General features: G+C 45.2%; 4 protein-coding genes across 7 annotated transcripts; 1 reads left to right on the top strand and 3 right to left on the bottom strand.

Annotated features, from left to right (window-relative positions):
• Positions 1 to 22855: 22855 nt before the first annotated feature.
• AMPD2 (adenosine monophosphate deaminase 2) lies at positions 22856 to 35459 on the bottom strand. Of its 3 annotated transcripts, XM_060026811.1 has the most exons (18): positions 33889 to 34341; positions 29767 to 29897; positions 29419 to 29549; positions 28296 to 28364; positions 28095 to 28206; positions 27665 to 27851; positions 27291 to 27432; positions 27089 to 27178; positions 26705 to 26834; positions 26344 to 26538; positions 26124 to 26255; positions 25751 to 25914; positions 25389 to 25515; positions 25136 to 25299; positions 24722 to 24842; positions 24293 to 24466; positions 24000 to 24110; positions 22856 to 23884 (listed from the first exon to the last, which is right to left on the bottom strand). In XM_060026811.1, the coding sequence occupies exons 1-18, from the start codon at positions 33977 to 33979 to the stop codon at positions 23675 to 23677; spliced, it is 2481 nt and encodes an 826-aa protein (XP_059882794.1). In that variant the 5' UTR covers positions 33980 to 34341; the 3' UTR covers positions 22856 to 23674. The 3 variants fall into 3 exon arrangements, with proteins under 3 accessions (XP_059882794.1, XP_059882784.1, XP_069397355.1); XM_060026801.1 differs by lacking the exons at positions 29767 to 29897; positions 33889 to 34341 and adding an exon at positions 34896 to 35459; XM_069541254.1 differs by lacking the exon at positions 29767 to 29897 and having other exon boundaries at positions 33889 to 34059.
• Positions 35460 to 41886: 6427 nt separating this feature from the next.
• On the top strand, positions 41887 to 51281 carry GNAT2 (G protein subunit alpha transducin 2). Its single transcript, XM_060026787.1, has 8 exons — positions 41887 to 42004; positions 43736 to 43778; positions 44081 to 44222; positions 44968 to 45125; positions 47039 to 47167; positions 47399 to 47528; positions 49211 to 49364; positions 49903 to 51281. Exons 1-8 carry the CDS (start codon positions 41887 to 41889, stop codon positions 50091 to 50093), a joined length of 1065 nt encoding a protein of 354 aa, XP_059882770.1. The 3' UTR covers positions 50094 to 51281.
• Positions 51282 to 58671: 7390 nt separating this feature from the next.
• On the bottom strand, positions 58672 to 97450 carry GNAI3 (G protein subunit alpha i3). Its single transcript, XM_060026774.1, has 9 exons — positions 97215 to 97450; positions 76221 to 76263; positions 75967 to 76108; positions 70868 to 71025; positions 68715 to 68843; positions 65450 to 65579; positions 64732 to 64885; positions 59573 to 59786; positions 58672 to 59482 (listed from the first exon to the last, which is right to left on the bottom strand). The coding sequence occupies exons 1-8, from the start codon at positions 97330 to 97332 to the stop codon at positions 59596 to 59598; spliced, it is 1065 nt and encodes a 354-aa protein (XP_059882757.1). The 5' UTR covers positions 97333 to 97450; the 3' UTR covers positions 58672 to 59482; positions 59573 to 59595.
• A 2047-nt stretch (positions 97451 to 99497) lies between these two features.
• On the bottom strand, positions 99498 to 103197 carry GPR61 (G protein-coupled receptor 61). Of its 2 annotated transcripts, none has more exons than XM_060006659.1 (2): positions 101230 to 103197; positions 99498 to 100734 (listed from the first exon to the last, which is right to left on the bottom strand). In XM_060006659.1, the coding sequence occupies exon 1, from the start codon at positions 103011 to 103013 to the stop codon at positions 101658 to 101660; it is 1356 nt and encodes a 451-aa protein (XP_059862642.1). In that variant the 5' UTR covers positions 103014 to 103197; the 3' UTR covers positions 99498 to 100734; positions 101230 to 101657. The 2 variants fall into 2 exon arrangements, with proteins under 2 accessions (XP_059862642.1, XP_059862633.1); XM_060006650.1 differs by having other exon boundaries at positions 101406 to 103197.
• Positions 103198 to 123366: the final 20169 nt, after the last annotated feature.

Below are 123366 nucleotides of genomic sequence, written 5' to 3'. Positions count from 1 at the left end.
AGTTGGTATGAGAATTTTTTCATAAGTAAATTAAATGTAAATGAGATTAGAGCTTTTAGGCAAACTTTTAAGAATAATTATGTTTATGGTATGTCTACTTAAAAGCAGTTTCTCCAGATCTTTTTAGTAACTTGAAACTTTAGAGTTTTGCTACATTAAATTATGGGAATTCATTGAATCTCCAGATTATTTCCAAAATAAGATAAAATACTTATGCATTAATTGCTAAGCAAGTCTAAATTTACCTACTTTTGTCTTCTTACTGGAGGAAAAAAAGAAAGATGTTTGAGTTTATCGGACACACATCTTGTGCCACATTGAGGAAATAAATTATGCTGTGAGGAAATGTGTGTTTCTAGAGGCTGTGGAATGTGTTCATAAGTTTGCCAATCTACAGACTGCTAATGTGAAAGACAGTTTATAATTGCTTCTTAGTTTTCACTAGAAATTAAGTTTTTTAAAGGTTAAGAATTCTAATTAATATGTGTGATTAAAACTACTAAAATTAATAAGGAAAAACATCTTGGTATGCAAGGAAACAAAGGTATAAGGAATGAAAATGCATTTTGTTAAGGGGAAAAAAGTAATTTTGTCCTAAAGAAAGGTTAAAAAGAGAAGGAGAGAGAAAGGGAAAACATAGAACAAAATCTGAAGATAACAAAGAAGGTTGTAAAAGGTTTGTGGAAGAAACCCCGAGAAAAGAGTTTTGTGCATGGTCAGGACTGGCTAAGTTTAGAATGAATTTAATTGAATGAATGAATTTTAATATTAAAAGTAAGATGGTACAAAACTAGAAATTTGTTTTCTATTAGAGGACAAAGTTTTCTTGGAATATCAATCTGCTTTTGATAACAGATTGTAAAGTTTCTTTACCTTTTAAGTAATCTGTTGAAACTTTGTGTATTTGCCTTTGAAATCTTTATTGTCACTTTGGTTAAGTGAATAAGCATTGTTTCCCAGTGACCTATGACTCTATTTGGCCAAGTGTTTTAAAATCTTTTGATATCTTTGACAAACTTTCCAAAATCAAATTCTAAATGAAGTCCTTTTGACTCCTAGCTAACTCTGGAACATTTCAGAGGGGCTCTGAAAATTTCAAAGAAAGATATTAAACTAATTAGGCTTATTTGGTGTATTAAATTACGTAATAAGCATTGTCAAATCAGTGATAATAAACCCTCTTAGGTTATATTGTATGGATAAGTGTTATTAATATAAATGCTCTAGAAATTATACTAAATTTGCATATGCCCTGGTATAATGTTATCAGTCAAAATTCTAGTTATTATCTTGAAATGTTGTATGTCACAGAAATAACCAAATTCCTTTGTCAATTGCATCATAATCAGATCTTTAACCGTGCCATTTTAAGTCTTGTCATTTACAGACAGTTATTGTGTTACTCCGATGCTTTTACAAAAGGCCTTATCTTCAAGACAATTCATAGAAAGAACGTTTTGACAAGTAGAGGTTTCTGATAACTTTGAGACCATACCACTGAACTAGGTTAGAAATTATAGAACTCCAGTGGAGAAACTGATGGCTTCCTAAAACTGTTAACAGAAGATCAAGATCAACAAGAATTAGTTACATAGGGCTGAAGGTTTCCTTATGTTGGAAACTGTCAAATCATACTAAGGATAATCAGCCTAATAACAGTAGGAAAGTGGGCTGGGTGCCTTATGAGCAATACCAATACATCATTACCCTTAAAGATAGCACGTGGTACAGAACGGACTGAGTCAGGTAACCGGGGATAAACTGGGCTGCACCTAATGGGAGTTCTTGACTTAAATTTTTACTTGTTATTAGCTATATTGTATTCGGCTTATTTACAAGATTGTCGTTTCTTGTATTTCCCAATGAGTAAGTGAGCCTCCGACAAAGATGATGATGACTTAAGTGACCTGAAATTATTGACCAAATATATAGTGCAATGTAAGATTAAAATGATTGTAATAGTGTAACTCTTGGTATAGGAAGAAACAACAAGGCAGAATCATGTCCTGGACCATAACAGTCAGACAAGTGGTCCAGAGACTTTTACAGCTACCATTAGAAGGGCCCATTCCAGTCATGACACATGGAGTGGCCTGTCAACAAAATCCTCATTTGACCTAGGAATGAGCCTTCCTAGCACAGTGGGACATATTGGTCATGAAATGCCTCCCAAATCTTCGTTGAATTTATCACCAAAAGGGGAGAAACTGTAAGTAAAGATCAGAGAGCATTGCTCATCACCCAGTTCTACAAACATTAACCCACTGCAGTCGCTGACCAACAGGGCACTCTGTGCTTCAGAGGGAGGAAACGAAGACAATAACAGGATGCTCTGTGCTTCGGACAAGTAGCCCGCAGACAGTTAGGTGCATGTCACAGGAAGAATTTTAATGACCCCAGATTCTCGCACCTTCCCGTGCACAGTAAAGCACTAACATCCTTAACTTGAGATATCTGTCCTTTGTGAGCGGCGGTAACCTTTCACCAAGATGTATGCTTGACTGCACGTATTCCCTAGCTAAAAATCATGTATAAACTGGCTTCTCTCCCTGCCTCTTCAGAGCATTTTACTCAGAGCTATTGAGCGACTGTCTCCTGAGCTATAGGTTGTAAGACCCTGAATAAAACTTACGCTCACAACTCGTGCATTGTGCGTTTTTCTCTCAATCGATGGTGGCAACAAGTTGGTCTGGCAGGAGCACAAAGCAGGTTGTAGGCTTGGCTCCAGAAGACTGGACTGGGCCTTGTATGCATTCAGGAGGTCTGACCTGGGATGGGAGAAGCAGGAACCTCTAAGTAGCGATGGTGGTGATGGTGGTCTTGTTCAGGGAGTTCTGCCCTTGGTAGAGAGCATCAGGAGTTGGGGACACCCCTAGAGGAGGGGCAGTGAGAGCTGTGGTTTCAGCAGGCAATCTGGGATGCCAGGTCGACTCCAGCCTGGCTGAGAACTGCCCAATTAAACATGAAGCAGAGGTTGACACAGGCTCATGCAGAAGTGGCTGGGAGAGAAATGCTGTGACTTTGTGACACGGAGGGGTCAGACACACCTCGGATCCCCAGATCCCTGAACCACCAGCAAGGAGACCAACTCTAACCCACCAGCCCCTGGGTCTGAGCCCTCCCACACTCGGCCTGCCTCTCAGCATCAGCCCTGCCCTGAAGGCAGAGGCAAGGCCATTAGTGCGGTAGTTGGGGGTGGCTGGGCCTTGGACCTCCACTCCAAGCTCACCCCCTCGGTGTAGAAGACACAGCAACCCCTCTACTCTATTCAGGGTGTAGGCAAGAGAAGGAGAGGAGAGGAGCCTAGAGGGATCATCTGGCCATGGGTCAGTGTGGGGCTGGGGGATTTTCCCCTCCCCTTCTTCGTTCTTCTGGCTGGCGTAAGGCAGATTAACAGGAGAAAAATTTATTATGTGCACACAGGCAATCCACATAAGTATGAAGAATTTCAAAGACAGCAAGGCAAGATGAAATACACACACACACACACACACACACACACACACACACACACACACACACATTGGACCAAAGAGAAGTTTAAGGTAGGAGTTTGAGACTTCAAAAGTAAGTAAGGTGAGACCTTCAAGATGGCGGAGGAGTAAGACGCGGAGATCACCTTCCTCCCCACAGATACACCAGAAATACATCTACATGTGGAACAACTCCTACAGAACACCTACTGAACGCTGGCAGAAGACCTCAGACCTCCCAAAAGGCAAGAAACTCCCCACGTACCTAGGTAGGGCAAAAGAAAAAAACAGAGACAAAAGAATAGGGACGGGACCTGCACCAGTGGGAGGGAGCTGTGAAGGAGGAAAGGTTTCCACACCCTAGAAGCCCCTTTGCGGGCAGAGACTGCGGGTGGCGGAGGGAGAAAGCTTCGGAGCCGCGGAGGAGAGCGCAGCAACAGGGGTGCGGAGGGAAAAGCGGAGAGATTCCCGCACAGAGGATCTGTGCCAACTGGCACTCACCAGCCCCAGAGGCTTGTCTGCTCACCCGCCAGGACGGGCGGGGCTGCGAGCTGAGGCTCGGGCTTTGGTCGGAGCACCGGGAGAGGACTGGGGTTGGCTGCGTGAACACAGCCTGCAGGGGGTTAGTGCACCACGGCTGGCCGGGAGGGAGTCCGGGACCTGCCGAAGAGGCAAGAGGCTTTTTCTTGCCTCTGTGATTCCTGGTGCGCGAGGAGAGGGGATTAAGAGCGCTGCTTAAAGGAGCTCCAGAGACTGGCACGAGCCGCGGCTAAAAGTGCGGACCCCAGAGACGGGCATGAGATGCTAAGGCTGCTGCTGCAGCCACCAAGAAGCCTGTGTGCGAGCACAGGTCACTATCCACACCCCCCTCCCGGGGAGCCTGTGCCGCCCACCACTGCCAGGGTCCCGTTATCCAGGGACAACTTCCCCGGGAGAACATACGGCTCACCTGAGGCTGGTTCAACATCACGCCGGCCTCTGCTGCCGCAGGATCGCCCCGCACTCCGTGTCCCTCCCTTCCCCCGGCCTGAGTGAGCCAGAGCCCCTGAAGCAGCTGCTACTTTAACCCCGTCCTGTCTGAGCGAAGAACAGACTCCCTCAGGCGACCTACACCCAGAGGCGGGGCCAAACCCAAAGCTGAACCCCAGGACCTGTGCGAACAAAGAAGAGAAAGGGAAATCTCTCCCAGCAGCCTCAGGAGCAGCGGATTAAATTTCCACAATCAATTTGATGTACCCTGCATCTCTGGAATACCTCAATAGACAACGAATCATCCCAAAATTGAGGTGGTGGACTTTGGGAGCAAATGTAGACTTGGGGTTTGCTTTCTGCATCTAATTTGTTTCTGGTTTTAGGTTTATCTTAGTTTAGTATTTAGAGTTTATTATCATTGGTAGATTTGTTTATTGATTTGTTTGCTCTCTTTTATATATATAGAGATAGATTTTGTTTTTTCCTTTTTCTCTTTTTGTGAGTGTGTATTTGTCCTAGGGTTCTGTCTGTCCGTTTTTGTTTTGTTTTTCTTTTTTAGTATAGTTTTTAGCACTTGTTATCATTGGTGGATTTGTTTTTTGGTTAGGTTACTCTCTTCTTTCTTTTTTTTATTACTTTTTAATTTTTTTTATTTTTCATAATATTTTTTATTTTAATAAATTTATTTTATTTTATTCATTCTTTCTTTCTTTCTCTCTCTCTCTCTTTATTTCTTTCTATCTTTTTTTCTCCCTTTTCTTCTGAGCAGTGTGACTGACAGGGTCTTGGTACTCCGGCCGGGTGTCAGGCCTATGCCTCTGAGGTGGTAGATCAAAGTTCAGGACACTGGTCCACCAGAGACCTCCTGGCTCCATGTAATATCAAATGGCAAAAGCTCTCCCAGAGATTTCCATCTCAACACTAAGACCCAGCTCCACTCAACGACCAGCAAGCTACAGAGCTGGACACCCTATGCCAAACAACTAGCAAGACAGGAACACAACCACACCCATTAGCAGAGAGGCTGCCTAAAATCATAATAACTTCACAGACACCCCAAAACACACCACCAGATGCAGTCCTGCCCACCAGAAAGACAAGACCAGCCTCATCCACCAGAACACAGGCACCAGTCTCCTCCACCAGGAAGCCTACACAACCCACTGAACCAACCTTAGCTACTGGGGGCAGACACCAAAAACAACAGGAACTATGAACCTGCAGGCTGTGAAAAGGAGACCTCAAACACAGTAAGTTAAGCAAAATGAGAAGACAAAGAAACACCCAGCAGATGAAGGAGCAAGGTAAAAAACCCACCAGACCAAACAAATGAAGAGGAAATAGGCAGTCTACCTGAAAAGAATTCAGAGAAATGATATTAAAGATGATCAAAAATCTTGGAAAGAGAACAGAGAAAATACAAGAAACGTTTAACAAGGACCTAGAAGAACTAAAGAGCAAACAAACAATGATGAACAACACAATAAATGAAATTAAAAATTCTCTAGAAGGAATCAATAGCAGAATAACTGAGGCAGAAGACGGATAAGTGACCTGGAAGATAAAATAGTGGAAATAACTACTGTAGAGCAGAATAAAGAAAAAAAGGATGAAAAGAATTGAGGACAGTCTCAGAAACCTCGGGGACAATATTAAACGCAACAACATTTGAATTATAGGGGTCCCAGAAGAAGAGAAAAAGAAAGGGACTGAGAAAATATTTGAAGAGATTATAGTTGAAAACTTCCCTAATATGGGAAAGGAAATAATCAAGTCCAGGAAATGCAGAGAGTCCTATACAGGATAAACCCAAAGAGAAACACGCGAAGACACATATTAATCAAACTATCCAAAATTAAATACAGAGGGGCTTCCCTGGTGGCACAGTGGTTGGGAGTCTGCCTGCCGATGCAGGAGACACAGGTTCGTGCCCTGATCCGGGAGGATCCCACATGCCGCGGAGCGGCTTGGCCCATGAGCCATGGCTGCTGAGCCTGCATGTCCAGAGCCTGTGCTCTGCAACGGGAGAGGCCACAATAGTGAGAGGCCCATGTAATGCAAAACAAAATAAATAAATAAATAAATACAGAGAAAAAATATTAAAAGCAGCAAGGGAAGAACAATAAATAACATACAAGGAAATCCCCATAAGATTAACAGCTGATCTTCCAGCAGAAACTCTGCAAGCCAGAAGGGAGTGGCAGGGCATACTTAAAGTGATGAAAGGGAAAAACCTACAACCAAGATGACTTTACCCAGCAAGGATCTCATTCAGATTCGATGGAGAAATTAAAAGCTTTACAGACAAGCAAAAACTAAGAGAATTTAGCACCACCAAACCATCTTTACAACAAACGCTAAAGGAATTTCTCTAGACAGGAAACACAAGAGAAGAAAAAGACCTACTATAACAAACCCAAAACAATTAAGAAAATGGTAATAGGAACATACATATTGATAATTACCTTAAATGTAAATGGACTGATGCTCCAACCAAAAGATGTAGACTGGCTGAATGGATACAAAAACAGGACCCATATATATGCTGTCTACAAGAGACCCACTTCAGACCTAGGGACACATACAGACTGAAAGTGAGGGGATGGAAAAAGATATTCCATGCAAATGGAAATCAAAAGAAAGCTGGAGTAGCAATTCTCATATCAGACAAAATAGATTTTAAAATAGACTATTACAAGAGACAAAGAAGGACACTACATGGTGATCAAGAGATCAATCCAAGAAGAAGATATAACAATTGTAAATATTTATGCACCCAACGTAGGAGCACCTCAATACATAAAGCAAATGCTAACAGACATAAAAGGGGAAATCGACAGTAACACAATCATAGTAGGGCACTTTAACACCCCACTTTCACCAATGGACAGATTATCCAAAATGAAAATAAATAAGGAAACACAAGCTTTAAATGATACATTAAAGAAGATGGACTTAATTGATATTTATAGGACGTTCCATCCAAAAACAACAGAATACACTTTCTTCTCAAGTGCTCATGGAACATTCTCCAGGATCGATCATATCTTGGGTCACAAATCAAGCCTTGGTAAATTTAAGAAAATTGAAATCGTATCAGGTATCTTTTCTGACCACAACACTATGAGACTAGATATCAATTACAGGAAAAATCTGTAAAAAATACAAACACATGGAGGATAAACAATACACTACTAAATAACCAAGAGATCACTGAAGAAATCGAAGAGGAAATCAAAAAATACCTAGAAACAAATGACAATGAAAACACGATGTCCCAAAACCTATGGGATACAGCAAAAGCAGTTCTAGGGGGGAAGTTTATAGCAATACAATCCTACCTCAAGAAACAAGAAACATCTCAAATAAACAACCTAACCTTACACCTAAAGCAATTTGATGAAAGTAGAACAAACGAGAAAGAAGAACAAAAAACCCAAAGTTAGCAGAAGGAAAGAAATCATAAAGATCAGATCAGAAATAAAAGAAAAAGAAATGAAGGAAACAATAGCAAAGATCAGTAAAACTAAAAGCTGGTTCTTTGAGAAGATAAACAAAATTGATAAACCATTAGCCAGACTCATCAAGAAAAAAAGGGAGAAGACTCAAATCAATAGAGTTAGAAATGAAAAAGAAGGGACAACTGACACTGCAGAAATACAAAGGATCATGAGGGATTACTACAAGCAACTCTATGCCAATAAAATGGACAACCTGGAAGAAATGGACAAATTCTTAGAAAAGTACAACCCTCCAAGACTGAACCAGGAAGAAATAGAAAATATAAACAGACCAATCACAAGCACTGAAATAGAGACTGTGGTTAAAAATCTTCCAACAAACAAAAGCCCAGGACCAGATGGCTTCACAGGCGAATTCTATCAAACATTTAGAGAAGAGCTAACACCTATCCTTCTTATACTCTTCCAAAACATAGCAAAGGGAGGAATACTCCCAAACTCATTTTACGAGGCCACCATCACCCTAATACCAAAACCAGACAAAGATGTCACAGAGAAAGAAAACTACAGGCCAATATCACTGATGAACATAGATGCAAAAATCCTCAACAAAATACTAGCAAAAAGAATCCAGCAGCACATTAAAAGGATTATACACCATGATCAAGTTTATCCCAGGAGTGCAAGTATTCTTCAATATATGCAAATCAATCAATGTGATAAACCATCTTAACAAATTGAAGGAGAAAAACCATATGATCATCTCAATAGATGTAGAAAAAGCTTTCAACAAAATTCAACACCCATTTATGGTAAAAACTCTCCAGAAAGTAGGCATAGAGGGAACTTACCTCAACATAATAAAGGCCATATATGACAAAACCACAGCCAACATTGTTCTCAATGGTGAAAAATTGAAACCATTTCCTCTAAGATCAGGTAGAAGACAAGGTTGTCCACTCTCACCACTATTACTCAACATAGTTTTGGAAGTTTTAGTTACAGCAATCATAGAAGAAAAAGAAATAAAAGGAATTCAAAACAGAAAAGAAGAAGTAAAGCTGTCACTGTTTGCAGATGACATGATACTATACATAGAGAATCCCAAAGATGCTACCAGAAAACTTCTAGAGCTAATCAATGGATTTGGTAAAGTAGCAGGATACAAAATTAATGCACAGAAATCTCTTGCATTCCTATACACTAATGATGAAAAATCTGAAGGAGAAATTAAGGAAACACTCCCATTTACCATTGCAACAAAAAGAATAAAATATCTAGGAATAAACCTACCTAAGGAGACAAAAGACCTGTATGCAGAAAACTATAAGACACTGATGAAAGAAATTAAAGATGATACAAACAGATGGAGAGATATACCATGTTCTTGGATTGGAAGAATCAACATTGTGAAAATGACTATACTACCCAAAGCAATCTACAGATTCAATGCAATCCCTATCAAACTATCAATGGCATTTTTCACAAAACTAGAACAAAAAATTGCACAATTTGTATGGAAACACAAAAGACCCCGAATAACAAAAGCAATCTTGAGAAAGAAAAACGGAGCTGGAGGAATCAGGCTTCCTGACTTCAGACTATACTACAGAGCTACAGTAATCAAGACAGTATGGTGCTGGCACAAAAACAGAAATATAGATCAATGGAACAGGATAGAAAGCCCAGAGATAAACCCACGCACCTATGGTCCCCTTATTTTTGATAAAGGAGGAAAGAATATACAATGGAGAAAAGAAAGCCTCTTCAATAAATGGTGCTGGGAAAACTGGACAGCTACATGTAAAAGAATGAAATTAGAACACTCCCTAACACCACACACAAAAATAAACTCAAAATGGATTAAAGACCTAAATGTAAGGCCAGACACTATAAAACTCTTAGAGGAAAATGTAGGCAGAACACTATGACATATATCACAGCAAGATCCTTTTGAACCCACCTCCTAGAGAAATGTAAATAAAAACAAAAATAAACAACTGGACCTAATGAAACTTAAAAGCTTTTGCATAGCAAAGTAAACCATAAACAAGACGAAAAGACAACCCTCAGAATGGGAGAAAATATTGCAAACGAAGCAACTGCAAAAGGATCAATCTCCAAAATATACAAGCAGCGCACACAGCTAAATATCAAAAAAACAACCCAATCCAAAAATGGGCAGAAGACCTAAATAGGCATTTCTCCAAAGAGGATATACAGATTGCCAACAGACACATGAAAGGATGCTCAACATCACTAATCATTAGAGAAATGAAAATCAAAACTACAATGAGGTATCACCTCACACCAGTCAGAATGGCCATCATCAAAAAAATCTACAAACAGTAAATGCTGGAGAGGGTGTGGAGAAAAGGGGACCCTCTTGCACTGTTGATGGGAATGTAAATTGATACAGCCACTATGGAGAACAGTATGGACGTTCCTTAAAAATCTAAAAATAGAACTACCATACGACCCAGCAATCCCACTACTGGACTGAATATACCCTGAGAAAACCATAATTCAAAAAGAGCCATGTACCACAATGTTCATTGCAGTTCTATTTAGAATACCCAGGACATGGAAGCAACCTAAGTGTCCATCGACAGATGAATGGATAAAGAATATGTGACACATATATACAATGGAATATTACTCAGCCATAAAAAGAAATGAAATTGTGTTATTTGTAGTGAGGTGGCTGGACCTAGAGTCTGTCATACAGAGTGAAGTAAGTCAGAAAGAGAAAAACAAATACCGTATGTTAACACATATATATGGAATCTTAAGAAAAAAAAAAGATTCTGAAGAACCTAGAGGCAGAACAGGAATAAAGACGCAGACATAGAGAATGGACTTGAGGACACGGGGAGGGGGAAGGGTAAGCTGGGACGAAGTAAGAGAGTGGTATGGACATATATACACTGCCAAATGTAAAATAGATAGCTAGTGGGAAGCAGCCGCATAGCACAGGGAGATCAGCTCGGTGCTTTGTGACCACCTAGAGGGGTGGGATAGGGAGGGAGACACAAGAGGGAGGAGATATGGGGATATATGTATATGTATAGCTGATTCACTTTGTTATAAAGCAGAAACTAACACACCATTGTTAAGCAATTATACTCCAATAAAGATGTTAAAAAAATAAAATAAAATTTAAAAAGTAAGTAAGGTAATTCACAGGAAGATAAAAAGATTAATGTTTGGTAAACAAATGTTTGCTGGGCCAGCCAAAAACAATGGGACACAGACAGGACCGATCAAAAGGGCCTTGCTAGGTTCCTCTCTGTCTAGCACACCTAATTCATACTTTACTATAGTTAGCTCCTTCCTGGGACAGGCTTCCTATCCTAAATTCTTTTAGGCAGTAAGAGGGAATTTCAAAGGTTCTTCCTGAGTCTTTTGGGCCTTGCTTGTTTTCAGCTCAAAATAATCTACATGCCAGAGGGGGACATCTTGGCATAACCTGCCCTGAACCCCATCATCGGCGACATGAGAAGACTGGTGAACCCCGACGTAACTCATACTTAGTAGACTGCATGGTTACCAGGAGGTTTGCAAGTTTAAGTGATTGGTATTCTGTAAGGCCTGAGTCCCAGCCCGATTCCCAGGGAGGACAGCTCCAGCAGCGACCCTGGTGGCCATATGTGCAGGGCCCAGGAGGGAGAGAGGCCACGCCTTCCCTCTTGCCCAGGGAATGTCCAGCTTCAGCCTCTCCAGGCCTCCCACAGAAACCTGCCTGCTCCCCAGCAGTGCCACTACTCCTGCAAGGGGCACGCCTTTGTCCACATGAGAGCGACAGCCCATTACGTGCCACCTCGCAGCTAGAGCTCTTCGGGGGTTTTGCCCAGGGATGTAAGCCACAGCCCCCAGGGGCCAGCAGGGAGCCTGGGTCTTCCCTGTTGCAACCCTAGGAAGTGGCATTCAGAGAACAACGGCCACCTTTTATTGACGAGCTGCAGTCCAGCCACTTTGCACACACTGTTTTATTCCTTACCACCTCCCATGAAGTAAGTAGTATTATTAGCCTCTTTTTACCAGTAAGGAAACCGAGGCTGGTTGTTTCTTCTCACAATTCATTTTATATTGAGGTGAAATTCACCTAACATAAAATTAAACGTTTTAAGGTGAGCAATTCAGTGGCAAGAAGTACATTTACAACGTTGTGTAACCGCCATGTCTACCTAGTTCCAAAGGTTTTTATCTCCCCAAAAGGAAGTCCCATACCTCTTAAGCAACTGCACCCCATTGTTCTCCTTCCTCAGCCCCAGGAGCAACCAATCTGCTTTCTTGTCTCTATGGGTTCGCCTGTTCTGGATATTTCATATAGATGGAGTCATACAGTATATGACCTATTGTATCTGCCTGCTTTCATTAGCGTAATGTTTTCAAGGTTCATCCATGTTGTTGCATGGATCAGTACTCCATTCCTTTTTATGACTGGATAATATTCCATTGCATGGATATTCCACTGGTGTTGTTTATCACTTCATCTGTTGAGGGACCTTTGGGCTATTTTTACCTTTAGGTTATTGTGAATAGTGCTGCTGTGAATATATATGTTGATGTACTTATTTAAATACCAGTTTTCAATTCTTTTGGGTATATACCTAGGAGTGGAATTGCTGGGTCTGATGGCAATTCTATGATTCACTTTTTGAGTAACCACCAAACTTTCCCACAGCGGCTACACCATTTTACATTCCCACCGGCAATATACGAGGGTTTCAATCTCTCCTTCCTTCCTTCCTTCCTTCCTTCCCTCCTGCCTCCTTCCTTCCTTCCTTTCTCTTCCTTCAAATTATAGCCATCCTAGTTGTTGTGAAGTTGCACTGAGACTGATTTTTTAAGTGAATTAATTTAAAATCAATTTTAAGAAAATAATAGCATGACTCTATGCGGATAGGGTAGGAAAGGCTGGCAGACACTAAGCCTGAAGCTTGGAAGCAGGAAAGCAGATTTATGCCGGTTTGTCACTCTCTACTGGCCCACACTGCCTCCCCTCTAGCCACCCATGCCAAACCCAACCCCGAGTCTACAAGAGGCTTCCAAGTCTCCTTTATCCCCTGCATCAAGGTGAGCTCCAGGTGGAGGCAAATCTCCTGTGGTGAAGGGCCATCCTTGCGCCTCCCACCTTAATACCAGGGACCTGACCACAGAGCCCAAGTCTCCTTTGCAGTCTCTACCTGGTCCTGTGCATGAGAATGCCCTGACTCGGATCGCCAGGGTTCCCAGGGCAGGTCTGTGGGTTAGCTCCACCCTTAACCATGACTTTGGCTTTTAACTTCTTACTGGCATATTAAATACATATAGGAAAAGTACACAATTACAAGTGCACAATTTGATGTATTTTCACAAAATCCGCACTCTGGATAACTGGCACCCAGATAAAAATAGGACATTATTAACACCCCCAAACAGCCCTAAAAGTCTGTACTACCCCCAAGGGTTACCACTAGTCTGACTTTTTTTTTTTTTTTTGCGGTACGCAGGCCTCTCACAGTTGTGGCCTCTCCCGTTGCAGAGCACAGGCTCCGGACGCACAGGCTCAGCCCACGGGCCCAGCCGCTCCATAGCATGTGGGATCTTCCCGGACCGGGGCAAGAACCTGTGTCTCCTGCATCGGCAGGTGGACTCTCAACCACTGCGCCACCAGGTCTGCCATTCCACAGCTGACCAGCACTGAACAGACTCCTTGCTGAGCTACCTGGATGGTGCTGCTATGACATTCTACCTCGGAGTGGGGTTCCCGGCCACAGAGCGTGCCTATGTTCTGCTTTGCCAGATACTACCAAACAGTTTTCTGTAGTTGCACCCATTGACACTCCCACCAATAACACAGGAGAGTTCCAGTGGCTCCACGTCCTCGTCAGCACTTGGTGTCATCAAGCTTTTTCCTTTTGGTCAGTTTGGCAGGTGTCTGGTAGTGGCAGTTTGAGGCCTCAGTGTAGATCTCCCTGATGGCAAATGAAGATGAACACCTCTTTGTGTGTTTATTGGTCATTTATTTATTTATTTTTTTTTTTGCTGTACGCGGGCCTCTCACTGCTGTGGCCTCTCCCGTTGCGGAGCACAGGCTCCGGACGCGCAGGCCCAGCGGCCATGGCTCACGGGCCCAGCCGCTCCGCGGCATGTGGGATCCTCCTGGACCGGGGCACGAACCCGTGTCCCCCGCATCAGCAGGTGGACTCCCAACCACTGCGCCACCAGGGAAGCCCTACTGGTCATTTAGATGTCCTCTTCTGTGAAATGCCTGACCAAGACCTCTGTTTATTTTCTAGTGTTGTCTTTTCCTTATTGCTTTGTAGGAACACTTTATTCTGGATGCAAGCCCTTTATTTTCTGCTCTCATCCTGTGGCTTTTGATAAACAGAATTTCTTTATCTTAATATAAATCTCATTTATCATTTTTTTCCTTCATGATTAGTGCTTTTGTCTCCTGTTTAAGAAATCTTGGCACTCCAGGGTCATCAAGATGTTCCTCTGTATTTTCACATAAAGCAGATCTTCAGGACCTGTGAAATTGACTTCTGTATTTAGTGTGAGGCTGGAGTTGTTGGCATTGTTTCCATATGCACAGCCAGTTATTGAAAAGGCCATCCTTTCCTGAGCCCCAGTTTTGAGGTAAGTGATGATAGTAACTTCTCTTTGACTCAGGGTAGAGGCAGGTAGAAGGCATTCTGTTTTCTCCAGGTCTTGGATAAGGGTTGCACTTAGGACTATATATGTCATAGCCATATAAGTGGCAAGTAGTTCCAAGGAGAAAAATAATTCTGCTCAGGAGCCAGAAGGTAGTAAGGAGATCAAAGGAAGACCCTAAGGGCCAGAAGAGGTCTATAGGTGTAGGTGGGGCATTCACAGGGAGTCCAGGGGGTGGCGCTGTGGCTTGGCAGGTGTGAAACAGAAAGTGGGGACAAAGAGTTGATTCTAACTTGGGGTCACAGAGACAGGGCAGGGCCCAGGCTGCCATCCCCGAGGGTAGGGCTGTAACCACAGCCTACACGTGGAAATTCACTGAGAGGGGCTGGTGAGGCCTTCGCTTACAATCTGTGGGACCAGCCTCCACCCTGCCTAGCCATCATGGGCTCCTTGGCCACCTCATCCACAGAACCCAAAGGAAGAAGGCAGTGGGGCACAACAGGTAGAGACAGACCTCCTGGGTTGGCATCCTGGGTCCACCACTTGCTATCTGTGTGACCCTGGGAATGTCACTTAACTGCTCTGTGCCTTTTTCCTCTGTAAATGGCAATAATAATGGTGCCTATTTCATATGGCCGATTTGAAGATAAATTAGGTCATACATGTAAAGTTCCTAAAACAGTGTGTGGCATATGAAAAGTGCTTAATAAATGTTAGCGATTGTTATCATTATCCTTGATGGATGAATTCAGGCCCCCAGACTCCCTGCCAGAGCTATATGCTGGGCACCCATGGGGAGCAAAGTACTGAACAAGCCTCCCATGCCAGCTGACTCAGCCCGTCTCCAAGAGGCAAGGACACCCCTCCAGGTCCCACCCCAGCGAGGCACTGCCCCTGTGGCCTTCAGGACACTGACCCCACACCAGAGGATGAGGGGGAGATGCCCCCATGCAGCCCCAGGATGTCTTCCTCCCTCCCCCTCCTCCATGAAGTTTCTCTCCATCCTCGCAGAGCCCGATCAAAGCCCACCTCCTCCTTGGAGCCCAGAGCTTCCTCCCCGCTGACCACCACAGCCCAAATGGACCTCTGCCAGCACTCTTAGCAAGGAACCTTGTCTCCTCGACTAGGACTGGGGTGCGGCTGGTACATGGCAGGGACAGATAGGCCTATCCTCAAGCTCTGAAGGTTACAGGAAAATTCACTCAGAGGAGATAAAATGAACTGCTGCAGAAATCGTCTTAAAACTAAGAGGCGGGCTTCCCTGGTGGCGCAGTGGTTGAGAGTCCGCCTACCGATGCAGGGGACACGGGTTCGTGCCGCGGTCCGGGAGGATCCCACATGCCGCGGAGCGGCTGGGCCCGTGAGCCGTGGCCGCTGAGCCTGCGCGTCCAGAGCCTGCGCTCCGCAACGGGAGAGGCCACAACAGTGAGAGGCCCGCGTACCGCAAAAAAAAAAAAAAAAACTAAGAGGCGCTCCTGATGAGCAGCAGGGGCAGCCGGGAAACGCAGTCAGGACCTGCTGAGTGTAGAAGGAGAGGGGGCCTACCCACATGTGGCCCACAGAGCTGAAGAAGAATGTGGTAACAAGAGAAAGGGGTAGAGCGAGGTCTAGAACAGCACAGCAAAAGGATTAGAATCCTGGGACTTCGCTGGAGGTCCAGTGGTTGGGACTTCACCTTCCAATGCAGGGGGTGCGGGTTTGATCCCTGACTGGGGAGCTAAGGTCTCACATGACTTGTGGCCAAAAAACCAAAACATTAAACAGAAGCAATATTGTAACAAATTCAATAAAGACTTTAAAAATGGTCCACATCAAAAAAAAAAAATCTTTAAAAAAGAAAAAAAGGATTAGAATCCTTGTCCAGGACAAAGGGTGTCCACATCAGCTGGCCTCTGGGCAGCTCTACTCCTGGGGGACTCCTGGCTTAGCCTAAGCCACATCTCACTGGGAGGATTCGTACGTGAGCCAGTCTGCCTACTGGGCTAGAGGGGCGGGGCCCCACAGGTGCCCACTGCATGAGTCAGTCAGTGGCATGGGTGCCTGGAGAGGGTGCCCCAGCCCAGCCTCAGAGCCAGGATCTGCGGGCAGAAGCCCGTGGGGTTCTCCCAAGGATCTCAGTACCGCCACCGTGTGGACATGTTGGAAACTGCATAGGGCTACCAGTCCCGGGTTGCGGCTGGGCAAGGGGAAGCTGAAATCCAGTCTACCCTCTGCTCACCAAGGAACTCACCCTGGCGTGGCTGCCTGTGATTACCTGGGGTGGGGGAGAACACCCTTTTCTCTACCCAAAAATGCCATCAGTTCTGTGAGCTGTCACAGCCACGTCTGCCCAAAGGGGACACCTTTTCCTATCCTGCCACAAAGGTGATAACGTGGGTGAACATCAGCCCTGGGTGTGCGCATGACCCAGGTGTTCAAGCAGCCCTGCAAGGCCCCAGATGCACAGGGACGGGATGTGGCAGAGAGGGCGGGAGAGAGCCATGCGCCCGATTCTTCACAGTGGGGTCTCCAGCGCCTGAGGCAGACTGTCCAGGGGACACCATGGCATGAACACGTGCACCCCGACAGCAGCACTGAGGCACCAGGGCAGCTCTGTGGCCACTGAGCCTTATTCAGCTACAGAACAGGGATGGACCAGAGGTGACTGCAGCTTCATCTGACTCATAAGCTCATGTAGGATGCTGCCAGGAACTCCCAGACCTGGCTGGATGACATCCTCCAAGAGCAGATGAGAGAGCCAGTGGCATCAGTGACAACGTGGCTGCACACACACCCTCACGCTGCAGGTGCCCAGGGGCCCCAGGGCCAGTCTGCTACCTACATCCAACAGGGTATCCACTGACAAGAGCCCCTGGGTGAGCAGGGACCAAAAGCCAGCCTATTCTCTGCTCACCAAGCTGTGCTCCCCAGCATGAGGCCCGTCTCCTCAGAGAAGGGGCATCTTTTTCTAAATACACAAAGGCACTCTATGAGTTAGAATGGCTCTGCTCAGGGACACATGGATGCAGAGGAGAAGGAGCCGCAGGGCCAACAGAGGCTGTTCAAAACCCTGGTTGCATCTCACCACTCACCAAGCCACTGCTGACTGACTTTTGAGAAAATCCTTTGCTTGGTGTTTTGATTCCCTCTCATAAGTTGGTGAGTAACTTGCCTGTTCTGCTGTGAGACTTGCATGTCTCCTGTGACCTCGGTCAGAGGGAGTCGGGTCCTGTGCACTGGTCATCTCCGGACACCATGACAGACAAAGGATCAGGCCTGCAGGGTTGCCTCCCTCTGCAGCTTTTGAATACCATCTCTGTCTCGACCTCTGCTAAGATGCTCACCCACTGAGGCCCTCAGTGAGTACAGCCAAGGGGTCTCCTCTCTGCTGCTCTCCTCCCCCCACTTCTGCCCCAGCACGTGCCTCTCGCCCAGTAAATGTCTTTGCTGCCTCTGGGATGTGAGCAAAAAGCAGCAGCAGGAATTGGACTCCATGGTCTGCTGGGGAGAAGGAGGGGTGGATGGAGAGATAGAGACAGGAAGCAAAAAGGGCATTAAGGTTTCATAAGTTTCAAATAAGCACCAAGGGTTTTCTGTGTGCTGATCACTCTGCTAAGAGCTTTATATACGGTATTTAATGTCCACAACAGCCAGTGCAGGAGACCTTGGTGTCTCCATCTTATAGATAAGAGAACTGAAGCTCAGAGTTCATACAATTTGCCCAAGATCACAGCTAATAAAGTGAAAGAGCTGTACCGCGAAACAGTGATTTAACCCAGGGATCACAGTCAGATACCTCCATGGCAGTGTGTGGATTGGGCCAGGTAAAAGGCATCAGGGAGGGATGGGGCTTGTGGCCAACTGGAGTACACACCTGCCTCAGGGCATTCACATACTCAGTCTTTGATCAGGCTGTGCCAGCCACTGAGGCCAGTTCTGCTACCCCTTTCTCTTTTATTTGCCACCCCTTTCTTCACCACTGGTCTTAACTGCCTCCCCACAAAAGCTCTCCACTCCCACTCGCACCTGGGATGGTACAGGAGCCTCCTCCACAGCCTTTGTGCCTCCAGCCTCGCCTCTGCTGGTCCATCTGCTCACCAGAGCCAGGCACCATCCCTTCCCTGAGCACCCAATTCTACAGAGACCCACCCCCACCAGACATGCAGCACTCACAGGCCCCCCCCACCCCCGCCCCAGGGACCGTCATAGTGTAGGAGGAACAAGGACTTTGCAGCTAGACAGTTCTAGCTTCAAATCCTAGCTCTTGCATTTGCCAGTGGGGTCACCTTGGATAAGTTACTTAACCTCCCTGACCCTCAATTTTCTCTCTAAGGCAGAGCGTCATGATGAGAGCTAGCATGCAGAGCCCTTAGGCACATGAAATGCACTCACACTTGTAAAGTGCTCAGCCCAGTGCCGGGTGCCCGGGAGGTATTTACCCCACATGGAAAACACAGGCTGAGAATGGGTTGTCACCCCCAAACCCAGAAAGTCAGGGAGGAGGGGGGACTTGCCCAGCTAATAAGTGGAACACTCAGGTTTCAAATCCAAGTCAGTTCCTCATCTGCAAAGTGGAGACAAACTCCAGGCACACAAGGTCCTGCACAGACCTAGAGAAGATGCCTGTGGCAGTAATAGGTGCCCTGCATCTGCCTAGACTCATTAGGGAGGCAGGAGGGCAAAGGGGCCAGGCTAGTCCAGAGCTGAGCTGATCCCCGCCCAGAGCAGGACTGTATATAAAGGCAGGGCGCTTTTAGCCCTTTCCAGACCCTGCATCAGACTCTCAGAGGCCCCACCCTCATCGCCACAAACATTAAAACTGCACCCACATTCCTCATTAAATATAACTCTGCTTGAAATGTAAAAGGATTTTTATGAATTTGCTTTTGAAATTACTAGACTCTGAGTAACTCTTTCAATTTACTACTGGCTATGATTTCTCTTCAATCATTCCTGCATATTCTGGAACTCATGACAAAAATCCAACCTACAAATTGTTTTCAAATATAGTGACATTTGTATGGATACCAGACTTAACAAATATTAAAGTTGACATGTTACTTTCTGAAGGCATTAAACATTTAGCAATTTTGACGCTTTTTCGTATTTTTCAGCCCCCAAAGTTTTTCTTTCAAGTCTCCAGCATTTCCTGGGCCTTTCGAAGTCCGCCCTGGCCCCTGGACAGGACGGGATTGCTCGCGAAGCCAGCACACTGGCTCCTCTCCATCTCCAGACATGCAGCCTGCCCCTGCAGGTCCAGCTGCCAGAACACCCGACCCCGGATGGTCCAGGGCATCCTTATTTGGGTACTTTTATTCTCATTTTGAAAACAAAATGATTTGCCAAATGTTGGATTAAACGTGATTTAATGCTTAAATCTTTATTGGAGTTCCATATACATACATTTATGAATGAGGCAATGCTTTGATGGGGCGAACGTTCTCACGTAAGGTTTGGAAATCAGGATCACTGTCATCCTAACCAAGCCTTACCAGCCCCTTCCATCTGGGGGCACAGCCAATTGCCCCTCTGCTCCCCTCAAGTCCCCCAGGAAGGGGCACCAGGAGGTGAAGCAGGGCAGGGTGTGACGTGGCCTGGCACAGCCCACCCAGCCACAGCGTTTTGTGACTGACAAGAGACAGTCCCCCAGTGCAGACGTCACTCAGGGCCGGGCCCATTCAAAGCAGACTGGCCAAGACAAGTTGATTTGCCTGTTTTATTGCACTCTGTCTGGGGCCCTTCAGAGCAGACCAGTTTTTTGAATTCCCTCTGCCATCCACTCCACTCCCTTCTCCATGCAAGAGGCAGAAGCCCTGGATCCCGACCATCGAGGAGGGAGGGAGAGGAGGGAGGATGCAGCCTCTTCACAAAACTTCCACACACACCTCCCAAGCAGGCACGAGGAGGGGCATGACATAATTCCAAGAAAGGGAAGGAGGTAGAAGGACTGCACTGGAGTGGGTGAGAGAGAAGGCGGGGAAAGGACTTTAACTGCAGTTGACACACTTTGATTCATTCTATCAAGAAGCAATAAGATAGATATCTTGGACCTGGTCATTTCATTCACCGTCATCTAGATTAGGAATAATCTGTAAAGCCCTATATGCAAAGATAATAATATTTAATATTTATTGAGCACTTAGTGCTTTATGTCGAGACTCAGTGAATCCAAAATCAACCCATGAGAAAAGTGCTGTTATTATCCCTATGAAATTGGTGAGGACCTGGAGGCACAGAGAGGGGAAGTAACTTGCCCAAGGTCACACAGCCAGTAAGCAGTGAAGCCAAAATTCAAACCCCAGTGGTCTGGAGCCAAAGCAGACACTGGTAGCCACGACATTAGGCCATGGTTATCCTTAACAAAGAAGAGCCATTATGGTGAGGCTCATCATGGGGCAGTGTACAGTGATTAAAATTTATAAAGAATGTAAAAATATTAATGAAATGTGGAAGGACATTAAAATATTTTTAAAATACAAAATTATACATGTATGATCTCAACTTAAAATGCCTTTTTAAAAAGAACTGAAAGGAATATGTAAATATATAAAATATATTTTAAACATATAAATGTATCTCAGACAGAAGTTGATCAAATATTTGTTGAAACTGGTAGATTATGAGTGGGCTTTTCTCCTCTTCCCATTTTTTCTATATTTTCCAAACTTTTTAAATGAAAATTACTCTTTTCAGTTAAAAAAAAGTACTAAGGTCTGTTTTAAAATTATTTGCTCTCAATAAATGTTTAAAAGAGAAATTTCTGAGAGACAAAATATCTAGAAGCAAGTTGTTTAAAAAAAAACAGTGGGGAGGTTGTTAAGAAACTTCTTAAATTGGTAATATTCTTACAGCTAGGCCTCAGAATGCTGAGAAGAATGTACAAGGGACGAGAAAATGGAATGAAGGATTCTATTATATGACAAGTTCAATGAGAAAATACGGAACCTTGGCTGTCCTAAGTGCTAGCAAATGAGACAGGTAATTCTTGCCTTCTAGAAAGATCTAATCCTCCTTCCTTGTCTTACAGATGAAGACACAACATGTTTTTTACTATTAAATACATTCACCTCCTTGAAAAGTTAAGTTCCCTTCAGCCTGTTAAAGCAACCTCCCTTGGGCAGATGCAGGCCCAGTGTGAGGTGGGGAGCCCTGGACCCCGAGCTCCCCTGGCTCCAGCCCAGATTCCGCCACCAGCCAGTTGCATCTCCTGGGTCTGTTTCCCCAACCAGAAACCAGCCAGACTTGTACAATCTCTTGCTCAGCATCCAGCTCTAACGTTCTGCTCTACGTTGTGTAAACGGCTAGAACAAATTGGCTAGAGATGCCTTCTGAAGACAGAAGAACCCTGGGCCTTGGCCAGGAGTGCGCCTGGCCAGTAGCCCTCAGGAGGCAGTGGCATCGGGGGAGCTTCTGCCCAGAGGGCTAGGCAAGATGCAGATGCAGGAAGAGAGGCGGGGCTGGAGCAGAGCGAGCTGCCCAGGAGTGGGGAGGCAGCCAGCCTCCTGTTCCCTCTCCAGGCCCTCAGTTAGGCAGGATCACACTGTTCTAGGGCTAATTGTGTCTGAAGCGACCAGCCGTCTTTCCCCTCCCTCAGCAGCAGCAGCAGCAGCAAACAGCTTCTCCATCGCCAACCCAAGACCCTGCACAGCACAGGGCACATTCCACTCTCCTCCTTACACGGGCAACAGAGTCCAGCAACCTCTGTGCCCAAGGAGGTGCTCCAAAAATCATGAATTAAACATGGGACTGAAGCCAAGCTGGTTAGGTCTGGATTCAGAAGGCAAACGCTTGCTCCAACCCTTTGCAAGAGAATCTGCCGGGAGCTTGCAGATTTCTGCGCTATGCCTCCCACCTACTGAATCAGAATCGCAGAGGGTAGGACCTGGAAACAGCGTTTTAAACAAGCTCCCCAGAAGGGCCTGATGTCCCCAGAGTTTCAGAACCACTGGCCTCAGGCTTGCTTGTAATCTCACATTCCCACATCTACTAGGGTGTCCTAAGAGGCTGGAGGTGAGGAGGAAGTAGAAGGTGGAAAGGGGATGCTACTCCCCAAACTGATGTGACAGAGATGTGCCCGAGACCTGGGGCCAAGTCCATTTCAGAGGGGGCAGGCTGGACAAGGGCCTAGGGGCAGCAGACAGGTCCCCGGTGGGCCTCTCCTCCCACCCCGCTGCCTTTGTCAGTTTCCACATGCATAAACACACTCAGTCAAGCCCAGTCACTCCCCTCAGAATTTGCTGTATCTCCATCCGCAGTGTTCCTGGACCCGACCTCAGCCACCATCCACCACGGCTCTCCCTCTCCCAACAGAGACCCCATCTGCCTCGTTACTTAAATAATCTTTATTTCTCATGCACTAGGAAAGATGGGATTGTATGAAACACCGCAATTCATAGCAAAGGCCTCGGTCCAGAACACAACACAGGGGACCAGGTGGGATCCAGGTCTGGTCAAAACTCTGGGGACCATAGTAGGGATACTGCCCTCAGGGCTGGTGGCAGATCCAGGACCCTCCAGCTGCAATGGCGTCAGACACAGCACAGGGCAGCTGCCCCCTCCCACAGAGGCACAGGAAGCTGACACCAGGGGAGCACATGGACCAGAGGAAGGACGGTGAAAGCTGCTGGGCCGTGATTTGGCAGAGGTGCTGGTCCAGCACCTCCGGGGCCCAAGCCCAGGCAGCTAGGGCTGTGACTCAGCCAATTCTACCTGCCGCAGATCCCTGGCAGTCCGTGCCCACAACACACGTGTACAGGCCACACCTGACTGCCCCTCAGCCGCATAAGCAAGACGGAGGCCCAAACTCAAGCCCCAGCCAAAGCTCAGATTTGCCCAAGCCAGGACCCCAAGGGCCAGACCCCCACAACCATCCCTGGCTCTTGTGGACACTCAGATGCCCGCAGGACAGCCAGCCTTCAGAGGATCCTGGGACAGGTCCACCAGCAGGGCAGACCTCAAACCTGGGCCATCAGGTGCCACCCAAGCCAAGACAAGGGTAAAGCGGCTCCTGGGCGGCACAGATACAGGTAGAGACATGCAGGACGGAACAAAGAACAGACACATGCAGAGACCACAACAGGGCGGGAGGGGTCTGAGGACAGAACGTGGTCAAGGTGCCAAGACGCGGGGGCACTGTTTGGGCTGGGCTCACTGAGGCCCCGGGCTCATGGTGATGCCCGCCTCCTCCGGGATAGTCTCCAGCATCTCGCTCTGCACGGCCTGCGTGATGAGCGCCAGCTCCTGGCACAGGGTCTCATGGCGGTAGCCCACACGGATGTCCGGCACATTGGTGCGGCGGATGTCATTGCCCTCAGGGCCCTCCTTGGTATAGTTGGGTCCCAGCCAGTGGCTCTTCACCTGAAGGGGCAGGACAATGCGCAGGGCTGCAGCCAGCTCTGAGGGGCCAGCTACCCTGGGACCTTCCCAAAACACGGAGCAGGGGAGGAGAGGGGATGCCAAGGGGGTGCAGTACCTTGTGGGAGAAGCCACTCATGAGCACACTGTTGCGTGCCAGCTCGCACATGTCGCAGGAGCTGAGCTTCCACACCTGGGTGGCGATGCTGTACTCCTCCATCAGTGGCTCCTGCACAGGCCAGGTTCCCTCAGGCGGGGGGACCGGGCCTGCCACCCGCCCCTCCCATGGACTTGCCATGAGGCATGCTGCACTCCACCAGCAGAGGGCAGCACCAGCCCCGAGACCTGCCCTGTCCGGGTGGTCTTCGTGTCCCAGGACACCCGCCCACCAGGCTGCCGCCATGTGCTGACCTTGGTGAAGTGGAACTGCAGGGGATCGTCGGTGGACAGTGAGACCATGAGGCCACGGGACAGGTACTCAGGTAGTGGGTTCCGGTGGTAGCTGAGGAAGAGGCTGTTGTTGCTGAGCGGGGACATGGCGATGCCAATCTGGGCCAAGTAATACAGGTACTGCAGGACCGGGGCCTGGGCAGGCAACAGGGAGGGCAGGCCTGTCAGGTGGCCTCCAGCCTGGGGAGGACACCTGGCTCTGGGGGTTACAGGTCACAGTGGGGGACAGGGGGCAGTCCAGGATGGGCCTGAGTTGCAGAGGGTCGGTTACAGCCAGAATCCAAGTTCGGGCCTCCGTGTGGAGGCTGGGGTCCAAGCTGGGGAGGAGGACCAGTTGCTGAAGAGGCTTGAAGGGCTGGGAGGAGGGGAGGCTGGGGTGCAGAGCCTGACCTTGCGCAGAAGCAGCCCATGCGAGATGTTCTCAGCCAGCATGAAGGCCGACACCAGATGGTGGATGGGCCCGGCCTCCCCACAGTGCGGCCTCAGCACAAACGTGTGGAAGCCCCTCTGCCTGGGGGGCGTGAAGACAGCGTCGGGTCCCAAGCCTGGCTCGCCTGGGCTCCTGAGCCCCCACCCAGTGACTTTGTGGGCCTAGGACCAGGGGGCAGGGGTAGATCCTTGGTCAGCGAGGGCTGACCCACAGAGCCCCGAGGGCAGAGAACCCATCCCATCTAAGACTGGGGCCAAGAGGTGGGTCAGAGATCTGGTGGCCCCAGCCCAGGGCAGGCCCAGAGCAAGGCCTGCTGGCTGAGAGCTGGCAGGGCAGCCAGAGACATGGCACCAGCGGAGCCCAGGAGCAGGCACCTGCGCAGGTGGTTCAGCATGGCCATGTTGACGAAGGTGTAGTACAAGTAGTAGGCATACGGTGGGTTGTCCTCCTCCACCCAGGCCTCGGGGAGGGGGCTCTCCAGGTTAAAGATGTGGTTCTCAGGCTTGGACTCATCATCCACGCTGTCAAAGCCATCCACCTGGCACAGGACACTGGGGTCAGGTCCAGAGCCGCAGCCAGGCCTGAGGCAGTGTCCCCCCCACACCCAGCCCTGGGCCACACCCTCACATGCTCCAAGAAGAGATGCAGCTCCGGGTGGCTGGCAGGGTGGATGGTGGCCTCGAACAGTGGCAGAAAGATGTTCTCCAGCATCTCCTGGAAGTTGGCCAGCTGGCCCTTGGTACGGTACACGTCACTGCAGGCGAGACGAGTGCACACAGGCATGTGCAGGTCAGGGCAGAATCACAGAAGCATTTTTGAGCCACATTGGGTGTGCCGAGCGGGACAGACCGTGAGTGGACCAGGGAGTCCCTCCAGTTCCGAGGGCTCGGCTGGGACAGGGGAGGGTCAGCCATCCCAGGAGGGCAGGAGGAGGCCCTGGCCTCCTGACCTCTGCCCCCACGTTCCCTCCCACTCCAAGGGACACTCACAAGAGGCGGGGCACCTGCACGAGCCAGCGCACGTTGGGAGAGTGTACACGGTGTATGACGGCCCAGTGCGCCAGCTTGTCCCACTCGTCCCTTGAGCGCCCGTAAATGGAGAGCCGCAGCTCCGCATTCTGGTATTTGCTCTCTTCCAGGTCCGACATCACCTCCTGGGACGTGTGAGGCAACTGTCACCCTCAGGCTTCTCACCCGTCCCTGTTTTCGTGCCCACCAGGTGTGCTCAGTCAGACCCCTTCATGCCTCTCACCCACCCTCCCCACCCACCTATGCAAGCCCCCGGCTACCCACTCAGGGAGGGCTGCCGCAGGCCGACGCTGCCCCTCCCTATACGTGGGCCCTGGCAGCCCCTCCTCCCTACCTTGATGATGTGAGCAAAGTACTTCCCAGAAACCCTGTTGTCGGTCTTGATGAAGATCTCTCGGAGGACAGACTCCCCAATAGGGTTATATTTGGCATTGAACTTGTCAAAGCGATGGAAGGTGTTCCTGTCCTGGGGGAGAAGGGCAGGCCCAAGTCACCCCTGACCCCTGGCCCGCACACTGGCCCAGCCCCTCAGCCCCTCTACCACTGGGACGGACCGCGTGCACATCGAGCGTGTCCACACTCAGGTCGTAGGCAGTGAGATTCATGCTCTCGAAGACCTCCCGCAGCGTCTGCTCGCGACCCTGCTCCATGTGCACGATCTCCTCCAGGTGCCGCTTCATCGCCCGTTTGATGAAGCGCAGCAGATGCTTCTGGTTCATGCAGGACGAGGCATGGATGTGCGTGTCCACCTGGAGGGGAACGGGGACTGCTGGGTCCACGGGAGGCCAGGACAGTCCGGAGCCTGGGCGGTGGGATGGGAGAGGACTCTTCAAACTGGATGCTGGGTGGGGACCCAGGCCCTGGAGGGGGAGGCTGGGCAGAGGTGCAGGGTCAGGCTTGGGGGTGAGGACCCACCTTGCGGATGTTGTAGAAATCTCGGTGTGGCACCTTCTTCTGGGCGGCCAGCTCCTTCATCTCATTGAGCAGCACGTGCATCTGGAACTTAGAGCTCAGGTACTGCAGCCGACGGTAACAGAATGACTTTCTGGGCAGAAGGAGAAGCAGGCAGGGGCTCAGGCCCGCAAGGAAGCACCTGGGAGGGCCTGGGTAGCAGAGCAGAGGGAGGAAGCAGGAAGGTGCAGGCCTGAGGCTGCCAAGGGGGCAGCAGATGACGGGAAAATCTAGGACTCGGTGACTGAAAGGGTGGGAGACTGGGTGACGGGTGTCTGGGGCAGGGCTGGGGCTGGAAGAATCCGGGCTGGGAGGGGAGACGAGTGTCTGGTACAGGCACAGACTCACATGGGGCCATTGATAATCAGAGCCATCAGCACGTTGACATCTGCCACAAATTCCTGCAGGTCGGGGTACGGCAGCTCCACCTCTGAGCAGCTGGCGTGTAGGGGGAGCTTGAGTGAGGAGAGCAAGCCAGGCCCTGTGGGCCCTCCCGAGCCGATGCAGCCCGCCACAGCTTCCCCCCCAGAATGCCCCACGCCCCTCTTACTGCTCATCGGGTTCCCTGCGGGTGTAGACGTGAACCACGCCCTGCACCATGCGCAGACCCAAGCCCAGGTCCCCCGGCATGGTGCTCGGCTCACAGTGCTCATACGGGTGCTGCTCCAGCACAGGGGGGTGCACTGGGGCATCTGCAGGGGTGAGAAGGGTGGAGTCAGGGCCAGGTCTCTTCCAGGCCACCCGCTGCCTGGCCCAGAAGCCCCAGCAGGACAGCTCCTGCCCCTGCCTCCACCCCCGCATGCCAAGAGGCTGGAATGAACTCGCGTGTGGGACAAAGCAGGCAGGCTGAGGTTCCTGGGCACCAAGCTCAGGGAGCCTGGGATACCAGGGCACTTGGAGTAGGACAGGGATGGGGGATCCCACCAGCGGACACAGGGGTGTCCGGGCCCTGCTCATAGGTCCGTGTCTCCAGGGGCTTCTCGGCCAGCTGCTGCAGGTACCGGCGGGTGGTGGGGCAGAAGCTCTGCAGTGACAGGGCCATGTACTTCTCCCGGATGAAGAGTGCCCGCACCACGCTCTTGGCTGCATCCAGCAGGTCTGTGAACGGCACCTGGAGACGGGGAATCACTCTCCTTGGTCCCAGTCCCAGACCCAGACCCGACTCACCCTCACCTCTTCCCTGGGCCTTGACCCCAGAAACCCTCAGACCATTCTGCTCTCAGCACAGCAACTAGCTTCCAGCCAGACCCTCTGCCCCTCCAGCTTCAAGAAAGAGAAACACCCTCTCTGGCCTCTACCCCCAGCTGCCCAGACTCGGGGAGCCCACCAGGATCCAGGGGACGGGGACACTCACCCCACACTTCTCCTCCCCAGAGATGGTGACCCGCTGAAATTCCCGCTCCAGCACCACATCTCGCTCCCACAGGCCCCGGTCGCCCTGCCCGTCACGCTGCTCCTTGTAGAGCCTACAAGTGGAGGGTACGAGGGAGGGGCTGGAGACAGCAGTGGGACAGGCCCCAGCCCTGCATCCCCCGTACCCCTCTGCCCTCCTCACTGGAGGTCCGAGTCACTGTCTGTCTTCAGGAAATCTTGCTTGGCCCGAAGCAGGATGTCCGGCTCCAGCCTAGAGGTGAGAGGAGTGAGAGGTCAGGCAGCTGAGGAGGCCCTTGCTCCCAGGTGCCTGCACTGTCCTAGGTGCCGTGCACGTGGTGTCACCTGTGGTCCTCACAGGGATGTAGAACCCTATGCCGTGGGTGCTGCTCTTGCCCCACATCGGAGATGAGAAAGCACACCCAGAAGTTAAGCAACATGTTCCAGGCCACGCTGGTGGGTAGAAGACGGAACCAGAACCCAGCAGCCTGACTCCAAAGCCTATGCTTCACACCACTGCTCTGCACCGCCTCCCCAGGGGGCCCCAGAGGGAGGACTGCTTGGAAGAGAAGAGATGGGGCTCTGAAAGCGTCCGGATGGAGACAGAGGGATGCTGGGCAAACTGTTCTGTGTCCCTCCCCCCAACCCCACGCTTCCTGTGCCACCCACCCCACAGCCGCCTGGCTGTGCCCCCCACCCCACGGCCACCTGGCTGTGCCCCCACCCCATGGCCACCTGGCTGTGCCCCCCACCCCATGGCCGCCTGGCTGTGCCCCCCACCCCAGGGCCGCCTGGCTGTGCCCCCCACCCCAGGGCCGCCTGGCTGTGCCCCCCACCCCACGGCCGCCTGGCTGTGCCCCCCACCCCAGGGCCGCCTGGCTGTGCCCCCCACCCCAGGGCTGCCTGGCTGTGCCCCCCACCCCAGGGCCGCCTGGCTGTGCCCCCCACCCCAGGGCCGCCTGGCTGTGCCCCTGACACCACGGCCGCCTGGCTGTGCCCCCCACACCACGGCCGCCTGGCTGTGCCCCCCACCCCACGGCCGCCTGGCTGTGCCCCCCACACCACGGCCGCCTGGCTGTGCCCCCCACCCCAGGGCTGCCTGGCTGTGCCCCCACACCATGGCCACCTGGCTGTGCCCCCACCCCAGGGCCGCCTGGCTATGCCCCCCACCCCAGGGCCGCCTGGCTGTGCCCCCCACCCCACGGCCGCCTGGCTGTGCCCCCCACCCCACGGCCGCCTGGCTGTGCCCCCCACCCCATGGCTTGCCCCTTGAGGTGGCCTGTCTGGCTCTGAACCTGGGGGCTTACTTGACATCCTGGCTGATCTGCCGCTCCAGGCGCTGCCGCCGCTCCTCCAGTTGCTCAATGGGGCTCTCCTCCGGGAACTCGTATGGGGCACTCCGGAGCTCACTCTCAGCCAGGGAGCGGCTGAACAGCTCCTGGTGGGAGGGAAGGAAGGGTCAGTGTGGCCTGGCCATCAGGATCTGGGGATGGGGTGAAGGCACAGGAGCTGGGGGTACCTGGTACAGGCTAGGGGATCAGGGCACAGCCAAGCGTGAAGTAAAGGGACAGGTGAGGTGGAGAAGGGGTGAGGGGAGCAAAGACTAGGCATGGCGGCAGTGATGGGGGGACACAGGGTGCGGTGCCAGGCGATACCTCGGCGATCTCCTTGCATTTGCCATCCATAGACGTGCGCAGGTCGAGCGGGAAGTGCTTGAGGCAGGGGGCAGGGCCTGGCAGGGATCGGGCAGACTGCAGCGGAGGGGCCCCCAGCCCACCCCGAGCCTCTGTGGAGACAGTGATGCAGGGTCAAAGGGTGAAGGGCAGGGCCTGGGTGCACTGGAAGCCCTGGGCCCCTGCCTGCCCCAGGCCAGCCCCGGAGAGAGGCCAGTCACCCCTCAGAGGCTGAGAAGTGAGCCCGCATGTGGACCTCACCTGCAGTCTGGCACGGGGGCCCCTCACCCATTCCAGGCTCATGGGTGGGGCCACGAGTCTGCCCCTAGAACAAGTGGATTCATTCACCCCAGGAATAAAAATCTGAATCCGGGACTAGGGGCCACCCCATCAGGCCATGAGAGAACCTCCATGTGAGTACCTGCTACAGGCAGGCACCCACGTGTCCATGTACACACACACACACACACACACACACACACACACACACACACACTCCCCACCCCCCCTCTCTCCAGGCGCTCATTAAGGCCACACCAGCGATGCCAAGTGCACAGCTTCCAGGGCAGCCAATCCAGGATCAGACCTGCCTCTGGACCAGCAGATCCCCCTCTCAAGGGCCAGGGTCTGCGCCCGATACCCTAGACCTACAAAGCCCGGGGAAGCCACAGCTGCCACTCAGCTCTGACCTGGGGACCAGCCTTCAAAGGAAGAGGAAGAGAGGAAGTGGAGGACCTGGTTGGCAGCAGGAACCCTACCTCCTCCCTGGAGGCCTGCCCTCTCCCCCAGGACCCCAGGGCTGCCAAGATGTGGACTGGCCCCAGCCTGCCCCTCCCACTGCTGGCTGCCCCTCCAAAGGGAGCTGCCACAAACAGTCTGCGCCACTCAGAGGCCCCAGGATCTGGGCCGGAGGCCCTGGGGAAGGGAGTATCAGAAGCCAGAGTCTCTCTCCACGGAAGGAAGAATTCCTCAGCTTCCAACAGGAGGCTGGCACTAAAGGCCTTGAAGCTGATAGTCTAGAGAGGCTGCCTGAGCTCCCAGCCCACCCCAGAGGACCCTCCCTGGGCTCCCCAGCCCCACCCTCCCAGCAGGAAGCTCTCCCAGTCAGCCGTGGGGGGTACTCCCCTCCAGCACCCTCCTCTTCCCTCTCCACTGTGGCTCAGGATGGACTAGAGGCTCTACCAGGCAGCATGCCTTGAAGTCTCTGGGCCCACTTCCCAACACCCCAGAGTCCTGTCCTAAGGCTGGACAAAAAGAAGAGGGGGTGCCTGCCCCAGATCCAGGACCTAGCCCCCCCTCGCCCTGGTGCCTGCCTGGGCCCTACCTGCAGTCAGGCAGCGCCGGCCAGCAGCCCTGTGCCCCTTGCCCGCCTGTTTGCTGAGTGGAGCTGCAGCCAGTCCCCCAGGACAGCTCAGGGGCCGGCACGGGCTGTACCAAGTGCAGCTGCATGCAGGGGAGACCCTGGGATGACGGCAAGCAGGGGACTGGGGAAGCTCAGGGGAGTAAAGAAATCAAGGGAAGGAGTATCAGAGTTGGGAGATAAGAGGAACCCCCAAACTGAACAGGCCCTTAACCTCTACAGTGCCAGGGCCCAGCCCAAAGTGGGGCCCCCAAGGGGGTGGAGCAGGGCAGGCCGTTATGGGCAGGGCAGGCTGGCAGGGAAGGGACAAGCCTCCTTAAAATGCAGTGCCCTAGGGGATAGTGTGTAGGGCCTGGCTAGCCAAAGAGTAGGAGGGGATGAGCAGCCCTCCTCACCTCCATACCCAACAGCCCCAGGCCAGCTTCCTCTGCCCAATGGCCTTGTTTGTCTCACCACTGCCCTCTGGGCCCCTGACTACAGGGTCTCTTGGGAGAGACAGGGCCCCTGCTGGGGAGAGGAACTGGCTGACAGCCGGGGTAGAGGCTCGGTCCAGGAAAGGACCAGTTACAGAGCTTCCCTGTTGCCCAGGGGACTGGTTCATGGCCCCCTAGACCTCCAGCCCCCGTCCAAGCCTATCGTTGGGGACAGACTGCCCAGGAGAAGAGGTTCAGAAGTGAGACTAGAATTTGGAGGACTTGAGTCTGACTCTGTTCCCAATTACTGGCAAGTCTCTACCTTCCGGAGGCTTCAAGTTTGCCTATAATGGGATGATAAGGAGTCCTGCCCTGCCTAGCCACAGCTGCTATAAGGCGCACAGAGATACGGCTCTGCAAGATAGTTCTGGAAAGTACCATCATCTGTGATTATGAACTCCTGGGACCCTCCAAACACTCCCCACGTGCAGTCCCACCCACTGGGGGCGGGAGGAGCTTCTGGGCCCAGCGTAGGCCAAGGCAATGAGCAGTGAGGGTGTGAAGAGAACAGAATTGGCAGGGTGGGAACACTGTCTCTTACTTGGAAGAGGGCAGAGCAGAAAGCGGAAGGAAGATGGGCACCAGCTCTGCCCTCAGAGTGTTAAGACAAAGCCTAAGGCCCTTGCATCCCCCAAGAACCCTGACCCTACACAGCTCCTCCCCACTTCTAACCCCCTCCAGAGAGACTGACCACAGACCTCCAGGGCTGGTGTGTATCGGGTCAGCAGAACTGAGTCAAAGGCCCTAATCTCAACCACCTCTCCTAGCAGGGTGACCCAGGGTCTCCACAGAAATGCTGGGGTGACCAGGACAGGTTCTGGCATGCAGAGCCATCCCCCCAGCCTGCCAAGCCACCACACAGGGCTGCCAGGGTTCACTAGAGGTGACAGACAGGCAATAACCTCCACACTTCCTGAGGCCAGGTCTAGAAGACCCAGCTGCCTGCTGGTCCCTTCTCCCAGGGTCTGTGCTACAGCACCACACCCACACCCACATACACACACACACACACATACACACACACACACACACACACACACACACACACACACACACACGGCGTGGGGAGGGGTGGTCAAAAGCCAGAGAGGGCTACTCCCCAGCCATTCCCACCAGCTCCAAGATTCTTGCCAACCTGTCTACCCACTTGACCAGAGCCCCTCACTCACTGCCAAGGCTGCCCTGGCAGGCAGAGAGGTACCCAAGGCTTTGACCCCCAAGAATCAGATGCTCCCACCATGTGACCAACCCAAGGTATACAGATCTAGCCTCAGGGGACACACCCTCTGGAGGCAGAGACCTGGGCACAGAGAACACAGACTCTCAGGCCAATACAGAACTCAGGCCAGCATCTTCAGTAGCATAAGAAAACCAGGAGGTAGGCACAAGCAAAATCAGGCTACAAGTACAGACAGGTGCTCCGGGGGTGGGGGTACTGGCTTGACCTGGTCACCAAAGTGGGGGTGGTCTTCCCTTAGCCACAGGCCTGGGAGCAGCAGACGGCAGGTAGCTATCTCTCAGCAAGCACGGACCCAGGCAGCCGAGCCCTCAGGGCGATGGGCACAGCTGCACCACGCTGCAAGATCCAAACGGTGCAGAGATGCCTACAGGAGTGGGAGCTGAACCAAAGGGTGCAGGAGCACACGCAGGCCGGCAGCGGCCCCAGCCTGAGCCCCCGCACGGGCCCAGCCCAAGGACACCCCATACTTCTGAGGAAGCTCACAAGACAGATCAGGAATGAACAAACTGCAAACAATAGATACAGTTGAGCCCCTAGACCCTGGATGCCGGGCGGCAATAAGTATGCCTTAACATCAGACCCCCAGTAAGGGGGTTCAAGATCTAGGATCCTAGAAAGAGTAACTAACTGCAAGAAGACAGCCTGAGCCTGCCTGGTAAAGGCACAGACACCAGCAGTGTGGCCAGTCTGCAAACTAGTCAGTCCCACACATCCCCCACTCCATTCACACACACTCCACATGCAAACAGTCTTAGCACATCCACACGCTGACACGTGTGCAAATACACTCTTGCTGCACCCACACCCATGCCCACTCCTCGTTACAGAGGACAGCATCCCCGACACAGAACCCTGTCACCCTCCACCCCACCTCCCTCCCCACACCACCTCCCAAGCCAGCTGTCCCTGGGAAGGGGACAAGGGGCACCACTGCAGAGAAGGTGCAGGAGAAGCCCCCCTCCTGAGGGGACCAGTGGCCTGGGCGAGAGGTAGGGGCAGAGCCAGCCTGAGGCCAGGAAGCACACACTCACCTGGTACTGCAGAGGAAGCCTGCAGGCTGGCCCGCTTCTTAAAGGGATATTTGGCCTTGGATTTGCCGGGACCAGATGAATAGGATGCCATGGCTCCGGCCGCAGAGACGGCGGGGGGAGTCTGAGCCGCACCAGCTGGGCCTGGCTCTGCCACATCCAACCCCTTCCTCTGCCCCGCCCCCAGCGGGAGTGACTGATGCAGGAAGCAGAGGCCCCGCAGGCGGAAGAGGCCCTGGCCATGATTTCTGATGTTGTCTAGGCAACCTCAGGAGGGGGGGGGGGCCTCCATCCCTGCCCCTTTAACCCTCCCTTCCTCTCCTCAGTCCGCCGGAGTTACACGGATGGTCATGTCACTTGTTTCCTCACTTCCCCTGGGGGGTGGAAGTGAGGAAACAAGATGGAGAAGGGCCAGCCCTAGCACTCCACGAAGCCCTCAGGAGCCCCTTGCCCCTTGCCCCTTGCCCCTTGCCAGGGCTCTGGAGCAAAAGGGTCAAAGTCCAGGCTAACTGGTCCAGCCAGCCAGGCAGAAAACAAATAGTAATAGAGAGGGATCCAGTGCAAGCACCCCCAAGCTCAGAACACTTTCCTCTCAAGGCCAGCGGATTCCATGAAAATCCAGCGCCTCTGGGGCAGAGTCCCCTTTTTTCCTCGTCGGACCCCCGGCCCCAGGGGTAGCCCAGCTCGGAGAGGATGGGGTAGAACTGAGAATCCCAGCCCAGTAGGGAGGAGCCTGTCTTGGGAAAATTCCACTGTCCACAGAAGCTACCCTCTAGGAAGGCAGGGAGGCCAGGAGTCAGGGGCTTCTCTGGGGTCTGGGAAAGAGACCCTAGCGGCTTCTGACTTTGCCTTCTGTCTTTCCACACTCAGGCTCTGCTCTCCAGGCGCTCCCCGGGAGGAGCTGTCCGCCTTCCGTAGGTCTGCAGGCTGTGCCCACCCTCTTGTCACCCTGGACACTGCACTTCTCTGTCCCAGAGACCCTGCCCTCCTTCACACACGCACACACTCACCTGAGGCCATGCTGCCCGAGCCCTGAGGGGTACCGGTATGTCTGCTCTCCAGGGTCTGCAAAGCCGGGAAGCCCGGTCGCGAGGGACGGGAGAAGGGCTGGGATCCAGACCCCGGCAAGTCGCTCCAAGGGCCCCTGCCCTGGCACTGATATGGGAGAAGTAAGACAGTCTTTCAAAATTGCTGGCTGTAGGGAGGCCGACCCCTGCCGACCTGGGCCGCTGCACTGGCCTTGTAGACCCCAGCGTCCCGACCGCCAGCCCCGCACTCCAGAGGCGGGCAGGCCACGTGCTCCCCAGAGAGCGGGACCCGGAACTCGTCTGGGCTTCTCTCCACACTTTCTGGGTATTCGGGTCGGACTCGGGTAACCGGACTGTGGTGGAGTCACGCAACAGGTGCAACCCCACTGAAACCTCGCCAGCGCCGGCGCGCTTCTCCGCAGCCCCAGGCCCCGCCAAGTCCGTGGCCCCGCCCCTGCTCGGGCCCTCCCCCGCCAAGCCGGCCCCGGCCCCGCCCCCGCCATTTTTCCTCTTCCCGGCGCCACGTGGGCAGCCGCCGCTCGGCATCCGCCCCGCAGCGTCTTGGGCAAGGACTGTGCGTCAGCTTCCTCACCAGTAAAGCGAGATGGGGTAATCGCAGTACCTCACTCAAAGGGGTTATTGTGAGGATGAAACGTTAGGCACCTTTGCATGATACATGGCACAAAGCCAGTGCCCAATAAAAGATAGCCATTATTATTGTGCCAAGGTTCTCTTTTAGCAGAAGTCCTTCCCAGCAGGCGTAGCTAGGCAGAGTGTGTCCTGCAATTCTGACTCCCCTTCCCACATTTATTTCTGTATTTGTTGGTCAAGAGCTTAGGCTCTGTAGCCAGTGTGGTTCAATTCCAGACTTCATCTACTTCCTGACTGCCACTGGGAATGTTAACTTCTCTGTGCTTCTATTTCCTCTATAAAATGAGTGTAAGAGACCCCACTTTATATGGTAGTTTTTAGGATAAATGAACTAATATAAGTTAAGTGCCTGGCTTGTAGTTACTACTCAGTTAATGTTCAGTAATATCATTGCTATGCTTTGGCCTTGGTCCCCTGTTGACACTCTCAGAGGTTGATTCACCTTGCAGTCTATAAAGAAGGGGTGCTGGGCTATTTTGGGGACTGCAGATACCCCACACAACCAGAACCCCCACTCCCAAGTGGCAGAGAATCCTACTTAAAGGAAACCTGTGGGAGAAAGGCCCTATAACGTCACTGCACATAATTAAACGTATTAGCAGCTATTAGTCTATTCCTGTGTCTCTACCTTGCGGGAGCCCTTTGCCCCCACACCCAGTTGTACTAATGCTCCTCCCAATTCTCACCACCTCAACCAAATTCCTTCCCGAACTCTGCTTCCTCCCCTCCTCCCCAGACTGGATTGTGGACCCTGAATCCTATTCCCTACCGGCACCTGGTGTTGCCTCCATTGATCCCTGCCTACTTACTGCTCTTCACCCTGGACAAACTCAAAAAACCATGGCCTCCGTAAACATGGGGGGGGGGGGCGGGAAACTTCACCTCACAAAGAATCAATAAAACTAAAAAGAGAACAAGGAGATACCATGTTCACCCATCAAATTAGCAAAGATTAAAGGAAAAAAAATCCTAAAGCAGGCAAGGGGGTAGTGAGATGGGACACACACATATCCTACTGGTGGTCGTAAAAAACATTGATATAATCTTTCTGAAAGCCATTTGGCAACGTCTACTCAAGAGTCTTAAAAAGGTTCGTATTATCTGATCCAGTAATTCCACTTCCAGGAAATTGTTCTTCTAAAAAGCACTGCAAGAAAAATATGCACAAAATTGTTCATAACTGCAATGTTTATCACATAGAAAGGTTGGAAACTTAAAGGTCCAACAATAGGAAAATGTTTAAATTATGTCATATGCATACAATGAAATACAACCATTAAAAATTGTTCTTGAAGAATCTCTTAATAAGGTGAAAATGTTTACAATGTAAAGTTAGGTGAAAAAAATGGATGCACAAATCTGTACATACAGTATGACCCTAATTATGTGACATATATGCATAGAAAACAAACACATCAAAAAGTGTAACAAATGATTATTGGTGAGTGGTGGAATTATGGCTTATATTTATTTTCCTCTTTATACTTATTTGCATTTTAAAAACTGTCTACAATGCATATCCATGATTTTTATAATCAAGGAAATGGAAAGCAACAAAAGTCTATAAAAATCTGTAATAGCCTCCACATTCCACCTAGTTAAGACTCTCCTATGTCTTAACCCCGGACTAAATTAGTCTTGGGGCCTAATTTTGAGGCTGTTGGGCTCTCAACATTGAATAATAAAATAAATCTCAAAATTAAAAATCAAGTCCCAGGTAACCATGTAGAAGGTCATCTATATTCTGATACAATACAAAATTTGACATAACTTTAAAGGGTGGTATCTTGCATTGGGCCAGGTCTTTTTAGGATTCCCCCTTAATCCAGACCTACCTACCTGTTTACCTACCTAACCAGCCCATAGGTGGCAATTCCTGCCCTCCACCCTACCTAGGAAAACCAGTTCACTAGTCCCTTCATGCTCCTCCCTCGTCCCATCTACAACACACCCTTCACCCTGTAACCCTCCCCTATTTCTAGACTTTCAGTATGCTGTCCCTGCTAGGAAGTCTGCCCTGATTACAGCTAAGCCGCTATCTCCCCACCTATACAACATCAGCAAGAATCTTAGTGGGGTTTCATTGTCTATGCAGAACAGTTTGGGAAATGAAGGAGTGAGTCATCCTCTCCGACCTCCAGCTGTTTTCATATTGGGGACATAATGTTGTCTTTGAGCCTCTGGGATCTTCCCTAGCTTGAAACCAGCTTCATCATTGCCTAGCCTGTACCCCAGATGGCTCCTGGAATGGGCCTCCCTGAACCTTAGGCCCCCAATGACAATGCACTCCTTAATTCTCTGAAGAACTGCTTCTCTTAGCTTCTCGCCTGATGCTCACCTGTGATGTCAGCCTCCTACCAAGGACAAACCACTTTCAGCAGATATTAGACTTGGGAGAGAATACCTGCAGCCTCAAAAAGATCATTGGCCATGAGTTTCCTAAACCAAACATTATGCCTAGATCCTTCTAGAATCAAGCTGTTCAGCTCTTTTTCTCAGCTTCTCCCAGGAGCCAGTCCCCCACCCCAGTCACCCCGCATTGTTTATAGCACCATGCAGCTGTATCCAACCATACTTGCTTATAAGTCTTAAATGGGTTTTAGCCAAACCCTTTGTCATTCAAGGCCCTTCACTGGCTAGCCCCAATTTTCCTTTCCTGTTCTCGTCTCCCAGCCCTCCCCTCCATGCACTTTCCACACTTTTACTCCAGTCCAGTCATATCTAACTTCCCAGTCTTCTCTGAGCACACTTTGTACCTCATGCCTCCATGCTTTTTCTCATGCTCTTTCCTCTCCTCCAAATGTCTCCTCCTATTGTTGTTCTGCTTCTCTTTTGAAAGTCTGCTCATTTTGCAATTTTTCTCTCCCTTCTTCTACTAGAGAATTTATCAACTTGACAGTGAGATGTGTAATTGTCTTTTCTACCAGGGGTAGAGGCTAGGTTTTAAACAGCTCTGAATTCTCCAGCACTAGCACAGTGCTCCTTTAACTAAATTGTTTCTCTGTGCATTTACACCAAATCTTCCTTCGGACTGGAAGGCCCTGAAGGGAGTTCCTCTTTCTTCATGCCCACCCCCCAACTCCAGCTGGGACAAGGCTTTACACACAATCCCTACCACTGGGTATAAGACAGATCCTAAGACTTCCCCTTAACTCAGGAAGCAGGATTAAATTAGTTGGAAAACAGTGATTTTTTTTCTTTCATTCAAAATATTGTAACTATTCAAACAACAAAGTCTAAACAGAGGAAGCTTTCCCCACGTTGAGACTCCATATTACACAGCTTCAAGGCACCAACGCACACTCTTCCTCTGAACAGCTTCCTCTGTTGCTAAAGAAGCTAAAAAATTTTGCAGGGTTATACGGGCTGTGGACTAGGACGCATGAGCTCTAGCTGATTCTGATACTAACTTGTTTAGTAACATGTGGATAGCCTTTCTGTGCTTCAATTCCCTCACCTCTAAAATGGGAGGGAATAGCACCTACTCTACCAGGACACTGAACCCAAATGGGATAATAAAGGAGAAGAGCCACAGGAAAGGCACAGGAGCTTAAGACAGGAGGCAGGAGGCATCAGGATGGTCCATGCATAGTAGCGGGCAGGTCTGTGCAATTAGAGGGCAGGTGAGGGCCAGGAGTTCCCATAGTCAGCTTAGTAGTGGGAATTGGGAGCCCAGCAAGCTAGGAAACAAGGAGAAGCAGCACAGAAGTTTGCTGAGGTGGTAGGTAAAAAAGGAACAAGCTCAAACATTTTTCCCACTTGTGAAACAAGTCAGTGGCTCCTTTAACAATGCAAGTGCTGCTGTTACTGAGCTCATGCATTTGTCCGTCTTTTTTTGCCCAACGTTCTTTCTCGGGCTGCTTTTGTGGGGTAGTGGAAAGAAAGATTGCCTGGCTTGTTTACTAAGCTATATGACCTTGAATAAAAGTTACTTAACCCTCAAGTCTCAGTTATCTGGTCTGTAATTTGGGGACAAGAGCACTTACCTTGAAGTCAGTGTGAGAATTAACTGAGATGAGCCACGTAAACTGTCTAGCACAGCTCCTGGCAGTTCCTTGCTCTGAACAGTGCAGGCTGCAGCGCAGCTCTGGCCTAGGTATAAGTTACCAATATTGTGGGTAGGTTAGGCAGGGCTGGTGAGGTATCATTACTGAAACTTTATAGCCAAGATTCCAAGACAGTCACAATTTCAAAGACTCTCCTGTTTTCCCTTAAGTCAATAAGCACCTGCCAATTTTTGATTGGGAAAAGATGATCACCATGGAAGGCACCTTGGCGGCTGCCTGCTTCTCCATCAGCCCTGAGAGTCTGGGCTCCAGGCCCAGGGCTTCTCAGCCAGATACCCAGATATGCAGGCGAGAGGCAGTGGGTAGGAGGAAGGTGATCAGGGATAGCTCAGGGTACCTGGTAGATGGGAGACCTAGGTTCTACCTCCCACTTTCTCAGTCTACCTGGCCACGGCTGCGCAATTCCACTCTAAAAGGAAAGAGCAAGTTAAATACTTGGAGCTCAGTGTTTCTCTGCATTGGCTGCGCATTAGAACCACCTGGGAGATTTGAAACTCTTCATGCCTGGACTGAAAATCAGTATTTTTTTCTTTTTTTAAGTTCAGTATTTTTTTCTTTTTTTAAGTTCTCTGGGTAAATTCCAATATACACCAAAAGCTGAGAACCACTAGTCTAGATCAGGGTTTTTCAAACTGTATTAGTTTAGAATATAGTTTCTCAGGCTCAAGAATTGGCACTACTACAGGAACTTACTGATTCTAAAACACACTCTTTTAAAAACACACATATATTAACCTCTTTGAAATCAGAATGATCTTCCATTCAGTGCCATCTAAAGTTTGATGAAATATAGAAACGAGCAACCCAGGTAATTCTTATTATTTGGCCAGTTTGAGGAAAACACAGTTCTCTAGTACTCCCTAGGGCAGAGCTTTCCAATCTTTAGTATCCTTAGAGTCACCTGTGATCTGTTAAAATGCAAGTTCCGAATCAGAAGGTCTGTGTTAAGGCCTAAGATTCTGCACTTATAAGAAGCTCCCAGGTGATCTGTGCTGGGCCTTTCACCACATTTTCGGTAGCAACATTCTAAAGTATGTCCCTCTGAGGAGCTTCCACAGCAACTCATTTAAGTAAACTGAAATAATTGGCATAGACAAGTATGACCAATGGAGAGAGTCTTTGATATGTCTGTGAGGCAGTTTGTAGGCTGCACACTCATTTCTCCCTGGGAAGGGGCAGCTGCGACGAGAGACAGAGGAAGGGCTGCCCTGACCTTTGAGGAGCCAGAGGCTAGAGTCTAATTTCCCAAGGAAGCACTGTTATGTGAGGCAGCACAAACCCTCTACACTGAATACCAGCAAAGTTCACTTGCCAAGTGAAGTTAGGTCCCAGGTGGCTTTAGTGGGTAAGCAGCCCCGTTCTCTCTACCACATACCCTTTTTCCTTCTTTCCCTCACTCATCAAAACTTCATTGAGGATCCACTAATAAACCACAAGGTCTGAAGGATTCAAAGATGAATCAGATTTGGTACCTGACCTTCGGGGGGAGGAATTCAGTCTGGAGGAAACCCATCTGTAAAACAGACAATAATGAAGTGATTAAGTGCTAATAACAGGAGTATGTATAAAGAGATGAGCCAACATAAAGGAACAACACTAATAGCTTCCTGGTGCAGCAGCCACTGGAGGAGCTGGAGGAAACATTTCTAATCTTTCCAAAAAGGGGTAAACCCCAAACAAAGATTCCTTGCCAGGACCGGCCTGCTATGATGGAAGAGTGTGCGTTGGTGCCTTGAAGCTGTGTAATCTGGAGTCTCAACGTGGGGAAAGCTTCCTCTGTTTGTGTCTCTAATCTCTAGCTCTAAGATGCAAGTGAATCTAAGAAGGAAGAGACTTTTAGGGGATCAGTCCCTCAAAAGGATGGGGCAACCATTATCTTATTCCAGAGAGTTCCAGCATCTGCATCCTATCCTCCTGTGTCAGAATCCAGCACATCATTTCCCTAGGTCTTTGCCCTTTATCATATTGAGCTCTTAATTGGCTCAACCCATCACATTGCTAGATATAAAGGCTACAATCCCTAGACTAAGTAGGTCTCTGGCTGGGGTACGTAGCCTCAGGCAAGACAGGCAGGGTACAAGAATATAGAGCCCACTCCCTCACCCAGCTCCCTACAGACTGGCTTTTTAGGAGGACTAAGAAACTGATACGTGATCCCAATTTACTTTTTCCTTATCTTCCATCTCTCAGATAGGAAACCCTAGAGGACAAGCTTAAGGGCCAGAGGAAGCCACCAAGGAGGAGACGGCAGAAAGATGGGGAGTGGAGCCAGTGCTGAGGACAAAGAACTGGCCAAGAGGTCCAAAGAGCTAGAAAAGAAGCTGCAGGAGGATGCTGACAAGGAAGCCAAGACCGTCAAGCTGCTATTGCTGGGTGAGCGAGATGGGAAGATGGGCCAGAGAAGGAGAAGGTACTGCTCCTTCCTGCTTATCCTGGATGGTAGGTGGGTTCTAGCCCACTGTGTGGGGAGGAGGGATGGAAGGTTATTTTTCCTCTCCCCATCCAGTCTCAGGCTAGGGGATCAGGAGCTCTAGGGCTGAGCACAGCCACCCCAATGAGATGCAGAATGCCAAAGTTACTCTGGAACTGTTCTGCTCTTCCTTGAACCAGGAATAGTGTGTGAGGGCCAGGACGCACCCACCCATCTCCAAATTTAACCAAACCTAACACCTAACAACTTAGCAAATATCATGAACTCTGGGCTTGCAGACACTTACTGAATCTACAAACAGAAACTCTGAGTCAAGGACTCAGAAAAGGACAGTGGACTCAGAAGTCCTACCATATAATCAGTGTCATGTAGTGCCAAGGATAGGCCTAATGGTTCTTACCAAGTATATGGTTCCTTCTCCTTGCTTTCAGTAAAAAAATTTGTAAAAATATTAGAAGTGGGGAGCCCTGAGTGGGGATGAATGGAGTCTTTAGAGAAGTCCTTTCCTGGCTTTCTATTCAGCAGCTGCCTCTAAAGCCCCTGCCAGATGGGAGGCTCATCAGCTTGATGAGCTCCTAAGCAGATCACAGGTTTGTGCTGAAAAAAGAAAAGCACCTCAGTCGGTCAGAAATTGATCATGGCTGTAAACAGAGCCAAAACAATAGAGTTTGGGACACCTGGCTTAGGAAAGAAACCCAATGGTAGTACAGAGGTAGGCAAGCTGGAGCAGGTAGGATCTTTATAGCAGAAGACTGGCTGGCTGGGCTGGGTTTCCAAACCCATGAGGAGCCTGGGAACTAGAGCCCCAAACTAAGGCACCTCCTTTCCCTCAGCCGATCTGTGGCATGGCCCTAAGGACACACTAAAGAGCACATCTCTGTAAGCAGACTCCAAGGAGCCCAGGAGGCTACAGAGGGGAAAGAGATGGCAAGGACCCTGAGAGATCTTTTAAGCCTAAGCAGCTTTCTTCTACATTCAGGGTAAGAAGCTTAGAGGGACCAAGCACAGGATAAGTGGAGGGGGGGGGTTGGTTTAAGGCATCAGGGGTAGTGTAGAGTGGGGGAGAGAGCTGAAGGGTATGCGGGTCTTTGATAGAGGGAGAGTGGGGTGTGAATGAGGATCTAAGAACATTTTAGCCAATAATGGAAACAGTAAGATAACGAAAAAATAGTATTTCAGTGAGGTGATCCAGCTTTCTCCAATCCCACCCCAAGATCACTCTCCTGAGTAAAAACAGGCAGAGTAGAAATGTGTTAAAGGAGTTCCCCTGAATCTATCAGTGGTTCTCAACGAGATCTTGTACATCTCCACCCCCACCCCAAGACACTTGGAAACGTCGGGAACATTTTTGGTCGTCACAGCTAGAAGACTGGAGTGCTATTGGCCTCTGCCAGGAGTGCTGCTAAACACCCTACAATGCACAGGACAGCCCTCCACAGAAAAAACCATCCAGCCCAAAGTGTCAATACTGCAGAGGTTGAGAAACTCTCCTCTAATTCCAGATCAAATGGCCTGAGCTCAAAGCTGGCAGAAATTGGGGCAGTAATCATCCCTATGTGTTCTCCCCTAACAAGGCTCCCAAGCGAGCAGTGGCTTAGACTTCTCACGGGCCATCTCCTGGAGGGTTGGGGAGAGCCGGTGGAAATCTGAAGCATAAGCATTTCTCCCTGCAGGTGCTGGGGAGTCAGGAAAGAGCACTATCGTCAAACAGATGAAGTGAGTAGGAACAAAGCCCCAAAGGACTGAGGTAGGGTGAAGACGTCAGTAGAGCCAGTGGAAGCATGGAGGATAAAGGGCTCTTTATCTGGGTTCCTAAGGAACCCAGATGTAAAGGATATAAAGGATCTTATTCCCAATGTCCCTCATCTGCATGCCCCGTGTCCCTCACTCTCCACTTCCGTACAGCAGTAAGAATAGAGAGATTGGGTTCTTATGACCCTTTAAATACTCCCAGAGTCCCAATCCCTTAGGTCTGGTTACTCAGGTCCAACGAAGGGCTGGGTGTCTCCTCCTTGCAGGATCATTCATCAGGATGGCTATTCACCAGAAGAATGCCTGGAGTACAAGGCCATCATCTACGGGAATGTGCTACAGTCCATCCTGGCTATCATCCGGGCCATGCCCACGCTGGGCATTGACTTTGCTGAAGCAAGCTGTGTGGTACGTGGTTAACGCTATGTGGTTAAGGGTGGGAGGAAAGGCTAATGAGGAGAACAGGCCAGTGGCCAACGAGCTATGAGGAAACATGGGTCAGAAAAAAGTTTATGTAACTAAAATCCCATTTGCTGAGCTTTAAATCTTTTTACTTCAGTCCTAGCAAAGCATGCAATTCCTACCTTTATAATAAATGTTCATTAAAAAAAAAAAAAATCTGCTCTCAGCTTCCTCTGCCTTTTGGTCTTATTTTACCATTTAAATTGTTCCCCTCAGGTTCTTTGCCCTGGCTGTGGAACTTTTATAGGCCAAATTCCTAGTTCCAGTTATTGTCCTTTTCCTAGATTTCAATCATTGAAAAAACAAAGGTGATAGGTTCCTGTCTATCATCTTGTCCATTTCATGATCAATCTGGTCTTTAAACTTCCAATCTCCCTGCAGCAGAGCACCCACACTTTGTGGCAGGACACTCACTTTTGGACTAAGGATGGAAGATGGAAACACCACAGAGGAAGCCCCTGGGACCTCTGTTATCCACTAGATATCCCAGGACTGGATATATTGCCACCCTCTGCATCTCAGAAGCACCCTCAAAAATTAATCAGTGTTTATTTTAGAATCTTTGCTGGACACCATCTCCACCTTAGGCTTTGGTTGCAATGCAAAATGCTTTCCTTTCAGCAGAATTCCCAAAAGCCTCCTGGAAAGCCATTACTCCCGTGTAATTCTCATCCTGGTTTCTGCCTTACAGGATGATGGGCGACAGCTCAACAACCTGGCTGACTCCATTGAGGAGGGCACTATGCCTCCCGAGCTGGTGGAGGTCATCAAGAAGTTGTGGAAGGATAGTGGGGTGCAAGCCTGCTTTGACAGAGCTGCAGAGTACCAGCTCAATGACTCGGCATCCTAGTAAGACTCTGACTGGGGAGGGGGTGGGATGAGGTGTCGGCAACCTTCTAGGAGAAATCACAGCCAGCTGAAAATTTTAGGCACTGGCAGCTGGAGACCCAAGGACTGAATTCAGGCTGCATGCCTGTCTTATTAGGCTTGAGCAGTGTTTTACTATGCTTTGAATTTAATGCCTTTACATTGGGACATTTGCGACAGTTCCCACCACTCTGTATTGCTTTACACTGGTTCACTGCAGCCTACAAAGCTGAAGACTCAAAATTCAAAACAGAGGTGCTCTGTTTAACAGCCCTCAGCCCCTGCCTTCTTAATTCAAACACGTAGCCTCTCCTTTCAGAATCATGAACACTAATACAGCCCTGCGGTCTGCCACGCATTCTCCTAGGAGGCATGATTCATCATGGCCCTCTCAGGGCTGAAATTTCTAGCTGGCAACACAGGCTGTACTTAAGTCACTAGCCTAAAATGAAAATCTCCTTCACCCACAGCATCTTATGTCAAGGTGCCAGGGCACAGGACACAAACTGCCAGGGCAAACCAAAGAAAGTTGGTCAGGGGTTAGAGAGTACCAGCTATGCAAAGTTGGTCCCCAAAAGATAAGGTACGCAGAGTTTATCAATCCTACCTCAAACAGCATGATATCATAGATGGGCATGAGCTTCCGAGGCAAACAGACCTGGGTTTAGGCCCTGTTTTATCACCTTTTCTTATAATAAAGTTATCATTTACTATCCCTGGAGTACTCACTCGCTCAGGCCTAGGCACTGCTCAGTGCATTAGGTACACCTTTTCATTTAATCTGCACAATATGCCCTTATGGTAGAAAGTATTTTTTATTAGTCCTATTTATAGATGGAAAACCTGAGGTTCAGAGAAGAAAATTAACTTGCCCAAAGTCATATAGATAAATGGCAGAGGCTGGATTGAAATCCAGGTCTATTTGTCCACAAAGTTGAATGTTTTTTACAATATAGCACAATGCCTCTTGTCCTGGACAAGTTATTTAACTCTTCTGGATTTTTCCTTCATCTGTAAAATGGGATATGAAACTTGAAGGTTTATGAGGTTAAATGAGAATTTAAATGTGAAAATGTCTGGCATATACTTAATTTGCCCTCCCTCTTTCTCTCAGTCCTCTCACTTCACATCTGTTTTTTTTTTTTTTTTTTACTTTTTAATGCTAACTATCAAACAAATACAAAAGCAGAATAATACAATCAATCACCTGGCTTCAACTGTTACCAACCGATGGCCACTCTAGTTTCATTTTATCTCCATTTCCCACTGGAATATTTTGAAGTGAACTCCAGATATATAATTTCATCCTAAAAATTTCACTATGTTAGCTCTAAAAAATAAAAGATTCTTTAAAAAAAAAAAGAATCACAACATAATCATCACATCTAAATATTTAATAATTCCTTAATGTCATCAAATATCCAAGTCAGTGTTCATTCAATTTTCCCCAATTATCTCGAATGTTTTCCCTTCAACTTGATTCAGGATATAAACAAGGTCCATGCATTGCACTGGTTCACATCTCATATATTTCTAAAATCTCTTTTAATCTACTCCTGCTTCTTGATGGAATTTTGGCACCCATTTAAACCACCAAGTCTCATTCAAGGGTCTAGAAAACCTTGTAGTCAGGTGAAACACAAGGAAAAGTTATCTGACTTGACTTAAATGGGACAGAACCTCTGCCCCAAATGGGCTTGTCCCTCAGCCCATCCCACACTTCCTTTTGTAAGGACACAAGAGGGTTTGAAGGAAAGACTCCTATATTTAACAATATGAATTCTAGGCTGGTTCTATCACTAAGTTAGCTATATGCCTTTGGGGAAAACCCTTCACCTTTCTTGACTTTGGCTGTGGAAAATTTAATATTATCAATGCCAATCACTTTTTTCCAGCTACCTGAATCAATTAGACCGAATTACAGCCCCTGACTACCTCCCTAATGAGCAAGATGTGCTACGATCCAGAGTCAAAACCACAGGCATCATTGAGACCAAGTTTTCTGTCAAAGACTTGAACTTCAGGTGAGTACACGGTTCCCTGGGAGCATGTCAGATACCCAAAAAGGGACATAGGTATGCTTCTTGGCTTTCACAAAAGCCCAGTCTGACTTCCTCCTACTTCTCCCCCTTTCCTTTCCACTTCCCATCTTACCGCTAACTGGCCCCAAAGTTGCCACCTCTGTGGGGTAAACACCAAGTGCATGTGTGTCACACAGTAGGTATACGTTTGAAAACAGGTGTTTCTTCTCTCAGGATGTTTGATGTGGGAGGGCAGAGATCAGAGAGAAAGAAGTGGATCCACTGCTTTGAGGGAGTCACCTGCATCATTTTCTGTGCAGCCCTCAGTGCCTATGATATGGTGCTGGTGGAAGATGACGAAGTGGTGAGTGACCTTTGCACCAAGCAGCTTTGATAGATAATTCCCCTGTGACCTTTCCTCTAAACTTTGTGTCACTCCATTACCCCAACTTGGGTGATTTCAGCTAACACTAATAGTCTAGCAGTCTTCTAGCAGACCAATGTCTCAAGCAAATAATTCTAAGAAAACTTCTTCTGCAGGTTCTAGGTTAGCACTTTAGAACTCCAGATTTACTGAGAGCTTGGTCTCCAATTAGACATCCAAGTATTACTTGGGACATCAAAAATCTCATAAGAGAAACTGAGTATTAAAGGGATAAGTGATCATTAACTTCGCAAGGCAAAGGAGTTACTTAGTAGTCTCCCAGGCTGCCTATGGAAGTAAAGGATAGGAGATGAAAATGATAGAGCAGAAAGAACAACATACGATGTGTATCTTTATGCAACATGATAGAGGGGTTGCATACTAACCTCACTTGGAAGCCTAAATATATACTCAGTGTCAACAGGACTACAGAGAGACTAGCAAACCAGTTTTCTCACATGCCACTTAAATTGGCAGCTGGAGAACTACCTGAAGGTGGTTCTCTTGAGCCTGTGGAGTTTTACAAGACAGGAGCTCTGCAGGAACAGTGTCAGCCCATCCAGGTACCTTCCAAGTTTAAGACAGGGCATGTCAAAGGCATGGAAAATGCCAATTTTACAAATGCATCTGCTCTATAAACGGAGGCCCACAGTTTACTGATAGAAGACAAAGCTTCTATCCTTCTATTCCCTGCTCCAGTTCTTCTCCCTTCTCCTTAGTAGTTCAGGTTCACATTAGAGCACTCTGAATATCTTCTAGCCAAAATGTCTTAGAGGGTCATGCATTTTCCAAGATCTCTTCCATCTTTAACCTTGAAGTCTAGAAGGCCTTAAAGGGTTTTTATAGGAGTATTAGCAATGAGAAAAGGCTACTAATTAGTTTTATAAGGTGAAAAGACTGAGCCCAAGTCAGCTAATAGCACACTTCAAGACCCTAAAGGTCTACTCCCTAACAATAGGCTGGTTTGGGGCACTGGGTAACCTCTGGACTCTGCAGATTACAGCACTACTTCTCACTCATTGAAAGTGGCAATCAGAGAAGGAAATAAGGCAGAAGTGCTTGTGCTGTGGCACTGGGAAATTCTTTAGCCCTTACCATTTGGCACAAGGGCCAAATAATCCCTATTATGTTCCTGCCTGAACTGAGATCTTGGACTGTATAACAGAAGCCTATCAAAATCATCCTGGAGATGTATGTGGACATGTTAACTTGGGCCCAGTTTCAACCCTGAATCAGCAGCCCTTAAGGATATCAAAATCCTAAGCTGTGCCCTGGTTGCCAAAGATCTGCATAACATTTACTGTACACCTATACACCACCTACTATCATGGACACTATGCATACATGATCTCATCTAACCTTCATAATAATCCTGATAGGGAAACTGAGACTCAGAAAAGCTCAGGACTTTCCCCCAAATCATACAGTTGTGATATAAAGAGGATTAGAAGGAAGTCAGATCTCTTTGGCTCTACTCTACCACACTAAAAAAGAGATAAGCTGTTCCCCATCTTTCCTTTTACATTTGGAACACTGGTTTCTTCAAGGGGAGCAAGAACAGGAAGTAGGCAGATATCCCATAAGCCCAACCTGATATCTCTGATGGTGTTTCCTCTTAATAGAATCGTATGCATGAGTCACTGCACCTGTTCAACAGTATATGCAACCACAAGTTCTTTGCGGCTACTTCCATTGTCCTCTTTCTCAACAAGAAGGACCTCTTTGAGGAAAAAATCAAGAAAGTCCATCTCAGCATTTGTTTTCCAGAGTATGATGGTAAGTGCCAGGGGCTGGAGACAATTCTTTCATAGTAATGACAGGTGGCTGCCTCATTTCCTATACCAAGGAGACATAAAGGAACTTGTCTATAAGGAGTAGTAAGTGAAACTCCTCTGCTTTGCCAAGTTGATGATCCCTTATCCCTTTAATATTCAGTTCCTCTTATGAGCTTTATAATGTCCAAGTGATATTTGGATGTCTAACCCGAGAAAGTTGAGCATTCAGTTAGAGGTTTAAATTCCGATGTCTCCAGAATAGAGCAGACATTAGATTCAGGAGACCCACAGACTGCTCAGATGATAACTGCCAGAAACCGAGGGTGGAGACATAGAGACACCTCTCTCCTCAATTTCTTTGCTCAACTCAAGTGGGAAACACTGGAGTGCAATAAAGGAGAGGGCCCTCCCTCTAAAAATAGGCCCCCAACTGCAGCTGTCTAATACAACATTTCGAGGATCAAGTGAGTCACTTAAAAAGTGAGCAACTAAGAAGGGTTAATTTATCCCACTTCTTCACTATTTTTCTGGAAAACCAGGGAACAACTCTTACGAGGATGCAGGGAATTATATCAAGAGTCAATTCCTTGACCTCAACATGAGAAAAGATGTCAAAGAAATCTACAGTCACATGACCTGTGCCACAGACACCCAGAATGTCAAATTTGTATTTGATGCAGTTACAGATATTATTATCAAAGAAAACCTCAAGGACTGTGGACTCTTCTAATTCTCACCATTCCTCAAGTATACGTTCTATAAACAGGTTCAGAATCTGGGTAATTTCAAGCAGAAAATTTTAGGTCAATATACCATGACAAGAATACATCCATTCTCCCTTGGAGATGGAGTAGGTATGATTGCAATTGTGTCTCATACATTCTTTTAAAAGTGGGATAGCTAGTACAGTTTAAAGAATGCAAGGCCAGGAGTCAGAAGACCCAGGTTCCAGTACTGGTTCTGCAACTTACTACAAAAATGTAAATATTTCATTTCTGTGAGCCTTGAGTTCCTCATCTATAAAATGAAGATAACTTCTCTATACTACTTCACAGGGTTATTCTAATGATCACAAACATAACTGAAGGAGGGGAAGGCACATAAAAGCTGTGTGGTGAGTGACAGAAAGAAATCCTATATAAAAGCTCCCATGTATGAAATTCAACACCAGGTTTTTAGATGAATTATCCCAAACAAAAAGGCAAACCTTCCCTGCAGTCTGCAAAAAAACTAATTAAAAACAGAACCTCACTAAACCTACCACCCCTTTTTACTAACAGACCTTTATGTGCCTTAGCTCAGAGACCTGAATCACCAGATAGAAGATGGGAGTTTCTTAGTTTCTAAGGTACACATCCAGAAAGGCTTTTTTTTTTTTTTTGGTCGCTCACACTGTTTGCAGGATCTTAGTTCTCCGACCAGGGATTGAACCCCGGCCCTCGGCAGTGAAAGCTCAGAGTCTTAACCACTGGACCTCCAGGGGATTCCCAAAAATGATTTTTATTAAGCACAGATTATCCCTCTGCTCCCAAACTGCCAAAAAAACTGTGTTCCCTATATCTCTGTAAGTATAGGGATACTTATCCCTGTAAGTAACTTTATCAGCTATACAAGACACGTTCTGAATAAACTTGGAGGACAGAACACACTCCCACTTGGAGTATTAATGATTTTATTGCTGCCACTTCTCTATCACAGAATTTAGAATAAGTGAGCAATCCTAAAATCCTTGTTTCAACCACTACATGTTTCAGGAGAACAAAAAAGCCAGCTGATTTTGCTTTAGGCATCAAAAATCTTCGCAGCTGGGTCCATGAGATGCCTGGCTGAAAACAACATCTCCCCAAACAGGCCAACAATTAAATTATTCCCTGAACTCCTTTGGGGGGAAACAAAGCTTGTATTTATCTTGACAGGAGGTGGTGAAGTCAAGTATAGATTTAGCATTTACAACTACTAGTGAGGAAAGCTCTGGGCATCCAAGATTTAGTATATAAAAGAAAGAGTCAATTAAAATGAGTATCTGCTCCTTGCCAAAAATACACATTCACACTTAGGCTACTACTAGCAATATTGATACTAGAGAGCCATATGAGCTTGAAATACACTGAAGAATACATTTGCAGCTGTTAAAACTGGATTCATTTAATAGTCTTTCTGATTCCTTGAAGAGAAACCAACTTGGGAGAATTACCAGAAAAATAAGGAAAACTACTCTGCCCACTGCCGATTAAAAAACTTAAGCCGAAGAAAAAAATCTGGGTAAGACTTCTTGCATCCAAGCACTGTTCAGGGACTATACTAAAGGGCACGCTCCAAAGATTAACCTCTTTGCTTTAACTCAACATATAGGGGCTCTGAGTTTTTGTTTTTTTTGGTATCATAGATCCCTCTGGCAGTCTGATGAAACCTATGGACCTCTTCTCAGAGTATTTAAAAATGCATAAAATAAAACTCAAGAGAATTACAAAGGAAACCAACATATTGAACCCAGTTTTATCTTTGGAGTTCTGAAGACCCAGGTTAAGAATCTTTGCTATAGCTATGATCTTATCTATTCAGGGCCCAGATGTAACTTTTCCCATTTATTCTACCTTCAAGTAGGGTAGCCCCACCTACCCCCAAATCATGCCAGATTATTTGCTTCTTTTATTCACTTTTCCTTGATCTTTGACTCTAGGCAGGAATTGGCTATGGGCCAAACTGTAAAAGCCCAACCCAGGCTCCTCGGTTATTAATGTTCATATAGAACCTGCCCTACAGTACTAGCATGAAAACAAAGCCAGTGGGACAGGTCTTCTGGTAGAACAATCTCTAGCAGAATAAAACACGGCTGCATTTTAGTTTTCTTTTGCTCTGGTAGACATCCCAACTTTTAACTGGTTTATAAACAAATTCACACAAGCCACCCTATATGCACTTTGCAAAAAGGTTACCTTTGAGGCTGGATGGGGAAGTAGCAGTACTTAAAAGCAACACTTCTACAGCTGCTTTACTGAAGTTAGGATCTGGTTATTCATCTTACAATATTTTCAAGCTAAAACTCTTCTGGTGAGTCTACACAGAATAAAAACAGTGGGCCTTGGTCATCCGTTCTCTTGTTCCTTAGAACAAAGTCAAAACAATTTCCTAAAGCTCTTAGCCAACACTGGGATGTTCTCTGAGTAAAGGTAAGAGGACTTCAAATGTTCTGGATAAGCTTCCGAAAAAAGGCATTAATCCTTACCGCAGCTTCACTGTTTGTCAGGCCCAGAGATGGTTCCCAAACCTCATACTATTAGAGACACTGGTACTTCTCCTACCCAACCGGCTTATTTTTATCTCATGGACATTTTGATTGTGTGGATGAAAAGTTCTTTGCATAAAACAGCTGTTAGAAAGCTTAAAACCAAAATTATGCCATATACTCACTCTGCTGTCTATATCTGTCTTCTTTTGTTTCATTTTAAATTTACACTATATTGTTGAATTTTATATCATCAGAAATTGTTTTTTCATAACAAGATAGGTCAGAAACTAATACTCAACCCTATTTTCACATACTGCAATCTTAATTCTTAGAACGATAAAGCTAGAAGAAACTTAAAATATTCCAGGTTCACTAGCAATTTACAGATAAGTAACTGAGGCCAAGGGAGGTGGAGAGTCTTCATCAAGATCACACTGCTAGGAAGTAGCAGAACTAGAACTCCAAAACAGGTCTTCTGAATCCAAAGCCAGTGGTCTTTCTATATGCACCGTAATACCAACAGCCCACCATACACTATAACATCAAAGTCAATTTTTTCATTCTCCTAAGCTCCTTCTATTCCCAAACAAATCCTTGGTCATTTTTAAATTATGCCATCTCTAAATCATAGATATTTAACAAAATCATCTCCACACTAAATACAAATTGGTCTCAAAATAGAATGTGAAATTAGCATAAAACAGTAAAAGTATAAATAGCTTTGTTTAAGGTATAATTTTCTGTTCTTAGAGGGCAGAGACTGTAACACACTTCCCTTGCATTGCATGATTAGACACTGATGAAAGTAAGCCAAATGTAAATTAAGTTCCATTTCATATAAATCTGATTACAGTTGCTTTTTCTTATAAAAATATGATTGACTCAAAAGGACACATACAGTATAATTCCACTTACATGAAGTACCTAAAGTAGTCAAATTTATAAAGACAGAAAGTAGAATGGAAATGGGGAATTATTATTTAATAGGTATGGTTTCAGTTTGGGAAGATGAGAAAAGTTCTGGAGATGAATGGTGGTGATGTATAATGATGTGAATGTACTTAATACTACTGAACTATACACTTAAAAATAATTAAAATGGCAAATTTTATGTTATGTATATTTTAACACAATAAAAAAATGGAAAAAATATAATTGGAAATATGCTTTTATGTTTCTGTCAATTAAAGGAGGAATAAAAGCAGCACAAAAATTCAGTCTAAAAATTCAGTATAACTATAAAAGACATATCTACTTGTAACAGTTCTTACTCTGATTAAAAAAACCACGTACCCCAAATAGTCCAAATCTGGGTGGCCCCATCCCCAAGGTGAAAAATAACAGCATTCAAAAACCACTCTATACTTGGAGATGTGCCGTAGACCAAAGTGTGCCGGCCATGCTGGGTGGAGAAGGTGGTGAAGGGTGAAGAGCTCTTACCTCCCACTTCCCTCTCTACCCGGCACAGCCCCCGGAGCACAGATTCCAGCAGGACTTCAGTGTTGGGCCAGGGACTGCAAGTGTGCCAGAGCCTCTGGTGATCCTGCTAGGTAAACGCGTGAAGACATCTCTGTGAGGTCAAACAGATATACTGCAGACTGCAGGAACTTTTCTTTCCTTTGGTCATGGAAAAGTAAGCACCAGTTTGAATAGAAAATAAAGAACTGGATTTAAATGCAAAACAAAGACCTTTTCACCCTGCTTCGCAAAATATAGGGTAATTTGTAGTTGAACTTGACTTCAAGTTTTCGAAATGAATATGGGAAAAGTGATGCTGAGAAAAGACAACCAGCTACAATGAATACATTTGTTGGTATTGTCTTAGGTTACCTTTTTTGCAGTGGAGTACAATCTTGAGTATCACAAAAAGTATGTACAAAACACTTTTAAATGTGTTATTTCTATTTGATCAGAACCATAGACTATCACGGCTAGAAGAAATAATTTAGTCTGTCTTTAGATGAGGGATATAAGACTGAAAGACTTCATAGCTAGCTGGAAGCAGGGAAAAGACCAGAACCCAGCACATCAAGCAACTCTCCAACTTCATAAGAGGCTGCGGACCTTCATCTTACATAAGCAAGAAAAAACAAGTAATTTCTTATGATTTGTTATGTCTACTGGGATTTTCTCTTACATATAAACAAGCCTCTCGGTAAAAATGTTTGGATAACCCAAAGGAATATGGCTGGGGGGTGGGGGTGGAGGGTAAGAAGACAGGATAAACCAGGTTGTACAGAACTTAATATGCCAGCTGTCAAAGATCTCACAGCTTAGTGAACACTAACACACTGAGATGGTGTACCTCAGAAGTATGTTTACTAATATTTGATTATTTCTACTACCATGTTGATTCCCACTAGATTTCAGGAAGGGAGAACATATACCACTGGGCATACAAAGATTTTATATTATATTTGACTCCTCAATCATTCCCCTTACCTACCCCTTCCCAAACCCTCTCAAGAAGACTTTCATTCTATAGCTAGCTTTGCTCTTTTATCTACCAACTGTAAATGAATATTCATGTTATTACACATAGTTACCTCTGTCATAGGATTTTATCTTTACTTTGGTATATCTTTCAATTTTCACTGAATAAATAAATGGAGTGAAATAAAAGTTTGGAAACCCCAAGTTTCTTGTTTTGCCTTAATTTTCTATAAAAACGAAATACTCTGTCTAAAATGTAGGAATGTTCTTTGACCAAACAGTCCTCATACTAATTTTCTGGGTGAAAGGCACTTTAAGTCATGTAGGTGCTTTATACTTAATGGCAAATAAAAAATAACTTAGTCATTCACTAGTGATTTTGATGTTGTCTACTATTTGGGTTGATCTTTAATATAAGGTCTATTCAGTTGTCCCCAAATATTGGCCCAGGTTAGCTGCATCAGAACCACCTGAGGAATTTATTTTAAAAATACATATTCCCAGGACCTGGCTCAGACATTTTAATTGAGTAGAGTTTAGCCAGAGAATCTGTATGTTAATCTTGCACCTCAGGTATCTACTGCTGCATAATATTCCATATTATCTCTTATTCCTGAGAGACTTGAGTAAAGCCAGGTGTAGGCCTGACATAGTATCAGAAAATAACCATCCTGCCCTGATTTGTTCTGAAATACGCTTTCCTCAGCAGAAGTAACTCATAAAAGGTTATGAGAAAACTGGGGGTGGGAATGGGGATTTAAAACCTAAACAAAGGAACAAGGATCTTGACCATCCTGGAAATTAGTTCTCCAGTACGCCTCACTTAAATCTTTTACTTTCTAATAGTTCATAGTAAGAGCAACTTTCAGTTCCAGGCCTCTAAGCAGCCTGGTTTTCTCTTGTGTTTGGTGGCCATAAAGTTATACGGAGAGCTGTGGCTGGTCCAGGTCAGATCTCTGATTTGTACTTTGAAGTCTAAACTGGAACACAAAAATTACCTGGCAGAACTTGGAAACTGAGATAATTTTGTTTTTAAAGTCAGTGTCACATATGAAAGATTTCACAGGTAATATCAGTGAGTAGAGGGCTATTGTTTTTTGAACATCTAGAAGGGGAAAAAATCAAGACAGGTTTTTAATTGGATAAGAGACTAACTTTCCCTTATATGTAACTGCCAATACAGCAAGGAGCTCTGCAACAGGAAACTCCAGAACTATGCTAAGCAAATGGATAAATATAAAAAGTAACTAGTCAGGTTAGGCAAGCAATGCCGAAAGAAAGCCACAGTTACAAATCAGAGAACAGTGGCCAGGATATAAGAATAACAGGTGGGCAAATAAATTAGAAGAACCAGCAGTTATTCCTAAATACTCCATAATGTGCATATAATAAAACACAAATATAATACATAAGAGAATAAAACATAAACGAGGGAAGAAAACAGCTTTTAAAAATTTGGTCCATCTATTCTTAGAATGTAGCACCTTGTGAAAAATAACAACCCATCAGTATGATACACTGAACTAGAGGTTTAGAATTCAAACTGTCCACGGTGAAAAAGACATTTCAAGATCCACTTATGAATAACTGTAAAAATTCTTGGAATTTTCATGCCAGGAGGTGAAACCTATTGCAAGGCTGAAATTACAAGGTTAGGGAAGACTGGCCATTAAGGAGCAGAATACTTCCTCTCTACATAGAGCCTAATGGATGGCAATTCTACAGCCCAGAGTTTTAATCAGGTGGGGAACATGTGACTGTCAACAAAATAAAGGTACTGTTACAATCCTTCCTGCTAGTGCCTGTTTACTGTTCGTTATTTGTTAAAATTTAATTTTCTTAGATGTGCTGATTTCTTAAGTGGTCCAAAGACTGGGCACCTAAATTCTGAAACATGATCCATCACAAATCTCCAGTATTCTCCACCAAAAAGACACAGGCAATTTTTCACTTCTTTGATTACAAACATCAATCCTTTTTCTCCAGGCTAATAGATATGAGGTTTCATTCCCACATTCTGGCTCTGCTGTAAGAAAAGACCTTTTAATTCAAAATATTGATACAATAGTGATTTGTAAGGCTGATGATCAGAATCACCTTCTTAAAATTACAGAATGCCAGCCCACCAGCCAAGAGTCAATCTCCGAGATGGTTCCAGGTGATTTTGACTTAAGGCATATTTGAAAACCACTGACTGAAACTGTGTCCCTGTGTCCTTAAGGAATGTGCATTTTGATAAATTATTTGGCATGGGGGGGGGTAGGAGGTGATCCTCATGTAAACACAGGACAAATGTAAATGGTATAGAGGCAAAATTGTGGAGAACTACTGTTTTTCATTGACAGAAGGGCTAAAAAATTAACATATCAGACAGACGTATTCAAATGAAAATACAAAATGCATTTCAAAGTATTAATTTTTTTGGATTATCCCTTATTTTGTGTTATCAACGCATTCCCATTAGCCCAGACTATAGAAAGACTACAGTTAAACCAACATTCTACCAGTTCTCATTTCCAGATGATCCTATATCACACAATACAATAAGGAAAAGATATATTCAAAATGAACAAGAACTATCCCTATTTACATTGTGGGCACAAGTCAATCACCAATTGAAGCTGATAATTTTCTTTCTTTTAGATCCAGTTTTGCCAATCCTAAAAAAAAAAAACTGTTAGATAATACGGTTATATCATCTGTATAGTTGTATTTTTCCCACGAAAGAAAAAAAAAAAAAAACTACCAATAAAGGCACTGAAGTGCTGTGGCTTGCTTTCTGAACCAGCTTTGATGACCACCAACCATTTTTTTTTTAAAACTAGTGAAAGGTCACATCAAAAGATGAAATAGAATCCAATCGAAAAAGATCGGACCCCAAAAGGCACTACTCAAACTACTGATTTGGAATGCTCAAAATGCATTCTCTTCATTTGCCTTCCCCTAATGGACCATTCAGTATTTAATGACATTTGCTGTACATTGTACAAAAGGACCTGCAGGCTGAGGTAAATAGAGCTCTCCACACAACCAAAATGTAAATCTGGAAAATGAGTTTTGACTGCATATCACTAACACAGATATGACATAACACGCTCAGTCAGGCCAAGATTCAACAGTACTATTACACCAAAAGACTAACACCTTCAGGGAACCCTTCTACCTAACCCATTCTCAGACAAAGGCCTAAGCACACAGCAGGGGCAAAAAGCAACAGAAGAAAATACTTCCAGAAAGGACTAGTTACAAACAGGAACAAACCTGGACTCTTTACTCACCATTTTAATACTGCTGCCAACTATAACAGATTAAAATCTGTACACACAACAAAGTGGAAAAAAAGTCCCCAAATCAATAGTTTCAGCAAAAGAAGGTACTGACTAAGGATTACTACAATGAACATTGCTACAATAAAAACAATGGCAAACAGGGATTTGGCACCATGTTTACAAAGTAAAGGCATGCACTGTTAATACACTTTAGATGTTTCCCAACAGAAAAAGCCAATGGAAGATGGAAAACAAGGGGCATCTTTTACAGAACTCCCTATGACTGAGACGGACAAGCAAGAATTGAAGTGGTCAATTTAGCAGATGTGTAGCAGCAAAGTCACACTGGTTCTGTTTGGAATTTAGCAATTTGCATTTCTAACTGGCAGCTGCCCTGGGTGCGTCTGTATCCAAGAAGCTGACTTTATCATACTACATCAGCATTTATCTAGTAATTTGGTAATCAGCATAAACCAGGTTAACCTTCAACCATAAGCTTAAAAAAAGAGCTGGAATCTTACTACAGAATTCTTCAATGTAATTACCATTTAGAAACCATAATGGTACTTTGAACAGGAATAGTAACATAAATTTCATCCAAAAAAGCTATAATTAGAGCCCCAATAATTGTAAAGAATTAAGCAATTATGGAAATATTATATTCTGACCATACCAAGAGTTAAAAACAAAGAGTTCCTACTAAAAGGAAAATTTTCAAGATGATCTGGTCACATCATGTGCATAGTTAAGACTGTTTGTGTTTTAATAAAGATTCTTTTACAAAGAAATAAAATTTAGTGAAGTTATTCTTCCCTTGATAAAAAAAATAAACAACAAAAAACAACTTAAAAAATGAACTACTGGTGGTTTGTCAAGAAGGAAAAAAAAAAGCGTAAGCTACATATTGAAGTTCTGGAATGCAGCACCTCAACTTGACATCTGCCCTAAACATTTGAGATTGTGAAATCCAAGTGATGTCTTCATGATCAAATCATACTTTACAGTTGTTCCAATTCCAATGTCTGACTTTAGCATCTCATGTCAATTAAGAGTTCCCTAATACAGAAGATTGTGCTAAAGAGTACTAAGATTCTGCATGCCGCTGCCATTCCCTGGTCCCGTTCATGCTTGCAGCTGCCCAATGAGACAGCAAAAGAAGTCTGGTCTCAACACTCCACACTGTAATAACTAGGAAAGAAGAACATTTGTAATTAGAAAAAGTTTACAAAGTCAAGAGACATCAGTACAGCACTATAATTAAACTGTTCAAAGTTTTACCTTCTATTTAACATCCACACTCTTCAATAAAGTCCACATTCCTTTAAGTTGTTTTTAATGATGACATCTGTAACAGCATCAAAAACAAACTGCACATTCTTGGTGTCTGTGGCACAGGTGAAGTGGGTGTAGATCTCCTTGGTATCTTTTCTTCTGTTCAGATCTTCAAACTGGCACTGAATGTAAGCAGCTGCTTCTTCATATGTATTGGAACCTGAGGCAGACACCCAATATTCTCAGTTCAAATTAAAACAGCTGCTTGGACTCAACTAAGTCAGGCCATCACAATTTACTTACGGAGAGAGGAAATATAACACAACTGAAATAAACAGATTTCTATTTTTCTATAATCATTACATGTTTCTTGAGTGCAGAATCTCATTATAAGTAAAATAAAATTATCACAAAGATCCAGGAAAACAAAACTTTAAGTTTCTTTCCCTTTTATTTAGACTTTTTAGCTAAAAAATCTAGAAAGAATAAAAGGAAACTAGGGAGGTAGGAAGATGCATTTCTAGAAGAACATAACTGTTTAAAAGGTCAGAGAGCTTGTGCTCCTTGGAGTGGTGCTGAAATAAACAATTCAAAAGGGGAAGTCATGCTTCTTTTCAAAATCATTGCAATTTTAACGGAGCTTAGCCTCAGAGCCTTAGGGAAATAGTTTAAATAACCAAAGGTAAACCAGTAGATGCAAAAGCGAAAGGGGCCTGAACTGTATATGTTTAAATGGTGAATTTTATGGTATGTGAATTATACCCTAATAAATCTGTTATTTCTTCAAAGAGGGGGACCCGAAAGTTAAACCCTATTTCAACAACATTGGTAATTAACACTCTTAATCGCCTGCTTCCTACACAATCTTGTCTACTTGTGACTCTTTAGAACAGCCTTAGAAACTGTCTGCAGAGCCAGGGAAACTCAACAAAGACAGCATACACAGTTATTCCTGTGAACTAGGGGCTATTTTCAGTGACATTAAGCACGACAAAAATATATCAACAAATAAGTATATAAAGATGACTAAATAACAAAGAAAAGCTTAAAGAAATGACTATTATGTAAACAGACTGTTTAAAGAACAGAAGGAAGATAGCTTGGTAGGTGCTTGAAATAGATTTACTGAGATGTGCAGAACCTCTGTAAATTAAAGGAGACAGATGTTTGAAACACGTAACATCAGATTTTTGTCTGGTAGTAACAGATATTGATACTTGGGAAATCAGGACTGTGAGAATCCTTAAGAATGAAGTCAATGGAAGATAGGCTTGGAAGTTCACCCTACCCCCCGCCACCCAAAAATGGACATGATATTGAGGACTCTTTGCTATGTGTTAAGATTTCCAGCTGAAACATTAATGTCAATCCTTTACTTGTCTTAAGGAAGATTGTTCTCCCATTCTAAAACTTGGATACTTTCCATCAACTTACCCAACTCTCACCTCCCTCCTCCCTCTGAACAGATGACGACATTTCCAAATTCCCTAAGAAAACAGAGGCCACGGGGCTTTAAACTACATCTCAACTTTTTAGCCCACCACCTCACTTAAAAAGTTATCTATATCTGCACTTATTTGTATCTTTGGTCTTAGAGATGTCTTCCTTTTGATTCAAAATTCAAGTGCTCTATCTATACTTTTTTTTTTTTAAGTTGAAGTGAAATTCACATAACATGCAATAAGTTTACAATACAGTGGCATTTAGTGCAGTCACATGCTATACAATCACCACCTCTCTCTAGTTTCAAACTTTTCCACCACCCCAGAAAAACACCCCATTCCCATTAAGTAATCATTCCTCATTCCCCTTGTGCCAATTTCCTAATAACCAACAACCAAACTGCTTTGTCTCTATGGATTTGCCTATTTGGGATACATCATATAAAAGGAATCACACAAACGTAACCTATTCTGTTTGACTTCTTCCATTTAGTATAAAGTTTATAGGGTTCATCAAAGTTGTGGCATTATCAGTACTTTGTTCCTTTTTATAGCTAAATAATACTCCATTGTACAGATATACCAATTTGTTTATCCATTCATCCTACCTAGACTTTTGCTTCCTTCTTTTCCCACCTGCTTACACATCTTGCTCCATCAATTACATCCACTTTTTGTAACTTCTCTTTTGCTGTAGGATCTTACCTCTAAGCTCATAAACATTTAAAGATCTCTCCTTCCCCTGTAATCTAAGCTGCTCAAGAGGAGGCTACACCTGTCTTCATTTCTTCACTTCCCACTCAGTAACTCACTGATCCTGGCTCTGCTCTCATCATTCCACTGATAATGCTCTCCATAACAGTCAATGATCTCCTGACCGCTAACTCCAGAGGCCATTTTTTTCAAAATGTATTTACGTACCTGCATATGACATTGTTGACCACTCCTCACTATTTAAACTCTCCTCTTAGTTTTTGATACTTTGGCTTTCCAGATTCTTCTCTTTGTAACCTATACAAACCTTTCTTTTTCTCCTGCCAATAGAGCCTGGTATTCACTCTCATTCTATTCTCTCCTCATTCTATATCATCACTCTAGGTCATCTCATCCATTTCCATGTTGTATTTACACATGATCCCAAATCAGTATCTGTTACTAACCTGTAACCTCTCCCCAGGCTCAAGGCCACATATATAACTATCTGTTAGATATCTGCATCAGGATGTTCCATAGATACTTCAAAACCAACATTCCTAAATATGAATTCAGATCACAGTACTGACACCCAATTAATACAGAACTCTGAGAGTACCTTTGACTTGTCCCACTTCCTTACCCTAGCTACACCCTTTCACCTTACTATATAAAGCATTTACATGTCTGCTCAGCTAACAAGAGGTCCCCTTTCCTAGAAATACTCAATTCTGATCTAAAGGTCATAGTGATACAGCTCTGGCACTCATGTTTGTGTCCCTAACCTCATCTGATTGAACTAAGGGTTTCTGCCTGACTTAACCCTGGCCAGAATCTCTCTCTTTTAGGAATTTGAACCTTGGGCCAAACAATCCCAGTCTAGCCTGGTCTTTTAAATGGAGGAGATATAGAAACTGTGGCAGGGCCATCTTTTATCACATAAACTGAGCAGCAGAGAAAGTTGGTAAGGAAAGAGAGAAGAATAGAGAGACACAGAGAACAGAGAACAGAGATGGGGAAAGAAGTGCTCCCAGGGTTCTTGACAGTGCTTGCAGGGTTCCTAATTCTAACTGCATTCTTGAGAACTGTCTGCATTCTTGTCCTTGACTTCTATGATATATCCCTGTATCTTCATCAAAAGTTTCTATTTGCATCCTAAGAGAGTCCTCACTAATTCAACTCCCCTACTATCTATCTTTATTGACATCTATCACATTATCTTTCTAAATCAGTTTCTACTACATCATGTACCCCAATGAATATCCTTCAATAGCTCCCCACTGTCTCAGCATGGGATACAATGCCCTCCACGAGCATCCTTGCCCACTTCTTCAACCACTCTTCCCCACCACTTTAAGTTCCATCAATACCAAATTCCTCCTAGGTTTCAGAACAAATCATGTCATTTTTAACTCCATATTTTCATATATGCTGTTTCCTCTTCCTAAAATGTTTTTATTCCCCCGTCTGCCTGATGATTTACAGTTCATCCTCTTACTATCTTACTCCAAGTGTCATTTCCTCTAGAAAAAGACTACACTGATCCCACTGAGGTAACCCCTTCTTCTGCTCTTCTATTAATGAACATTTTACACTAAAATGAAATTCTTCAAGCGTGTCTCTTTCTACAACCAATGTCAGTTTCTTGAGTGTAGTAACTGCACCTTATTCTTGTATTTTGTGAATATATTTATACAAAATTTTGATTTTTATCATTCTTTATTTGCCTCAGAAAATGAAGAAGACAAGGATTAATCTCCAAAATTTACAAGCAGTTCATGCAGCTCAATAACAAAAAAACAAACAACCCAGTCCAAAAATGGGCAGAAGACCTAAACAGACATTTCTCCAAAGAAGATATACAGATGGCCAACAAACACATGAAAGAATGCTCAACATCATTAATCATTAGAGAAATGCAAATCAAAACTACAATGAGATATCATCTCACACCAGTCAGAATGGCCATCATCAAAAAATCTAGAAACAATAAATGCTGGAGAGGGTGTGGAGAAAAGGGAACACTCTTGCACTGCTGGTGGGAATGTGAATTGGTACAGCCACTATGGAGAACAGTATGGAGGTTCCTTAAAAAACTACAAATAGAACTACCATATGACCCAGCAATCCCACTACTGGGCATATACCCTGAGAAAACCATAATTCAAAAAGAGTCATGTACCAAAATGTTCATTGCAGCTCTATTTACAATAGCCCGGACATGGAAACAACCTAAGTGTCCATCATCGGATGAATGGATAAAGAAGATGTGGCACATATATACAATGGAATATTACTCAGCCATATAAAGAAACAAAATTGAGCTATTTGTAATGAGGTGGATAGACTTAGAGTCTGTCATACAGAGTGAAGTAAGTCAGAAAGAGAAAGACAAATACCATATGCTAACACATATATGTGGAATTTAAGAAAAAAAAAATGTCATGAAGAACCTAGGGGTAAGACAGGAATAAAGACACAGACCTACTAGAGAATGGACTTGAGGATATGGGGAGGGGGAAGGGTAAGCTGTGAGAAAGCGAGAAAGAGGCATGGACATATATACACTACCAAACGTAAAATAGATAAGCTAGTGGAAAGCAGCCGCATAGCACAGGGAGATCAGCTCGGTGGTTTGTGACCACCTAGAGGGGTGGGATAGGGAGGGTGGGAGGGAGGGAGACGCAAGAGGGAAGAGATATGGGAACATATGTATATGTATAACTGATTCACTTTGTTATAAAGCAGAAAGTAACACACCATTGTAAAGCAATTATACTCTAATAAAGATGTAAAAAAAAAATGAGGAGGACAGAAATATAAAATAAACACAGTAAACTCAATTATGTCTAGAATAACACTTTAGACTTAAGGGGTCTTAATCACATGCTTAATGTTGATACCACTACCAGTGAACACTCTCCATAAGGAGATACACACAATGTTCAAAACAAAAGACAGCTGTAGGAAGGTCACTAAAGTTTTGACTCAAGATGTATACCTCCGACAAAATCTTTCATGATCCCTTACCTGTGTATTCTGGATAACAGATAGTTAATGGACTCCTCTTTATTTTTTCCTCAAAAAGATCTTTCTTGTTGAGGAACAGAATGATCGAAGTGTCTGTAAACCATTTGTTGTTACAAATGCTGTCAAACAGTTTCATGCTTTCATGCATTCGGTTCTAAAAAAGAAGCAAAGGATGATAGGTCAGTAGCAAAAAAGTAAAAGTAGATTAACTGTTAATGAACAACAGACCAAAAAGGTTTTTTTTGGGGGGGGCCATGCTACAAGGCATACAGGATCTTGGTTCCCCGACCAGGGATTGAACCTATGCCCCCTGCAGTGGAAGCACAGAGTCCTAACCACTGGACCGCCAGGGAAGTCCCAGACCAAGAAGTTTTAAAAGTGCTGATGGGCAATCATGAAAAGAAGTCAGACACTGATAACACAAAAGCTGAGTCAGTCCTCATTTTTATAATTCTTAGAGGTTGAGAGGTGGGAATAAGGACTGGCTAACAAGAGGACTTAATCCTGCCCACATACTCAATGTGCTGTCCTATCTCGTAAGTTTAAGAGGGCATGGATCAATATTTTGAAAAATCTAATCACACTGACAAGGAGAAAAATTAAGGATTTTAAGTTTTGGTTCAATGAGTAAACGGATGAACAAAGTCTTCCTAAGAGCTATTTTCCGTTTCCTGCCTGCATTAGACAGGCCTTTTATTTACCAGAAGCTCCAACATACCATCTCCTCATCCTCAGCCAGAACGAGGTCATAATCACTGAGGGCCACGCAGAAGATAATTGCTGTCACTCCCTCAAAACAGTGAATCCACTTTTTTCGTTCTGATCTTTGGCCACCTACATCAAACATCCTGAGTAAGGGGAAAGAAAGCACGATTTCAGCAAGGTCATGCACACACACATCTCCCTAAACTGAACTGGTTAGGGAACTTCCCACTATTGCATATTCAAAACCCCATTTATAATAGAAAAGACAAACAAGGAGCAGATAAAATGTAGTCAAAATAATTATCTGTGGTTAAATGTAAAAGAGAACAATATGAGAAAATAAAATTTAGGAACAATTAAAATTCTCATTTTAGATAAACAGTTGAGCCTCTTCACTATCAAAGCTTGTGTCAGATGTGCCAAAAGTCAGCAGAGTAAGCACTGAAATGGATTAAAGGAAGGAGGGAAAAAAGACAGGAAAAATGAAGAGCTGAACAATACAACTTAAGATAGTAACAATAATAACTAACATTTACCAGACACTAAACATCTTAAAGTACATTAACTAATTTAACCCTCATAACACTCCTGTCAGTACTATTATTATCCCCATTTTACAGATGAAGAAGTTGAGGCACAGATATGTTAAAAAATTTGCCCAAGGGAACACTACTAACAAATGGGGACTGGAACTCTAACTCCAGCACCCAACCTGGTACCCACAACACTACTCTACCTCTCAAAGGGGTTTATCTCTCTAGCTAAAAAAAAGAACAATAAATCCCCAACTTGCATTCTACTTCCATAACTCTACTGACTCAAAACTTTGTTTTCCTTACTTTTTGTTTGTTTCTTTTTTTTTAAATTGAGGTATAATTGAGATACATTTTTCTTTAAGGAAAACATTTTAGAGATTAATTACAGAAAAAAGTAAATTATACTTTATGGTAGGACTCTAAGAACCCAATACCTAAACACAAAATTTAACCAATATTTGCCAACTCCAAGTCTTATTTAACCTAATTAAAAACAACAAAGCCTCAATGGTTCACACATTTTATGTTCCACTTCAGATCAGTTTTAGACCACTACTCCCTTCTGGGGTGCTTACTTGATATCCTGAGTCAACTGCTGAACTTCTGTCAGCAGTGTCCTCATCTACCACCTATAGTAAAAGGAGGACCTGCACGGCTTTGTTTTTTAACTGGTACTAGGGTCTGAGGAGGTATGCATACAAATGGTTAGCTACTCTTAAGATATATGTTTGATGACAATGATAAAATGTTTTAGGGTTAAACTCTGCCAAGCTGGTTCAGTGTGTCAGATCTACAGTGACTAGGGATCTATTTCCAGAGAATTTTCCCCCTAGAGATTGAGAGAGATAAGACACAGTTGAGTAATTTCTCAATGTATGTTTGAAAGAGAACAGTCATCTCATCTCTTCATCACCCAACTTTTTCTTTTGGTCTTTTGATCTTCCCCAGTCCTTTTCAACCTTTAGTCCTGACACCTGGAATGAGGCAATCACAAGTTGGCTCTAATACAGGTCATATTATAGGTTTTAAGAAAGCTAACATCACATATTTCACCATGGACCTTTCAAGAGCAGAAACACACTGGTACACCATAATTTGAATTTGCTCCACCATTTCTTTCTATAAAGTCCATAAAACTGGCAGAACACTGTGAAGTTCCCAAAGTGGGCTTTTCACACATACTAACATTTACAGTATCATTCACTAACAGATCAACATTTTATAGACATTACCTCATAACTGAGAGGCAAGTAAGCAATTACACAATGCCTTGCATATAGGAGATGCTCAATAAATGTTTGAATAAATGGATAGTGGTTTTGCCTAGAGAGAAGAGGAAAAGGAAGAAGTGATAGTACTTCATAACAAGATATCTACATGCCAACAATAAAGTGGGTGCAGCACCTTAATTATATCTGGCTATTGATCCTGACATAAAATGACCAATAGGAATCACCTAACTAAAGATCAATCTATGACATCAACAAAAAAGTTTCCCACACTAAATAAATAAAGGTCATGACATATAATTATGAATGGATTACTAATCTTATAGCACACCAAGAGACATCTCACTCCTACGGTTTCATGGGTGATAATCCATGGAGACTCTGCTATTCTTGTTAAATAAATTCATCAGTACTATGATAAGCAGCTCATCTATTCTAAAAATATTCAGCTGAACTGCTATTTTCCTGCATCAGGTTTCAAATCTGTTTTGGTGTATTAAGATTTCAAGACCTCAACTAGTATGTAGTAATACCTAAACGCTGTGTGGGTTTTGCGAAACCTAAGAAGCAATTTTTTTCAGAGAAAAAAAAATTGAGAGAATCTGAACTAGAAGTTACATTTGCATGCAACTATGCTGAATATCACATTTTACATACAAGCATAATGAAGTAGCTAAAAAGGACATCATATACTGAAGGGGGAAAGTTTACTCCTAATCTCAAAGGTCATAAAAGCAGAAAACAAGAACCAAAAAGACAGTTCTATTATTTACGAAAGACCATTAACACAGAGACAAGCTGAAGCGTATTCTAGAATTACTAGTGCTGATGAGAAAATCCTCTGTATTAGAATACTAGAATCTTCTCTCTCTAAAACAATAATTGTTTATATTATATCATACCTCCACAAAATACCTCTATCCCTAGATCGATATTCCATTCTGTACTGTATTAAGAACTAAGTTGTGCATGATACTGTGCACAAACCGGTCAAAGGCCATGACAGTATTAGCTTCATTCCAGTAAACTGAGAGAGAAGTGCGATCCAGTAAGAAAGGATTGACACTGGTGAGAAAAGCATTTCTATTTTAATATCAAAATGCCAGAACAAAGCCATATAAACTAAACCAAAACACTAGTTTTCTATGCTTTTAGTATTGTTGTTACCCTTCTAAACAACAAACATTCAACACGTTTTGGCGATTCCAATAAAAAAGCAGCTGAAAATAAAATAAAATAAATTGGTAACCATATGATTACTTTTATTGATATGTAAGTTACAATTTAATTTTGAATTTAAGTTCCTCCAAATGGAAAATATACTTGATGCTATTTGGAGAAAGAAGAAACGTTTGGGCCCCCATTCAGTTTAAACAAATACTGGCTAATGAATATAATTATAAGTTTCTAAATCAAAGAATATTGTCTACAGAAATTTTACCCTGATTAAGAGATACTAACTAAAGGAAAGATATTTGTGTTTGGCATATCTAGAAAAAGGCTAATGACTTACTTGAAGTACAGGTCTTTGAAAGTGAAATGTGTTTCCACAATGCCTGTGGTCTTCACTCTTGTCCGCAAAACATCTTGCTGAGTTGGAATGTAGTTGGTTTGGGATATTCTATCCAAATCATTTAGGTAACTAAGTAAGTAAAATACACATTTATTTTTACTTAATGAAGCCAACCATGTGCACAGCAAGTCAACAGACTAAACTAGTTCCTTGCCAAAAGCAGGTTCTGAACCTGTCACTAAAGTAGCAGAACAAATCAGATCTTCAGTATCACAGAAGATAATGAGAAAAAAATGAACCTAGCATAGGACAATTAAAGTAGGTTTTATATACACTACACAAAAGTGGTTTTGGGCTTCCCTGGTGGCACAGTGGTTGAGAGTCCACCTGCCGATGCAGGGGACACGGGTTTGTGCCCTGGTCCGGGAAGATCCCACGTGCCGCGGAGCGGCTGGGCCCGTGAGCCATGGCTGCTGGGCCTGCGCGTCCAGAGCCTATACTCCACAACGGGAGAGGCCACAGCAGTGAGAGACCCTCGTACCGCAAAAAAAAAAAAAAAAAAAAAGGTGGTTTTAATTCTACCAAAATTAAACTGTGAAAGCCAATTAAAAACAAACAAACATAGAAATGCTATTCTTAATAAAGATTCCTGAAATTTAATATTAAATCAACTGTGCACTGCACAGTACAAAAACCTAACCAAAACAAAAGCCCTCAGACATTTAATGGTCATCTGTATGTTTAAACATTTGCTAGGACATTAGAAAATGCTGTTTGAATTACTAAAATTAACAAGAACTACTTAGCTCAATAAGAATGAGTATTTCCTGTTTTCATTCATGAAACAGAAAAGTTACAGGTTTGTTTTTTTTTTAAATCTAAGCCAAAAACTAATACCTACAAAGAAACTTCATCTGTTTAGTGGAATAATTTAAAAACTGCTTCAAAGCTAAATTAAATTCTTCACAATTTCAGGGCTCCCAAAGATTTTTTTTTAATAGGTGATACCATAATAATTGAATTTTTAATGATCTTCTATAAAACTAAGTACCATCATTAATGTTAAGGAATCAGTCAACCTCAGATCAACAATTATGGAAAAAAACTCTATAAATCATGTGTCTTCAGGTGTAGTTAGAGGATTCAGAGCTTACTGAGTGTATGTTAAAAGAAATTACAATCTAGCTTGATGACTACTGGGAGAATTATTTAAACTACCAACATCTGCAACTGAAAAATATTATTGAGATGGGCAAGAATCCTGAAATGTTTCTAAAGTCAAGTTTTCATTTAAAAAGTAAGCTAAGTTTTTCAAATATCATTTAATCTTTTTATAATAATTTGAGCTAGAATAATAGGAAAAGCAGGAAAATATAATATTGGAGAAAATACCTTAACGCTTAGAACTGCCTTCATTTAGTACGGAGATGGATACAAGTAAAAAGAACTTACCAAGCCCCCCAAAAGCACGTTAAGAAAAAAACCCCACACATTCTGAATATAGGTCTTATAAATAAACACACTGTAAAAGAAGCAATATAGGACAACATGTAATAGCTTCACAGAAGTATTAATTATCAATACAAATTCTCTAAAACTATGTAACCCTAGAGAATTTCCTTAACAAATAGATGCTTCAACTTCGTTCCAAGACTCAACATTCTCTTTCTATACAAAGTCTACTATCGTGATCTGGCAAAAGATTTATAAGTGGTGACTAGTACCAGAGAAATCCATAATGCAGCCCAGCCACAGAGAGTTGTGCATAAAAGGGATATCACAATTTTAATTTCCCTTGCTAGCTGGCAATCAATGCAAAGCCCTTATGCAGAGGGAACCTACTGAGTTGGAAGAGATCCAGGACTCAGATGCAATAGATTTCTCTCCTCTTTCACTTGTTTACTATAAATGACCACGGAGCTACTTTCATGATGCAAAGTCTCCCATTTACACTCCAAGAGGAAATACTTTTCTCCAAATCATATAAAATGACCAAGGGCTCTATAACCCTAAACTGAAACAACCTTTATAAAGGGATCCTACAGAATTCTAAGTGTCTCTTCCTTAAATATTTCCTTAAGAATGGGCACTGAACTTTCACTAGGGTCACCAAGTTATTTTCTGTTTTCATTTCACAGAGAAAAATTACTTACTATGAAGCAGAATCATTGAGCTGATATTCCCTGGATCTGCTGAAGCAAGCCTGCACTCCACCGTCTCGCCATAACCGTTTAATCACTCCTGCTAATTCTGGAGTCATGACTCCTTCTTCCGCACTGCCAGCTAAAACAAATAATTGCCGGGCATCATCCTGAAGAAAGCAGTTAAAGGAGAGAGAGAGATGATTCTCCATTTCTTACAGAATTGACAAGAGTCTCTTTAACACACACACACACAGATATACATTATATGTTATATTACTTAAAAGAGGTATGAAAGAGGCCTTTCCTGGCAGTGCAGTCTGAGAGAATTTACAATGAAGTCTGTCCCCCTTCTCTCTCCACTACAGTTAGAAGTGCAGAGCAGAGTTGAGGAATGATTTCACTCCCACTACCACTTCTTCACATACTACCATCCCCTGAAAAGATCTCTTCTGACTGTCCTACAAATCCCCATCCTGGTTACTCATGATTTTTAAAAAAAATAAATTTATTTATTTATTTATTTTTGGCTGCATTGGGTTTTCGTTGCTGCGCACGGGCTTTTCTCTAGTTGTGGCGAGCAGGGGCTACTCTTCGTTGCGATGTGCAGGCTTCTCACTGTGGTGGCTTCTCTTATCGTGGAGCACGGCCTCTAGGCGCACGGGCTTCAGTAGTTGTGGCTTGCGGGCTCTAGAGCGCAGGCTCAGTAGCTGTGGTGCACAGGCCCAGCTGCTCCGCGGCATGTGGAATATTCCCGGACCAGGGCTCGAACCCGTGTCTGCTGTATTGGCAGGTGGATTCTCAACCACTGCACCACCAGGGAAGCCCATGATTTTTTTTTTTGACAGAAAAAAAACTGATCTGTCTGTGAGACAGGCACATGTAACACATCCCCATTCTGTTAAAGGAAGCCTACAGGGCTTCCCTGGTGGCGCAGTGGTTGGGAGTCCGTCTGCCAATGCAGAGGACGCAGGTTCGTGCCCCGGTCCGGGAAGATCCCACATGCCGCAGAGCAGCTGGGCCCGTGAGCCATGGCCACTGGGTCTGCACGTCCGGAGCCTGTGCTCCACAATGGGAGAGGCCACAACAGTGAGAGGCCTGCGTACAGCAAAAAAAAAAAAAAAAAAAGGAAGCCTACAATAAAAATAGAAATGAAAAGACTAGCACATAAGAGGTAAAGTCTAAACACGTCAAAGGGAGTAAAACATTAATCAAATTTAAGGAAACTGTTCTCTTTTTCCTTCTTAATCTCAGAGGAACAGGAAGAAGAAGAGACTGAAGCATTTAAGAAGTCTGGAAATCTAGTAGGGGAAATAAACCCCTAAGGGAATAATTCAGTCTCTACGCTCCCCAAAGGTATAATAATCCTCTAAATGAGAGAGAAAGAAAGGCAGAAGGAGAAGAAGAAAGTAACACAGAGATCTGATCAAAACTTCGTGAGTCACAGACATAGCTTTATAAGTGGTTACAGTTTTTTTTTTTTTTTTTGCAGTACGCGGGCCTCTCACTGCTGTGGCCTCTCACGTTGCGGAGCACAGGCTCCGGACGCGCAGGCTCAGCGGCCATGGCTCACGAGCCCAGTCGCTCTGCGGCATGTGGGATCTTCCTGGACCGGGACACGAACCCGTGTCCCATGCATTGGCAGGTGGACTCTCAACCACTGCGCCACCAGGGAAGCCCTTGTTTTTAAAACTTTTTAAAACTAAGATATGTGAGAGGTAAAGAGGACAGAAAGGGCTGAGAATTGTGATTGCTTTGCTTTATTCTACCCACCACTACTTGTCAGATAGTTTATAAAAATAAACATAGGTCTCATGGGATGATTTTCCCACCTCAAATCTAATATTTATCTGCCTCAGGAGATTTCCAAATAACCATAAAAATGCAACTACTAAAGAAAAACATATACTGGGTAAAGAAGAAGTAAAGGGGGAAGGGGAGCAATCAATTGTATTATAAATAGTCATTAGGACAATAAACTAGCACGCAAAAAGCATTTCAGACCACAGGTGAAATTGCAAACAAAAATTCCTAAGACTTGTGTATTCCCAAAACTCGTGCATCCACCTAAGCAAAAGAAACCAAAACTAACCGTAGCACACTCCAATTAATTTTGCCGAACCCAGGATCTTCAGCCTTAATAGATTTTGCTCAGTAATACTCTCTTCCTTTGAGATCCTTTCCAGTATTCTTCCTAGGAATACTTTAGACCCAATCGTCTCTAAGAAACTTCATCTAATATCTATATTCCCCTCGTCTCTTTTTAGAGATAAAAATTTTTGATAAAGGAACAAATGAGAAAAGCTGAAAAATTACACAAACTGGCAATGTACTCAACAGTGGGCATGTCCTTCTACACATATGGAATAGTACTTTATTTAACATTTAATGACTTTACAGTCCCTTGGTTCTGAAATTTGATCTATACACATGCAGGTATTCAAAACCTCAATAAGTATTGCTTTGTTTTTTTTAATACCATGATTCTAATTTTAGAAATTTTTAAACAGAGAGAGAGCTACTGCTACGTATTTTTGCTGTCCTGACTTTGTAAAGTTTTAGGACAAAACATTTTTCCCTTACCACTTAACCCCTTCTACAGACCTACTCCTGCTTGCCCATAATAAACCCTCTTTTATAGGTCGATAAAGAGGCCCCTCTTTACAGTGAACTTCATACCTCCACCTTAAGCAGATATGAAAAAGCAACCTATCCCACACCCAGCTTTATGCTTTTCTATTCACTCTCCAGACAACTGTAAAAAACTAGAGGAGGATAAAAGAGGAGCTATAAATATAAATCCTTACATATGAAAAAGGAAAAGAGAAACTTCAAAAACAGGGTTGTAGATTAGGATGAGTGAATGCTGGAGGGCTAGGCTAGGTGATTCAGGAGGCCTGAGAGGAATTAATAATGTCAACTGCATCTGGTGACATGGGAGTGTTAGGACCCAGAGATTAATGATACTGATTTGATAAAAGAGAAATGAAAGGAGGAAGGATACTATGGTGTGAATGTTTGTGTCCTCCCCAAATTCTTATGTTGAAATCCTAATGCCCAAGTGATGGTTTTAGGAAATAGGGCCTCTGGGAGATAATTAGGTCATTAGGGTGGTGCTCTCATGAGTGGGATTAGTGCCCTTATAAAAGAGACCCCAGAGAGATCCCTTCCCCTCCTGCCAAGTGAGGACACAGCGAGAAGTCTGCAACCTGGAAGAGGGCCCTAACCAAACCATGCTGGCACCCAGACCTCAGCTTCCAACCTTCAAAAGTGTGAGGAATAAATTTCTGTTGTTTATAAGCTACCAAATCTGCGGTACTTTATTACAGCAGCCTGAACAGACTAAGGCAGAATATGACAACTACATCTGGTGACAAAGGAATGATAGGACCCAACGATTAATAACAACTAATTTGATAGTGGAAAGAAAGGAAAGGAGGAGGGATGGCCAAAAGGCAGAAAGGCAGTCAGACAGAGGGTGAGAAGTCAAACAGGAAGAAACTAAGAAAATAAGTAAATAACTGAGATGGAGAAAAAGCCAACAAAGAGAAGGAAGAGAATAAATACAGTATTACTAACCAATTATTGGATACAGCAAATACAACAGAGAAAGAGTTGGGTGATAGGAAGGAATGAGAAAAGGGAGGAAAAAAGTAAGAACACAAGAAAGAGCTGGTAGAAAGAGGGAGGCAAAAGCAAGAAGAAAGGCAGCTGCGAGAGGGGATAGAAGGAATAAGACAAAAACAAGAGTTTGTTTATTCTTGCCTTAGCTATCACATTTTTCCTGCTCAGAGGCTTAGAAAAATAGTCTCTGATTTTTTGTGATATGGAACCCTTTTACAAAAACATAGAAGTCATGCCCCACACATTCCTCTTCATTTCTTCTTTTGCTCCTCTTCTCGCCAATCATTTTAGAACCCTTACTCTAGCTGCCCTTCCTTTATGGCACCTCTAGTCTTCCTAATCTAATACTATCCAATTAGAACCATCCTTCTATTATTTTTCCCTCCAAGAATTTCCTCACTTATTTACTGAATGTTAATTTACATCTGAGAAATTGAGAGTTGCTTAGAAGAGTTCCTAAGCTACTTCACAGACATATAGGCTTTGCTTTTCCAGGCAGTCTCTCCAAGTCACTTCCTTTTATTGCCCATAGCACCTAAGTATGACACTGAACACAGCTGATGACTCTCTTAGTTCTAGGAAAGTGTTCTATACATTCCCAGCCTTCTCCTGGAATTTAGCTGATGATGATATAAAAAATCACCCACTGGGCTTCCCTGGTGGCGCAGTGGTTGAGAGTTCGCCTGCCGATGCAGGGGACACGGGTTCGTGCCCCGGTCCGGGAAGATCCCACGTGCCGCGGAGCAGCTGGGCCCGTGAGCCATGGCCGCTGAGCCTGCGTGTCCGGAGCCTGTGCTCCGCAACGGGAGAGGCCACAACAGTGAGGGGCCCGCGTACCGCAAAAAAAAAAAAAAAAAAATCACCCACTTTCATTTTGGCTCTCTCCCCACTGCATCAAACATCCTAATTTATAAACTAGACCTTCAGGGCCCACTAAGTATTATAATCAATCAATACAACTTTTGAATATCTGACAGGTGCAAAAATTATACTAGGACATGGTATAATCCAATTCTATAGCCTACAGTACAACATAGTATAGGGATATAGTTATTCTTGAATACTGGAAATTTGCCTCTAAAATTGAGACTTAGTGTTCATGTCCTTACCAAGTTTATTCTGCGACACTGATATTTGCCTTTAATCTCTACACCTCAGAAAGCAGAGCTCCATATCATGACAACCTCTCTTAGATTATTTCAATTTACTACTATAAAAGTCAACAGTGCTGTAAAAGAAGCAAGTGAATAAAACAGTTACCACAAAAACCTATAGTATATCCACAGAATCCCATTTCCTAGACTTACCTTTGTGGTAGTAATCTAATATCTCTTAAAGTAGATTGCTAACATGTCTCAAATGAGCAGACAGTACTTTACTACAACTTAGCTTGTTGCCTAAATTTATTTCCCTAACACATGAAGCAAATTGGGCTTAACTGCAGCTACTGAAAAAGAGCAAGTAAAGAGGAAATGAGATACACTTACTGCTCTGGCAGCTTCCCCAAAGTCAATCTTTAGCCGTCCCATGGCTCTTATGATTGCAATGATGGACTGTATAGTATTGCTGTAGACAACTACTTTATATTGCTTACATTCTTCCTCTGAATAGCCATCCTCATGAATGATTCTTTAAAAAGAAGAAAACCACAAATCATTACCATGGACCTAAAACGAAAAGACACTATGGACTTTTATGCATTATGAGTAAATGTTTTACAAAAGACCACGTTCCAACTTACTTCATCTGTTTCACAATGGTGCTTTTACCAGATTCTCCAGCACCTGAAACAGAAGAAAACCAGACTTTGAATTCATCTGTAATCCAGCTCAAAAGTATGAAATCAACATAAGTGATAATTCTAGATTAACAGAAACCACAGGTCCTAGGGAAAACTTTGGTGAGGTTTTCTATCTATCAGGAAAAACTACAAAGCTTCTCCAGTAGAGATTTTACTTTCTTTATATAACACAGCAACCAAATATAATTCACTGAAAGTGTTCCAGGGCCATCTTGATTATCACCTGTGTAACGTAGGCACTCTAAAGGAGATACGGCAACATAAACACCTCTAGGAACTCATCCTCTACATCCAGGGTCCCCAAGCCCTGGGCGGTGGTCTGACAGCAGTCCTCAGCCTGTTAGAAACCAGGCCGCACAGCAGGAGGTGAGTGGCGAGCAAGTGAAGCTTCATCTGCCCCTCCCCCTTGCTCGCATTACCACCTGAACCATCCCCCTGCCTCCCCTCTGCCTCCCGTGGAAAAACTGTCTTCCATGAAACGGGTCTCTGGTGCCAAAAAGGTTGGGGACCACTGCTCTACATGAAACATCATGAATGACATAGACACTGAACACAGGCAAAAATGAAATGATTTTTTTTGGCTTATTCACTTTTATTAATTCCTCTGTCGACATCCATGGACCTAAGAAGCAGCAATCCTCTCAGCCATGAGACTAAAGAGTTCACAACAGAGGAGGCAATGTCCCTATCACTTTTCCACTGTATACACACTCAAGACCACATTTCCCTCCTCAGCCAGCTGGAATCACTTTAACAACCACAAATGTCAGATGGGCCCCCTGAACTCCTTGACATTCCACCTGCACTTCCTTAGTCAACTCATTCTCCCACCTTCCAAGATGCCTATCTGACACCACCTCCTCTCTCTCAAACCTTACAAACCCCTACCCACTCTGACTCTCAGCTAATGATCCTGCCACCCTCTTCCTGGAAAAAGTAAAGCACTCTGAAAAAATTATCTCATTTTCCCATAACCAAACCCACCAATCTATCTGCACCTCCATTAATCTCTACCTTTATCAGTGGATGAACTAACTATCTCTGCCAGTGTCTAAGACTAACGCTGGAGAGAGTTCACAATTGGAGGCTGTGCACTCACCCACCTCATTTTACCTATTCAAGGTCTTGGCTGCTACAATTGTCTCATGTCACTCAAATATCATCAAGTTTTCTCTACCCACTGGGTCACTCTCTTCGTTATACAAACTTGCTATACTATCCATCTTAAAATCAACACAAACACACCCCATTTCCTACCTTTCCTTGACTCCACAAATCTTCCTCTAGCTACCACTCCATTTTCTCTCTTCCTCTTCATAGCAAAACCCCTATGAGTTGTCTATATACATGTTCTTCAATTCTTTCCCCCAATTCTCTCCTTAACCCACTCCAATCAGGTGTTCATACGCACTACTCTACCCATTTCTCAAAGTCTCCAACAACTTCCATCTTAACAAATCCAATGGTCAATTCTCAGTCCTCATCTTACTCAAACTCTCAAGCAGAACTGGTCCAAGTTGATGACTTCTCTTGAAATATTTTCTTCATTAGGCAAGCTTCTAGATCCAACATCCTACTGGTTTGACTCCTACCCCACTCCTTCTCAGTGCCCTCCCTCCTGTCTCTGAATTCTAAAGGTTGTATTGCTTCAGAGCTCCCTCATTGGACCTTTTCTCTATCTAAATTCATTCTCTAGGTCATCTCATCTAACCTCATGGTTTTAAACACCACTCATAAACTGATAAGAGTTAACAGCTAGTGAGTACTACATGCCAGACACTATTCTAAACACTTTACTTGTGTTAACTCATTTAATCCTCACAATAACCCAGTGAGGTAGATATTATTACTATCCCCATCTTATAGACAGATGACAAATTCATTTGTCCACCACTACATAGTCAGTAAGTGGCAAAGCTGAAATTTGAATTCACACAGGTTGGCTCCAAAGCTCTTGTACACTGCCTCTGTGCTAATGATTCCCAAATTTAGATCTCTAATCTATACCCTGGCTTCTAACCTTGGCTCCAGACGCATATATCTAAATTACTTACCTGATAAATCTTATATTTCTAGTAGACAACTCAAACTTAAAATGCCCAAACTAAGTTACTGCTTCCCCACCCTTACCCTCAAACAAACCCTGCTCCACCATGTATCTCATCTCAGTAAATGACTTCAACATTCACTCAGTTGCTCAGGCCAAAACTGGTAAGTGACATGTAGCTAACATACAGATGGAATGTGGGTGCCGGGACCAATATGTATACTGAATTAGTAGAGCTTAATTTTTAAAAATAGAATTAAATATAGCTCTAACAGTTTCTTCTTGCACCACAATGATCATGAGCATACTGGAAACCATAGACCTAGATCACTGCAAAAGCTTCCTAAATGGTCCAATGCTTTAGACCTCACCTTTCCTATGGTCAGTTTTCCACTCAGTAGCTGGAATGAATTTTGTAAAATGTAAATCAGATCGTGTCACAACCCTGTCCCAAAACTCTCCTATGGTGTCCAATTACACTCAAAATAAAATTCATGGGCAATAAGGCCCAATATGCTCTGGCCCCTGTCTACCCCTTTACCCTCAACTCCAATTATTCTCCACTTCGTTATCTTGCACTTGTCAGACCAGCTTTCTTGTTTTTCCTCCAACATACCAAACTGGTTCTCCATGAGCTAGATCCTGTCTCATGATCTTCACATTTACCATTCTCTCTGCCTGGAATAAGTTTTTACAAGATCTTCTTCCCCCAGGTTTCTGCTTCCCTCAGAACAGCCTTCCCTGACTAATCTATCTAAACAGCCCCCACCCAATCACATTCTCTCCCCTTACTCTGTTATATTTTTAAAAGCACATATCACTTCTTCACATTAAAGATTTCATCTCCTGTCTTCTCCACAAAATATAAGCTCCATGAACATTTATTTAACCTCGTATTCCCAGGGCCTAGAACTGTGCCTGACATAAACTGGTTACGTAAATATTGCTAAACAGATGAATGACTATCGTTCAATAAGAATGATCCTTTACTAATATTTCTCAACTCTATCAACCAAAAACGTTAGTTAAAATAAAGTTCAAATAATTTTATAATTTCAAAAAATAATAATAATAATAATTTTATAATTTCAAACATCTACATTTTTAGAGAATCAAAAAGGACATTTATATATGATTTTATCTCTGTTCTTGTAAACTTAAGAACAGAGATTCTATCAATTATCACTTAATTGATAATCGGGGTAGCACTAAAACAGTTAATATTCAAGTAGCACACAAAGAACTTCCTAATGACAGTGTGAGAAAGAAGTGATTTCTCCCATGCATATCTAAAAAAAACCCCCTAATGATTCAATTTTGAGGAAGAGAATACGAAAGCATACCACTTACATTTAAAATAGTCTATAACACACAATTCCCAGATTATCCCATGTTAGCAGCAACTACAAAATTAACTACAAAAAGTAGAGATTAATGAAGTAATGTGCACCTTCTTTAATATATTGAAAACAGCATTTCTACCATTGATGTTGGATTATTTTGAGTGAAATAATAAGTTTATTAATCTCAGAATCAATTTTTACCCATCTCATTAAGTTCTACCCTATGAAGGTGCTGATTTAAAAAAAAAAAAATGTTGCTCTCTCTCTCTCATGTTTTTCCAAGGCTCCCTGATAAAATGTCAGTTTGTCCTTCTCTTTATTATCACACAACATATATTCACCCAAGTTTTTATTAGGCATCCAATTCTATCTCTTAAAAGAAAGCACCTCTTACTGACCACAGAACTAAATACAGGATTTGTTTCAGTGGGTGTACCATAGCATTTCATACAAATAAAGAATGAATTGCTTTATACCAAGCCTTTGACCCATTCAGCTTCTAAATCACCATGAAAAGTGCCACCATCTTACCTTCCTTCCAGGTACGAAATCTAAGAGTCATCTGGAACCCACTCACTCTTCTCTCCTTACATCAAGCTGTAACAAAATCTTCTTCTTATGCATTTCTCAAATTAATTCTTTCTACTACTCACACATCTGAGCCTGACGTATACCTACTGGATGTTACTGCTGCAATTTTCTCAAACTTCTAGCTCAAAGCCCCTCTTCCCTCTCATCATCTCCAAATGGCACTATTAAAAAAAACATCAGAGCTTCCCTGGTGGCGCAGTGGTTGGGAGTCTGCCTGTCAATGCAGGGGACACAGGTTTGAGCCCTGGTCCGGGAAGATCCCACATGCCACGGAGCAACTGCGCCCATGTGCCACAACTACTGAGCTGTGCTCTAGAGCCCGCGAGCCACAACTACTGAGCCCATGTGCCACAACCACTGAAGCCCGCACGCCAAGAGCCCGTGCTCCGCAACAAGAGAAGCCACCGCCATGAGAAGCCCACGCATCGCAACAAAGAGTAGCCCCCGCTCGCCACACTAGAGAAAGCCCCCGCGCAGCAAAGAAGACCCAATGCAGCCAAAAATAATAAATTTTTTAAAAAAACCATCAGTTTACCTAATAATTCTCCAAATTCTTCCAACATTTTCTATAACCCTTTCTTATTAGGTCTGAACTCTTTTTTTTTACCTCAGTCCTCTGTGCTCCACTGCTTCAGTAGTATGTTCTCTCTCTAATAACTTCTCACTCTTAGGTTTTCCCCAAACTGCTACCCTTGTCTCACCTTCCTTCCCCAATACACATGTGGTGTTTGAAACTTCCTAATTTTATGTACATCTTTTTATGTAACTTCCTTCAAAATTCATCACAAGTTTAAGGAGAGATTCATTTGCCCATCTTCAATGTTCAATAATAAGGATATAAAGAATGGAATAGACATAAAGGAATTGCAAAGACAGACTCTATGGCTTGAAGAGGAAGGAACTGAAGATGATTTTGTAGGGAGAAGGGGTGGAACTGGGCAGGCGGTAGGACATATAGGGAAGAATAGTCTGAAAGGCTCCAGAGACAGGAGGGAATGGGATCAGTTCGACTTAATTTATCCTTAAAACGATATGTATCTAAAGGATATCCAATATAAATAGGAAAAAAGGATGAGAGCTAAAGCTACAGAGATTTTTGAGAGAAAAGGAAGACAAGTAGCTAAGTTAGATGGTCTTGTTCTCAACAAAAGAAACAAGGCAATCTGCAGAGAACAAAGGAATGGAATTAATTTAGAAAATCATGTTATAAACAGTCAAACAGAACAAGAAAGAAATGTGTGTACAGGTTAGCACACAGAATCACCAATACTGTTAGACAAAAAACAATTTACCAGTTTATATTCTACTGTAGAACCACTGTATTTACCTAAATATACTCTAAATTTTATTTTTAAGGAGCTCCTTGAGAGCAGGTACCATATCACAGGCCCACCTATTTCTTCCCATAACATATACTACATTATGAATGTGAAAAACAAGAAATGGTGATGATTTCTTTGCAAGATTTTTTTAAGGCCAGTGAATTGCTAGTATAAATTATTATATATGAGTAAACACATTCAGCTCACATACACACTGATTTTAAAAATGTATCCTGAAAGATGGCTGACACTCAAAACCACAGTATCACCTGATGCCTCCTCTTTTTTCTCTCTCATTTTGACTAAAGAAAACTTAAAGCCAGCCCAAAGAAGGTACATGAGTATATTACACTCTTTCATACTTCTGTGCCATCAGGCATAATGAATTTCCTCATCTGTAAAACAGGGGTCAATAGAAGATTCTTAGAACAGTGCCTAGCACATACTAGGTATTCAGTAAATGTTAACCAGCCATTATTTGTGAATGCTGTTTTCTCTGTTCCAAGTGCCACCAAGTAATGTTAAGGCCCAAAGTGTTTAATTTAATAAAAACTGCTTGGATACTGATGTTGGTTCAAAACCTGAGTAGAAATGGTATAACTACTTAGCTGCTGTCTCACAATAACAATACCGTGGATAGAACCTGGATTCACATACTTAGTCATCAACTTATAACCTAAAAGCTACAGCAAACTACATCAAAGCATTAGTCATTTTCTCTGCCCCACCCTGAAGAACAAAAACACTTTCTTCCTTAAATCTATTTTCAGCCCTAGATACTCCTGTCTGCTACCTCTTCTCCCATACTTCTCACCCATCTGCACCTCTGCAGCTTTTCCTTTAAGTTTGCCCACAGGTCTCTGCACCACTACCTCATGTACTAGTAGTTATTCCAGTGGCACCTGAAACACCTCCTTTTCCTTTTAAATACTTGTTTCTGTAGAGAAGTCATGAAACTTCTAAAAGACCAGGATTATAACTACAGCACACCCCCTTTTCTAGAAGTCTCACAGCCCCAATATGCCACTATTTTTGGATAACCCTCTAGCCAGTGCTAGACAAACACATGCTCATGGTCTCTCTACAGGCCTGCAAAATCAGATATATGGGAACACATGACTGCAATAGGCACAGATCAGCCTCTCTCCCACAGCAGATTGAAAGCTTAGTCAGTAACTTTGATTTTTCTTTCTAACTTATTTTCACCTTTCATTTACAACTCGGGCACTTAAAAAGATTTTTTAGTTAGGGATACCATGTAGGAACAAACTCTATGGAAGAGGAAACTTTGGTCCTAGCTCTGCCATGACTAGCTTGTGACCCTGGGCAAGTCACCTAATTTAATACCAGTCTCCTTACACATAAAATGTGAAGGAGTTTGGCTTAGATGTGCTTTATGGCTGCATTCTAATATTCGATGATTATAATTATTATAATGCTAAAGGCAGACTAAATCTCTAATTCTGACACACAGAGGCTTCAAATCAAATCATGGATCCACATCTTCCTATTAACCCAACAATCCACAATACTACCATAGTACAGTGATCAGCATGTTCTTCAATTACGCACTACTGATCAAGAAGGGACAAAGAGCAGAAAGAATTAAGAGTGTAGCAACAGTAAGGAAGTAAGAGTTGTCTGGCAGCCAAGCTCCTATATTCATGCTCAAGGATATTCTATGTACAGTCTTAAACTAGCAGAACATTCAAGTTAGATTGCTATTCTTAAAAAAAATATGTGAATATCTATAACTAAAGATCACAGGAGCACAGTTCCTGCTATTTCCAAAAATAAGATTATCTATTGTTCCCACTGATTCCTTTCTATTGAGGTATAAGTAGCTAAGATAATAAAAACTCAGATTAAGGTAAAAAATGACATTTCATCCAAAATGCTTTTCAAGGTACCACACAACACAAAAACCAGTTTCCAGCTTCCTAATTCAGTAAAAGAAATGGTTAGCAAAATTACAGATGGGAAAAATGTCACAGAGCAAACAAAAATTGTTATTCAGCCTTTAAAAAACACACACACACACACAGACACACACACATCCTGCATTGCCTGGCATTGCTAGACAATGAGACTTCAAATACAAATAAGTTTAGGAATTTATGGTCTCATGGGAGAAGTTAGATATATTTTTCTTTTGAAATTAGCAAGTTTCCTTAACCTAAAATAACAGAATAATTTTTTCACCCAGCCCACTGTCCCTCTAAGCATGCCAAGCCTCTGCATTTAAACATTTTTGAAAATGCTATTCAACTCGAACTTCAATCTTTGCTGAAGCCTCCCCATTCCCTCTGAACACAATTAATACTCCCGCTCTGTTGGCTGGCACAGATTATTCCCTTTCAGCATCAGTCCCAGAGGTTAATTTCCAAAATCAAGTCCCAAACTGTCCTTCCCAGTCACCTTACCTCATTTTATCTCTAGCCAGCTCTGGCTACTCAAAAATAAACTTTTTTTTTTGTCTCTCTTTCCAGCTCCTAATCTCATAAACTGCTAATGGGTTTTCTTGATTTTGATTAAAATGGTAACGAAACTCTTTTTGGTACAACCTGAAAACCCTTCCACATCTATGTAATTCTCCCTCAAGGTGACTCTGACCAGATTCAACCTGATCCTACAGGTTAATATCAAACACCACAACACTAATACTTGGTCAAATTATTTTAATTATTTGGGTTGGTGCCTGTTTAGTATTCCACTAGTCCTAAGCTCAAAAGCACACTCCTCGAAAGCACAAAATAGTGCCTTCTTTTTGTGCCTCTACCCCCAATCTAGAGCACAGTCTAGGACAGAGTAGACACATTAATAACTGTGGAATGAATGGCTTGAGTTTCTATGAGATCCAGTGGTTGCCTAATTACATTTCGCAAATGCCAGTTGCAAGAGATGGAATTTTTGATATAGGCAGTTAACAGAAACAGAAGATTTCCATGACTCTGCTATCTTTAGTCAGCTCCACACCCATTCCTGGTTATGCCTTCAACTCTCATCTCACAACTATACTTGACAATAAATTTGGACTCATTCACAAGCCTCCTGTTCTCCCTATTCCCCTCTAAACCTTACTCTCAAAACCCAGTCCCAGCTCCCTTGTGCCCACCATCCGTTTCAGTGAAATTAACTGCTATGAATCTGTCCTGCCCACTCTGTATCCTAATACCTGAAGGAGTGCAAGAAACATTGTGAGTGCTCATTAAATATTTGTTCAGTGAATGAATGAATATCTTAATAAAAGATAGCAATGAGTTGTGACTGGGACAAAGATAATGGGTCTCTTCTCTGAAAAAGATTTTTCTAGGAAGCAATCACATACCAATCACCAAAGAGGCTTAAAATGCATTAAGAAATTTTTGATAAAACTTAATTGATATATTAGAGTATCTGCCTGCCCATAACCCCTTCTGGAGAAATCCCTATTTCATTTGCAGGGTGGGTGGCCTACAGGATCTGGGCCATGCCCCTCTCTGTGGCTGGATAATGAGTAAATACCTGACACAGGAGTCACCCAGTACAGGCGGACAGAGGGCCTACACCCTGTGTGATCTAGCTCCGAAAGATGAGGAAGACCAGCCAGATTTTCTGAGGAATCTGTACTGGAAGATACAGAAAAAGTCATCCTAAACTACAAAGTCACAATGTGTGAAAACCTAGGTTACCATTATAGGGCTTCATGCACATCAATACCATAAAGGAAAGAATTCAGAGGAAGTTGATCTGGAGAGAAAACAGAATAGACAAAGGCACAGAGAGACTTAAGAGATGTCATGAGAGAAGAGAATCCATACAAAAGAAGAGATAGAAAATGAGTGAGGAAAGAGACCAAGAAGACAAAAAAGAGAGGAAGAGACCAAGGAGAACAAGTAAAGACAAGAAAGTAAAAAGAGGCAGAAATAGTGAATAATGAAGACAATGAGAAAGAAACAGAAGAAAGGCAGAGAAAATAGCCTGGCCAACGCCAGAGCTGCCTCAGTTTCTGCGGCCTGATTCTTCAGGTCTTCCTTCATTCTCATAAAACCTATCTCTATTCTAACAATAATTCCCCTCTCCAAGTCTTTGAGCTAGTTTGAGTGAGTTTTCTATTCCTTGTAACCAAACAAAACAAAAAGGAAAACCACCTTGAATGGAACTGGCTTTAAGTTAATTAGAATCAATTACCCCTTTTTCAGCCTTTAAAACTTTTTAAGTTGTTTCAATTAAATACTGAATACAAAAAGGGATATTTATGACATGTGTGTGACAAAACAAACATCTATGTACCTATCACCCAATATAAAAAATTAAACATTACCAGTTATCTCTGAAGTCACCTATGTGTTCCTCCCCAATATCAATTACTTTTTCATTAAGTATTTCCAGAGGGTGAATATGCAATAAGGGAGGGGGAGAAATTTTTTTAACTCCCTAACAACCAAAATATGTCCGGCTTACACAGTAGTGCGTCATTTATTCAGTTTCACATCTTTCATGGACATGATCCTATCATTTTACAAGCCTTATAAACCATAAAGTAGAAAACTAATAGCCATTTTAACATTCATAAATCACCTAAGGAAAATGTTGGTTTGATTAAACAGGAAAAAAAAAAGAGGCAGCTCACTCAGCCAAGTAGCTCTCCTCAAAATCTTTTCACTTGAGAATATGAACAAGGTAACTCGAGTGTTGCTAAGGATCATGTGTTCTCTTTGGGCAACTGGCCAATTTAGAGGGAGAAGAGGGGTTTCTTCCTCACTTTTGTGGAATATAGAAAGAATGCTTAAGGGATCAATCACTTGCGAGCAAGAAGCGGGATCATTCTCTGGCTCCCGCAATGTTCTAATTTTGGCTTCTGGTAACTTTCCCTTTACTTCTTTGAAAGCAGAGCAACAAAATGTCACTATGGTGCTAATGCTAAATTATGGGATGTACATATGACCTGACTGAAAACTATTTTTGAATAGGTACATTTCTTACTAGCTCTGCCTCGAAATTTTGTGAGATAAAAATGTAAAATATACATTTAACCCACACAAATAATTCATATGTAGTGGAGATGTCCTACAAAGTTAACTGCAATGTTAAATCCATTCATCAAATTTTTACATTTAAAAATATTAAAATCATATCCCCATCTAAGTCTCAAACATTGACAGCAGCATACAGCACTTTTCTACATGCCTATTTAATTGAATGTAAATTAATACCAACTTTAAAAATTCACCAATAACAAAATATTATAAATTCAGTTGCCTACAATTTCAACTCAGTTTCAATTCAAATTCAGTTCCACATTCCCAAGGATGCCTACAATTTCAATTTCCTTTACCATATAAATGCTCACCAATGTTGTAAGTCAAAACCCAAACGGAATTTGGAATGGCAAATGGTAGTGGAATGGCAAAAAAGGCAGGTAATAAGAGGGAGGAGAAAGCAAAGTCTCTAGATGGCTTCCCCACATTATATCTATATTTATCTTTATCTATCTATAATAAAATGTAGCTTTTTAAAAATACAGCTACTAAAAATTCAAATCAATACTCTCCAAATCCACTGCAAACCTTTCCAGCCTTACCTCCTACACTCCTCCCGTGCCAACCCTTTATTCCAGGGCAAATCTATTTGCTCACTCATAGTTCTGAGTCTTTGTACATACTATTCCCTCTGTCTGGATGTGCTTCTCTCCAGTCTCTGCCTTAAGAGTTCCTATTTATCCCTCGAGGTCCATCTCAAATGTCACCTCCTCTGGGAGGACTTCCCTGATATGTCTCTTCCTTCTCTTCCTCCTTACAAAACTAGCTACTCTTTCTGTAACCACATTCCATTACCATTGTTTACTTGTATATCTCCACAATTGAACTGCTTAAAAGTTTTGTCTATTTCTCATTTATACTTCCAGGCTAGGAAAGTACCTGTGTACATATAAGACAACCAGAGATACCTAATCATAAATAAGTCAATAAATGAGCCTCCTTCTGAACACTGAAAACCAAAAAGCTTAATAAAAAGTGGCTTTGACTAAATGCAATGCAGTGTCCTGGATTAGATCCTGGAGCAGAAAAAGAACATTAATGGAAAAACTGCTGAAATTCAAATAAAGTGTGAAATTTAGTTAACATTAATGCACCAATATTAATCTCTTAGTACTGACAAATACACCACAGCTATGTAACACATCAACACTAAGGGAAATCAGGTGAACAGTATACAGGAACTCCATGCATTATTTTTGCGGCTTTCCTACAAATCTAAAATTATTCCAAAACAAAAAGCTTACTAAAAAACTTTTAAGTAGTCTAGAAAAAGTTGAAAGAACTACAAATACCAATGAGAACATGAATGTGGATTTTAACTGCAACCATAATAACAAAAAAAAAAGAATAAGAAATATACTTCTCTTCTTAGAAGTAGAGAAAGGAAGGAAATTATTTTTAATAATCTGAAATGAACCAAAACATGTCAGGATTTATTAATATTGCAAAATAGTGAAAAGATTTACATCATTAAACTGAAGTAGTTCAATTTTTATTTTCAGAAATAAATAACTCAATATTGAAATAACCTGCATAGAAAAGTTAAGACTGTGCTATCATATCCCATACATCAGAACTACATTATCTACATAAATCATTATAGTATTTATATCATTACTTCAAACAGAGCCCTGTTTTGAAGTTAATGATTCCCATGTTCTAACTGCAGGAGATAGCGGGGGAAATGTTCTATTAAAGGTATCTCATTCTAAAACAATCCTTCTATAATTTATAGTAATTTGTAAAATATAACTTCCAAAGTCGTGGGCAAAATTCATTTCCACATTAGCTCAAGAGCAGTGACTAAAGAGGAGTTTTGCTGTTTCTCAACTGATTTTAAAATATTTTAAACTTAATGATTCTAAAATCATACTGGTAAGTTCCAAGATCATATCATAATATACAACACTATCCATTAAATAAAAACATAAAAACTAGGGATATCAATACATGGCTAAAACAGAAATCCAAATACAATGTAACCTTTTCGTTAGTTCTTAGAATTCAATGGAATACTATTTTAGTTTTCAAATCCAACTTGAAAGAATAAAGGAAATTTTGAGTATCTGACCCAGTGTAAATAGGTTGCACAATCAACCACTACAGGAAGATTAATTACAATATGACAAGAATCCAGCTACCTTGCCAATTTTAAAGAGGTCTGATTTAAATGGTCCCTAAATCACCAGTGTAATAAGTGTTAACACCAGGCCACATGAATAAAAGCAGGAGATACAAGAACAATTTAAATATACAAATAGTGCATATTTTAATCCTGGTGAGAGATGCCTGACATGCCAGCTGTAGATTTACATGAGCAGCTAGAAAAAATTTAGAATACGATCTACTTTTAAGTTAAGCGACAAAAACTTTTTGAGATGTAAAATACTAACATTATCCAAAAAACTAAGACTTTTGTAGGAATGTTAAAACATTTACCCATTCGAAAATTAGACTGATGACTATAGCAGCAAAATAGTAATGGAACAATGCATACAATAACATCTCAGCTAATCCTTAACAGTCTTAAATTTTAAGTATCTTCCAAGTCTAACTTAGAAATCAAAGGAAATTCATGTCTAAAGACTATATCCGGGAATTCCCTGGTGGTCCAGTGGTTAGGACTCCGTGCTTTCACTGCCGAGGGCCTGGGTTCAATCCCTGGTTGGGGAACTAAGATCCTGCAAGCCATGCGGCGCAGCCAAAAAGAAAAAAGAAGAAGAAGAAAAAAAAAAGACTATACCCTCCTGAAAATTGTTTCTAAGATCACCTAGGCCATTATTCAGGTACAAGTCAAACAAATTTGGTCTTTTTGGTATCTTTTGTTTGCTTGGTTCTTACCAGATATGTTCATTTCTGTTACCACCTAATAGCAAAACATCGAAAATAGTATATTTCATTTACATACAGCATTGCACCAAAACTAGAACAATTAAACAGTGATCCTAACACAATGTTATTCAGTTCAAGCAGCCTGAATTACAGAAACGATATACATGATTACCAAGGAGGTAAAAGGATAGCCTGGATAGATAAAGGCCTAAAGATAACTCTAACTTGCTCAGCACTGATAAAGAATTGTACCAAAGTGAAGATCATTAAAATTGGTGGAGAAATCAAATACTAGAAGAACTTCTTTATATTCTCTTGAACATTTACATAAGGGTACTTTGTGAATTTATGTCTTTCAGGTTTTTAACTTCAGTTTTTAACTATCTTCCTAAACAGGTTTATTAAGTTAAACTACTTTCAATCAAACTCAAGAACAAGAGAAATAACACAAAAATAGCCCGCTTTATAACTTGCTAAAATATTCCATCTAGTTGATAATATTAACTTCACAGACAAGGGACCCCTGAGGTCAGACCTCATTGTACAGAAAAAGGAAAATGAAGCTCAGAAATTAGGACTGCTCTCCCAGTTTTCAGTCTCTGCTCTTTGCCCTACATTACATGGTATCTCCTATTTCTGAATTGAGTTACTAGTTCAAATAGATGGATTTTATTAGTGCTAGTCTACTGTATTCTGTTGACTACAAAACAAATTTTAAAACAAATTTCAGTAATCTGAACAAATTTAGTGTCCACTGCTCTAGACAATTCTTATGAGACCCACGTTTAAATTTTTTGGTCTTTACTGCTAATATTCTAGCTCTTGAATACTTAAAACATCTCTTCCTCCCCATTTCCCCCGACAAGCCCCACCCCGCAATAAAACAAAACTAAACTAAACAGGAGAAGACACAGCATGGATAACTAAAAGCTATGAGCAATCTCTTTGCCAAATGTTTTTACCTACTCCCTAACAAAAACCTCTAAGCAACGTTATTAACAAGGAGCAAAATGGTCCATTTTACCTCTTCCCTTAGCTCTGGACAATTTTCTGGTGCTCATAAAAATAATAGGGGGGAAAATTAACCGGAAAAAAGCAGGGACAATGAAACATAGACCCTGAACTGATTATATGCATTTAAGAAAATTAATTCCTGAATTAAAATCGAAGGTAATTAAAATCAGGTAACATTAACTATTCTGAGTTGGATGCATTGATAATGGGAGTTTAAAATCCTGCACCTACCTCAAGTTGAATTTAATTACATCTCCCAACCATACAAAATGACAACTTAATGTTGAGAATTAGCAGGCATGCTCTTGTGAATTAAAGAAAAACTAAAGCAATGATATGTTTAGTTCTTCAATATTTCCATCTCATTCCATTATTTTCAACTTATATTCAGTGAGTGTCTACTAGGTGGTAGGCACTGTCATCTATTAAACATTAACTTTCTAGCCATGCCTTTTAAATTGAGAACTTGACCCACCTAGTCCCTGAAAGGGTCAGCCTTATGAAACTCATGATACCCCACAGCCCTGCCATATTCCCACCACAGAAGACTAGACTGCGGTAGGCACCTGACAAGGATGGGCCAATCTGATATTCTTTCCCAGGAACCTGGAATGCGAATCCTGGGAACCTGAGTCAGATGACATGAAGTGCCTGAACTACCAGGTTAGGCAGTGTGAGAGCCAGAGGTATGAGAGTAAGTCAAAGTTGAAGACTGGGGGAAGGGGAGTAGGGGCAAAGAAGTCCCGTGAACAGAGAAAGCTGTTCTGAAGAGGTGACTTACCAACAAAGCAGAGTAAGTGACCAGTCTACTCTAGGAGAAATGGGGGGAGGGGACATGTACTACATTCCATGTGCATGCAACCTGGTTGTATTGCATTTCTTATCTATCCTTGTCTGATGCCTATGAAGGTGCCTACTGTGTCCTTTCAACAAAGCCTTCCTTGACTGGAAGAAGTATGAATTTCTATTCCTTTCAGGCAAAACACCTTAGCATTATCTTAGGTGCTGCAGCAGATATAAAGATAAGAAATACCTAGTTCTGGGCTTCCCTGGTGGCGCAGTGGTTGAGAGTCCGCCTGCCGATGCAGGGGACACGGATTCGTGCTTGGTCCGGGAAGACACCACATGCCGCGGAGCGGCTGGGCCCGTGAGCCATGGCCGCTGAGCCTGCACGTCCGGTGCCTGTGCTCCGCAACGGGAGAGGCCACAACAGTGAGAGGCCCGCGTACCGCAAAAAAAAAAAAAAAAAAAAGAAAGAAATACCTAGTTCTCTTGGCCCTCAAGGACCATATATAGTGAGGAGCTGCTAAGTATACAAATAACCATAATATATGGTAAACAGTAAGCATAAACAGTACTATGAGGTTTCAAAAAGAGGGACAGATCATATCCAATTCAGAACATCAAAAAGGTTTCATGGAGGAAAGGGAACTAAAATAGAAATAATAGATGGACCTTGGGATATTTTTTAAATGTATTTACTAAGAAAAATAAAATGTCAGAATCCTAAGTCAGTCAACAACAAAAAAATTAATTTTACTGGCCCATGAAATACAAAAATCTGGTAACAACTGAGTCATAGCACTTGGCAACTGACTGGTTATATGGATGAGAGCAAGCCAGGAGTTAAAAAAACGAGTTCAGTTTTCAGTGTAGATGATTTTGAGAATGACAATGCCGGAACACAAAAGTTCACAACAGGTGGATTTGGGGAAGAGAAGTGAGGAGGGGAGGCAAGTTCTGTACTGGATATATTGACTTGAGGCAAGCGTCACTGGGGGAACTGGAGAAAGAGGAGCCATCTCAAGTACAGAAAACAGTTTTCTCAAAAATTCCAAGGAAAAAACTTTTAGAGAAAAGACGTAAAAGACTTTTCACAACGTCTAGGTTTTTTCTTTTTCTTTTTCATTCTGAATGTTCCATTTTTGCCCAGCTACTGATTTTCCTGGTCCAAAGATGAAGGACTTTAAGGAGGTTAGGCAGTACCATGGAAGAAGAACTTGATGAAAAATATGGCTCTTCTCTCCAGAAAAACACATGTAACCACAAATTTCGCTAAAAATTTTAGAAAGTTCATGGATCTTCTGAAGCCCTAAGGGGTACACACACCCCAGGTTGTTTTTTTTTAAAGGCATGATGTGGAAGAAACTGCGAAAGAAGAGACAGGGTTCAGAAAAAAAGAGGAAATATCTGTAGAGACTCAACCACTCCCTTTTCATTTCCAAGCAACTAGAGGATGAAGCAGCTCAGCACCACGGGGGAGGGATAAAGTTGAGGTTCTACCTAAGTTCTCTAAAAGAACAAACTACTTTTATCAGACACCACTGCTCCAAAACTAAAAGACTTTTTGTAATAGTGCAAATACATTCAATAGGCTAAAATTTTTAAAGAAACACAGTTGCAGCCCTGATTAAAAAGTTACATGTCCTGTCAAATCTACTAAGTACTAAGCACCCAACTCTATGGTTATCCCTGTACTTACTACATAATTAGCATACTCAAGCAAGATTACAATACTATAATTCCTGAAAAGGATACCACACTTTCAGACTGCAGAAGTGATGAATGCAAATAAAAGACACAAAGAATAATAAGTGCTTATAAGAAACAAACCTATTTTTGCACTGCGAATTTCTGTTTTTTATGCCAGTTTCTTTTGCCCAGGCACGAGATGCATCCCCACAAGAAATCTAATAACTGTCCAGGAATCTCAAGCCAAATAAATAGCAAACATTATAAAGAAAGGATATCATCTTATGACAATATAATAGCATATTTATCAAAGGACAGTCTGATTTTCAATAACAAGCATATTCAGCCAGTAACATGCAGATATTTAAATGTAAATAATCAAATATAAAATATAGGGTTTAAGTGAATTAGATGATTCCAATTCTCTGCATGCAACTTAATTTTTTTTTTTTTTTGCGGTATGCAGGCCTCTCACTAATGTGGCCTCTCCCGCTGCGGAGCACAGGCTCTGGACGCCCAGGCTCAGCAGCCATGGTTCATGGACCCAGCTGCTCCGCAGCACGTGGGATCCTCCCAGACCGGGGCACGAACCCGTGTCCCCTGCATCGGCAGGCGGACTCTCAACCACTGCGCCACCAGGGAAGCCCACAACTTAATCTTTGCCATACCACTACCAGCAAAATCCTAAAGAACAAAGCATTAACTTCATTTTGTATAACAATGTTTTCTCAAGATCTGCTAAGGGGAACTATCAAGAAATGGATAGACAGAGATAGCATAGGAGTAGATCATTCAATAACTTACAAAACTAAATGATAATGTTTAATTCCTTTTACCACAAAACAGTTATATTAAAATTCCTTGAAGATCTTTGAAAAGGGTACATTAATATTTGAAAAATAATCAAATATCTGTCTGAAACACCCTTTAAAAAAGTAGCTAAAATGATAAGTTTTCCAAACATCATTGTAATGACAGAAGTCACCACTTAGTGAATATTTATCTGCTAAGTATTTTACATACATTATCTCATTTGATCTTCTGAAATAAGCATCACATCCCCACTTTATATATGTGAAAATTAAGACTCATATGTTTAAGTTACATGCTCTGGGTGTCACAGCTAGTAAATGGAGGTGGGAATTGAATTCAGTTTTATGAGACTCCAAAAGCAGTACTCTTATGCATTATCCCAGTGATTCCCAACTTTGGTCACATAATGTCGCATGCTGAAAATGGTAATACTTGTAAAGCTTACTGAGGTAAGCTGGAGGGACTTGGTGAAAATAATACATATTTTCTTAATATTATAAAATTATGACATGAAAAATAAAATACAAAATATTACAGATGATATTAAATACTAATTGGTATAAACCTTCCAAATCAAATATTTTCAATTGCCAAATTCAGACTTTACTGATGGAATCATATCAAAAATGTTCAAATATCATTCCAACTGCTGTAAAATTTTGAAAAGTTAATCATAAAATGATTTAAAAATCATAAAAATGATTTAAAATTTCAAAACCATAAAACATTTGCAAACAGCACACTGTATGCCTTCCTATGCACTACACTCTGGTTAGGAAGCCCTGCATAACATAATTTTGTTTTTCTGTAGAATATTATGATTAAACACTAATTTGGTATATCAAGAGCTTCTCAATAACACATCTAAAAGAAATTTAAACCAAAGGTAACCAAAGAATTATAATACTGCATTCTTCCTTAACTAATCTGAATTTCTATAGTACCTTTAATCTGTAACATTCATTTTGATATAATAATAACAATGGTGGCTAATATTCATTACACTAATATTTTGTGCCAGACTGTGTTCTACTTCACATTATAATCATATTTAATCCTCAGAGCAATCCTATGAAGTACCTCTGTTTTCTCCATTTTAAAGATGAGGAAACTGAGGCAGAGAGAAATTGAGTAAACAACTTTCCAAGGTTATAGTTGGTAACTGGAAATTAGAATTTGAAACTGTCTGACTTCAGAGCCCATGTTGTTAATCACTATGCTAAATTACATCCCCGCAAGGAAGGAAATACAGTAATATTTAAAGAACACCTATTATGTGCCAGGAAACCCAAAAGTAAGTAAATATATCTCAACTTAGACCAAGTTTGATAGTTTTACAGTGATGAGGTAAAAATGACTTGCATGTACATCAAAGGAGGTATTCGACGGCAAAAAGAAAATTATTTGTATACAGTGATGGGTGTATTTTGCTTACAGAAATAGCAAGGAAAATAACTTTAATTTCATAAGTGTGTTGTTATGGTTCAAGCAAGAACATCTCTCTCTGCCACCTATTTGAATTTGTTGATTTAACTTGCTCAAGAATATAAAAAAATCTTACTTAAAACAATGAAATTGATGAAAAGTAAAAGCAAATGTTTTTACTTACTGCTTTTGAAGTTCCCTAAGTGATCATGTGTTTAATTTTGTTTTTAATTAAATGCACTATTTATAAAGTCCTGTATCACAATAGGCTAACGTCCTGAGGGGATCTCTAATGACGAATGTAAATCAAAATAACCACAGAAGATGAAAATACACCTTTACTTTCATAACTAATCAATCGAGACAATGCTAATGCCTTGAGTATTTTGGTTTATATCAAACATCTGAAAGGCCCCAAGGAGCAATGTCCAACATTAGCTGGCACATGCTGGTTAACAGTATATATTTAAGAAGCACCTACTATGTACCAGGGACCACGCTCATTCACAAATGATACTGTTATACGGAGAGTGGCAGTCTGGAATTTCAATTTTATTTCATATGTTCTGTAAGATCGGGTATTCAAACTGAAAGCTCAAGCTCCAACGCATAACTTTCCCTCTTTATCCAAAAAGCTGTTACCAGGGCTTCTGCAATCTACAAACCATCAAACATGTTAATATGAAAAGACTAGCATGGCCACCCAGAACACCCTGGAGTACAAAATAAACCCTGGGTTATGGCGGTGCATTGTGTCCTCTGGAGCTTTACACCATAAAAATTTGGCACTTCTCCTAAAGCAACTTCTTTTTCCCAAAAATCACTTGTTTTAAAAAGTAAAGTTCTATTGCTTACAGAAACCATTACTCTTATTTAGTCTTCCCTGACAGATCCCTAGAAAATACTAAAGGTGAAGAAATGTGGCTTGATCTTTTGGTAAGCTGATGCCAGGGTACTTTATGTGATTTACTGAGCCTCTAGAAACCAGTCTCTCAAAAATTCTAAAACTAACCATGCTGAGTAAAATGCATCTGACTGTACATAAAAGCTACTTAAAACAAATGTCAGGTAAAATAAAAGTAATTCCTGAAGCCAATATTAAAAAAAAAAAAAAGAACAGCTCACCAGAAATCTGTCACTGTCACACCTTTTACAGTAAATATGTCCAATATTTATCTTATCCTAAGATAACTGCAGTCCCACTGCACATCATCCCTAGCAACTATTCAGCAACTCCCACTGTGTAATCTATTATCATCACATCTTATGCCACAAACCTCAAACCAGCAAGTCCTTAAATCTCCTCAGCTCACACAACCTCCCACTTTATAAAAACAAGGAAAGGAGTTATAAAACCTTAAGAGAATAAAAATAATAGAAAAAGATGGATAAGTACACACAGCTTCTGCACCCAAACTCTTTTCCTTTACACCTGAGAACTTGTCATTTATCTCAACCACACATCTTCCTGCTCCTGGATAACCCAGAGTTCCTCCACCTTACCGATAGTTCAAAATGCCCACTCTCTAATAAATGACAAGATCCTATGTGACCACTCTGTCCCTGCCCCCCTCTCTATTTATATTAATTATTCAAGCCTCCTAACTCTAACCTGTCATAAAATACCACCACGCTCCAAACTCACAAGCCATTATACAAGCCCAACACACTCTCCCGTCCTCGCTACCAACTCACTCCAACCCCTCCCTTGCAAAACCTTCCCTAACATCAGCTCTTCCTTTATGAGCTTTTCCCATATTCCTAATACAGTCTCAATGTCCTACTGGACCACACTTTCAAGCTCTCTTCGCTGAACCCAATTCCAGCATGGAGGCACACCCTCTCTCCAGCCTAATTCCTACCACCCCAAAACCCCACCCCCTCATCACGCCCTCCGGCCTCAGCCACCAACCCCCCACACCCCGCCCCACGTCCGTCACGCCCTCCAGATCCTTTGGGGTCCTCTCCTCCGGCCCGGCCTGACCCCCCGCCCAGGACTCCCAAGTGCCTGGGCCCTCGGGAACACCCCGCCAGCCCCGCCCCCAGCCCCTCACCGAGTAGCAGCAGCTTCACTTCTTTGGCCGCTTTCTCTCCGTCCTCCCGCAAGTTGCGGTCGATCATCTTGCTTCGCTCCACCGCCGCCTTGTCTTCGGCGCTCAAAGTGCAGCCCATGGCGGCGGAGGGAGAGGGGACCAGGCCCGGGCTCACTCACACACCGGAGACCGCGGCTGGGCCGGCGGAGACAGCGTCTACTGTTGGGGCGGCGGCCCTCTCCGTCAGCTCCCTGAGCGCCCAGAGAAACCGGATATCCGGCGTTTTACGACACTTCCGGCAACGCCCGCGGCCGTTACTTCTCGGCCCTGTCTGGCTAGGGTAAAGGAGGAACAACCGGGAACGGGAGAACGAAGAGAGGAACGAGCAGGTCAAGCGGTCGTTCCGTGGTGTAGGGCTGCCCTGTCGATCTCGCCGGGCGCCGCTCGACCTTAGTCCCCTTTCACCTTTTCGGCTGCCTTATTTGGATAAGTGTGGAAAAACCAGGGACTGGCTTCTCCGGCTCAAGACACCCTCCCGAGGTCACACAGGCGGCTTCAGATTGACGTGGGGGATAGGAATTCCCAAATAAAAGGCCGCAGCCCACAAGGAAATCTCTGCTGGGAATTTCTCACTGGCCAGAAAACCCAGCTGGACTCTGGCTGTGGAGATCCGGGGCCTCTGCCCAAGTGTAGGACACTTTCTCGGCCGGAGTTGTCTCAGCCAGATCTATAGGATGAGAATTACAGAGTCTGGGCCCTGGCCACGCTCTACATCTGAAATTAGTAAGACCGACCATGCCTGGGACTTTATCTATCCCTTTCTGCTCTCTCCTCTGGCCCACCGCCTCCTGCTCTCAAAATGTACCCAGTGAACTAGAGAGTTACCCAGCCACTACGTTGGTAAAGGGTCACTTGAAATCGCTAACGGATCTTACTTTACTTGAAAGGTAAGAGTGTAGTTTCTCCATAAAATTTCCATGCTGTCTTTCCCCAACATAAGCCAGTTTTAGCGCTCACATATCGTCCTGCGTTAAGGGCTTAGGACTTCTACCAGGTTTAGTCAACCAAAGTTCCACACCCTAAAACAACCAGTGCATCCTGTGAATCTCCTATTAAAATTACCTGTTGTACCACATGAAAAGGAAAGTTCTGGTAAAATTTGCCTCTCAGCCATAGCATCACCTGAAAGTTGATAAATCACCTATAAAAGCCCCAGACTGATAGCCTTTTTACTCATAATCCTGGATACTAAGGTGAAAGTAGCCCTAAATTACCTTTACTTCCAAATAGCCCCACAAATACTCTCACCATATATTCTAGGGAGGGGAACTCTTGTAGCCCCCAAAACCCTTCCCTACGATTAAATATTATCTCCCCAATAGAACCTAAACCTTAGAATATACGGTCCAAACAGAAAGGTCTATATGGTGATGGATGATCATTAGAGGAATTTCTTGAGAGCCACCTTAAACAGCCTCATCCACCATAATTTATTATTGCCAGTTCTTTAAAGTTCGAAGTCTCCTACTCTTTTCCAAGTGACCGTTAGAATAAAAGGGACTGCTTTCCCATAATCAATACTTACGGGGGAAAAGGGCAAGAGGAAAGGGAAGAAAAACCAATATTTATTGAGTACCTATTTGCCAGGTATGGCTAGGTGCTTCCATGTGTCATCTCTTTTATTCCTCACAACAACCCTGTGAGGTAGGTTAATATTATCCCCATTTTTACAGATGAGGAGATAGGCTCAGAGAAATTAAGCATCTTTCCCAAGTTCACACAGTGAGTAAGTAGATCTGACTCCAAATTCACTCCTTTTCTACCATGCTACTATAAGATGTTACCTGGGTGACCTGACAACAGAAGGTTTTCATCTAGGATTGAAAGTTACCCCAACACCACCAGGGTGCAGGAAAAAAATAACTTGAGAGCACGGTTTTCTCAACCTGTTGATTTCTTCAGTGGATTTAGAGGTCAAATTTTGTCCAGGAATGGCTTTCACAGCTAAGAATTACATATAGAACTTTACCAAGTGATCCTGGTGATTAGAAAACCCCTGGAAGGTGGTCATGACAAATTGTTGGGAAAGTTCTCAGCATAATAGAAGAGAAAATTTTATTTCCTTCATGATCCACTCTGGGAAAAATAAATGGCAAATGAACCAGCATATGTCAAATTCTGTAATAAACACCAGTGAGATCACAGTGTCAGGAAACTTCAGCCTGAATTTGCCATATTCTTGTACTTAAGATTTTCTCCTTTGATGTATGTGAAGGAAGAGTTGGAGGGCAAAGTCAAACAAAAGGCAAAATAAGTTAACAAAATGGCTGCCAGGCAGTGTTTAGTGTCCCCCCCTCCCTCCCCACCTGCACTCATCTTTCCTAGCTCCACTGGACTCACACTGCCACCTGCTGGCAATGTTTAGGGTCGGCTAGCTCATCAGTGGTGTTCGGAAGAAGTTTTCACCCTATCTAGGAATGAGATTCCTCCCTTATGAATTTATCTTTAGAAGGAGGAGAGAGAGGAGGAGAACATGCATTTCATTCGCAAAAGACTCTCCTCGATGTATATATCATCTAAGGGATTTCCTCAATGTAATAAGCACTGGACTAGAGTAAGTCTAGTGGTAGGAAGACAGAAACCTGGAAAATTTCCTAGATCTGAGGAGGAGAAGCTGCCCAGTTTCATGTAATAAATTATTTTCTTCAACTAGAGTTTCATCTACAGCCCCCAGACTTTTCAATCTGCAGGAAGCCTCCATATAGGCATCTTGCTGCAATAGGCTGAACTCTCAGAAGTTAGAACCATGAACATATTCCTCAATATATTTCTCTTAACACATTCCATGGGGCTTTACCATATGTAAATGCTCTGTCAAAATACAGGGTACCTGATCAAATTAGGCTGTGAACTCCTTGAAGGCAGTGACTCCAAATCCTCTGTGTGAGTCCCAGAGAATAGGGTATTCAACTATCATGCACTGAGTTGAACTGAAGGAGTCAATGTTGATATCAGCATAACTTTTTATAATAAAAATTATTTATTAACTGTTCAGAGGGGAAACTGTCCCACTCCCACCAAGCCATCTTCCTCTTTGATGCTCAGTCAAGCCAGGAATTTGTTCAAATACAGATCACACCACCATGTGGTCCTGCCTCAACTCTCTAATGTGACCTGATTGAATTGAGGGAAGTGGACGGACGGGTAGTCCTAGATGGGTGTCCTGTCCAGTTTGCGATTATTCCCCCTCCCTTGAATATACCACCACCAAGACCACCCAACACAGTTCCTACAGTCTCAATCAGTGAACAGCTGAGCCCAACTACCGTGCCCCCTCTCCAACCCAGGGCTGCAGATAGGAGAGAGATTTAAGTCTTTGTCACTGAAGCTAATTTTGAGAGCGATGAATGGGAGTAGGGAGGCATTTAATGAACATGGAAACCCCACCTTTCCCATTCCCAACCTTAGTCTCTTGTACCCGATTGTCCAGAGGGCTGGCGATGGGTCACTGCCATGAGGAGAGAGATCAGGGAGGCCAGCTCTGGAAAAAAAAGATTTACAGTATTATTGGTCTGGGTTACTACAGGCCTCTCTGTATCCAACCACCTTAGCGATTCAAATGCTAACCCCCACCTTCAGCCATCCAACCCCCAATCTTTCCACTTCTTCATCCTAAAAGACAAAGAGAAAAACCATCCTGCTTTATTCTTGCCTCTTTTAAGATCAAGCCCCAAACTTGATCTCCCATGTCCAAAAGAGAAACTGAAAAATACAACAGAACGGCTGTTCCTGGAGGGTGGGAGAGAGAGAGCTGCAGTCAGCTGTCCTCTATTCTACTCTGTGTTCCCTGATTGCTATTTCCCCTTGCTTGGCCAAACTCAAGAAAGGAATATACCCAGCTGGTCCTCTCGCTTTAAGGAAACCTCAGGTTTAAAACTAGAAAAAAAAATCTATTAACTCAAAGGAAACACTTGGCTGTAATTTAGTTGTTTTTAAACCTAGCAAGGAAATGAGAAGACATGGGTCATTTTCTTACCTTGCTTGAGTGCAATTTCTTCCCTGGACAATTACACTGAAAAATGAAGGGTCCTAAAGGGTCCCCAGAATAACTCCAAGCCTGGTCTGCTGCCCTATATCTTCCAACTCCTACCCTTATAGTTTCCCTGCTTCCTGAGTCATGGAAAGTTCATTGGTTGAGAGGCATCATCTCACCTTCTTGACCCTTTATTCTCGTCACCATCTCACCAGGTTCCCTCCCCCAGTTGTCAAGGCTCACAGCCATGTCCAAGGCTTTTGCCGCATATCCATCCAGTTGGCTCTGTTCCTGACCCAGAAAACACTAAGCGAAAGCTGTGTGCAGAGACCCCCAGCCCCAGCTAGCTGGGAAAAGGTGATCCCACAAGGAGTTCCTTGCGGTCCTAACCGGCCCCCAGCCCCATCTCCCTCCAAGTGTCCAGCAGCCCATCAGGACTCCAGTCGTGGTGAGGGGGCAGGACGGAGGTAGCTGTCCGACACGATGATGTCGCTGGTGAGTTGTTGCTCCAGGAACTCAGAGGTCTCCTCAGCTATCTGGCCGGGGATTCGAAAGTCAACAGCAGGCGGCTCCTGCTTGGGGCTGGGTACAGGTCGGGAAACCCAGGACTCCGTGGGACAGCCAGTGCCCTGAAGAAACTGCAGGAAGTTCTCCTCAATGGAGCCCTCCCGGCTAGGCAGCCTCAGCTCCTCCTCCGGTGCCTGCTTGAAGAAGCAGACAAACTGCTTGCTCAGCTCCCCCCGGATCTGCCGATTGAGACATCCATAGAAGAAAGGGTTGGAAGTGAAGCAGAAGTAGCCAATCCAGGTCACCACATTCTCGACCTGCCCGGTCAAAATGGGCTGAGCACTCAGGGCGACGTAGAGGTGAAAAGAAAAGTAGGGCAACCAACAGAGCAGGAACTGTCCCCCTACAGCCAGGAGGACCACTGCTGCCTTCCCTCCCCCAAACGTCCGGTGCGGGGTGGTCTGGGGGGCCCCCGAGCTGGTGACCATGGTGGAGCGGCTGCTGAGAGACTCGGAGCGTTGCCGGGGGTTCTCCATCCACGTGGGCAGCGGTCCGTGCTGCATGGCAGCCACTCGGGCTACTCGGAACATGCTGCAGTAGACCACTAGGATGAGGAGCAGGGGCAACAAGAAGTAAAGGACAGCAAAGACCACCACAAAAAGCTGGCAGTAGGCACTGTGGCTCCATTGGAGTGAGCAGCCTGGGGGAACACGGGGAGCTCCCTCCTCCAGGGAGACCCTTCCCAACACCGGCACAGAAGCCATGGCCAAGGCCTTTACCCACACACCCACCAGAACAGAGGCCACCAGCCCCAGCGTCATGCGCACCTCGTAGCGCATGGGGTGGACCACATAATAGTAGCGCTCCACGTTGATGGCCGACACCGAGAGAATGGCCAGGCTAACAAAGCATACGCTCAGGAACAAGTAGAGGCGGCAGGCAACCTCCCCAAAGAGGTCACGGTCAAAGAGGGCGGAGCTGGAGAGCATGGCCAGGGGCATGAGGGTCAGGGCAGCCAGCAGGTCCACCAGGCAGAGGTGGAAGACAAAGACAAACTTTCGAAGGGCGGGTGTCTTGGCGATAACAGCCATCACAGCAGCATTGCCAGCCACAGCGGTCAAGTCCAGCAGGAGCATGAAGAAGAGGGCCACAGATTCTGAAGCCACGTCCCGCAGCCCTACCTCCGGGACCCCACTGGCAGTAGAGGGACCTGGGGTTTGAGGGACCCTCCCCAGAGTGGAAGAGTTCCCTGATGACGGGGGGATGGGGGAGGACTCCATGGGGCCGAAAGAGGACACCCAGGGCACCTCCTGTCACAGGCCCATCCCCCATCCTAGTCCAGTGACCCTGGGATGGCAAGCCCAGGCCCAGGCTTCCCAATTTTGTGTGTGCGGGTTGGGGTGGGGAGAGAGTGCCTCCTGCTGGAGCCTCTCGGGCAGGCTCTTGTTGCCAGCCCTCAAGGCCGGGGACTGAGGGCTCAGGAGGCAGCTCCGGGTCCACCTTGGTGACTGCAAGAAAGCAGGAGCGTGAGAGATGCAGGAGCTTCACCCACTCAACACTCCGTCTTCTGAGTGGTCTCCTGCTCCTTTCCTCTCTTCTCCACACCCTTCTCCCCTTTCAAGAACTGTTATCCAGGGACTCTAAATCCTCTGTCTCCCTTTCCCAGGGTCCTGCTGAGCTCTGGGATAGTGCCCAGTTTTAAGGTTGCTTATGTAAATTTCCTGATTTCTTGTCTCCTCAGAATGGCAGCAGCTGTCGAGGAGAAGGAGCACGAGATCAGGTTTCTAGTCCTAGGTCTGGGAGCTACTAACTCTTCTGAACTTCAGTTTCCTCATAAAGGCATCTGTAAAATGAAGGGAATAATACCTATTTCACAACTGTTTGGAAGATGCTGCAGGATTTATTAATAAAAATGCTAATAATAAGTAGTAACATGTCTATGGTGCTTTCCACATACCAGGCCCTGTTCTAAGCACTCTACGTATATTAACTCTTTTTTCTTTTTTTTGGTGGTACACGGGCCTCTCACTATTATGGCCTCTCCCGTTGCGGAGCACAGGCTCCGGACACGCAGGCTCAGAGGCCATGGCTCACGGGCCCAGCCACTTCGCGGCATGTGGGATCTTCCCGGACCGGGGCACGAACCCACGTCCCCTGTGTCGGCAAGCAGACTCTCAACGACTGCGCCACAGGGAAGCCCCTATTAACTCATTTTAATCCTTATGCAACCCTATGAGGTAGATGTTATTCTTATCCCCATTTTGCAATCGATAAAACTGGGGCTTGCAAAGATAAAGTAACTTACCAAAGGTCACACAGCTAGTAAGTAGCAAGGTCCAGGTACGCACCCAGGAGGCCTGGCTCCCGAGCCAGTACTCCAGCCCACTGTGCCATACTGTGTTTGATGGTGCCCTCCACGGTGGCTGCAACATAACAGACATTCAGTAAATAGTTGTTGAATTTGAACCGTCTCTAAAAATGTCTCTCACCACTAGACAGAGATTACCTGCAAGGGGGAAGGACTGTGCATTGGTGTGCTTGGACATCACCATCCCCAAGACAAAGAGCTGCCACTTTGGGAGTGTTGAGAAGGACCAGTGAAAACAAAACATCCCAGGTAGAGGGAAACTGGGAGCTCAGCTCATCCGGACTCCACTGCTCCCAAAGCCAGAAGGGCGTAATTCATAGGAAAGCTGCCCTTCTCCACCCACTCATTAACTTCCCAAGGTCACTGTTCCCCCACAGGTGGGAGAGGAGCTGCTCCTAACCTCCCACTTCCCAGGGCCCTGGATCTTGGGTCATTGGAGCAGATCATCACAGGACCCCTGGCTAAAACCCTCCTATTCCTGGACTGTTACCACAGTCCCAGAACAAGGAGGGAGGAGTAGGCATCTGTGTAAGAGGTATGGAGGGGTGGAGGTGGGTGAGCATAAAGCAGAGAGGAAAACTGGAAGAAACTGGCAAGGGGCGGAGTCTTGAGTGTTCAGTGTCTCTCATTTCTCCTGCTCAAAGCTGTTTTACGTGTCTCATTATCCATGCTGAGTTTGCACAGAATTGAAATAAGTTGCTCAATGTACAGTTGACCCTTGAACAACATGAGTTTGAATTGTAGGAGTCCATTTACATGCAGATTTTTTTCAGTAGTAAATACTGCAGTACTACAGGAGCCCATCAGCAGTAGGTTGAATCTGCAGATGTGGAACTGCAGATATAGAAGAATTGCAAGACGGAAGGCCAACTACAGATTATACCTGGATTTTCCACTGCTCAACGGGTCAGCGCCACTAACCCCCACATTGTTCAAGGGTCAGATATAATTTTAATTTTTTTTTGATTTCCATATGCCATTCTTGAAGTCCAGATTCCCTCAACATAATGTACTAATGTATCAAAATTAGAGGCAAACTGTGGACATGCCAAGTCCGATGGGCTTTCTGCAGACAAGCCAGAAGTTTCCTGGGTCAGTTTCCTAATCTGTAAAATGGGAGGTTTGAACTGGACAACCTCTAAGGTTCCCATATACGACAACATTTGATGGCTCAGTGAGTTCCCGGGCTATGGAGGGCCTGGTGGCTGCTCAGTTAAAAACGCATCATTTCTCTGACTGCAGTAAAGGGGCCCACTTGGGGCCGATGGGTCCTCTTGCCCCTCCATTGCTACAGCCTTACAATCACCTTGGCTTTTGGCATTACCACCAACCTTGCACTAATTTAACTTCCAGCATGCCATGCATACGATAGGTGCTCAGTACAATTTTGTGACCTGAATCAAACTCAAATTGATCAGTTGAATCTCTGCCCCCTAGGACATACTCCAAGAACACTCAGTCCATCAGTTGTGTGCCAGCCAGGGGCCTGTCTTCTGGAACGAGTAACTTGGGCTCCTGGACTTGAAGCAGCCCTAACTTTGAACAACTACCTAGAGACGTGCCTCTCCCCGGGGATAAGAGACAGCACATGTCACATAGCCACTGGGTCTGCAGAGAAGGTGAAGACAGGGCCCAGAAATGCAGACCCTTCTCATAAGACAATCTGCCAGAAAAAAATGTGGAACGAAACACCAGGGGAGGCAACATTGCCCCTTACTCTCTATGCCATGACTCCCGCATTCCTTCTACCTGGGAGTGGGGCCCAGAAGACATGACTCTGAGGCCCTGGAAGCTAAATGAGTCAAGGCCCACCATGTCTGCATGGACATCAAGTGTCTGCCAGCAGGGCTTACCCAGGGTCCCAGGCTGCAGGAAGCAGACATGGTTTCCACGTGGAGATGGAGGGGTGCTGTGCAGCCATGATGGAGCCCTAGGCAAGAAGGCATTGGACATTTCTCCTTTTCACCCCCTCAGCCTTGCCAGTATCTCTGCACTGACCCCTAAATTCCAGTATTCCCATTTACCTCCTAACAGAAGAGCCAATATACCTGCTCCCCAGCACTTCCTCACTGATGGACCAGGGTAAAGCCTGAGAGGGCTGTGGGTAACGGTTTCACAGGGGAAGCCCAGGGAGCCTCACTCCATTCCTAGCTCATATCATCATGCCTTCTCGGACACTCTTGTCCTCCCTCTGCTCCCTTCCAGCAACGCTTCCCTCACCTCTAGGACTTCTCAGTACCTGGAAGGCTTTGCCACCCGAGGATCTGGGGTCTGGGCCTCTAGCAGGGGTATGGTCAAGTTACAAACAGCCATGTCTCAGGATGCAAGATGTACATAAGTGCCCAGCCCAAGGCCACAGAGGTGTTGGGATTCACATACACCTGTTTCTTAGATGCAGAGCCTCCATCCCAAGGACCCGAGACTGGCCTCCCTTCAGAGAAGAGCGTGCCCCTCCTAAGCCAGGAGAGATTTTCAGGGGGCTACAGCACCTCTCCCTAGGAGAGTTGCCGACGCCCAGGACACAGAGTTGCCCGTCAGCCTGGATGCCAAAGGATTCATTCCTAGGATGAAGGGGACCCATTTCTATGACATAGAGCAAGATAGATGAGGAACCCTGTCTGCCTGCAGGATGTGGGTACTCCTGCTGGCAGCAGATCAATCCCCATCTCTAGGCTTCAGAGATACCCACACCCCAATATTGCCTTCGGGATACCTGGGGGCCCATCCCCTGACAAAACTGCCCACTGTAAGGTAGGATGGGCTGTACCCTTCTGTACAGTACCTCAGCATTCACCACCAGGCCTGGGTCTGGCCCCCATTCCTGGCCTAGTCGGCAACTCCTACCTTTGCTGAGCAGCTCCCGGCTCCCATGTGATAGCTCCTCTCAGCTGATGCTTCTCCAAGGCTGCTGAAGCCTGAACCACTGCAGTGATCAGTGAGAGGCAGCCGGCAGAGCAGGATGCGCTGAGAGCTTCTGGGTCCTAATGGCCCCCTGCTTCCCACCCAGCCCCTTGGAGCCACTTCTGCAGCCAGGAGCCAGGCACCAGTGCCCCAAGGCAAGGCGCCCAGGAGTGGGCCCAGCCCCTCCCCGTCCTCTCAGGCTTCTGGAGTGGTAACTCAAAAACCTGTTGGGGTCAGGTGATGGCAGGTGGGGGAGACCCTCCTGGCCAGCCTGATGACATAAAAAGAGCACTCAGAGTCAGAAAACCCAGGTTTAAGGCCTGGCTCTGGCAGTTACTAACTGTGTGACCTTGGGCCAGTCACTTGCCATTTCTGATCTTAGTTTCTTATCTGTTCAAAAAGAATATAGGACAGATGATCCCTAAAGGTTCCTGACAGCCCTGACACTGCATGGTTCTGTGACATCAGAACCAAGGTGCTTTTGTAGCAGGCCAGTCAGTACAGGTACAGGGCACTAGGGTCAGGTCTGGCAGGGGCCATGGCTCGAGGGCGTGGCCCAAGGTTTGGCTCCTTCAGAAGCTGCCGCATGTATAGCGAGGACAGGTTCAGGAGTGGCTGTCGGGTTTGAAGAGGAGCTAAGGGCCTTGTCCTAACCCTGCACTTGCCCCTCAAAAAGTGCCTTCCTATTGTCTTCTTAGATTGTATGTTTATGTGGTGTGGGGCTGAGAGAGCTGGTGGAGATGGGGGAATCCAACATCCTCATAAGCCACCTTGTGGTACCGGCACTGCACTGCTCCCTGAAGGCAGAGTGGGAGGCAGGTACTCAGGAAGGCTCTGATTGGTCTGGATCTGTGGGATCTGCGGGATCTGCGGAACTGAGCAGAGCTGGGGAACATTATCGGCAGAAGGTCCAAGGCCAGGTGATGAGTCTTTGGAGGTGAAATGAAGGGGCATAGCTTCCCACCAACTATGAAGAAAACAGCTCCGGGCTTCCCTGGTGGCGCAGTGGTTGAGAGTCCGCCTGCCGATTCAGGGGACACGGGTTCGTGCCCCGGTCCGGGAGGATCCCACATGCCGTGGAGCGGCTGGGCCCGTGAGCCATGGCCTCTGAGCCTGCGCGTCCGGAGCCTGTGCTCCGCAACGGGAGAGGCCACAACGGTGAGAGGCCCGTGTATCGCAAAAAAAAAAAATCTTAAAGAAAACAGCTCCCCCAGGATTAGGACTGACACCCAAGGATAGGATCCTAACATTGTAGAGCTGTAAGACATCCTACAGGCCAAGGCACCCACATTTGTGAGGCCCAGAGAGGTCAAGAGATTGCCCAAAGCCACGCATGGCAGAGCCATGAGCCTAGGCAAGGAATTCAGGCATAATATCTACTCCAGAGCCCTCTTCCCTGAGACTCACCTATACGGGAACTCCCTCTGTCTCTAAAAGGGAAGAAAGGGAATTCTGGAATTGTTTACCAGACCCAACCCAAAGAGCCATAAGAACAATGAATCACCCAGGAAACTCAGAGGGGGCAAGGTGGCTGCCCCAGGTCAACAACAAAGAGGCCACTGACCAGCCCAGACCCGACCCTGTGATCTCCAATATCCCAGCCACCCTTTCTTGAGCTCTTACGAGTGCCAGCCCCTTTACATACGAGACCTTCAATCCAGTTCTATGAGGCAGCCATTACTCACCTTATTTTACAGATGAGGAAATGGGTACCCCAGGTGAAGTGACTTTGCCCAGGTCACATAGCTAGTAAATACCAGAGCCAATATTTGAACCCAGGTTTGTTTGAAGCCAAAGCATTTACTCCTTTCCCCCTGCCCCCATGGCTTCCCTGGAGTCCTGACATGAGACTCTGGGCTGAGGCCCTAAAGCCAATTCCATAGAAATGGCCACTACCTTCTAGGAAACAGCCTAAAACAAAATTAGATATACCTGAATACAGGGAAATCTAATTAAAATGTCAAATGAGAACCTGAAGACAGCAAAGTGATTTTTATCAAACCTTGTGCTATCATGTCGGCAAGATCATCTTGGCATCAGTCAAACCCTCTGTGATCAGGTAAAGTCTATCCCTGATCAGCACCCACATCATTCCTGCAGAAGCCCAGCTCAGACTGACATGGCCCCCTTCCAAAGATCCACAAAGAACCAGAGAGAATTCGGGCTCATCAGAACAGGATTATAGAGAGAGCACTGGAGGGAATTCCCAGGCAGTCCAGTGGTTAGGACTCAGCACTCTCATGGCTGGGGCCTGGGTTTGATCCCTGGTCGGGGAAATAAGATCCCGCAAGCTGCGCAGCGTGGCCAAAGGAAAAAAAGAAAAAAAAAAGCACTGGATTGGTCAGGAATCCTTGGTTCTAATTGGGCTCTACTCTATTGGTTTATAGTAAGACCTTAGCCTGTGAGTTGGCCATCTGTGCCTTAATCTTTCTATCTATAAAATGGACAAACATTCTTCACTTCCTAGCTTATCTAACAGGGATAGGAAGCCTATAATACGTAGCCTGCTTCTCCGGCTTGGGGGAGCTAGTACCCTGGCTGGTCAAACAACTGGTGTGGTGGCCAGCGGGCAGTCTCCAGGTCCTGAGGCCCCTCCCAGAGAGCCTTTGGGAAAGGTGGTTGCAAAGAGGCAGTGGATCCTAGAGCATCTTCTCAGTTGCTGGAGGTCATCTTGGCTCAGAAGAGGCAGAAGGAGAGGAAAAACTGTCTATCCTGGCTTGGAGGCAGCTGGTAACAATAATAACAAGAATAACAAAGATGATAATGATACTAGTTCTTGACGGCCCAATCTGGGGAGGACTTTTTATGCAATATCTCATTAAATGAACTCAGGGTTTGGAGTAGCTATTGACATTAAATCCTCCCACCCCACCCTGCCAATCCCTCCTTCTAGAACTTAGCACAGTGGAGGAGGTGGGAAGGCCAAGGTGGAGAAACTGGAGGTGGTCCCACAAGCCACATCAGAGGTCCATGGCCCACCGTACTGCATGCATACCCAGGAGTGGGCTCCTGTTACAGGTTGGGGGCAGGGGTACCCCTCTCCTCAGGATCATGGTGGAGCCCTTGGTGCTGAGGTCTGATTTCTCCATCCCAAACTTTCTCCTTGGTGCAGCCCTGCCCTACCCTTGCCCACCTCTTGACAGGGCTATGTCCCCTCCCACTCTTTCCTGCCTCCTCAAGATGAGACCTTGAAGGGGACCAAGTTTATCTTTCATTCGCCCATCCATGTATTCAATAGTCTCCCGAATGGTCTTTATGTGCCCACAGCCTTCTCCCTGCAGCCCCTCGCCCGCTCAGTAGCATCCACTGCCCTCCTCTGGTCTCTCTGCATCTGTCAAAGCCTGCTCTCAGGAAAGAGGCTGACAAATCCATTCACACTGATAGCAGCTTAATGTGTTCTCTCTCCCAGGAATATTAACAATTTAACAGGGAACAAAGGAAAGAAGCCGGAAGTTGGGATTCCAGCATCGACCAGGGGTGTCCCTGAGATCCCACAACAAAGACTGGCCTCGCCCCCCAGGACGCCAGCATGGCGCCCTCCCTGCACCCACCGCCATCCACATGGACACCCAACCCTCCCCACGTGGAGAGCAGGCTCACAGCTGGGACCTCCCCACCGCAGCTCAGCACCCGGCCGTCCAGAGCCCCCTGTGCCAGCTCCAGCCACGCCTGCTCCCAAGGCGGCCACCCCCCTGCCCACCATCTGTGACCAAGCTGAGGGGCTGAGGAGGGAGTCAGAGGAAAGCAGAGGTGAAAGCCTTTCCATTCCCTTTATTCCCCCACAGTCTGGCCTACACCCCCTGCCAGGAGCCAAGATCCAACAGTATATTCAGCCTGCAGCTGCCACTGGTCATGTGAGCCCATTGCTAGGTTACAGGGACCCAAAAATAAATCTTTCCCAACCAGATTAGAAACTGGGGGCCTTGGATGAACCAGGCTCAAAAGAGTGACAGGAACACCCACAGTGCATGTGCAGGCCAGGCCTGCTATGAGACGGGGGAGTCTTCCCCATGCTGCCCACACACCCCCATCCATCAGCTGGGGCTCAATGCTGGATCCCCAAAGAAAAATTCCCAGAGAGCTGCTGGGCCTTTGATAATTGCACAATAAATAGGTCTCCAGGGAGAGTGGCCCTTCCTCACTAGCATCAGGGGCTGCTTGGGCAATAGCCCTCTGTCTGTTCTTACCATCCAACCTCCTCAGCATCAGCCTGCTCCTCCACATGCCCCACCCCACCCCCGGTGTACCTAAAAAGCGCCATTAACGGTTTGCCCTGTGGCTTGAGGGCCGATCTGTACCAGTTGCCCTTTTCCAGACTTGGGGAGGGAGGGAGATCTAGCAGTAGCCCTAGAACAAGGCACTTTCACAGGAGAAATTTCACAACAATTTTCTGAGTTAGTTTTAATAACTCCACAATAAGCCCACACAGCTGGGCAGCTGGGATTTAAATCCCAGATCTCTATTTACTGAGTCTGGGGTTAGGAAAAGGAAGAGGACAGGGAAGCACAGCAAAGGAAAGTGAGGGTCCCTGAAAACCCTTCCCTGGAGCCTGATAACCGGACACTTTACTTACCCTGAGTCGGGAGTGTTTTCTCTCCCTGCTGCCCTCCTCCACATCCTCTGAGTCAGGCCACAGCTGACTCAGCCCACATGCCTCCTTCTTCATGGCTTTGCACTCTGTCACCTTCTCTGGTCCAGGACCTAGATGGTGCTTAGGCCTGAGGGGGGTCATGTACAAATTCCCACTAATCATTACCCCTCTACTTCAGAACCCCCAGCTGGAGTCAGAAGAGCAGAGTTGCAAGGGTCATAGGAGGTCAGGTAACTATTTTACAGATGATTAGACCCAGAGACAGGAAGTAAGTTGCCCAAGGCTACACAGCTAGAGGGTGAAGGAGAAATGACCAGAATCTAAGCCTCCAGATTTCTATCCCCCCTTTTTTTTGCTTGTCACTCAGGATAGCTGGGGGTCTGTCATACCTGGCGCTGGGGCAAACCTGAACTTTCCCCAATACCAGGCTCCCTTCCTCAACCTACCACATCTCCAAGGCCCTCCCACCTGCCTGTTCTCTTCACTAAAGTGTTCCTCCTCCCCAGGCAAGGGTCCAAGCAGGCCCAGACACCCCACTCACCTCCCTGTACAGTCCTTGCCTCCCTGTCCTGAGCACACTCCCGTCATCGCCTGAAGCCTCAGAGCATCCCATTCCCACCTCCTGCAGCTCCCAGCAGCCCAAACTGCAGGCTTCATGTCACTCGATTCAAGAATGTTTACTGAGCACTTTCTATATGCAAAGCTCTGTTTAGGGGGTAAGAGAAATGGTACGAAGGTGAAACAAATATAAACATTGCCCTCTTGGTGCTTACAATCTAGAATGGAGATGAAGCAGGTTATAACCTTCAAAGGAGAGTCAAAGTGCCATGGAGATTCAAAGGAAAAAGTGAACCGACTCCCTCAGGAAATATGGGAAGGCTTCCTGAAGGAAGTGGCATGGGTCTTAAAGGAGGGGTAGGATTTAAACTGTGAGTAGTTGAAAGAGGAGAGGAGGAGAGCAGTTCAGGTGGAAGGAGCAGGTCTAGCAAAAACGTGGAGACAGGCAGGTTTATGGAGACAGGGCACGATAAGTTGTCCAGTTTGACTGAAAAATAATAAGGAAAACATAGGGCCACAGATGTGCCCATCTCTGGTCTTTTAGTGAGTCAGTTGACAAGTATTTACTGAATCCACAAGTTCCAGAGTGAGGGGATGAACTCAAGGCTGGGAATTTTCCTTATCATTCAGGCCTAGAGAGAGGAGAAAAAACACATAGGTCATCAAGGAGATAGTGCCTGTGACCATATGACAGAGTGAACTCAGGGCCGTCAGAGATGAAGTGATGTAGAGACCAAATGATACCGATGAGTCACAGGTGGGGCTCTCCCTCGTGACCTGCATGTCCATTCTGTGGGGGAGGTGAAGGATGGAGCGGTAACTTGAGTGCCTGGAAATTCTCCCTTCTAGATTCATGATGTCATAAGCAGCTGCCCAGCCTGATCTGCAGGGACAGGGCACCCTGGACCACCCAGCTGCTCATTCTGAAACGGGCTGCCCAGCTGCCCAGCTCATTGTCAGGTCCTGGGCTCTGACCTAAGACCAAAGAGTTGAGCTGGGTTTCCCAACCTGGGGTCCACAAAGCACTCCCAGCAGTGCCTGGTCTCTGACTCTAGGGGGCGCCCCTGCTCCACATCTCTGGGACAGTCCCCCTAAGCAACGTGTACTCAGCCCCGCCCGCTCAACTGAGCCCTAGGGTAACCTGACCCTTCCTTCTCCAGGCTGGGCACAGCTGAGCACAGGGATACGGGCCCTATGGCCTCTTTGCCAGACAGTGTTCTTTCCTCCAAAGTCCTCTCCCTGCATTCGTGACCCACAGGACCCCCCCCCCACCCCATCCAACTCTCATGCCCCCACGGCCAAGGAAGGTCCAGACTCCTAGACCCAGTGCTCCTTAAGGATGGAGAGATGGACTGTGAGTGGTCCCTTGGGGTGGGGGTGGGGCCGATGGTCAGCCCTCGATCACCTACCTGAGGACTCTGTTGCAGAATGGTGTGTGAAAGCTTAGTCTTTCAGATGCCCTAGCCTGGAAGGGTAGGCCTGAAGGGTCAAAATCAGCCCTGGGGGCGGGGGACCCTGGGCTGGAGAGAAGACACCAACTGCTACATTTCAGGGCCTCTAGTCCGCCCTGACAGTCAGAAACCACAAGAGGGCAGTGTTGGCCACAGAGCTGCAAACAGTTGATTGCGGTTTCCAGGTAGAGGCTTCTCACCTCCAAACCTCACCGGCTTTATCCCTCCTGGGGCACTTGCTGTCCTGTGGGCCCCGAATTTTCACCTTTCTGACCTCCCACAATCTTGGCTTGGAGGACCAGGCAAGAGGGCCAAGGCTCCCAAGAGAAAATCCCTCCTACTCCTAGGAGTTGGGTAGGAAGAGATGAGCAGGCTGGCATCCTGGAAGGAGCACTGAACTCAGAGTCCAGAGGTTGCACCTGCATAAGTGAGCAGTGCACTTGGGGCTACTCTCCTCGCTTCTCTGTGCCCAAGCTCCAAATGAGGATTGGACTAGACGTGTATATGCTCTCTAAGGTCCTTTGCATCTCTCGATTTTGAGTCTGAGTCACAGCTGCTGTCCTCAAGTGGCTTCTCTCTCCAGGGCCCTGGCAGCTTGAGAGATTCAGGCCCTGGGGGTAAGGGGCTGGGTGCAGGAAATAGCAGTGGGCACATCTGCTCTCCGCAAACCAGGTCATTCCTATGGGAATTACAGTCAGAAAGAGATTCAGTCCTAGGACTGGGAAGGGACCCAAGAAGGGATAACCAGCATCAGCTGGGCCCCAGAAAGACCCCTCTAAAGGGCTCCATCTGAATGGTTTGTGTGTGACTGTGTGAATGGTAGGAGGGCTGGAGGCTGGCTGAACAGTGTCCCCTCCCAGACCCAGGCTACCCAAAAACCACGGGGCCAGATTGGACAGCCCCAAAGTGGAGGCTGCAGAAAGCCTAGACCCCTAACCTTGGCCTTTTCACTTCAAACCCCCCAACAGTCACCTTCTGCCCTTCTCCCCACATTGCTCTGACTCCTGCTTCCAGCCCATACCCTCATCCCCAAAAGCAGAGCTCAAGGTTTGAATCTAGGAGAGGGTCCCTGCCTGACCTTCCCGTCTCTGGACTCCCGGCCCACCCCCTATCCCTCCAGACCAGCTCTGTTCCCTGTGCCTCTTTGTCCCCAGGCAGTGTCTCCTGACTCCTGTCCTTTCACACCAGGCCCCTGGACACACTCTCCCCAAGCACCTCAGCTTCCTGATGGGGCATCTGATCGGGCACCTGGGGCCTGACCCCACTCAGCACAGGGTGTGTCCTGCTACTTGTATCCCAGCTTCTCTTTCTTCCCTGATGGCCCCATTTCTACCTTTTCTGTCTCTTATTTGGCTTCCCTCGTTTTATCTCTCTCATCTGCTCTCCCTAGCCTGTTCTCAGAACTCTCCAAGTCTCAGAGCCTCTTTGCCCTGGGCCTCTGCTCCCCCGCCTCTCTGTTTCTTTGCCTCAGTGTACACCTTCCTTTCCCATCTCTCTCTCCACCCTCACTTCCTCCTCTGCAGTGAGTACATTGAGAATCTGATCCATCCCTCTCTGGACTGAGGGTATAAATAGCAGAGGGAGGCTGGGCTGGGAGCCAAACTTGCTACCAGCCTCTTCCTTGCAGCCACAGGCTTAGGCAACCAGGACCAGTAGTGGGGAGGGTCCTGGGCAGGGTCTCCGGGGCAGGGAGTTAGAGAGTTGGGATTGAAGGCCACTGTACAGAGCGGCAGACCCAGACAGAGAGGATGTGACAGGAAGCTGGGGGTCTGGAGCCTCACGTGTAGGCCAGGTCCTCCCCACCAGCCTATCCACCCCTACTGGTTATGGAGTCCCTACTTCTGCTGCTAGAGAAGGAGCTCTGGGTCAGAAGCCTCCCCAGGGCCACTCGATGGCCCTGCCCCCTCCTCCAGGGCACAGATGCGTGGGCACAGGTGGCTGCCAGCAGACAGCAGCTGGGGACTGGAGTGGAAGTGGTACCCTCAGGAAACAGGCCACACTCTCACCCCAGCCAGCTCCCTGGCCTAATTAGAGACTGGAACGGGCATTGATCGGCCCTGAGCTCATTATGTCACAGCTGGGGAACAGCTGGCCAGTTTTTTCCAGGCCATTAGCTGCACCATGAAGTGGAGACAGGGAGGGGGCATGCCAGCAGGATCAATACCCCGTCTGTCTGTGGGGGGAAGCGCCTAGTGGCTGCCTCCTTCCGTGCTCCAGGCTGTGCTTCTCTCCGGGGCTGCCTGCCTGTGAGCCGAGCTCCTTGGAATTCATACACAAAGCTCAGCTCCTTCCAGCCTGGAGGCTGGAGAGACAGACTCTGACCTGACCCTGATCTGGCCTGCGAGGACCCTCTGAGTCTTCTCTCTCAGGGGATTAGAAGGACAAGAAAGAGGTTCAGGTTACCCACGCTGGTCTCCGAGGAGACCTTAAAAGTCCAGCTCCTCCCACCCCCGCAGCAAGTTGACACCTAAAGCAGCTGTTTCTGCTGGCCTGGGGCCCACCTGTCTGTGCCCCTGGGCTTAGCCAGGTTCAGTTTCCTGCGGGGTGGGGAGATGGGAGGGGATGCTCCAAAACTTGGGGAATGGCAGGTGGTAAAAGGAGGGAGGGAAGCAGGTCAGCTGGGCGGGACCTAAGACAGGAGGAAAAGTGCCCACACGGCCTGACCCCAGGAGGCCCACTGTCAGAGGGGAGTTCAGCTTTATTTAATGAACTGGCTTTTTACTTGTGGAGTTAGGAAGTGTCAAGACCCCCAGAATATCCCAAGCCACACTTCTCAGTTTACAGAAATGAAAGCAAACTCTAACCTGCCTTAAGCTCCCTCTGCCTGGCCGACTACTATCAGGGCTTCACTTTGGTTCTCTCTGTTCCTTTCCTGTTTGTTCCGTATGAGTTCTAATGCAGCCCCGGGGACTCTCAGTCATACGTCCTCTGGCCACCAGTAGAGTTGTGGGAACCGCCAGGCTCCCCTCCATCCTGCCTCTATGCCACTCCACCCCCAGCACCACCATGGGTCCAGCTGCTGGTTTCCTGGGCAGTTCCCCTACCCTGCTGAACAGAGGCCAGGATGTGCCGTGCCCTCTGCTCCCCAAACATCCTGCCCTAGCCTCTGTTTCCAGAATCAGCAGTGAACTGAGCCTGGGAGTCAGAGGCCTGAACTCCAGACTTGAGTTCCTGCTAGGCTTGAAGAGGCCGGCAGACTGGTTTAACTAGAAGGGCACAAAGGACAGAGGGCCCCTAAAATGTACTCCTCGCGTCATGGATGAGGAAACTGTGTCTCAATGAGCAGAAGCGATTTGCTCAAGGACGCCCAGCTGGTGAGAGCAGAGCTGAGACTGGGTTTGCCAACTCCCAGGTGATCAGTGTTGGTTCTACTCCACCACGGGGCCTTGGCTGTAAGTTCCAAAAGCCACTGATCAGTGTCTAGTGGATCACCCTTGACCCATCCAGCACATCCCAACAAATCCATCCCTAGCAAACCCAGAGTGCACCCTGTTTCTCAGGCCTCTCAGAACCAATCAGAATGCAGGTTGGTCACCACTGCTGCCAGAAGCAGCCCCTTCTCCCGTGAGCCTCCAACAGGTCGGGAGCAACTGCTACCAAGGGATCTGATCAAGCGCAGACCGGCTGGGCTCTGCTGTGTCTGATGTTGATCCATCTGTGTCTGGGTCCAAGAGGTGCTGAGGGCAGAGGGCGTCTGGTGATAAGCTGGCCTTGCTGAACTTCCTCCAGCCTGACTCACAGGGATAGAGCGAACTGGAAGAAATTAAGTATTGCTCCTTCTGCTGGCATTGTGAGGAAAGAAATGTCTACATGGACTTGAAGATGACACAGCACCTGGCCCCAGAATCGAAAGGGCACACAGATGAGCTCCTGGGGCCAGCTTCCCCGGGGCCATTGTCAGGATGGCCTCATGCTCGTTGTCTCCTCCTTTGACTCCAGAACAGGGAGTGACAGCCTTAAGCAGCAGGGGCTAAGATGCTGAACCCCTGTGGTTCTAGCCAGAATGTGGTGGCAAGACAGCCTGGAGAGAGAACCCTAGCATAGGGTGCTTCAGGTGGGGATCTTGTGGCAGAAGAGCTCTGAGAAGCCAAGGGCACAGGAATCAGCCCCCCGAGGCTGGAAAGGGAGCTAGAGAGGCACCAACGCTGAACATCTCCTGTCAGAGTGTCCATGATGAGGAGAGTCCTGGCTGGGTGTCACATGCGTGCCATTTACTAGCCTTGTAGACTGGGGCAAGGCCTGGTCTCTCTGATCATTACACTTTCCTGATCTGTGACAAGATGCAGAGAGCCATATTTGCTTCACAGGTTGCTGCAGCTTTAAGGCTCACAGGGGAAACGTCTGTGAGAGGCTTCAGAAAATGTACAAAACAGGAATGATGATTTTCATTACCCCGCACCGCTGTCTGTCGGCACCTCTACAGTGGGTGGCATTAGGACCCTGATTCCTAAGTTGCCAGAGGGTGGATTGTATCACAGCGTTGTGTACACAAGTTTTGTGGGGAATGACAGAAGCAAAGGGCGTTGCCTTCTAGAAGGGATTACCCAGGCCCCACCAGCAGATGTTTATGAATCTATAACAGCATCCATTAGTCCCCACAGGGTCCCTCTGCTCACGGAGAAGGCGCCTAACATCGAAGCATCCAGGATACGAGTGCACGCACAAGCGTGAGCGCACAAGGACCCAGGCAGACGCACCATGGCAATCCGCGGATTCGCCATCAACTGTCCCCCTTCCCAGGTGCTGGGCCTCCTCAGTTCTCAGTCCATTAAGGGAGTAATCTCTCTGAGGATAACAACGTTGCGATGGTAACTGGTTGAAGAACTAAGAGAAATGTCTGGACTGAAGGGACAATTTTGCATTCATTAGTTGTAGTTTTCTGGGAGAAAGATACTACTAATGATTTACATTTGGTATCATATTTTATAACTTACAAAAGACTGTCACATTCATTACTATTTAAGCCACATGGCACTCTTAGGAAACACATACTATTTATTATCTGAGGCTCAGAGAGGTGAAGGACCTTTCCTTGTCTTCATATTTCGTGATCTTGATATTTTTGAAGAATATAGTCCAGTTGTTTCGTAGAATGTCCCTCAATTTGGGTTTGGCTGGTGGTGCCTTATGAGTGGATTCAGGTTATGCATTTTTGTCAGGAATGCTACAGAAATGATGCTGTGTTCTCAGTTCATCTCCAAAGAGACAAAAAATGTTGATTCATCCTGTTTCAAGGATGTTAACGTTTATCAGTTGGTTAGGATCATGTCAGCCAAGTTTCTCCACTGTAAATTCAATTATAAGTATTGTGTACTTATCAGTTAATAAGCATTTGTGGGGAGATACATTGAAAGCATGTAAACACTGGGTTCCTCATCAAATTTTCACCCACAGGATTTAGCACTCATTGATGATTCTTGCCTAAATCATTTACTACTATGATGGTTGCCAAATGGTAATTTTCTAATTTTATCTCTTTTCTGTATTTATCAATTGGCATTCTAATATAAGGTAGTGCCTTCCCTTCTCACCACGTATTTATTCATATCTGTATTAACTCAACCATTCCTATTTTATGCAATGGGTTACTATACTGAATACTAATGCTAAAATTATTTACTTTGATGCCTAAATTGTTCCAGACTTGGCCTGTGGGTATCCCTTCCATCTGGATTATGTATCCTTTTTTTTTTTTTTTTTGCAGTACGCGGGCCTCTCACCGCCTCGGCCTCTTCCGCCACGGCGCACAGGCTCCGGAAGCGCAGGCCCAGTGGCCATGGCTCACGGGCCCAGCTGCTCCGCGGCACGTGGGATCCTCCCGGACCGGGGCACAAACCCGCGCCCCCCGCATCGGCAGGCGGACTCTCCACCACTGCGCCACCAGGGAAGCCCTGGATTATGTATCCTTTTGTTCCCATCATTCTTTGAGCAATTCCTTACTTTCTAGCACAACAAGATGCTCTAGGTTCATCTAGTAATTTTTAGGCTGGTCAGTCCTGGTTCTTTTTAGTGGAAAATTTAGAAACAAAGATCAGAGTGATTGGTGTGTTCACTGCTATTCAGGTGTCATTGCTTATAGGACCTTTAAATAGACGGAACTAGAAATATATATGTACACACACACCACACACACACACACACACACACACACACACACACACCCTTACATCTATTTATCTATGTTTAAAACATGGGTTCAAACTAATTACCCTAATTCTGATGGTTTATTTCCTTTCCATAAATGTAACCCCTTTCACTAACCGTGAGAAATATAGCTCCCATTATCCTCAATATATTACCTATTTTCTCAAGTCCTCTACTTGCAATCAATCTCCTAATCATATGAGGTATCTTCTCTGCCCCAGGCTCACCAAACATACTGGTTGCACTGGCCAAATTTTGACCCCAGTCTCACTGACCACACTAGCTATGCTGACTGAATCCTCCATCTATATCAAAGGGAAAGAGGAGAGGAAGGGCACATTCTATAATTTTTTGAAGGATTGCATTTATTTAAGTGTCTTCATCACATATTGAAATCAATTACACATTCAGACACATCCTATAACCTAAAGATATCTGTTCCAATAACAGAGCATCTTTAATGTTTTTAATAGAGTAATATAGCCAGTATTTATGAAGTTATTTCTAGATTAATCTGAAAAACAGATTATAACATGTGTGTTCTTCATTCTGCATTTTTTTTAAAAGTTACTTTCTATTTACTTACTTACTTATTCGCTGCATTGGGTCTTCGTTGCTGCGTGCAGGCTTTCTCTAGTTGCAGTGAGCAGGAACTGCTCTTCCTTGTGGTGCACGGGCTTCTTTTGTTGTGGAGCATGGGCTCTAGGTGCGCGGGCTCAGTAGTTATGGTTCGCGGGCTCTAGAGCGCAGGCTCAGTAGTTGTGGCGCATGGGTTTAGTTGCTCCATGGCATGTGGGATCTTCCCAGACCAGGGATCAAACCTGTGTCCCCTGCATTGGCAGGCGGATTCTTAACCACTGAGCCACCAGGGAAGTCCCCATTCTGCATTTTTAAAGCTCTCTCATAATCTGTTTTCTTATTTTATATTCATTCTAACTTTGTAAAGATGACAAAGTAGAGATCCTTTGCCCTACTGATAAATTCAGGAAAAAAATTTTAAAGATGTCAGACTAGTTGTTTACCAAACCATTTGTTTTTACCTCCTGGGTGCAAGCTTGACTACATTTCCCAGCCTCCCCTGCAATCAGGTGTGGTCATATGACTGAGTTCCGGCCAGTGGAATGTGGGCAGAAGTGATGAAGGCCACTTCTAGACCCATAACACCTTCCACACAATTCTGCAGGCTCCAAGTCTCTTCCCCATCTGCTGACTGAATACAGAGGATTCATTAGAGGATTCCAAAGCCTGTAGCAGTTGGCTGAGCCACAAGATGGACAGTTCTAGGTCCCTGTATCACCCTGTGCAAGGCCATCAGCTGAACATCTGCATTAAACTCTTATGTGAATGTGATGTTGACTTGTATTGTGATAAGAAACTGAGACTTGGAGGTTATTAGTCACATCAGTTAGCTCACTCTAACTAATACAGAAAGTAAATTAATTGCCAAAGTTTACCCTTTAGAAGTGATGAAGCATCATGTTGAATATGACCTTCTGATCCCTACCTGAGAGTTCTTCCCATCAGATCAGACCAAGTTAAATAACATTTTCCTCTTTAGCGCAAGCATGACACTAGACCAACATTTTATCCTTTCCCCTTTCCCAAGGGGACTGTGGCCCACATTTGCTGTTTCATGGATGCATCTTCATCAGATGAAAACACCTGGTTTGCCTAACACCTGGCCTCTGGCAGGAGACTTGCCCACCCTGTAGAGGTGAGTCTCCCCGGTGAAAGGGGACAGTCCTTCAATTTCCCACAAGTGGACTCTGGTTGGTGTGGCAGTGGTGACAAGGCCCGAAGTCTGGGGATGGTCCGAAAGGCTTGGGGACAAGTTGATTTCTCCTCCTGACACAGGAGGCCAGCAGCAGTTCCTGGTCACGTCTACATCCTGGCTATTCATAGGCTGACAGCTATGAATAGCTGTTCAGCATGTCAGCGCAGTCCAGGCTTTTAGAAACTTACATCTTCCTGAAGAGGACGTTCCTCACCTTCTTCCCTCCAGGCAAGACAATTTTTCAAGACCAAGAGAGTTAGAGAAATCAGATCAAGAAGGTGGGGAAAGTGGGGAACAATGCAATAATATGGGGGAAAGGAAACCTCAGGCTGGAGATGTGGACATGAGAAGCCTTGGGAGCTTTCTCAATATCTCGGTCTAAACTTCCGAGTAAAGTCACAAAGTCATATTTCTAGAGTTGGGCAAAGCCCCAAGGTTTGCCTAGCCTTCATTTCATAGAGAAATGCCTGACTGTCATTTCATAGAGAGGAAATTGAGGACCTGAGTAATTAAGGAGCATATCCAAGGTCACAGAGGTAGTCGGGGCTAGGACTAGACCCCAGAACAGTGCTCTTAGCACTTTTCTACTATGTTTGCAGGTCTGATGGGAACCACTCAGTTCAAGCAGTTGGAGAAGCAGATGTAATTAGGATACTAAGTGCTCGAGAGTGTGGTCTCTGAGGACACATCTCTCCATGACCTTGGCCAACCCCCAAGCCTCCCTGAAAGCCTTTCCCTGCTTCTATGAGATGCCAGCTCCCATCACCCACCAGGGTCTGTCACAATCTGTCTGGGGTGAGTCGCTCAATTGCAAGGTGAAGCAGGAGTGGGAACATCTCCACTTAGAACTCCAGAGCTCCTGGGAAGGGAAAGTGTCTCCAGACTGGAAAGGCATGGAAATTTCCCTGAACCCAGAAGCATGCTTGGAATAGTATCAACCTCTGCATCACCACTCCAGCCTGGCCTTGTTAGTGAGGCAAACTGCAATCAGGAGATAATTAGCTTGCTGTTATTTATTCCCTGCGTTAATCAGCAGCCCACTGCTTGCACAGTGGAGAGGGCTCCCGCCCCCAGAGCGGTGGGCGGCGGGGGGAGGGGGGGTCCTCAGGGACCTTTAGTTACCAGCCAGGAAACAAGTAGCAGAAGACAAAGGGCTGTGGAGATGAAAAGAGGGAGGAAGAGCCCCGACTACAGGACTCAGGCACTGCTGGGTGCACAGTGCACCGATCCCTGGGGAGAGGCGGCTCAGGATTACCAGGAGCCCCGGCAGCACTGCGCTCCGCTTCGTTTTGTTCTTGGGGTTGGGCTCTGGTCAATAAAGGGCGGCTGGCGTTCACATCCCTGTTCTGCCTCACTGCAGTCAAATTGCCTTTTTCCAAGGCGACTTTCAAAAAAAGATGACATTTATCAAAGCCTGCTGAGTGGTGACCTTGGTGGGAGGGAGAGAGGGCGGGTGTACTGTCTATGGAAGCAGGCGAAGAAAATGAGGAAAACCTTGGAGGGAAGGAAATGCTTTCAAACCTCAAAGTTGTTGGAAATGCTTTTAAGCCATGGGGAGATGGCTCTGGGTTTGAGGCCATGCTCAACTGCACTCCCTCTTGGCCCCTTCCTCTTCCTCACCAGCCCATTCTCACTGGCAATCCCTGCATTTCCAGATGCTCTATCCAAATAACAACCTCTGGTAAGGGCTCAGACCTATGACTTGATAACTCTGCAAAATATAGAACCTTAGAATCAGTAACAGTTTCAGAATTTCTGTATAGGGCAGGCTAAGAGGTTGCTATTTGGTTGGAAGGCAGGGAGTGAGGGAGCTGGAAGATTTGTATTAAAGCTGTATTTGCATACC

The sequence above is a fragment of the Delphinus delphis genome, chromosome 1, assembly GCF_949987515.2.
Source record: "Delphinus delphis chromosome 1, mDelDel1.2, whole genome shotgun sequence".
NCBI lineage: Eukaryota > Metazoa > Chordata > Mammalia > Artiodactyla > Delphinidae > Delphinus > Delphinus delphis.
Note: the sequence above shows the minus strand (reverse complement) of the source record. Positions and strands in the feature narration are given on the sequence as shown.

Bases quoted from the DNA above. Each gene is read 5' to 3' on its own strand.
- AMPD2 (XM_060026801.1), bottom strand. From the start codon at position 35,459: ATGCCGAGCGGCGGCTGCCCACGTGGCGCCGGGAAGAGGAAAAATGGC. The intron at 27,433-27,664 runs GTGGGATCCCCC...TCACCCCTGCAG, and splicing joins GGACACCCCTGTGTCCGCTG to ATGCCCCAGTGCACCCCCCT. The intron at 25,300-25,388 runs GTGAGGGTGTGG...GTCCTGTGCCAG, and splicing joins TGCATCTCTTCTTGGAGCAT to GTGGATGGCTTTGACAGCGT.
- GNAT2 (XM_060026787.1), top strand. From the start codon at position 41,887: ATGGGGAGTGGAGCCAGTGCTGAGGACAAAGAACTGGCCAAGAGGTCC. The intron at 42,005-43,735 runs GTGAGCGAGATG...TTCTCCCTGCAG, and splicing joins CGTCAAGCTGCTATTGCTGG to GTGCTGGGGAGTCAGGAAAG. The intron at 47,168-47,398 runs GTGAGTACACGG...TTCTTCTCTCAG, and splicing joins GTCAAAGACTTGAACTTCAG to GATGTTTGATGTGGGAGGGC.
- GNAI3 (XM_060026774.1), bottom strand. From the start codon at position 97,332: ATGGGCTGCACTTTGAGCGCCGAAGACAAGGCGGCGGTGGAGCGAAGC. The intron at 65,580-68,714 runs GTAAGTCATTAG...CCCCTTACTCAG, and splicing joins TTCAAAGACCTGTACTTCAA to GATGTTTGATGTAGGTGGCC. The intron at 64,886-65,449 runs GTATGTTGGAGC...CTTCTTTTTTAG, and splicing joins TGGCTGAGGATGAGGAGATG to AACCGAATGCATGAAAGCAT.
- GPR61 (XM_060006659.1), bottom strand. From the start codon at position 103,013: ATGGAGTCCTCCCCCATCCCCCCGTCATCAGGGAACTCTTCCACTCTG.